Raw genomic sequence first — 144,179 nt, 5'->3', positions numbered from 1 at the left:
GCTACATGCTGTTTCTCATTAGAAAGTCACTATTTAAAAAAAAAATTGACTACTTGAAATTTAATGGTAAAGAGATTCTGTATGGATCTCCAAGGGTGCAGCCATCTGACTCTATGGCTTAAGAGTAAGCTGATGTCATTGCCTAGCATTTGTCCCAGGCAAAAGAAATTTTTGCTGTTGTTATTTTCTTTCTGCAACTGAAAAGCATAAGGAAAAGAACATCTGCTTTTTGTGAAACTACAAAAGTGATAAAAATATCACAGGTAATACTACAGCACTTCTGCTCACGTTCAGTAGAACCAGGGCTGCGACTCCAGCCTTCTTATGGCAGGTAATACTTAAACCTCAGAACAAAACTCAGCTTGAAACATGAGGGCTGGACAAATACTGCAAAACCTAGTGGGAAATCCAGAGAAACACCAACCAGACTTGGGATTTCTGAGCTGAAATGAGCATGACTTAAGATGATACAGAAGTTACAGCTCTTTTTAAAGGCATAGGAATCATTATGATCTTTATTTCAAAGTGCCCCACTGCAAACACTTATGGATTAAGACTGCAGGACACTTGCTAATGGCCTCAGGCATGAGTCTCCTTCCCAAGAGCATGCTGAGTTGAAGAAAGATCTATGCTTATTGCTGAAATATAACTTGCCAGAAAGGCAGGTACCTTCTCAGATATTCTTTAGAACTTTTACTGTAAATATATAATACAAATCAATGAAGTCAGCAAAACTGATGTTACTTACCGCCTTCATATTAGGAATGCATCTATGTTACTTCCCAACCCCACTGTATGAAATTACTCCAAGGATCAACTCCATAGCACCTGTGAAGCAGGCTGGTGAAGGGCAGGGGCAGATCTTTCAGGAGCAGCCCACCGCTCTTTGCTTGTGTTCTGCCTATTCAGAGTGGGGAGGAGGAGGGACATCTTTGGATTTTGCCACAGCAGAGGCTTCCTGGAGACTTCCTGGCATAAGTGCTCGAATTCGTGATCAGTCTTTTCAATTTGGTGGTAAAGAAGAGGAGGTGTTTTAGGGACCTGGGAAGGTGAGCTGCTCCCCGTGCCTCTCCAGGGATGCCTTTAGGGTGCATGGCCACAGGGGATGATGAGAGACAGGCTGAGGGCCCAAAGCAGACCTTGTTGGCAGGTGTATGAGAAGCACCTACCTGGGGAAGGTGATCCCAATGGGAGACTGGATTTAGGAAAAGGACAGCTAGTCTCCATAATTTGATGTAGGAAGGACACACAAGAATGACTTTCATAGCCATGTATATGAACAGAAAGCAAATTTACAGGCAGTGACAATAGCATAAATTAGCACCTCAACTCCCTAAAATCATAAATAGCATTCAGTCCTAACTAGTGTTTTTCTTTTCTTGAGCATCAGGTGCCTCTTTCAGTTAAAGAAAAAACAAAACAACAAAATCGAGACTCTAAACCCTGTCCTTCTTCATCTTCACCCACCCTAGCACAGTCTAACATGCTGAAGGTGTATCTTAGGTTGGACTCTACTGAGGAAATAAATATGCGGCCCAGAAAGCTAATAGGTGGAAAATTCTTCCTCGCTGTCTCACTAGTTTCAAGCTTCTGGTGTGATGGCAGAAGTTACTAGAGATGATACATTAACCCTAGCCAAAACACTCGTGGACTAGGAGGGCTTATTAGCATAGTGCTGAAAGGAGGTATGTTGACAGAAATAGCTTCTGACACTATAAGGTGAAGCCACCAAACAAGTCATCCATGAATACGGTGCAGTTCATAAGAACAGATCCCTCTTCGACACACCTACTCCTCTGCTCCCACATTTTGGAAGAAAATTCTGCCTGCAGCTATGCTAACAGTCCTCAGCAGCCCTTTCTATCCTACTCATTCAGTGGGAATCCCAAGCTTTTAATGAAGAACCAACTGAACAAAAAGATCAGGGGCTGCACAACTGTCCAGAAAGATCTGAAAGGTGGAATCTGAATCCTAAAATACATCCTTCCCGAATGGGTTTTGAGCACTGGGTTACATCAGAGGAGGTGCACAAATATGGTCTTGATACCCTAGAAGAGGAAAACCATAAGTGTTTTTAGCCATGCTCCTGGTTACACAGCAAACATGTTCAGTGTGAGCACCAATGGACAGTCCTTTAGGTGGTACCTAAATGAGCTGCAAAATTTAAAAGTTAGTATTTTAACAATTAATATTTTAATAACATTCTAAAAGTTAATAAAAGAGCAGGTTATGTTTCTTCTGCAGGAAGAGTAGTACTCACTTTTTGAGATTTTGCCCCAGTGATGAGTAAAGAGTTGAGCTGGAGATCAGAATTATTCATGAACTTTTATTTCAAAATAATTCTTGTCCCTTTCTGGAGAGACAGACCAACCTTTGGGAGCCTCTAATTTGTTTTGAGTTGCCAGTCCTTGAGGGTTTGCATTTTGTAGTGTTGGGAAAACAGAATGCTTACTGCCTGTCAGTTTTATTTTAGTCCGTTTTACACATTTACACAAGCTTACAGTGAAAAAACCTCACATTTTATACTAGCAAAGAGAAAGGATTAGATTCTTGATTACACAGATTAGAAAATATTGTCCTTCTGTTATTGTGAGTAAAATCATCACCTGAGGCTCGCCCTTGGGTCTGGTGAGCAAATGAATCATTTTCTGACCTTTCCCCTGCTTACTGGTCTGATGGACAGTGGTATTATTCCATGGCTATTTTCCTGCAATATAAAATTTACACAAAACTTTTGACTGTGCCTGAAGCTCAGTGATGTCACCAGGCTTCTCTAGTAGCCTCCTGCGATAAATCTAAAGATGACCATCCTACTGCCTGTGGACGTGAAGTCCCCTCCTCAATCTATTTAGGTCTTCAGGCCTCAGAGACCCTATAACCCTTTTGGATAATTATCCTGGTGCAGCTCTTCAGAAGTCTTGCTTTTTAAACCACTAAGTTATTTCTCTGGAGCCACTGTATCAAAAATGACCCTGTTGACAGCAGTTGTGAATCAGTGGTAAGTTCAAGTGAAACTTGGAAGTAAAGCAAAGTCTGCTAATGTGGCAAAAAGTCAAATGAGCCAAGAGTTGTTTATTGGCAATTAAAAGCTTAAAAGCTTAAACTAGGCCTATAATCTGTACTTTTCACAGAAAGCACTGCAGGTCATACAAAATGAAGCACTTGTTTAACAAATTGAGGATAGCTAATAGAAGTAAAACTTAGAAAGCCATGATTTTGCACTGCAGTCATGGATGCTTGGCCACTTGTACCTTTAGCCTAGGCAGCCTTTCATGATAGTTCATAACCTCTCTGGGCTTTTATAAAACTCACTTTGGCAACTGAAAGCAATCTGGATATTGGACATGTTTGAAACAAGCTCCATCTGCTTTCACTTTATGTCTGTGTTGTTGAATAAAGATAAATAGGTATCTTTTTGTTACATAAAGAAGCTTTAAATCCATCTTGTTATACAAACAAAACCAACTAGACTGGATTTGGAAAAGCCTGAATAGCCTTCATATAAGAAAGCCAAGGGCAAGATTAAGTTCACTGCTGCTAGTAGTACAGACAGCACCAACTGCCAGAAACATCCTGTGGTAAAATATGTTCATACAGAAGAAGAGCAGACAAAACAGAGAATTTCCTATTGATCCTGATCACCTTCAAAAGTCTGTGGAAATATGAGCTGCCCTCATACTGTGCTCATTGGATAAAACGAGAATGCTTATAATAGACATTTTGATAGCCTTCATTTAAAAACCTGTAACTATTAAATGTACTAATAAAAATTTTAAAGTACTGGAAGCAAGCAAGTAAAGTACATGTAAAGAATTGGAAAAAAGGCTTCAGTCTGTGAATTATAACATATAAATGACTCTAGACCAAACAAGCAGGCACAGAATTGAAACTAAGAAAGAGTTGACAACAGCTCTGTTTATGCTTTTACAGGACTGTAAGCAGGCTTGAATCAACTTAGAATTTTAATGAAAATCTCCTTAAAATCAGTTTCTGTTTATGCTTGCCAATGTCTACTGCTAGTTATAATTTTTGTTAACTTCAGTCTCTCCCTCCCTCCAGTCTCCTCAATCTGCAGCATTTGCCAGTGAGGTAAAGAAAAAAGGAGGCAGAGTAACTTGGAGAAAAACAACTGTCATAGCGTCTCACAGTTCTTCATTCAAATGTTTTAACTGCTGCTGAGGGGAGACCTTATTGCTCTCTACAGCTACCTGAAAGGAGGTTGTAGCGAGGTGGGGGTCGGTCTCTTCTCCCAAGTAACAAGCAATAGGATGAGAGGAAACAGCCTCAAGCTGCCGCAGGGGAGGTTTAGGTTAGATATTAGGAAAAACTTCTTTACTGAAAGGGTTGTCAAGCATTGGAACAGGCTGCCCAGGGAAGTGGTTTAGTCTCCATCCCTAGAGTTATTTAAAGAACGGATAGGTGTGGTGCTCGAGAACATGGTATAGTGATGGACTTGGCAGTGATAGGTTAACGGTTGGACTTGGTGATCTTAAGGGTCTTTTCCAACCTTAACGATTCTATGATTCTATGATTCTAACTGTCTTAATAGTGGAGTTTTAACAAATCTCATAAATAAAATACTACCAAGTGTTTAAGGAAAGAAATGAAATCTACATGCAAAACCATTCATGCAGGAAAGGCCTTGTCCTGTATATGTCTTTTAATGATTAATTGTTTTAAAAATGAGCTATATTACTATCATTTTTTTGCTATAGTGGTGGTGAAACTAGAGGTTACTTGTTGTTTAAAGTATTTTTCTCTTTAACAATTCTGTGATAATCTGGCCTGGTCAGAATAAAAACAAAATATGACTGTTTTCATCCATGTTAGAATAAGCAATAAGGAGAACAAAGGAGCTAGTAACCTTTGTAGAATACAAACGAATCAAAGGATATCTTGGATCAAAATGGTTTCTATGACCTTCACTATTAATTTATATTTTCTTTGGAAAAAAGCTGGAGTAATGAAAGGAAACAAATTAAAAGTACAGACAAGCACAATATAGAGCTATGTGGAAATGCACTTTTGAACTTTTGACTTCTCTGATGCCTTTTGTTTGATGCTAATCTGTGTGTCAGCACAGCATCCAGGATTTCTGGGCAGAGTCCTGGGATTTAGGCACACCTGACTGACTTTTGGTTGCTGTGACCACATGCTTTGCATGCATGACAAGTCTGTATCTCAACTGTTTTATTTAGCACTCCATTACACTGTGTGCAATGGTCTTTGGAGGGGTAGTCAGCTAATTTTGTGTTGGCTACCTTATGCATTCCTGGCAATCCTTGTATAACAGTCCCCAGTGCATTGCAGCATACCTGCACTGATTGATTTAGGCACCTCTATACCCCCTACTGTACTTGGATTATTTTGATAATGTGTGCCTGGTTTTAATGGTAGGGGGCTGCTAATAATATCCATCGGGTGCAGGACTGATAGCCTCCACAACCAAGAGTATGACACCTGGCTATCCGCGAGGGGTCCCTGTGGTGTGCACACCAAGGTACTTTTCTGTGGAGAAACTGAAGAGTAGGCACTTACACAAGTCATTCACCTCTGGCATGTGAGCAGGAGATTCTCTTCTTAAGGTCACTTTTAAACTTTTCCTCTTCTTTTACTCCTAACATTCAAAAGATTGCAACAGGACATTTAGTAATGCTCTTAATACCAGCCAGTACTATAAAATGCTAGAGATCTGTAAATGTTAGCCTAAGTTGGAAAACAACAAATAACAGCACAAAGGGATGCTTGCTCTTCTCTACAGTGGTTATTCTGCATATGCAGTTGTTCTGTCGACAGTACCCGCAGTGCTTCAGTCCCAGAAACCAGAGTTGAAGCCAGCTCTGTGCTGCAGTGCAGTACAACTACTAGCAGCCTTGCCATGGCTTGTTTGATACTGTCAGGAGCCGGCGTATAGTCAAGAGTCCCTCCCCATCTGCTACCTCCTGTATGATGTATGCAGCACCTGTACCAAAACCTTTAAGCCATATAGCTTTATTTGTAATACTGATTCATTTATAGCTCATCCTGAACAGCATGAGAGCTCTTCTCCTTTCTTCTCCTGACACAATACAAGAGATTTTCATTAAAAATTGTACCAACAGTGAAAACCGTGAAAGATTTTAAAAGCAGATAACTTGACACTTAATCTCACCAGCTAGACGCAGTCTTTCCCTGACTGGCCCGTTACCTTCCTAAAAGGAATCTTTCATGTCCAGAACTCTTTTGTGTTATGTTGTCTCATTTATTTTGTCCCTGCATTTATGAATTCATGGAAGAAATGGAGAGAGAGAGAGAGACGTAATAACTTGACGCTGTTTCTTTTCAGCTGTCTGAGCAGAGTTTCCTAACCTCAGGAGCTTTTGTGCAGCTCTACGAATCTAGAGCATATTTGTGAAACTGATTTGAGACAGCTTTTCTAGGTAAACTCTGCAACAAGCCAGTTCACCCTGACTTATTTATATTTCATTGCTTTGTTATTCTGAAACAAAACACTAGGAGGTATTTCTGGGCATCACCAAGCAGCATATTGCATTCCTCCAGCTCCACATACTTACCCTGTCTTTAATACACTATGGCTGCATGTGCAGTGGCACATCAAATAGTTTGCCTGAGGCTGAGCAAACCTTAGAGTAACATTTTCATACTCGAATTTTATTCTATAATTGACACACAATTAAGAATAGACAGATAAGTAAATATTCAGGATCTTTGCTTTTTGTTGGAGTGGGAGAAACAATTCAGAATTTACTGGTGAGTTTCATTCTTGGGTTTGATACTTAGCAGTTTTAATTTAAGAAGCTAGCTAACCTATTAGTTCCTCAGTCCTGTGGAGAGATTTAATAAGAATACTTTTATGAGCCTGTTTTGGTGATAGCTATAATCTCTTAGTTTAATTTTCCAACTATATTTCTGCTGCTGGGACCCCACTGATCAGATATCTGATCTTCAGTGTCAGTGTCATTTGAAATAGCATCACATGGGCTTCTTTTTCCTGAGTTGTAAATAACAAAGAGAGAAATAGAGCTAATCAGTTATGTGAGCCATGACTCAGCTCAGTTGCCCAAATTAGAAGTGCGTTAGTTCCATTGAATAAACAACCAATTTGGCCAGTTTTCCTGAGCCCTCTCCATAATTGAAAGCATGTGTGAGAGAAAAAGAGTGAGGAAATAAAAAATACTTTGCTTTCTAAGGATATATGCATAACTTCAGGCTGTAGGAAAAGACACTTGAAGTGTCAAAATGGCAGAAGATATTCCCATCCTTTCTTCCAAACTGTAAATAATCTGACAACCAGAACCTTGCTGGGGAAAGGCTGAAAGCTCCTCCCATGCCCAGTTACAAGGAGTATTTTTCCATTAGAAAGGAAGTTTTAAATTGGAATGTCACATTAGAGTAATTTTATCTTAGAATTTCTACTGCATTTTTTTTCCTTTTTTTTTTTTTTTTTAATTCCGTATTAGTACATTCCCTGCAGTAGCACATCTATATCACCATCGGGGAAGGATTTGCATGAACTCACTGTGCTGACAGATTTAACAGACCTAGTGCATTCTATTTCTAGGGTTTTCTTCCTTTCCCACATGCAAAAAAAAAATTGCACTAAAAACTCAATTTTTATTCAAATAGTTCCCAAAAAAATCTATACTCCTGTCAAAATCACTAAATTAACCTCATTTCTACATTAGACTTTCCCTATATTTTGCTCCTGACTTTTGTAATTTCTTTTTTCTTGAAGGTAGAATTTAATACACATTTTCCACTTCAGAACAATTTAAAATTGCATAGTTCTAAACAACGGTCGCTTCAAGTTTTGTGATGGCAGAACTGAACAGGTTTGACTAAGATTTCCAAGATGGGAGAGGGAGAAGTGCCTTATATCTCCAGTTATAATTGCTTCTAAATCAGGAACCTGATACACAACTTTAGCTGCTACTTTAACTTGTCTTTTTCATTAATACACAAACATAGTCACTTGAATTAAACGAAGAGTTCTCTCCTTCAGCTTCCATCATGCTTTTCAGACACTTTTATTATAATCTGTTGCTTAGACACTGGAAACAATACTTTTTCCCAGTTAGGGAAACTTAATAGATTCTGCTAAGTATTTCTTTGCCTTCCCTGCATCTGCTAAGAAATCAAATTCTTTGCTACTCGTTCTCAAAAAGCAGTATCACTGCCTTTTCACAGGCTGAGTTAGTAATATCGCTCAGCAATCCACAGAAGGAAATGGAGGCCACTACTTTTCCATTGCACTTTTGAGTCATTTGAGGACATCATGTAGGCTTTTTATCCCATTTGAAAATAAGGTGTTGAACCTTCACTCCTGCATGTTTTGATTTGGAGGACAGATGTCAAATGGAGGCACTGGAATCAATTTAAGAATGCAGCAGAAAGGACTTCTTAAAAAGCTGAAAGGAAAATCCCATTTCTGGTGCTCTGTCTCTCCTTTAATTGCAATCACCAGTCAAGATCCTAATCAATGCACATAAATTGTCACAAGACTACAAGGGCTGAATTTTTGAATCTGCAGTTTGTGGATTACATGGGTTTTATGAAGAATTAGTGCTTATGGTTATTAACTTTTTTCCCGAACTTTTCCATTAGCATTCCACCTTGAGGCCACCCAATGCATTCATCCTACTAAAAAACTGAAACATTAGACTGATAAAATCAGACAACCTGTGTGTCTGTTCAGAATCTTGTGTTGCTTTTCTAACTCCTTCCCAAAGAACCTTTAGGTGAACTCACTGACCATGTCTATTGGTTTCATGGTTATGTCAGCTCTCCTTTACTCTTCAGTAAACAAATGTTTGTCATCTGCTAACCCGGACTTGAAAGCATAGTTATCTTATTCTGCTTCCTTTCCACTTCCCTTTAACTTTTGGCTCAATTTCAGAGCAAAAACTGTTTACCCAGCTTTATTCAAGTGGATGTCCCTTCAGGTTGATTCAACTTGCCAAATCTTTACTCTATTAATTTCTCTTTTCCAACTTGAATTCTCAGTGCTATGCACATATAAATACTTATTTTATTGCCCACATCTATCAGTAGATGTGTGATTCCTTTGCAATCTGAAGACAAAAACGTTTTGGGTTTGCTGCTGTATTACTCCCGCTTTGAAGAAACAGCTCTCATCTCTGGAGGCCTAGAGTTTCACTGGATTATTCTTATTTTATCTTTCCTTCTGAATGAATTACCAGATTGTTATTGCATTAATTTGCGTTGTGTTCTCCATAGTCATGCATTCTTTCCGGAAAGCAGAAATTATAGGTATGTTGATTTCAATAAAAGTAGGTAGCTCTTTCTAAATGTATCTTATCTTCTTCATATTAATCTAAGTGCATTACCTCATTTAGGAGTGTTTAATAAGTGAGGACTGTAAAGTCCATTTGAATTTCATATTTGTGCTTCCCCCAGAACTAGCTTAATTATACTAACATCTGAAGGCAGTGCCCGCTTACAAAAGCTAGTTAATGAAATACTGATATTCAAACTCCTAGAGAATAAGCAACAGAAAATTCCACTCAGAGCACAGTATAGCAAAATTTTAGTTGAGAATCTTCATATCAGCCCATTCCCGAATAAAAGCCTTCCTTTAGTTCAGTGATCCTAGTGTAACCAGACTACTTTAAAAGACCATTCTGTACTTTTCCCTCTACAGTATTACCTTCATATTATAGCCTTTATGTTCTGTACTTTTCACGCTTGAAAGAGTCACAGAATGACTTTAAGAAGGTGACCCTTTAGAAAGCTAGTAAACTTTCAGAAAAGCCTTGTTGTATTATGTTAACTTTGGCCTATAATGAAAAATTATAATGGTGCTTTAGCACCAATGAGGTGCTATAGGCAAGGAAATAAAAAAAACCCACCTCATTTTCCTACTGTTCCTTCTAATTATTCATTTTGTTTCTTTATAATATTGACTCCCTGCACTTTCCCTCCTCCTCTCACAACAAAAACGTGTACACACATCTTATCTGCTAGTTGTTCAAGATTTTATTTAAAAAGATGTAGGTTGTAGGATGAAGGATGGATGGTTAGAATCAGCCACAGCTTATCAACAGCCCTTACCTATGTGCCTTAGGAACACTGCACTTCCCAAAGCAGCTAGACTTGAACGAGGTACCTAACCTTCATTTCATTAAACGCTGACGGTGTAACGTGCCAGATGTACTGCTTTGCACTTGCAGAGGTCCCTCATCTTGGAAAGCAGTAGTGCTCTTGGTACATGAAAATCTGTCAAGGGCTGAACCAACCGAATAACATAAATGCCTAAATCTGAACTGGTACTGAAATCTCTTTGTGGCTGTATGGACAACTTGGAATAAAGGTAGAATATATTCTCCCATAGCTGTGAAGGTACCTTTATGGCAATTTTCCACTCAAGTAGTTGCATTACTACAGCAAGATTTTTGAGATGAGCTTGCTAGATTAAAAGCTGTGAAGGTCTAAGTTCATTAATATCTATTATTAATTCATGTATATTCATTAATTGGGGACACGCACAATACTTAATGAGACTGGACACAGTGAAAACCAGCTATTCATAGCTGATCTGTAGTATGTACACTATCTGTTGCTATACCTATCCATTTATTGTTTAAGATTGGCAAATCAGCCTGATGAACTGAATGTCTGAAAAGATTACTGCTGAATAAGTACACCCTTTCCTAACTGAGGAATGCAGGGAAATCAGGCAGTGAAAATAGTGGCTAATAGCCTGTCCAGAAAGGAAGGGGAAATGTATTCAGAGACCACTTTAAGCTTTCAGATAGTAATAACAAGATGCAAGTTAATGCCTTTTATAAACTGGACCCAGCTTCTATTTTAGTTTAAGATCTTTGATAATATTAAGTAATACTGAAAGACTTTACTGTTAATTCAAATGCCTTAAAAACTGTTTGGCTATTTATATAGTGTGTCCTAAAAGCTGCTATTTTTCAGTCAAATAAAATAAATAATAAACTTTTGCTTTCTAGCTTAAAAATGTGATTTACCTGTTGCTAAATGTTACAGGAGTACCAAGATTTTCAATGCCATTTATTAGTATATTAAAATCACCTAAAATAGAGTACTTAAAAAACAGAGAGCTGTAACAGATACAATTAACTGAAAGAAGAGTGAAGCAATCCCAAGCATGCCATTAATAAATCATTACTTCAATTTTACTGTAAAAAATTAACTCATCATTACTAGTTAAAAGATCTAAACAGAATTCGGGGAGTTTTAACATAATTCAGTTGCCCACCAAAAAGGGAGGTTTTCAGTCAAAAACTCCCCTTAGATATGATTACACTGATTTATAACCAGATTGGAGCTGAGAAGAGTTCAAGGTAGGTCAGCTTAAGCTGTGGGCATGAAGGAAACCGTTGCAAAACAAGTTAAGCACACTACCTTTGGCCCCTGTTATCTCAGGCATGGGCTAATTGAACAGCAACTTCCCTGAGCTCTGAGCCTTTCTCTCAGGTGGATGAGAAATAAATTAAGGGGGTAAGGTTTCAGACAGATAATAAGTTATTAGGTTTCAGACAACTGTAACTTAGAAGTAAACGAGAAAAATTACTAAGGCCATAAGAACACAAAGTTAAGAAGTGGAATTTTAAAAGAAACAGAGAGGAGCCAAGACCAGAAAAGGAAATGCAAAAATAAGATGAGATCTATGATACAATAATCTTTAAAATGAAGTATTAGCTATTCATCATTACACTGGTATGTTTGGTTGTGAAAATTAGTAGACAAAAGAACCAAATCTGCTGTACAATAAGAAATGTACCATGCAACTTGCAAATTGTTAATTATAACTGCAATGCAGTGTCGCAATGTTGTAGTATCAGCTGTCTTCCTAAAAGAAGGTAAATGTGGGAAGAAGTAGCAGCATGCCAAGCAACCCTGTGTATATGAAAGGGGAATCAGTCTCTGACAAACTTTTAAGAGTATTTCCTTGGCATAGTAACAAATGCCAAGCAGCATTTGAAAATTTGTTTGCTTCCATAGCAATGAAAACCTATGCCCCCAGACAAATGGGAGCTATAAAACTGGAGCTGGGGTCTCATTCTAAAAGTAGCCCTCTGAAGACAGACTGCAGTTGAGTTGGTCATTTGTTTCCATGGCTAAGGGATGTCTCAAAAGGAAATGATAGCTGGAGCTAGAGATTAATGTTGGCTATATATTTAGGTTTCCCCTAAGTGAAAAAGGACTTTGAGGCGCTTTTGTAATGTTTCCAAGTTGTGACCAAGAACTCGGTCCCTTGTTTCCTAGAATAAAAATAGCCTTAAGCTTGCCTGGTGTCAAATTACCTGGGGCAACCTGACAAGCAGAGCACACACCATCTACATTGGCTCTTTCTGGAGAAACATGAGTTTTGAAGAAACCGGCTTTGGCTGCTTGCTGTCTAAGAAAATAAGAGAACAACAGGGCAGAGGAGTTTTCTCACCCGGCTATGAGAATGGGTGCATCAAATGCCAGGATATGGAGCAATATTTTTCCAGGTGAACATTGTCTTGTGCCTTCTGATAAAGGCAACTAGTCAAGAGGTCTCCAGGAGTCAAGGAAATCTCATCTTACCCTGTGATGACTTGAAAGCTTCATGCCTCTAGAACTTCAAATAGCAGTGGTCCATGACTAAAAAACAACGGTTTATTTAACTGCTGATTATTTCTTGATGTAGTTAAGTGGAAAAGCCCACTATCAGCAACTGACATTAAAGTAGTATACTATCAGGATGATGAAAATGAAGAAACTACCCAAGTTCTGACTGTTGTCTTGATTTCTGAAAAACACTGTCCATGTGAAGCATTTAAAACAATTGCCTTTGCCAGTTAATACGCTGGGTTGAACAGTTGTCAGTACATCTTACAACTAGGTTAGTAATTGTTCTGCTATTTTGCTACAGCTGAATATTGTTATATGCTAGATCTTTGTCTTGATTTAGTCTGACAATTTTAATAGCAACACCGAGCTTAGTGTATCATATCCCTTGATAAGAATATAATACTGACTTACAGGAAAGTATGTCCCAAGAAAGTTGCTAATGACAGAAGAAAAATACCAATTAAAGTCTTAATATTTTTGTCGTATTATACTACTGTGCTTGTTGTGTATGTGTTAATGAGATGTTGGCTGACAGAAGATTCCAATTTTAAAACATTACTTGGTTAAACAAGCAAACTCCTTTGTAACCGACAAATACAAAGTTCTTTTTGTTAGCACAAGATACCACCTTAAGACCTGCAAGAAAGGACAATTTTTAGATTGAAGAAATAGAAAATCATTCAGACTAACAGAAAAGAGGTATAGCTAGAATTGCCTCGGGAATAATTCATGCATGTACACCTCTATTTCTGACAGTTTGAGCTGGTTGCTTTCAAGTCAGCCTTAGCAATCTGTAATCACTAACTCTTTTGTAATATAGCAACTACTCTTTTTCCTCTCCACAACCTTGGGTGAGTATAGTTTCAAAAGTCAATCTAACGTCCAGATTTTTTTAAATTGTGACTGTGAATGAGAATGTACTAGATTGCTAAAGAAGTCTTAGGACTATTGCAACTATTGTCTTCAAGTTGCAAAGGCATTATGACTAGACAAAACACATTAAATTATGTATTATATTGCTCTAAAAAAGATTACCTTTAGAACAAACCAGAGAACATAAACACACAATAAACAAGCATTAGAATAAAAGGTTAAGATAAAACGTATTATGTACAATGCCTAATTTTTGAATGTACAGTGCTTCAGTCAGCTGTCCCTATTCTTTATTTCATGTCCTTTGCAAGGGCACAGAGGAAAACAAAATTAGAGGGAACACAGCAAACCTTTTCATCAAAGGGTAATTTTCCAATGGCAATAGCAAATCTTTGACATTTGCAAAATAATATACTAAAGTTTAAAAAAATGGATTTTTAAAATAATATATTAAATAATACAATACAATACCATACAATATAATATAATATATAATATGCATAATATATACAATATATTGTATATAATATGTATATAGTATGTATAAAACATATAATAATATATTAAATTAATATTATTTTTAAAATAATATATTAAAGTTAAAAACTGGAGGTTTTGAAAGTGATTTTTTTAAAACTAATTTTATCACAAACACTTGGGAAAGGAACCACATCAATGGAGGGAAAATCCAACCTGAAAAATGTTTTGATGAAGTTTATTAAAGGATCAGAATTTCTAAGCTTTGTACACACTAGTTGAGTAAGAAAAATTTGCACTATTCAGATAAAACTAGGTATTGCATCCAGGCTTAAAGAGTGAAAAGCAAACAGAAGTGGCATATTAAAAGGCTGTTCCCTTCTAAAATCAGCATCATGTAGGGGCATATGCTACTGCCCTGAGCATGAAATGGGTAAACAATGTTTCATTAAAGATCATAGAATCATAGAATGGTTTGGGTTGGAAGGGACCTTAAAGATCACCTGGTTCCAACCCCCCTGCCAGGGCCAGGAACACCTTCCACTAAACCAGGTTGCTCAAAGCCCCATCCAACCTGGCCTTGGACACTTCCAGGGATGGGGCATCCACAACTTGTCTGGGCAATCTGTTCCAGTGCCTCACCACCGTCATTTCTTCCTTATATCTAATCTATATCTACCCACTTTCAGTTTAAAACCATTACCACATGTCCTATCACTACGTGCTCTTCTAAAAAGTCCCTCTCCAGCTTTATTGCAGGCCCCCTTCAGGTACTGGAAGGCTGCTGTAAGGTCTCCCCAGAGTCTCCTCTTCTCCAGGCTGAGCAACCCCAACTCTTTCAGCCTGTCTTCATAGGGGAGGTGCTCCAGCCTTCTGATCATCTTCGTGGCCCTCCTCTGGACTCTCTCCAACAGGTCCATGTCTTTCCTGTGCTGAGGACTCCAGAGCTGAACGCAGTACTCCAGCTGGGATCTCATGAGAGCAGAGTAGAGGGAGAGAATCACCTCCCTCGGCCTGCTGGTCACACTTCTTTTGATGCAGCCCAGGACATGGTTGGCTTTCTGGGCTGAAAGCACACATTACCGGGTCATCTTGAGCTTCTGATCAACCAACATCCCCAAGTCCTTCTCCTCAGGGCTGCTGTCTATCCATCCTCTGCCCAGCCTGTATTTGTGCTTGGGATTGCCCCGACCTATCTGACCCATGTGATACGTCTGCTCAACAGATGAAGTGAAGTAAATTAAGTGAAGAAAGAAGTTCAGTTTGATGAAAACATTGCACCAGGTGGAAGCCAAGTATTCACCTCTTGCAGCACAATCATGTCTCAGAGACTTTATAGCCCATAATATGCCAATGAAATGAGTGCAGTGGATAAAAACATACAGTGAATACAGTTAGTAGCTTTAGTAGCTTTGGACTATGTAAAAGTTACAGGAACATCCACATCAAGGAACTGCTGAAGTAGTTTCCTTCCAACTGTTGCTCATTGATAAGCAAAGTAAATGAAACATGAAATAGTTATGATCCTTGGTTTTGCCCTTTTCTTGTTCTTCCTTTGTATTTTTATTGCTTTGGTATCCACATATGACCACTGTTAGCTAGCTTAAATGGACCCTTTCTCTGAATTACTATAATCATGACTGTGTTCTTACGCTCTCTTGACTCACCTGTGTTGACTCACCTCTAGTGGAGTCTGTAGATCACTGGGCACAGACTTCATATCCATGGTTAGGCTTATGAAAGTTGTATGTTTTTTTGAGAAGCACAACTTCACATAAGTCATTAAAGATGATGCCTTCAATATTTTAAAGTAAGTGTGTATATAATGTCTACGAAGGGATTCCCAAGTCTGCCTTTATCCTAAATTGTGTCCTGGAGTAGCATTGTTTAGATTTGGATTACAGTAATTTGTTGGTTCCTGTCAGGAGAAATATCTGTGTTGAAGAGACTTTATTTGTGAGACATGGAAGACACAGTAAATTTCCTGTGGTACATGAGTTTTCTCAGGTACACTCCTAATAGTGTGACCTGTCTGTGGTTCAGCTGCATGTGAAATCTGTGAGGTAAGCCCCTATGTAAGTATGGCTTCAGATTTGTTTTTTTCCTATAATGACTGTTGTACAAGCTGGAGGTGCTTTAAGTGGAAGAATTTCTGGATTGGTAAGCAAATAGATAGCTATGAGATACTGTCACTGTGCAAACTAATGGGGACCAGGCATGTTTTATTTTTATCTTGAAGAAGCTTGCAGGAGGCAACCCTATATCCATGCAATAGACTGAGAGCAAAATGACCTTGTGTCTGACTGAGCATGAAAAATACTCAGAAATAAAAATGCCATTAGTTTGTATGTGTCTTTCCAAAGAAAACCTGAATTAAGAGTTCATTCTTCTTTTCAGCAGCAAGAAATTACTGATGGAAGAAGTGTATACAAATACCAGGGCTTTTCAAAAGTAGATTTCAAATCTGAGGTGTAGTAGGCCTATAGGGAAGCTGGAAGGGCAGTGAAGTTTCTATTCTCAGTCAGGTAACTAGAAAACCACTGACAACCCTATCTAAAATTAATTGAAATCTCTGCTAATGGAGGTTCTTGGTAATGCTGGAGATGAGCAAGGATAGGAGCTCTCTTAGGGCCTCACAAGCAAAGATGGAATTACATTCTTGGCCCCAGCCCTGCTCAGTTATGTACTGCAGACATCACTTATCATGTTTGGCACTAGAAAGCCTTTTTTCAGAGCAGCAGGGACAATGATACTACAGTCCTGCCAGCCTGTGAGCAGGCACTGCAGCCTGCACCGTGGGGAAAGCCCATCTCCATTGCTCATGGGTGCAACAATTTGCTCAGGAATGGGATCTTACGAACACTTATCAAAAAGGCGTTAGCTCTCCCGGAGTTAACCTGGGCACAGTTGATCCAGTCGCCTGGTCCTCATGCCACTCCATGCATAATTTCAGCCTGAGGTATGGCGGGAGACCGTGTTCCTTGGGCAGCTGCCAAGGATATGTTCTCCGGGAGATGGGTTTTCGCAGGGTTGCAGATCCCCTGGCCAACAGCCAGCTGTGAGAGCAAGGCTGCTGATGCCTCTTTGCCGTGGTGGAGGGGTGTCCCAGAACAGCTTGCTAACGCACCAGCTCTACGGGATGGTTTCAGCAATTTTACTGAAAGACTGTTTCACACTCCCAGTGCTTGTAGTTGCAGTCAATCCCCCTGCAAGCTGCTGCCACAGGCCTGATGTTTTCAGCTGGTGCTGGGAAATATTCCTTTAGTTACACAGCTTGGTTTTCTCCCTTTCTCCTCCTTTCTATGTATCTGTACAGGGCCAGGGTTTAAATTATTTATGTCCAGAAATATTTGCCATATGAAGTCTCTCCACTGGCAGGGTCTATCAAGAAATATATAAGCAGAGAAAGTTTTTCCCCTGCAAACTCTTACTGGTAAGTTCCTGAAGCAAAATCAAGAAACAGAGGTGGAAACTAATAACTGAAAGTTTAAGCTATGAATTATTCTCATGCCATAGACTGTTTGTTGAAGCTTGAAGAGGTGGATCTTTTACGTCACACATCATACTTTCTTCTGAGCAATAGAACGAGCAGCAAAAAGTAATCAGTTCTGCTTCCACATGAGGTGAGTCTTTTGATGAGAGGTGTTCTTAGCTGACTGCTCAGACATGTTCCCAAATGATAAAAGCACAGATCAAAAATCTTACACAGAAAATGAACTAGAAAGCCCTTAGGACCAGAGTAAATACTATCTCACTAGAAAATGAATTCCGATAGGCTCCTATCAACTTCAATTACTTTAAGACTATTATCCATGTAACAAGCTTCTCTGGCATTTCTAAGGAACAGGTATATTTAATAAATTAAGAACTTAGTAAAAACTATTCCCTAATTACACTCGTTAGAAAATTTAAGCTACAAAAAAGCCAATAAAGCTTCTTCTATATCTCACACAGACAGCAATTAGTGAACAGTTAAATCTTGAGTCTGAATTAGCAAGCACCCTTTCCTTTCTTGAATATGATACCGCAGGCATTGTTTCAATGAAGGAAAATGTCTTATACATATTCTGATTAACTGCACGCTAGTTCTCAGTCTGCAATTTGAAAACCATGTTGCCATTAATTAATGATGCACTGGTGTCAGAAAAATAACAGATATGGAAATGAACATATTGAAATTGTACATGTACCAAGAGAAAGGCAAAAGACAAGTTACAGAAACATTCATTTGGATTAATTATTTTTTTTAAAAACTCCACAAATGAAATAGAGCATGAAGTCGCTTGTTGTCACACAACTTACTACATTGAAAGTTCTGTAGTAAAAATGAAGCATTTTGTCTGCCTTTTCACACCTTCATAATCATTGTCTTTCTTGCCTGATTTTTGTCAATGCAACTGTATTCTCTACCAAAGATAGCACATGGAGGCAATATTTCTGTTGTACATCAAAGGAGTCAAAAAGAATTTCTTTAACATTTCTGATTTTCATTTCTTTACCAAGCTGTACCTAAATTCTCTGCCTCTTACCCCTCAGAAATGGGCAGGGTCCTGTATTGCATCTTACCCCCAACCAAAGCTTAAGGCAGGCAGGACTTTAGTGTTAACATATGTTTGAAATGTTGTCATTAGGTAGCAAAACCTGATTTGGGTTGTAAAGAAATATTATCTACACACAGCAAGAAACTCTTCAACTAATTAGACACCTTAAGTTGTAAATGCAAAGTTAAATACTTGAGTTAATACTTTGATCATTTAAATCGAAAGTGTCTTAAGTAAACCGTTGAGACAATCCAATGCTGAGTATCATTTGAACCAATTACACATGTTTTGTTTCAAACCTGAAAGTAAATAACCTCTCACCTTTTGGTTTGATAACCTTTCTCCTTCTCAACAAAAGGTCATTTAAGGTTCCTCCAGTTTGGTCCCTTTTGGAAGCAATACAGACTTCTACTCTCCTTTTTGGAGGTTATCTAAGAGTGGTCCAGGAAAGGTCATCCTAACCTTTTCATCCCTCTGCTCTGTCCTAAATGGAGTGATATTTTGTCACTGGGCTATATAATTAGGATCTCCTTCACTTCATTAGATCTTAGGCACCCTGTTGGGCTAGCAACAAACTGAACCATGTTTCCAAGGAAAGCCTTCTCTCCTGTGTGTAATGTCTTAATTAAAAAATGAAGTCATTCTGAATCTTAAAACTTGGACAGGTTTAATTTTGATCACAAAGAAGGATGCAAAAAGAATTGCTTTCTTCTACAGGAAAAAACCAAAAGGTATGGGAAAAGTGTATTAATCTGCCTTACTGGAGAAAGGCCTAGGTGTTGAGAGAGAAAACTCTAGTGTGATTGAGAACTATGGTACCACTTCTGTAGGTTTCATGGTAATTAGGAAAAATAGTGAAAAGTAGTGTTCTGCTTCCACAACTGCATTTTTGGAAACTGCTAATTACAAAATACTAAAGAGTGAAGGGGGCAGTCAGCTTTAACCAAGGTATTCTTCGTCAGATACAGTCCTTTCTGATTAAATATTAGAGGCTGATTTTGCAAGAGAAATTGCAATGACACAATTTCCTCTTTAGCAAAGCACAAGTCAGAGTAAAAAAACTCTTTATGAATACTATTGCTAGTCAGTGCTGGAGGGAACTTATTTTTGTGCTTATGTAGATGACAAAATGCAGGTCTGGTGCAACAAAACCTGAAAACGTTCTTTGGTAGTTCTGTAAGCCAGGATGGTAGGACTGGGGTTTCCATTGCTTCCTTCACCCTCCATCACCCATGCTGAGAGTCAGGACACATTTACACTGAGTTATTAATAAAGAAAGAAGATGTAACAATTGCAATCAACTAGAGACTTACAGATTCTTACCCTTATAATTTAGGACTTTTTTTTAGTAAAATCTGACTGTTATGGATGGAAAACCACTTAATATTCAGAAGAAAAATATAATGTAAATAGAAAAAAAAAAAGTCCTTTTAAGGGGATACTTTGCAAAAGCACTGTACTTGAATCTCTACAAGGCCTAGAGGGGTATACACAAAGAGTGAAGTAAAGGCTTATACACTGGGTTTCCCAACCCCTGTCTGCTACATGAAAGAACACTGTCATCTACACCAAATAGCTGTACAAAAAATGCCCTGAAAAAATGTACTGTTAGGTAACAAGTCTATGCTAAAGTACACATAGATATAGCAAGTGTGATGTGGAAAGCATTGGGCCCACTCTTTTTGGTCCTATCCACACCTGCAAATCTGCAAGGGTGAGCTCAAAGGTGTTAATGCATCGTGTGGGAGGGTGGAGGGAGGACTAATTATCTAAGTTATAATAAATCAATTGTGGCAAGAATAGAACAGAAATAATAGAAAAAGATAGTCTAGGGCAAACACCTGCAGCCTGGGGAATCGCTACAGATTGGAGAAAAGGTCATGGAAATATTGAAACAGAAACTGTGTATTGCGGTACAAAACTAAAATATGATTTTTCAGCTGTGGAATTATAGTGCTTGCAGGACTAAAAGCTGTACCTAGTTTAACCCATATGTGATTAATCTTTGTTTGGACCATTTTTTTTTCCTAACAAACAAGTCGTCTGCCTTCAGTAACCACATTTTAGAAATTATACTTTCAGGATTTCTTTTAATAGCATTGTATTATTTTTTAAGGCAAAGCACTGTTTCTAAAGGCATAGGAGAATGTAAAGGAGACAAAAGTATGTCAACTGCAGCCATCTGAATAAACTTGTACCAACTGAGATGGGCTAAGTTCCCCTAATGCAATACAACTTGCTTTCTGTACACACAAAAAAAGGACTAAAATTTGGTGTCATCAATATGACAGGCTTTCTAAATCTTGAAATATTTTTCTACAATTTTGGTCAAAACACTTGGAAGGCAATGGTTTGGTAAGATTCACCACATGCTTTTGTGATCAGGACGTTTTAAGCACTAGTGCTGATGAGCTTTCTGATTATGACAAGGGTTAAACTATTTTTCTACTTTGTTTTCTCAATGCCAATAAGCAAGCTATACAAAGGTATGTGCCATATGTATAAAAATAATTGCAACTCAGCAAAAAATTTATAAGCATTTTGCTGCCAACACAACTGAGGCAGTTGAGAATTATTAGGCAGTGTGTCTGGACAGACTGAGGAAGACTGGAGCTCAGCTGGCTCCCAAGAGGCATGGTATTTGCAGCTGGGCAACTAAAGGCTTGGTTTTCGGCCTATATCCCTAGTTAGTTAGTTCTTGTGTTTAATGTGTCTCGTGGCCAAACACAGGAAGACGGAAGGTAAAATAAATAAGTAAAACTTAGGAAAGGTTGGAAACAGGGGAATTAGGAAAGGCAGATTATAAAACTAACTTCTCTGTGTCTATCTTGCTGTGCAAATGCAGGCTGCTCCTGGATCTCATGAAGTTGTTCAAGCAAGCAGATAAAATCAGACATTGCAAGGAATCACGTATAAGGAAAGTGTTTAAATGTACCTAACTGCAGTTAGCATTGCTCTGTTTAAAGCTTAAGAGTTCCTCTTTAGATCTCCATGAAAGCTTTAAAATATGTAAGTTAGGTTGCTATGACATTAGGCAGTAGTCGCATTGACAGCTGAGCCACTCATTGTGGTTTTATTCTTGGTTTGACTTGCTACAAGCAGCCATTTTTCTGTTTGACAGGTGAAGATATATTAGAGCAAACAATCACACAAGGTCTCTTAGTAAGACGAAGGACTGGAAGATGGGTACTCGTGATCGTTGACAAGCTCTTTAGGTATTTAACTGGGGGACAAAAAGGTCTTAAAATCAAAGGGATCTAAAAGAGGAAAAACAAATTATGAGCTGGTGATTGTCACCTCTGCTGTATGATTGGCTTACCTGAAAATGTAGTGTGCTGAAATGAAGCATAAATGAATTGAGTAAGTCTCCAGCTGGCAGGGGGTAGTAGTGTTTCTGCTTTCTCCGGTGGGTTTTAAATGACTCAAGCAGTTGGCCTCATCGCTGAGGTTCAAAGGCTATGAACCTGAGTGCATGTATATTTTATGTGAAAATACTGGTGGAGCAAAGCCCTGAGTCACAACAGTGAGGCAGAGTGACAGGTGCTCATTCCCCCAAATCCTGCCTGAGCTGAATGCCTTCTTGAGTTTCTCACTGATGGGGTTTCCAGGGGGACTGCTTGGAGTACCCAGCAGAGACCTGGCACTAAGATAACAAAAAATAGTCCTCAGTTGTGCTGAAACTGTTGCAAATACCCAACATGAAAGTAAATTTTCTTTGTTTAAATGTTGGTATAAAAGCCATTGATATGAGACATACTAGCCCCTAGGCTTTCAAAAGCCTTTTGAATTCAGTAAAAGAAAAACTCGCACTGCCTCCAGAAGCTGACTCTCAGCTGAAGATTTCCTAATCCTTGCAGCAGCTGCAGCTTCAGTACTTAATGAGGGGAGGTCCCTTGCTGACCCACTGAACAACATATTGCACGGGCAACAAACCCTACATTTGTATGCCGTTTATGTATACACTCTAGGAGAGGGGCTGCACTTGCTTGACCAATAAGTGATAAATACATGCAGAAGCTAGTTCAGCATGTAGGGAGCTGTGAAAATATATTCCGGTTGGGAATGTTGTGACAGCAATGATAAAGATGCATTACTTAACTACCTTTGAGCATCTGGCTCTTCCCACAGTATAGTTTGTTTGGGAATATGATCTCTACAAACACCTTCTTATTTCATGGCTGAAGAGTAGTAACTGAACACGTTCAGACAAATTCACCATGAAAGTATTGTATTCCTTTTATCTTTGGACAGAAGAAATTCTTCAGGCGATGTTTCTTTTGATCGGTAAATGCCAACCCAGCAGTCTGCTGCTGGCAGTGATGAAGCTGTAGGTATTTGTCTGTTCTGCCTTGACAGTATGGCCTAAAACAGAAATGTATGAAATTCATTCTCCAAATGCCTTGACAATGCCAGCCAGGCATGATGACAGTGAAACTAATTGTGGCAATGGTGCCCTCCTAGACCTAGGGAAAGGCGGGAGGCATGCTCACAGAATACAGCCTGCGGGACAGTCCAAGGACTGTAGCAGGAACCCAGCTAACAAGGAAAAATCCCTATTGTCGGGGGGTACATCTTGCTTGCTTTCATCAGTTCCCCAAAACTTCAGCCGCCCAGCTAAGTTTGATGCTGTCAGAATAAAAGCAGCATGAATCATAGGCAAAGGTCTAACTAGCAAGTGTTCACCTCTCTGGACATGCCTGTAACAAGAATTTGGGATGAATAATCTCTGTTGTTCAGGGAAATAGGGGTCTTTTTCTCCAAGCTCTGCTGAAGGTGTCAGTCTATTTATGGCAAGCACTCTGTTTTAAGCATGATTATCCAAACTTAAGAACTTAATCTAGCTACACAAGATCTTTATTTTTTCTAGTCTTAGTCTTTCTAAGAGACAGGTATTCGCTTGGTGAGTTACTCTATAAATGGGTAAAGAAAAGTATATTATACTAGCCTATCTGAATAACCAATATGCTCAAACAGCTTGGTTACTGTTCTTTCTTGCACCAATACATTGCCATTACTGCTTAGGCAATCTTACTGAGAAGTTTACCCCTCGCAACGGCTTCAAAACCAAAACTGAGTCACGGTTCTGAGTTTACAGTCCCTGTAAATGCAAAATGTTTAAAAATCAGAAGGAAAGGGAGAAGAGCAAAATAAATATGCACCATGCACTGTTAAATTATTTAACCCATGTAATAAGAGTTAGGGAGTTTATGCTGGTAGTTAAATATTTGACAAGTAATTTCTAATAAAGAGTGAAAATCATGATCTTCTGAACATCTTTTGCGGGGGATAAAATACAGCAATGCAGGAGAACCTTCTAGATTATATTTTCTAGCGGGGTTAGTAGGACTGGCAATACTGCTAACACACAGAAGCTACAGAGAGCTACTGGCTGAGCTGGGTGGAAATGACTTGTTTTTTCTTGAATGTAGAACTGCAGGCAGTCATTAACTGTTGATCTGCTTCTTTCAGAGTCACAAACCTGCATTTCATGAGTGTGCCCATAGCTAAAGCTGAAGTGAAATATTAAAAGTTTTGAGATAACAGATGACAAGAATCAGCTGCACAACATAAACTGATTTTGCAGATAAAATCTTAGTTCTGAACAGATGGTGTTATGTCCCATTATCTATACTCACATTGGTTGTCAGAAATGTATTGAAATCTGGTACCCACAAAAATGGGAGAGGCGATGGACACACTGTTACCTGTCCATGAAGAGATGGCATGTATATTAATTGTACTGCAGCAAAAGCAGACCACTAACTAGTAAAAAGGTGTTAGCTCATTTCAGAATGAGCTGTGAGACCACCTCAAACACATCTCAACTCAGAACCGTGTGTGAAACACTTCTGCCACAGAGCTAGTGAAAATGCGCTTTGTGGTATGTGATGGAAAGGACCCAGTACCTCCGACTGGTGCACTTGAGACTCACAGGAGAACTGGGCACTGAACGAAATGTAGCCCTTGACCATCCCGCAGTATCTCACCTTAGCCGGGCGTTTTAAATATAAGATCTGTGTTGCTGGTTTTGAGAGACAACCTGCCACGCTATTGTGGTAACTGCTTGTGTTTTAGTACTCAGAGTCCTTAGTATCCTCAGGTGAAGAAGAAGAGCAACTGTGAATACAATGAAGAGCCCTAAAATAATATTCAAACTGAATTTCCAGGCCTAATATTCAGTTCTCCATCATTTTTATTTCTGTATCATGTCAGACTGATAACTGTTTTATTTTAATCAATGGAACAGCATATTCAAGCTATTTTAGGATTCAAAGACTATCAAAGGTAGGAACTCTTGCTCAGATAACAGAAGCATCACAGTTCAGACACCTTTGCAGAACTGGAAGTTGCTTCTTGTGGTTTAAAGTCCTGCATGCTATAAATACAAAAGCTGAAAAACTGTGAATTTATACTCACTGTGAACAGAGACAGAGTGATAAAGAGCGTTATATTAATCTGGATTTCCCTTTCAGATTTTTTTTTCCGAGGACCTTGCAAGACCTACTTATCTGTGGCTGAGGTATCTGTGGCTGTAGACAAACATTGCTTGGCACTTTCAATCGTGATTATATTTCCATTTCAAAACCACATGGATAGCACTTGGTCACTCTTTTTGTGATTGTGTCTTGTACTTGACATAGCCTGAAATCATACTTAAAGCCTAAATTTAAATGCTAGATATTACACTTTCCTCTTTCCATATGAGAATGCCCTATATACACATATCTACATATGACAGACCCTCCCTTGCCTCAACTAGCTCACTATATTGTCATCTTCAATAGCAGAAAACCTGAGGGTGAGACATCCTGTGTTCACTAGATGGCTCTTGAATATTGATGATGAAAACACAGGTGGGAACTAAAGCTACATCAAGCCATTGTAGACATAAGACAGATAGGATTTTTCATAGGAAGCGTAACATCCTTGGAAGGGCTTTTTGAGACTTGTGACAGATACACTCAGTATTTAGTAACTTCCAGCAGTCGTGAGTGCAAAGCTGGAGAGATGCACATTGGTTCACAGGTTTCTGAAGGGGAGTTGCAGCTCAGGGCTTAAACAGTTGACAGCGTTGACTGACAGGATGACCCCTTGTCTGTTGTCAAAACACTTGTCTGTAGCAGAACTATAGACTTTGAACTTTGTGATACTGAGTATTACAGTTCCTATGTGGAAGGAACACTGAATTAGACACCCCAGCAATAGCCTCACTCTGAGAGTTCCGATAGCAATGCAAAGCTGTGTCCAGGGTTTAGCCTGCAGCACAGACCAGGCTCTAAGGATGTTGAATTAGACACATTTCTTGCATACTGCTTAAAGTAAATGGGTTTGTACAGGCTTGTGGTAGATAGACAGAATAAGGCAGTGCACTCAGTTTCCTTGCCATACAACCAGTTTGTTGGATGTTAGTGCTACAACTTCTGGTGATTAACCACCATCAGTTAAAATTATAATTGGTTTAATAGTTGAACTATGGATATATAATTTCTCTAATAATAATGAAACAAACCTCATCATCTCTTAAATGTTGACTTGGAGGCTGAGAGGCAGAACTTAAATGGACAACTGGAATTTCATAATGACTTTTATGATACCTTAGTGAAAATATCTTTACTCTACATGTGTCCTTGCCAAAGGGCAGAAACAAGTTTGCACATTTAAGAAATCATGATATGAAATTGAGACCTGAGGAACCATCACACCTTGAAACAGAGAGGGGAACTGGTTAATTTAACAAAAATGGAGGGTAGAAGTGGCCATAGATTTGAATTGATTGGAGTTGAGAGGAAGTTAAAAAGAGTTTTAAAAAGAGTCATTTCAGAAAGATAGGTTTTCTGATTGAATGCCTGTCTACCAACCTGATGAAGGAAAAGATAAGTTTCAACTAAGAGAGAAGGGGAAGCCACTGCTGTGGTTTCATCTGCACCTTTTGTGCTTACGCTCTAGGTCCTGTCGCCGCCCAGACTGTGCTGAGCTGCAAGTGATTTCTGTTGTGAGCGTGTTGTGCTGCAAAAGGCTGGACTGTTACAAGAATAAAAATTTCTTCTGGCATTGCCAAACACAGGACACAGAAAGGAAAGAATACGTTAACTAGAGTGCAGGTGGGATGTGCTAAATGGGTATGGAGCTCTGCAGGGTGGCGGTGGCAGGAGGAACCCCTTGTGATTATAACATTAGCTTAAGGCTAACCCCACATATTGAGCTGTCAAGTCTGAGAGAAAAGACACATAGGAACTCATTTTTCTATTTGATGGGCCACGGTGGGATTGAGGAATGAAAATGAAAGGTGAAATCAGATTCAACCAGCAGTACTTTTGAGGTAATGCAGTAAAAATTGGAAGGGTGCTAGCAGCCTTTAGGAAAGAGATGGGGGTTCAGTAACACAGAACATTATTTGTGTTAGTAGAAATATCTCCGTTTATGTGATTCTACCTTTTTCTCTGACACACTCATTCCTATGGTACCTTAAGATACTAACTGCCTTTGTAGCTGGTAAGAACATTTGCAAGCATAAAAGCATCAACATAATAAAGTAACCATTCAAACAACAGAAAAAGAACAAGAGAAGCAAGTCTACTTTTGGGGAAGTCAACAAAAGGTGATAAAAATTTTGTGAAGCTGACTGGCGCGTAATGGAAAATTGGTATAGCCTCAATAAATACCTTCAAACAAATGTTTTGATTGGTTGCTCAATGAAGTCGTTATCTGTTTTTGTTGTTAGCCATTAGAAAACATTAAGCCTTGCAGTAGTTGATAAATTCTTAGGCATAAGATGATTTTGACTATTCCTAATTTATGCAAGTTCTGGAATGCTACATAAAAACATAATTTGAAGTCCTTCAGTTTAACCTATGGTGAAAAAAAAGCATGATTTTAGGAAAAACAGTAATAAATGAGATATCTTATTTGATAAAAATTAGATAAAATAGTTGGATCCCCTTTCTTCACTTACTCAAGCACCCTTCCTTTTTTTAACTGAGAAAATACTCTTACAAATGATTGGTCATATTGACATTCTGCATAGCCTCTCCCCCACTTCTTAATGGGGAAATGAAATCAATATTTACTTGAAGAGATGCTCCTGAGATTATCTATATATTAGAAGTAAAGATTTACAGTTTGTTGTATTGAAGATGAAATTATTTAGATAAACTAATCATGGAAAAGAGAACTGGAGATTTCTGGTGAAAGTGAAGAGCCAGATGCCACTATGCTCACATTGTTCTGACGTTTATTAGTTTTATTACAGCTAGCGTTTGGAAAATTTCCTGTAAGTATCCAGTCTGAAGTGAAAAATCAAGTAACTTTTTTGAGCACTTTAATTAAGATGATGTCTTCACCATTGCCTTAATCTATACAAAATAGACATCTGCTCGACAGTGCTTGCATTATTTGCACTGAAGATGATTTCCCCTCGTTGAGACCAGACCCCTTTTTACCATGGATGTGGTGGCAAGACAAAAAAATCTTTCATTTATATAAGTGAATTAGTGAATCATTGAAGTCTGTTATTTTGCATCTTTTCTGCAGTTTTGTGTTTGTTCTGAGTAGGTTAAATAACAGCTGCTGGAAACTGTGTTTATGACTTGGAAAGGATAATAGAGTAATATAGTGTATGTTTTCAATAGATCAGCTCAGCTGCTTGCTGTTCAAGGCTGGGAAATGAGAAGTGGTAATCTGTTTTTCTGCGTTTATTCTCTACTTTGTCAGTAAAAGTTGCATCTGAAGGGATGAACAAATTGCAACCGTCTTGTCAGATAGTGTTCCAAAATACACGTGGGTATCCAGCTTCCCTCAGTCCCTCGTGGTTTCAATGATAAGTTTAGGCTTGAGCTATTTCAGTAGATGCCCTATTTAAATGAATATACAGCTGAGAGTGGGAACAGAAGGTGCAAACTGCCAGTGTTAACCCTAAGTGGGCTCATTTGAAAATTGTTTTCTTCTGAAATTTAGCAGACCCCACAGCTTACCTTGTATTCCAGGGTTTCTTATTCATATCTGCTAGACTTTCTGATCGCTCCTCACCAACTGTAAAAAGCAACTGAGAGGATATAATTAAGCTTTGACAAGGGAAGCAAGTGCCTTGAATTTGAAACCTGAAAAAGGAGAGGCTGAGCTGGCAGAGGAAGGCAGACAAGAAGTTTACTTCATTGTGGATGATAAAATCCTCAATCAGATGTATTAATTAAAGCCTGTACAGCACCACCAAGCCATGGGTAGGAGCTTTGTTCTTGCTTTTCTCTCAGTAAGGGGAACACACATTACACGTGTTGTGCCCGTTCCCTAGCTGGCGAATGTACTGCCTGACTGTTCAGTGCTTGTTGGCTCTGCTTTTCCCTGGCTCCTGGAAGAGAGATTAGGAATTAAAACAGGATTTCTCTCGGTCCTAGTGTCAGCTGGAACAGAGCTTTGAGGGGAAATGTTTGGTAGTACTAGCCCTGTTTAGATAAGCTTTACTATTTTCACACCAGAAGTTATTCAGGCACCCACACTTTTAAGCTTGCCTAGGTATGATGCTGCCTAGGTATGATGCTGCCCTTATTTAAAGGTTCCAAATTCACTGAGATATTCAGATTATCATGAAAACTAGTAGCTTGGCTCTCGATAGGCAACTGAATAATATTTACCAAAATCGGAACCCAAAGTAGTAAAAGCCTTTTTGCATTTTAAAATATTAATTCTCATGGCTAATACAACATTAAACCAAGTTCATTTTTTCATTTCAAAGGCACTAGACCCCAACAATTTTTTGCAAAGAATACATGTTTCAAGATTCAACTAGGAAAGAGTACCATTGATATCAACTTCTGACTTACTGCCCTCCTATGCTATACACTGAGACTACTGAAGTCTGTAATCATTTTCCACACAGTACTACGTCTATCAAATGTAATTCATTAAAGTTATGCAATTAATATTTCCTTGCACAGTACCATACTTGCAACTGGTAGTAGTCATAGCTTGGATTCATAGCTTAGTAGTCATAGCATGGATTTAGAGCTTTACTTTTTTTTTTTTTTTTTTAAAAGGGAAAGAAAGGGGATTGACAGTGCTGTCATATGTGTTTACTTAGTACTACCTGGACTGTCTATATTCTGTCATGCTGAAGAAAGTATGCTATTGACAGCCCAGAAACTTGTTCTCCCTGCATGATTATTGAAAGGGATTTGAATACCACCATGCTCTGTAAGAATGGGAACAGTTCAAAAATCTGTCAGTGAAAAATATTAATTTTTTGATGGGAAGCAATGCTCATTCTTAATGCTTTTTACAGTAGACTGCATTTAAATGAGGAAGTGAAATGCTGTACTAAGTAATTTTTAAGATCCCAGCTATTAGTGTTATAGAAAGCTCCTATAGATGTAGAGAAACTCAAATCAAAGCTCCGTTACTTTGAAGATTGGCGTAATTGTAGAGCACCACTTAAGACAACCTACAAAAGCACTTGTTCTTCAGTTACTTTTTTTTGTAGCTTTTGAGCTCTGATTCAGTTACAGCTGGTCTGTGATGAAAATAACAAAGTCGGCTCATTTTTTTACTTGTGGAAAGACTTATCCAAAGCTGGCACACACCTAGATGAAAATAAATTTAGGAGAAGTGGGAAGACATTACAGCTTTTCCAATGTGAGCAACAGTAGTGCAGGCTTTCCCCTTGCTGCTGCAAAAGAGCATTCTTTTTGACCGTGATGTCTGCAAACCACCACTCCTCATCAGTCATAGAATCATAGAACCATTGAGTTTGGAAAAGACGTCTGAGATCATTGAGTCCAACCATTAAAAAAAAATATGGAATGCTTCATGAATTTGTGTGTCATCCAGTCCTCCATGCTGGGATGGGCTATGAGGATGCTAGTTACTACAGAGCATTTCCTAGTTTATATTTATCCATAATTTGTCCAGTTTAACTTGCTTTAGGCATGGACTATGAGTAGAAGGTGAAGGCGTCTGTGACATTTTCCTTTTCTGCCCAAGGCTGCATTGGCTGAAGCAGCCCCAACTGCCTGCACTGGGATCAGCAAACTAATCTAGCTGGAAAACAACCAAAGGGAAAAAGTGGCTCATTTTCAAGACTGCTGCCAGTGATGAGGAGGGAGCAAGTTGCTACAGTCCCAGTGAAACAAAGTATATCCCAAAGTGGGAGTCTCAGTCTACTCCCCAAGCCAGTTCAGGTCTTGCTGCCAAGTCCTCCCTCTCATACCTCTGGTCAGCTTTGGAAAAGCAGGATGTCCAGTTACTTTGTTCAGGACGTTGACTCTCAGTTGCAGCTGGGAAAGTATTAATGGCCCTTTGGCCCAGGACTGGTCAAGCACGCTGATGCACAGTTTTGGTGAGATGGCTTTTGTGCATGGAGGTCCAGTGCACAGGCAGGAAAATGTAGGTACTCCATAGCAATACAATTGTTAAAAAAAGGTGAATTTCCATTCTTTTGAGATAGTAACAAAAAAAAAAAAAAATACAGGCTAGGACAGAAAAGGATATTATCTTGCTTTGGATTCCTGTGACTTTTCCTTTTCTTAGATAAAGGCAATAACTTTGGAAGACAGAAAACAAACTTAAGCTGCTGATGACATTCCAAAGTTGTTTGTCAGTAAGAAGGTACATGCAAGTTGATCTTTAACAATTCTGTAAGTTGCAAGTAATTTCCATTTGTAATATCTCAGCTTACTGAGTTTAAGATGTGCATTGATCTCGTTTTTATTTTTTATGATATGCTGCAAAATGCTTTAACCACTACCTTGCAGACACATAAATCAAAACTAATATATAAAATGACTTTAAGGCAGCACAGTTAAGGGTGCTGTCCTGAAAAACTGCAGCTGTGGCCTTTCTTATAGTTAGTAAAGTCTACTTATTCAACACATACATGCTTTCACCTCACTAAGATGTTAAATTTAAAACTTCTTAAGCCTTTAACCCTCTTTTGGAAAATTTTAGTCTCATGAGCATCAACTGCAAACACTATGCCAACTACGCAAACACTATGATTACAATGAACATATTGCAATCAAAGGGTAACTGAATATTTCCTAACATAAAATCTTCTATAAACCCAGGTGTCATAAATTTCCATAGCAGACAAATGCTTAATGACTGACAGTGAGGTATTGAGTGAACTTGGCTGAAGTGTTGACAGACTAGTATAAGTGAAAGGGAATAAGTTCGATGGTCTTGTACTTCTCTAACGGGGTGCCACTAGTAGATCTGATTGATCTGCTCTACTTGAAAAGGTACATACAGCCTCCCTAATTTGCAAGTAATAAATTGCGCTTCCGCTGGGTGAAGTAGTTTTCTCCTGCCCTCATCCAAGCAAAACAATATGACTTGCAAATTTGTCAATAATATTACATCTCTGCTGCATGTTCTAATTGACATAGATGGCACATATTTCTCTACAACTCAGGGCTATTCAACTCTGCAATATGATGGGTAGGTTATTCTATTATTTTTAGAGAAAGTTCAGCACAGATAGTGGCAAGCAGTTTGATCATGCTGTCCCACACACAGACTTGTGGAAATACTAACACTGTGGCATTTGATCACTGGCTTTAAAGAAAAAAAAAAAGAAGGCTTATTCCAATGTACTAATTTCTAATGCAAGGGCAGGAGAATGCTGAGCTCAGTTATGTCAGTTTATTAATCTACTGCGGATCAACATTTGTCAAATAATATGCATGCATAAATTAATAAGGATAAGACAAGTTACTTATTAAATTAACAATTTATGGGTTTAGATGAAAGTTTTAGACTATGGACTATTAAAACTTGTTGGAGCCATCTGCCCTTCCGTGGTGTATTCAAACTACACTGAAGAAATGACTCATTTTGTATTTCGACTTAACTTAGTTCAGTTAGCTGTTTTGTTTTCGAAGAATTCTGCTTAAAGACATTTTATCAGCTTAATTTTGCTAAGATATTAAGGATTCATTGATACTTGGATAATCCACTCTACTTGACAACATGGCTGAGAAGCGAATGACTAGGTAAACTTAAAATCTCAAGGAACGTTCAGGGGAGAAAAACAGTAATTTCATTGCAGGAAGAAAGAAATCAGGTGTAGCTTCAACAATAATTTTCAAACTAATCCTTATGAAAATCTGTTTAATTATTGCATATAAAGAACTGGGTAGACTGCGCCTATCTACAAAATGTATTCTTCAAACTGAGACAATTTCTTACCTTGGTTGAATTAGTGAGATTCTGAAACCCATAAATTAAAAAAGCAGCACACTACAGATACTGGCTATCAAAAGGAGTTACCAAGAAACACTTCAAACTTCCTTGCTCTTAAAAATCTTCTTACATTGCTACTTACAGCTGCTATCATACATAATTAGTTGTGCAAACTGCCCTACTGTCAGCATCTGATAGCTCATATCACAGTGGGTAGACTAACTGCTTAAAAAACATTCATAGCTTGCAACCTGAAAGCTTTCAGAAACATGCAAAAAATTCATCCTGTGTTTTGTCACGCTACCTCCACAGCCATGAAGAGCTACACACATTTTAAAGAGACAGAAGGAATGGGAGAGGGACAAGTGTGGAACCAAGCAAAAAGCAGTCCACAGATGAGGTGCGAAAGGCATTTATTTTCAGTTGGAACTGAGGGGTGAAGTTTTACCATATTGTGCACTTAATATAATGGAAAGCAGTTAAATTGCAGCAGAGCACCAATCTGCCATGCAACGCAGTTGCTGATACAAAAACACTTCATGAGCTTCTGTTGGTATTGGTGCACTTTGTATGCATGAAGCCATCAGTGTCTACATGTGTAGCATTCTGATAAACGTCCTAGTAAACACTTAATTATCATCTGCAAGGCTGTGAATAAAATGAAAGGTCACTAAAGACCGCAGGTGCAAGGCTAGCCTACCATAAAGTGTGAGAGAGAGTCCTTAAAGCCTTGTTTCTTACTGATACTTTTGGTTTATTTGCTATCTTACCCTGAAACACCCCCATCTCTCCCATTCTGGGGGCACTGGAGATTTTGGCTACAAGGACTGAAGTTCAGAGAACAAGGGTAGCATGCCCACTTCGGGGGCTGCTGCACGTTATCCCGCTTGGATCAGGCACACGCGTGCTGGATATGGGGCTACAGCCACAGCCTCGCTGGCAGCAGAGGTAGCCAGCCCTGCTCTGCTCCCTTCCTGTTCCCCCCAGGTGGGCAGCAGGTGTTGAGCACAAGCCCAGCTTGACCCCGCTGCTCCCCTTCACTGGGTATTACAGGCTGTGGGATGCCCTTGCTCCTCTGGCAGCTGGCAGGGATGAGCCCTGGTAAGGAGAAGCGGCAGAGAACAAGATGAGGCACCCCATCCCTCTACCTGGAAAGATAGGTTTGTGGGACAAATGTGAAAACCTTAAGAGGGAAGTCCCTGGAGGTTGTTGGCTCATTTTGCATACCTGGGAAAGTGCCAGGTGCACCTAAATGCCTTGGCTTTACCCACACGAGGAACAGTTTTAAAATAATGGCTTGGGAATGTAGCAGTGATGAGAAAAGCTTTCTGGACTGATTGGCTTGACCAGTCCCAGGTGGCTTAGCTGAATGAATATAATGAATAATCTTTCCTAATTTGTAATCAGTGCTTATTTTGTAAAGTAAAAGTATATCTGAAAATGAATTTGAGGTTAATGTATTAAAACACTTTGTCTTTTTTATTCCCCCTGTTTTTTATAAGATTTTGCTCTTGATATACTAAGAGGGAAAGAAAGAAAGAAAGCCGAGATTAATACAAATGGAAACAATGGTGATTAATTTCTGTGCAAAACTGGAGCCATAGAAGGAGAAGGATGTAGGTTTTGGTCCTTATACTATATCACAATATGTGAGGTGCTGAGAGTGGGAAAAGTGGGATCTTCCTCTTTCCCTAGAGCTCAATGCTTTGATTATTCTTTTAATATTGTTTTGTCTGTAAACACTTCAGTAATAATTGTGTCATGGCCCTGAGTACACTAATAGGTCTTAAATTGCCCTGATCAACCTCACCTGGGACTCCAGGGCCCCATCCTGCCCAGGAGCCCTATTTCAGCTCTGCCCCAGGCAGCAGCTCCTCTCTTAAGCTGTGCCTGTGCCCAGCTCTGTTCCTGAATTGTTGTTTTGCCCTTATGGGTTGGTCTCAAACCTCACTACCTGTGCCTGGCCATCACCCAATTGTTGATGGGATCTGCTGCTATCTGTCCTGCTCTGCTTGGCCAGCTCAAACCTATGGGGGTGCCTTGTTGGTGATGCTGTTGCTTGTGCTGGGATCACCTGTGGCTCCCAGTTCATCTATGCTTGTGGGCTGCCCTGCCTCTGTACTTTTGTGATAGACTGTCAGCAAATATCCAAAAGGTAAGCTTTTGTACTTTCTTTTCAAGTATGGTGTGTATGTTTTGTTTTTAATGCATGTTGAAATGCATGTAGTCAATGTTCCAGCTTAACCTAAAATAATTTTAGGTGACTTCAAGGCTTTAACCAAATGAAATATGGTTTATTTGGGAGTACTAAAATCTCCTGTGGGTAAGCAGCTGCTCTGCCCCTTCAGACTCCTGAGGCTGACTGTATTAAGCATGTGCTACTGGCAATAGTAACAGGAGAAGCAACTCAAAGCTCAAAACTAACATAAGGTCGTTCTTCATTCGTCTTTAGCCCTGACTAGAGGGAAGGGGTAGGTGGTGCTTTGGCTTGGGGCAGGTCTGGAGTTGCCTATGTGCAAGCAGAAGCTGCATCTCCCTTGCAGAGAGAGGTGTCTGTGTTGTTACTTGCCTATGGCCCTACGGTTGCTTAATTTACCTGCTGAAATGTGTGAATGTACTCACTATAATGCACTAGGAGGCTGTGTCTGACTCCTACCTTGTGGGTAGGAACACGGGAAAGACTAAAATATAATCTCTCTTGAAATGAAGTGGGTCCTTGACTCTTTGGCCTCCCCAGACTGGAGGCTAGCCTTGCAGCCAAGGGTAACCTGCCCACGTTGTCCCCTTTCCTTGGCTTGTTGGCTTTGTGTTTGTTGGTCTGGATAGAAAGGACTATCTGAAATATCCTCACAAGGTAGGTATGAAAATAAGTTTATCTTCAACTTGTTCTCACTGTAGTTGAACTGTGTCATAATAAATTCAAAATACAGTTCTCATCCTCACATGAAGAAAGGGCTACTTACCAAGAGGCCCTTCCTTGGAAGGAGACCTGCAGGAAAAATCTGCTGTTGGAAAAGATGCAGTGAAGTGCTGCCCTTTTTGTGGTCTTTAGTTTCTCTGAAGAGGTTCTTTCATCCTGTTCATATTGCTAATTCATCTTACTAGGTGCTTGCAGGTATGTGTAGTGGGGTTTTCACTGACAATCAGAAACAGAACATGTCTTTCTATTGAACAGCATAGATTCTCCCAGCAAAGGGGAAAATGAAACATGTAGTCAGTGACTAATTTCAGTATATGCTGATACTTGTATACCAGTTAAGCATGCACACCTGGAAAATATAAAGAAACTGATGAGATGGGAATAGACTTGTTGCATGGTATCAGTAACATGTGTGTGCTGTGGCTAGTCATTGCACACCTGTGGAGTGCTGTGCTTTACATCCTAGTTTTGTGCTTGATCCCAGAGGCTTCCATGACTTTGGCTATACTCCATGCTTGGTGCTGCTATCAAGGCAAGCTGCATAATGTGCATAATGCCAAGATGCTGTCAAAATAACAATAGTTTAATATAGACCTAATATCTTTAAATTCTAAAAGGAAAAATAATTTTAAAACTTTGTATATGTATTTCAAAATTTTCTTGCAAAATTTTACATTTGCAAAGACTTTAGAAGAATTGCAGATTTGTTTTTTAAACTACTAACTGTGGAACACTTGTTTAAGGAAATTAAATGCCTTCAGCAAAGAGTTGTGTCAGCTTCACAGGAGTTTGCTGTAGAGGAATGAGTACTTGTGTCTTGGTTGTTCATTGTCCTATGTCCCTTCTGAGAAAGTTTTCAGTTTTTAAGCAGAATTTTGAATGAAGGCCTTCAGGGAGCCTTCAGCACAATTCTGTTTCCTTTTTGAGGCAATCTCTTGAAGGAGTCTGCTGTCTGATTTCCCCACTAGAAACCTTATGAGGTCCTTTATTATAAATTCTGAGAGAGCCCATCTTTTGTTTGCTTTTGTTTTTCTTAAACACTGTTCTGAAGCTGAGTTACAAGTATGAAAACAGAAGACTTGGGAGGACAATATATTTTAACATGCGAAGCCTCAAGCATGAAATCAGATCCACAGTGTTTTTTCAGCTATGTGATTTTTCTTAAGACACCAACAGAAGTTCAGTTGCTTTGAGATCTGCAGGGAGCTTTTGCGAACATACTGCTTCTTCAGGCTGAATATACTGCTTAATCATGTGTTGCCTAACAGCATTGATCTGTAAAGATTTGAACTGAGCTTTCTTTTACTTGTGTCATAAATTAAAAAAATGTTGGGTAGTCACCATAAAGGGCTATTTAAACCAATTGGAGAAGACCCCTTACAACACAGGGTGGCTCATCCACCTTCTACTTTTTGAAATCAACCCATAATCTCATTTATATAAGTGTAGAGGACTCAACTGAACTGCAACATGAAGAACAGGCTGTGAAGGTCAGAACCCATAAGATTAAGTCTGCTTGCCTTCCTTGCTCTTACACAAACACAATTTTTTATAACTCAAGTTATTTTTTGCCTTTGGAATTGTGTAATTCCTCCTTAATTAATATGTTAAACAGGTCTCTCTTTAAAAGAGTAGTTTAAGGCAGGGGCACAAAAAGCCTGCAGTTGATTTGTGTCTCTGACTTAGAAACATTTCTCAAATCTTCAAATACAGTGCAAATTAACTTTTAAAGCATGTTCAGGTATTCCTGTGCTACAGGAAGAAATGCAAGGAAGCAGCTTTAGGAAAAGGAAAAACAGTACACTTGCAATTCTGTATTTAAATCAAATAAACTGAACTATCTAAACTAGCTATATAGATTAGTTAATGAAAGCCTTACAAATGTCCCACATAAGACCAAAAATATGCATCAATCTTCAGATTTTATAAGCTTTAAGTACACATGTAATTGCATGGGGATGCTGAAAATTCTGTTCTGCCCTGCATATTGTATACACGCACAAGAGTGTAAAATAGCTGCTTTGAAACTGTAGGGAACTATATGCTGTTTAAGAAATATTTCAGTTGTAGGTGACTTTATGAAAAAAACTTTATTTATCAGAAGAGTGGAGGTAAGCTAACATTCTGATGAACCGTAGGTATTTTTTTAGTAATATTATACTTAAAATAAAATAAAAAAAAAGTCTAATACTATAATTCTGGATTTCCCTGAAATAAAATGTTTTCTGTGTTACTATAAAGACATTGAGTATTGATTCTCAGTAGCACCTTGATATATTGTTTCTTATAATTCCACAAAATTCAATAGATATGTGGTGATCTCATTGACCTGTGGCCTTCCCTTTTCTTGCCTTAATTTACAGCAATCACAACTCTTGGACTATAATCTTAAATATAAAATAGTGATAAGGTAATTTCCAATTATATTATTTTTTCAGCTTTGTGTATAACACTTGCCTAGTCTGAATATGTTCCAAGCCTTAACTCTGATAGCACTTATTGATTTTTTTCATACTTATAAAAATGTCAATGCAAATGAAGAACTTAATATCTAGGATTAGTACATAGATTGTGGAATTGTATGTGTCTACTTCATGTAGATAAAAGTAACCATGTGGAAAAATTGTCCTGGGGGAATAATGTATAACTGTTCCGTGTTTCTGAAGTGTCTTAAGAAGGTTAAAACAGTTCCTGATTGCAGTAAGAGGTATTTATTTCCTGGTTTTGTAGGTTACTGCTAAGTAGCTTTTCTCAGAAGTGAAATACATGGTATCTTCAGCTCTATTTAGATCCATATGTGTCTACCTGGGCTGTGCAATAGTGAGTAAGCAATGTCATTTTAATTTAGCCAATTCTGAAACTATTTGTCTTTCAATAACTCATTCAAAACAAGTTTATCTTGCTTCTCTCAGTCCTTGCTTAACTCTTTCCTTTGCTACTGTATAGTGCTGACCTGTGAGTGTTGAGACACACACACTAGGGTCTGCTGTATAAGGAACAGACTGCTATAAAGGTTCCTTTGAAATTGAGGTAGGGTGTATCTTGGCTCAGTGAATCTATTTCTCTATACTAATTTGCTGCTTAGGTCTTCATTTTTGATCTTGGTTTTTGGAGCCTCTATATCAACCTCAAACAAAAATATTTACCTCTTCAACTTTTCTGTTTGTAGCCACCTAGTGCCAAGGGATAGAAGAAGAATAACTATGCAGCAAAAATGAAAGTGTTTAGGGTTGAGTCAGTTAGACATGAGGGCTGCTGTGGGAATGTTAGACCTTTTCCTTCCATTTGGCACTGACACCCAGCATGGTATCGGAGGTTGTCAACACGTTTGGTTAACGGATTCGGTAGCAGGTGGGAGAACAGACCACTGAGGGCTGAAGCAGCTTGAGTTGTCTGTGATGCTGTCCCAGAGAATCAATTATGTATTAGCAGCACGCAGTACACAATAGATTTTTTTGGTCAATAACAATAAAAATTCTCAAAGCTAAAACAACAATTGTTTTTTTGGAGGCACTGTCAGAGCTTGCAGATCAGCTTTGTGTTTGTGTGGAGGTGGGAGGTCTTAAGGGGCTGACAAATTCACTGGGTATAGTGGAAGAAGATGCTCAAAAAAATTGGATTCTTCAACAGGTTCAGTACATGGTTAGAGGAGCTGGGCAGGAAGCTTTGTTCACAAAGTGGACCTTTTCTGATGGGAATTTTTTTACTTGACTTAAGTGGCATTGATAATCATTCACAGTTTGTGAGACTACTTCCTCTTCTCCAGTTAGTATGTGAAACAGATCTAATAGCAGTTCTTAATAACACAAAAGAAAAGAAAAAATAAGCCTGGTTTTCTTGTGCTTTCAGTATTTGAAAATATTCTGCTCTTCCTCCAACATCTTAATTCAAAATTGCAACAAGATCTTAAGAATAACTTTAGTAAATAGAAACGAACGTAATGACAAACATATTGCTCAGACACCTTACCTCATAAGTAATTACTAACACAAACTTATATGGTGGTGGTATCTGGTGGTGGGCCTTTCAGTAGGTCTGTTTCCCGCAAAGAGAGTGTATCTTATACACAATTCAATAGGTCCCAAACAGTTGAGTAGTATGAGATATAGCAAGTTGAATCTGGATGGTAAGTACCTAGTTGACAATATGTTGGGTCCTTTTGTTCTGCAGCATCCTTTTGTGTGTTAAATATTTAACAGTGCAAGTTTTTCCATAGTTGTCATCTATTATGATTTTAATGGGGTTTTTAGTTAATCACTTTAACCACACTCTAAGCACATACTTGAGGTCCAAAATTTATTGCCATCACTCAACTTGAACACATTGCAAAGGGTACTTGGATGCTTCCCAGTTTGCATGTTCACACCATGCAGTACTCTGTTAAAAAGGACAGACCATGTGTGATGTGGCTAGAATGAATTTATTTTTTCAGACTAGAGGCACTTAAATCATTAATATGCAGTCTTGCTGTTTCAGGTGCACTTTCAATCCCTCTGTGTTTCCAGGTGAGCTGCTAAAGTTACTAGCTTTCTATATTTGTCCTGCACAGCGTTGCTTATACTTATGTTAGGTTGTAGGAAATAAAGCAAGAAAGTGCTGTCACCACTGTCAGACGTACATGGTGCTGCTGCTGGGGAGGCTGGGGGGAACAGTGTAGCTCCTCCAGAAAGACCTGCCCAAGGCTGGGGTGAGTCAGTGAGGAGTGAGGGGGGGAGGCAGCTTGAATGCCTCCATGATAACCAGGTAAATAGCATGGCCTTCTAAAATCCCATCCTAGGCAAATTGTTTGAAATGAACTAACTGCTGTCTCAGAATTATTTTAATAAGCAGAAAGTTATCCTGGTTGAAAGGCTCTATCAGGCCTCCTATCAAAGGCTAAGACTGTGATTGCTGTATCCTCTGATGTTTTATGTGAATATAAAATCTTATGAATTCAGTAAATGTTTTGTAAATAGATTTGGTCTAATGGCTTTTGACATTCCTTATGTGAAAAAGGAAACAATTAAAATAATTGTACACTTGTTCATTTCTTTTTTGTCAAGATGTTGATAATAGGATTAGTGTGTGCTGCTGCTGGGTTTTAGTGAACTGGCATAATTTTCTTCAGTTCAGCATAACCTGTTGCTTACCCTCCTAGCAACCAATTAGAGCAGTAGCTGCATCCCGTTTCCAGTGTGGGGGAAGAAAATGTATGCATCTGTAATGAACAGGCCAGTTCTATGAGGAATTTACAATTGCAATATCATGCTGGAATACAAGCTTGTACTGCACCTCGTGCCAGTTGCTGTTACACTATTTGACATGAATGAGTCTCCTGCCTCTTTTCTGAGTTCTTAAAGTAAAATTAACTTAATTTGATATAATGTCTTTAATTATTGCTTTAATTTCTAATGTGGAACAGTTATATCGGTTGGTTGGCTGGTATTAGCAAGTGGACAGGGTGAGATGGAAATCTAGTATGAAGATATATACTCAGTGTCTTTGTAATCTAATGCATAAGCAGTTTTTATTCCAAAAAAGCAGGAGGCTGCAGATAAACACAACTTTCTAAAAGTACTCCAGATGGAAAGATCAAGAGAACTATAGAACTGAGGCTGATCCTGTATGTGAGACTTGGTAGTAGAAACTAAAGGACAGAATTGGTAGACATGGACATATAAAATGGGGAGAAGTTTTGTAAAGGAAGTTGATCCTCAAAAAGTTACTGGTGTTCTCTGAGGGAACTTGTAGTGCCGATTGTCTTACTGTGGTAGATCAAATGTGATGGTAGGGTTCAAGGTCAGCCAACTGGGGTGTGAGGGAGAAGGAAAAGGACATGGGCGAAAAGAGGCAACTGGAATTAAATATGAAGAAATGGATGCCTTCCTACTTTGAAAGTCTTGGGTGTTATTGTGGGCTCCCTAAAAATGTTGATACAGTGTCAATAAGAAAACAAATGAAATATTAGAATCAAAAGAAAAGGGACAAAGATATTTTCTATTTAGTTTCCTATGCATCTTACTACATACCCTGGTCTTGAAAACTGTGTGTGGTTTGGGTCACTATTGGCTCCGTCTTTCCAAATAAGAGAAGACAGTACAGAAAAGGGCAATTGTTGTCATAGAATCAAGTAAAAGTCAAACATAAAAATTAATTTAGAATGCCATTGAGCACCTTCATGGAGTTTAAGTACATAGATGTAACTGTTTTGGATATAGCTTTACTCAGGCTACTACTAGGTAACTCCTTTCTTGGAAGGAAAGGTGGGCATACCAGAGATCATTCTATGTACATATACTCTATGTACACATGCTCTGCTGATAATATTTATTTTAAAATTTGTTGATGGTTGCTGTTGGAGAGATGCTCTATTTGACTCAATACAGAAGTTAATATGGGCTTACAGTGAACATGTGAGCTGCAAATCATTTACTTGATTTAGTTGACTAAACAGTGCTTGAAATTTCATAAAAGATATTTTTATTCCTTGTGCCAGCTGTCTGATAACAATGTGGAAACTCTTCAAATACTAAGTTCTTGTTAATCTGGGCTTGACTAATGAGTAGGAAGCAGAGCAGTGTTCAGATTTCTCTAATTTGAATGAGTCATCGTAGCAGATTTGTTTGGCATAGCCTGTACACAACAGTCCTGCACTGGAAATGCAGACACTGATGTCAAACTTCCTTTGTTCTTGGATACATTTACTTTCAGACAATGCTGAATCTTTCTTAATCTGACAGTTAAATTACTGCTTTTTTTTATCCATGTCTTTGTGGCAGGAAAATGTATACCTAATTAGGTCTGTTATAGATTGTGGTAAACTATATTATATCAGGAGCTCTGATATTAGATCAAGATCTTAAAAGCATCATTTGTAGATATTCCTTTAGGTGGCTGGAATCAGTAAGTTTTGCTTTTACAAAATCTCAGACTTGGTATGTGGCAATAAATCTATTTAACAGAATACTGGCTCATAAATAGCTGGGATTTTAAATCTTCTATGTGCATGGTAGCCAGTATAATCGATATAGGGCATAAAAAAGCTGTACTGTGGTCCACGATCAGAATTTATTCAGTGAGCAAATAGAAACTATTGCATTTCTGGTGGGTAAGAAAAATATAAAACATGGAGTTTATTGTGAACTCTGTTTTGCTCTAGATGATTACAGTGACTTGGGAGTTAGTGTAGCCTTCCAGCCATGTATGTTCCTACGTGTCTTCTAAAATGAAGAATAATCCCATGCACTAGAGGCCTGACTGGAATGATTCTTGTGAGCTAATAATGCACAGTCTGGTATTTGTCTTGTAATGCTGTCATGTTTTGTTGCTATGTGAGAGAAAGCAGCAACTTGCTAATTTAAGTCTAATATTCAGATACCATTCTTTTGTTCTTAACATAGGTCCTTGACTAATCAGGCATAGTCAGATCATTTGACTTGGCTGAAAGTTCCTGTAATTTACTGGCTTCTTATAGTGCTATAAAACTACATATTACTAGCGCTTGTCTCATAAATGTGTAGCCTGTTATATTTCATAGTTTTTATATTTGATTAAAATATGATAAATCTTTTAATTGAAACTTTCCACTGAAGGCTGTGTGAGAAGTAAAAATGGGGTTGGAGGGAAAGTGTAACTGAAGGGTTTTGTGTGGTGGTTCTAGCTGGTGGGATTAGGTAGCACTTGTCAAAGTAGATAGATTAAAATAAACCAATGGTGTCTGTTAAGCCAAATCTTTAAAAGTGAGTTTCTAATAATAACTTGCCTGCTTCTGTATTCCTTAAATCGTTGTTTCATGATGAAGGGTTTGGGAGCTCAGTTGTTTGTACATTGCTATTCAAGTTCAACTGTGGGACAGATGAAATATTCTATAAGCAGCTGGGAGAAGTCTCACAATTTCTAGTCCTTGTTCTCGTGGGGGACTTCAAGTTACCAGATGTTTACTGGAAATACAATACAGCAGAGAAAACAGTCTAGGAGGTTCCTGGAGTGTGTGTAGAAGATAACTTCCTGACATAGCTGATGAGTGAGCCAACTAGAGAAGGTGCCCTGCTGGACCATTTTGTGAACAGAGAAGGCCTGGTGGGTGATGTGATGGTTGGAGGCTGTCTTGGGCATAGTGATCATGAAATGATAGTTTTCGATTCTTGGAGAATTAAGGAGGGGGGTCAGCAGAACTGCTGCCTTGGACTTCCAGAGAGCAGACTATGGCCTGTTTAGGAGCCTGGTTGACAGTCCCTTGGGAGGCAGTCCAGAGGGGCAAAGGAGTCCAGGAAGGCGGGATGTTATTCAAGAAGGAAATCTTAATGGCCCAGGAGCAGGCTGTCCCCATGTGCTGAAAGACAAGCCAGCAGGAAAGGCGACTGCCCTGGCTGAACAGAGAGCTTTAGCTGGAACTTAGGGGAGGGAAAAAGGAGAGTTTATGACCTTTGGAAGAAAGGGCAGGCAACTCAGGGGGACTACAAGGATGTTGTGAGGGTTATGCAGGGAGAAGAGTAGAAGGGCCAAAACACAACTAGAACTTAACCTGACTACTGCTGTAAAAGACAATAAAAAAAAAGTTTCTGTAAATGCTAAGGGGACTCTGCATCCTTTATTGGATGAGAAGGGAAACATAGTGACAAAGGATAATGAAAAGGCTGAGGCATTTAGTGCCACCTTTGCCTTAGTCTTTAATAGTCAGAGCAGTTGTTCTTGAGGTACTCAGCCCCCTGAGCTGAAAGACAGGGATGGGGAGCAGAATGGAAGAAGACAGGGAGCCTGCATAATCCAAGGGGAAACGGTCAGTGACCTGCCATACCACTTAGACACACACAAGTCTATGGGGCTGGATGGGATCCACCCAAGGGTACTGAGGGAGCTGGCAGAAGTGCTCACCAAGCCCAGTTAATAAAAATTATGCCTATCTGCAAGAAGGGCTGGAAGGAGGATCTGGGAAACTACAGGCCTATCAGCCTGACCTCAGTGCTGGGGAAGGTGATGGAGGGGATCATCCTGAGTGCCATCATGTGGCACATCCAGGACAAGCAGGTGATCAGAGCCAGTCAGCATGGGTCTATGAAAGGCAGGTTCTGCTTGACTAACCTGATCCCCTTTTCTGACAAGGTGACCCTCAAGTGGATGAGGGGAAGGCTGTGGATGTTGTCTACGTGGACTTTAGTAAGGCTTTTGACACTGTCTCCCACAGCATTGTCCTGGAGAAGCTGGCTGCTCATGGCTTGGATGGGCGTATTCTTTCCTGGGTAAAAAACTGGCTGGATAGCCAGGCCCAAAGAGTGGTGGTGAATGGAGTTAAATCCAGTTGGTGGCTGGTCATGAGTGGTGTTCCCCAGGGCTCAGTACTGGGGCTAGTTCTGTTTAATATTTTTGTCAATGATCTGGACAAGGGGATCGAGTGCACCCTTGGTAAGTTTGCACATGACACCAAGCTGGGCAGGAGTGTTGGTCTGCTGGAGGGTAGGAAGGCTCTACAGAGGGATCTGGACAGGCTGGATTGAGGGGCTGAGGCCAACTGTATGAGGTTCAACAAGGCCAAGTGCTGGGTCCTGCATTTGGGTCACAACAACCCCATGCAGCGCTACAGGCTTGGGGAAGAGTGGCTGGAGAGCTGCCTGGTGGAGAAGGACCTGGAAGTGCTGGTCAATAGCCAGCTGCATGTGAGCTGGCAGTGTGCCCAGGTGGCCAAGAAGGCCAACAGCATCCTGGCTTGTGTCAGAAATAGTGTGGCCAGCAGGACCAGGGAGGTGATGGTCCCCCTGTACTCAGTACTGGTGAGGCCACACCTCGAGTACTGTGTTCAGTTTTGGGCCCCTCACTACAAGAAGGCTATAGAGGTGCTGGAGTGCATCTGAAGAACAACAACAAAGCTGGTGAAGGGTCTAAAGCACAAGTCTTATGAGGAGCAGCTGAAGTTACTGGGGGTTGTTTAGCCTGGAGAAGAGGAGGCTGAGGGGAGACTTTCACTCTCTACAATGACCTGAAAGGAGGTTGTAGCAAGGTGAGGTTTGCCCTGTTCTCCCAAGTGACAAGTGATAGGACAAGAGGAAATGGCCTCAAGTTGTGCCAGGGGAGGTTTAGGTTGGATATTGGGAAAAGCTTTTTCACTGAAAGGGCAGTCAGGCACTGGAACAGGCTGCCCAGGGAAGTGGTTGAGTCTCCATCCCTGGAAGTACTTAAAAGAAGGGTAGATGTGGTGTTTAGGGACTTGGTTTAGTGGTGGACTTGGCAGAGTTAGGTTAATGGTTGGACTTGATGATCCTAAAGGTCTTTTTGAACCTAAATGATTCTATGATTCTGTAATTAACATGCCTATGTTCACCTCTGGTCTTGGTTACTGTTTGTGCAGTTTCCTGATAGGAGAGGATATTAGCTGTTGGGACCAAATAGTTGGTGGTCAAGCAAGTTCGTTGGTGGTCAAGCAAGTTCATTGGAGGACTTCAGACCTTGGATGGCCTGTGGTTAAGTTACTCCAAGTTTTCCTTTGAAACTAAGCCTCATGTCTTACGTTAAACACTTCCTTGATTACTCTGTCTGAAGGAACACAGCCCAAGTAATTAGGATGGCAGTTAGAATCAAGGAGTTAAACTGCATGATCCTGATTTCTGTTCTGGGCCAGTCTCTGAAGTCTTCTATGTATCATGAGAATGGTATGATCAAGTGAAGTACTGGCAGATAACAGACACTTTTCTGGTGACAGTCACCAAAACACCCAGCATACAAGCAAATTAGATTGTATGCATTTATCTACTCACCCCACAAAGGCAGTTAAAACTTTACTTGTGAAATCGGGAAGCATATTAGAATCATAGAATGGTTTGGGCTGGAAGGGACCTTTAAAGATCATCTAGTCTACCCTCCTGCCATGGGCAGGGATGATTTTTTAACTAGATAAGGTTGCTCAACGCCCTGTCTAACCTGACCTTGAACACTTCCAATGATGGGGCATCCACAACTTCTCTTGGTAACTTCTTCCAGTAACTCACCACCCTCATTGTAAACTTCTTCCTTATGTCCAAACTAAACCTACCCTCGTTCTGTTTAAAACCATTGCCCCCTGTCCTGTTATTACAGGTCTTGGTAAACAGTCTCTTCATCTTTCTTATAAGCCCCCTTTATATATTGAGAGGCTGCAATAAAGTCTAGCTGGAGCTGTCTCTTCTCCAGGTTGAACAACCCCAACTTTGTCTCTCTTCATAGAGGAAATGTTCCAGCCTTCTGATCATTTTTGTGGCCCTCCTCTGGACCCGCTCTAACAGTTCCATGTCTGTCTTGCACTGGGGACCCCAGAACTGGACGTAGTACTCCAGGTGGGGTCTCATGAGAGTGGGGAAATATACAGGAAGAGAACTGGGGGGGAAGGAGTTTGCTGTTGCAGTTCACTAAAAGCCAGGCTACAAGATACAAGAACAATTCTAAGTATGTGTGGCAAAGCCTGCAGTGTGTCCTCTTACCATTAAGATATACAGGTTTTCTCTTGAGATGTGAACAGCTGAATTAAACAATGAAATGAAGCAATATCATTAGGCTCCAAATGCTTTCCCTTTTAGTCTTGGTTTCTGGTATTTCCCCCATCCATTGTCCCATAATTAGCTTATTTGTCTAAAATTCAGTAGATATCTAGGGATTTAAGAGTTAATGTGTCCTTAATCATGGTCAGTAATTTTAATCCTATTGTCTTTGCAAGTGAGAATAATGCAACTGCAATTTAAATGGGCAAGAACAGTCTCCCTCCCTTTTCCTCCCCTGCCAGCCACTAGTCCTCAGCGTATTGCTCTCCTCTCTCTTGTATCAAGGAAGATCACCTACATGGTAAATGGAGAAATAATCAGGGTCAATCTTACATGTTCATGTCCATGTTTGTGAAGAGTACTTAGTTTAACATGGATTACTTTCCCAGTATGATTTATTTCACTGCTCCAGAGTTGGCTGCACTAATGCAGGGGAAGAAGCAGTGGAGGGGTGAGGAGGAGTGAATGGGGCAGTGTCCTGGTTTCAGCTGGGATAGTGTTGATTTTTCTTCCTAGTAGCTGGTCTAGTGCTGTGTTTTGGATTTAGGATGAGAATAATGTTGAGAACACACTGGTATTTTAGTTGTTGCTGAGCAGCTCTTACACTCATCAAGGACTTTTCAGCTTCCCCTGCTCGGCCCGGTGCACAAGAAGCTGGGAGGGGGCACAGCCAGGACAGCTGACCCAGACTGGCCAAAGGGCTATTTCATACCATATGATGTCATGCTCAGTATATAAACTGTGGAGAGGTGGCCAGGGGGTAGTGATTGCTGCTAGGGGACGTGCTGGGCATCGGTTGGCGGGTGGTGAGCAATTGTCTAGTTATCACTTGCTTTGTATATTATTATTGTATTATATTATTATTATTACTACTACTACTACTACCACCATTCTATTTCATTTTACTTCAATTATTAAACTGTTCTTATCTCAGCCCATGAGTTTTCTGACTCACCCTTCCAATCCTCTCCCCCACCCCACCGGAGGGGGGAGTGAGCGAGTGGCTGGGTGGTGCTTAGTTGCTGTCTGGGATTAAACCATGACAGGCAGGAAGGGGGGGAAATCCTCTTCCCAGGGGTCATGCTGGTTTACCCTGACCATAAATGCTTGCATTGCCCATGCAGTGCTTAGTCTGATATCATGTCCTGTCAGTTTTCTGCTGCCTCACAGTTTTTCCATTACTAAGCAACAGTGCCCAGGGGATAAATTTTCCTCTCATTCCTTCTCACTCCTCCCGTCACTTCTATACATCTCAGGTCTGTAGGTTGTCACCTGCAGGAATATGAAATATGACTGAGTCTTACCACCTTGGGACACTTTTAGTAGGACAAGCAGGATTTTCCTTGGTTTTCAGTGAAAATAGCTCTCGTTAATATATCCCATACTCCAATCGGATAAGGAAGTGTTGGCTGTGCTACATGGTCTTTATGATGATATGGCCAACTAAGAGTAAGATGGTGTTTGTAACTTGCATATTTTCTTCACAGGAGGTGGCAGGTATATAGTCTTAAAACAACCTGATTATTTTGGAATTGTTGTTGCTGTCCATGCTATCAATTCATACTGAGCTGAAGTTCCTACTCTGTCCCCTCCTGTCTCCTCATGATACTGCTGTTTTCCATGATCATTAAGCTAATCAAGCATTTCAATAAATCATGGTATAAAGTCATAGCCATCTGTTTGAAAAGGTGTAAATGGCATTTTCATGCATTCAGGGGATGTGTTGTACAGTGAAGATACTTATAACTGTTCAATAGGAGCCCTTTCTATAGGGATCTAGGAGAAAAGACTGGCAGGATATTTTGGCCTTGTTCTGCAAAATCGGCTTTGGCTCTTCTTGATGTCATCTGGCCTGTGCAGTAAGAGCACAGGTCTTCATTTAGTAAAGAGGCTAACTTAAAGAACCTCTCTGCAGCCTTCCAAAGAACAAACAACCTTACTAGGGAAATAAAAGGATGTTTTAATTTTGGCATAAAGCTACAGCTGGTGAAAGACTTGAGCCTTCCAGAATGGGACTGAGACTACCATTTACTGATACCTGAAGAAGTGGTCAAATATACATGAAGTCAGAAATGCAAAATGAGACAGTAACTTAGGGATTGTTGGAGGACATCTAGTCCAGAGCAGGGCTAATTTCAAAGTTGTTCTTCTGCTTTCCCTACCACTCTTTCTGGAAGTAATCAGTAGGACTAAGCACAAGTTAAAATTGTAAACGTCTGCCTTTGGATATGGGTCGCTCTGTCATAAAAACAACCTCTCTGAAAGCATTCACAGGCAGTGTTTTGGGCGCTCTAATCAAGGTGGCAGAGTTCTGACTTGTCACCAAAATTTTTTTGATTTACTTCTAAGAATTTTTTCAATGAATATCCATTTCAACAAAAGTGTTCCTGAATGAAAGACCCTTCCTTCTTTCTATCAATCAATAATGAATTTGGAAAGAAACTATTCTATGTTTTATGATCAGATGTTTTCAATGCAGCTAACAGCTGCATCTCTTCATGCAGACCCAGCAGATAAGTTACAAACATGTACGCTAACATATCCATCCATGGCTGTCATTACAATGAACGCAAGCTCTAGTGGAAGAAGTTACAATGAACTAGCAGCATACGCATTTTTAAGTGACAGCATGTGCATACAATGAAGTCTGTGGTAGCTTGTGCATGCTGAGTGTTAAGAAAATTGCTTACAATAGACAAATAGGTGCTTTAATGACAGAAATGGAGCAAAGTATCTTGAAACCAGATAGGGAGACTGCAACAGCTGTTAAGCTATTTCTTAAAATGCACCCTTACTACTATGGAAGAAATGCAAGACACATGGTGGGACTGCAGCCACTATTTATACACAATCCCTTAGTCCCAGGAGAAATTTCTCTCATTTATGAATATTGAAGCTTTAAGAAAAAAAACCCAACATATTTTATGTGTTACATCTGTGTATTCACAGATGTGAATGCATACTATCACTGTGTGGTAGATGTTAATCTTAGATTTTTAGAACTTTTTTCTCAAAGGGTGGAAACACATTATTCACACCTGGAGCTCACTAGAAAGGGACATTGAGAGCTGTTTGGCAACTTGCATATATAATTATTTCAGTACTAGAAGCATGTGCTCCTTGCTTTTACAGGAGTCCCAGTAAAAGGGCACAGCACCTCAGACTTCATGGAACTAAAGTGCATGTAGATGCAATGAAATATCTTTTACATCTTGTATTGAGTATGAATAGTATAGCTGATTCAGTTATTAAACATGTAAAGTAGTATAAATATTCAAATCTAAAATTGTCTGTTCTTTGCAGGAAAAAACTGAAGTTTGAATTTACCCAAATTAAGATCAAGCAGTGAGACAACACTAGTAAAGACTTGTTTTCCTGAAAAAGTAGACTGATTTAGGTGTACTTGTCATATGCCTTACCTTCATAACATACAGGTATTTCAGACACAGCAAGGCCATTCAGAATCTTGCTAGAAAGACACATACAGATTTGCTTGAGAGGTTTCTGGAAAGACTGACTATATTTTGGACCATGAAAAAGCATGGGATTCGCATGCATTTTGGACACCTGTATATGTCCTCTTCCAGACTTAATCTGCTAAGATCTATTGTAAAACTGTTCAGAACTGCCTTTTAAAGTATATCTTCTATGCTAGACTGCTGCTCCAAATATTCTTAAGCGAATGTGTCTTCTGGATTTTCATTCTTATCCTTATTTCTCTGCCAATTCTCCAGGTGGCCCAACTAGACCTTTTTAAAATGTAACCTCAGTATTACATTAACATAAATAGTTCTTTATATTTGTGTTGTTAGTATTACAGGTCTATCTTTTAAAACCTGGTCTCCTTGGTAACAAGTGCTGTGGCCAAATAGAGGACTTTGCATTCTGTTTACAAGCAAGAGAAGATTCTCCAGGAAGTATATTTTGATGCTTTAAATAAGACATTCCCAAAAATAATATCAAGGATCTAAATGCGCTTCAGAATTTTTGACTTTGGTTTATAGGAAGTAGTTTTTCCATTAATCTCTCCTGGATATTGGGAATATAGTCAACCATGAAGCTCAGTATGCCTTCAGAAAGCAGGCATGCATCTGTTGGTTATTCAGTGTCCTATTTTAAGACTTCAAGGAACCTCCAAGTAAATCTTAAAGCTTTGTCAAGCTTCTGTGCTTGTTGTGTCCACTGTGGTCCCTGAAGAGAGAAGGCTATAGGGTCACACCTGTTCCTTGAAATGAATCGTATGATTTATGCTGGAGTGGCTTTGAGGTCACAATGCAGAGATACAAAATCCCCAAGGGACAAAATAGATTCTTTCATCTGCATGATCTAAACAGGTGTTGCCACCTTTCATGCCAGCTGCCAAATCTTGGCAGAAAGCAGTGCTAATGAATAGAAGACAAAATAAGGCAGTAGTACCCTGTCTTGAAACTTGGGTTTGACTGTTTCATTTTCATTCCACAAGTGACTTGCAGAACTGAATAAACAGGAAGGAGCTACTGTTCTGTTTGCAATATACTTTTCTGACACTTGGACATAGTGAGCATTTGCTCTGAGCTAGCTGATGAATAGTCACTCTAGACTGAAGAGTGGAGGGTTGAAAAATACTGTATATATTTTTGAGCGGGATGCTTGCAAAATTAGAACTGAAAAATGTTATTCCGTGTGGATTTGAGCTAAAAGAGCTCTACCTACCTTGGTTATGTTTTCAAAATTCAAACATGCAGTTAAAGGCAAGAGCCTGGCACAGAAATTAAAATTCTATCAAATGGAAGGTTTTGAAATAAGTTGGTGTGACAGGTCTCCCTTTACTGCCAACAAAGGGTTTCTGCATGCCTCATTGGTTACGAGTACTAGAGGAACATGGGTAGCAAAATATCTTGCTTATAACATGCATTTTTGAGGAACTGCATATACGTCTTTTTGATCACCAAAACAGCACTGGCAGTTCAAATCCTGAAGAATGAGCAAATGTTGTATTAGAGAGGTTTAGATCTTGTCCAGTTGATGTATATAAAATTCTTAAAGGAAAGAGGAAAATAACTCGGTACATGTTGTAAACTGAAAAGAGGTCTTTTGAACTTACTTATATGGTTAATTTTTTGAGATAGCATTTGAAATTGATATGAAAAATCATCAAGCATATAATAGAAAAAGTAGGTAACTTCATTACTACAGCTGACATCAGCTAAAGAGCAAATAATGTTATTGTTATCTAAACCTTTGTCCTTTTTATTAAGAGAAAAATGTAAAGGCTGTGTTGATAACCAAGATGGGTTTGTAACATCCATCACTAGTCCAAGGTGGATGTTGAGGAACATTGATTCCTCATGTGGATTAGCTGAGACAAAATTACAGCTACAACTAGGCCCTTAAAGAGGATGGATAGAAGACATGCTTTTCTAGGCCAGAATAGATTGGCCAAGATGAGTATGTCAGTACCAATGTACTCTGAGAATGGGCTAAATGTCAAGTTATAGATTGCTGGGAAAGGAACTGACTATCCAGGTGTGTGATGGGAATGACACCTGGTGAGAGTCTCAATGCTTATCCTGGGCTTGTGGTTACAGCTGTACCTCTCCAACCTGTGAGTCAAGAAAACAGTGATCCACACAAGAGGCACAAGCTTAAATTAATGCTTGGTTCAGTAAGTTTCAGGTATTCTCAGGGTATGATGAGGGTGCACCTATGTTTTAGCCCATCAACACCAAAGTGCACTTTCTCCATGACAAGCCTATGGGTGATATGAGGATGAGCAGAGTACATGTTGAACTTAAATGAAGAAATGAAGGAAGATAAATCTGCCAATAAGTGAATATGTTCCCTTAGAAACCAGGTATCTTAATCACAACTAGAAATCAAACTTGAAGCCTTTGTTTCTGTGAAACTTAGTGTATATCTTGAGGCTTGTGGCTGGTTAATACTCCAAACTGATGTCATAGGGAAACCTGTCCTGCATGATCCTGCAAACAAGACTGTGGCCTTCCAAGTTTCTACTTTCGTGTAATATTACTTTGGTGACTGAGCAGAATAATCTAATTATAGGTCTGTATTTTAAAGGAATACTAGAAATCTTTAATATGGGCTCAAAACTTTATTCTTCAACTAGGTGCACTAATGAAGTATGTCCACATCTACAGAGGTGTTTAAACTTATATCCAAGATTCATAGACTGTACTCTTCTGCTTCCCAGGTACTAAGTCCTTTTTTCGTAGAATTGATTCTACAGAACGTAAATTTGAGAGCAAACTTTCTCTGCAACAGTTCTCATTTTAAAAAAATCTGCTTTATAAACTAACAAAAGAGTGTCTAGAACACAGTAGTGATGCAAACCTAAAACCCTGAGTGCCATAGGTAGCCACCTCTATTCGTTAGTCTATGTTGCCATTTGAAATATGATCACAAAAGATAGAAGGAAAATGTAATTTGTAGTTACCCTGGTTAGTTGTGGAATTGATTAGGAAACTGTCAATAAATGATGTCTCTTAAAAAAATTTGTTATTTTGTTTTTGAAAAAGATGTTTACTTCTATTTACTTGTCTCAAAAATACTGAAACTACCATGGTTTCTCCAAGAGCAGCTTCAGAAGGAAAGACTCAAATTTTATTCCAGCTGAGTTAGGTGAACCTATCACATTATGCTGGGATGCTTCAAAGGTTTAAGCTAAGTATGAGCTGTCAACCCAACCTATGCTTGCTGTGCTTGGAAAGAATGCGTGGGTCTTCATGGTGCATGAATGGAAATGGGTTTGTATACTTGGGGCACGGTGTGTGTCTTTTTTTGTGGGGAGAGCTGGTTTGGTGCTGTTCTGGAGAAAATAAAAAGCTTTGATCAGGCTGCAAACTTTCCTTTTGAGAGGAAGTAACTAATATGACTATATGAACACATGAAATCTGGAGATGATAAAAGCTGCTGTATGGTTGGTTCCCAGACTTGTACACTTTAGATATTAGCCATTCCAAGGCTTGACACTAAGCGAAGGTTTTATTTAAATGTCATGTCACTGTCTTGGTATGCAAAGTTCACCTTATTAATAATACATTTGAAGAGCTGTCGTTTTAATCTTCAGGTACTTTATCTAGGGGGAAAAAATCTGTGGCTTTGAATTAGCAAAGTTTCTATATGCATAATTTTGTTTAAAAAAGTGTATGAAACCATAAGGGATTACATCAACAAGATTTTATAATATTAAAAAGTCTTATGTTCTGTCATAATACTGAATAGGCATGGTTTTCTTTCCCCTTTCTGTTTATCAAAACTGAGTAGCATAACAGCTAGGCTTAAGATACTATACTTAGTGTAGAGATATAACCTGAATGAACTTAGTTGCTCTGATAATTTTGCTGTCACAAAATAGAGGTAAAAGTTGCACAGTTAATGAATGACCTCATGTTCGGACTTTCAGCCTCGCACCTGTAACAGGCAGCCTGACTACTCAGACACTTTTGCAAGAGTAAAAAGTAGAAGAACCAAACCAGCATCTGTCTGGATCAATGTCTAACTGCACCCCCCATGTGTATCATTTAGCAGGCTTTAAACCAAAAATAATGTGTTATAACATGTATTTTTATAAGTTAAAGTATACTAAGACCCCTCCTTTGCCCAGTATAATTGAACAGTTTTCCCCCTGCCGGTCTCTCCAGGAAATCTTGTAGGATCATGGTGGTTGAGTTGGGTAAGAATTCAGATTTCAAGTGCATTGTCTTTAAACTTAAACTAATTGGTTTCACATATTTTTTTTTTTCCTCCAATTGCTTCCAGCTCTTTAAACTCTTTAATAATTCAGTTCTTCTGAACTTTCTCACTGAAAAAGTGTTCAAAGATTATATACTTTGAATAAAATAGTTTGCATGGAGGCACTGGCTAAACTCTAATAATTTTTTGCCTTATTTTAAATTCTTTATCCTTTCGTAGACTTGCATCAGAAGTGAAACTGATCAGTGGTTCTAAAAAAATAATCTTCGTTGCCTTGTTTAAAAAGGTTTGTATAGAGGTTGGGGTGAAAATTAACATGATCTGGGCATCCTGTTTTTCCTAATGCTGCTAGATTTCTAACTGTGTATACACAACTGTCTTGGGGTAGAATAGAAATAAAACCCGAGAGGAAATCTGAGGAAAACACTTCTGGGGACTACTAATTAACAGCAAAATAGTGTTTTGGAAGTTTACCTACATTGTAGACTTGCTGTATTGGAATCAGCAGAAATCTATTTTTCCCTGTGTGCTTCATCAATTTGCATAAAACGTTAGTTCAGAACCATGGGGAAGCACTGGTTGTACTGACACATTGAAGCCTGCCATTAACCATGTTCTGGGTGTGGTGTGTTGGTATAAACAGTCTTTCTCTATTTCTTGCAGTAGGTCATACATCATTTTTTGAGTCTTGAGTCTTTGAATTTTCTAGATGTTTGTTCAAATGGAATTCTTAGTTTGTACTACATGAAAAATCTTTAATGCTTTTTAAAACTAGGTTTGAACAATTTTTTTAGAGAAAGCTAGAAAATACAAGGCTTTGAACTATGTTATATCATTTGATACTTCAGAAATGGCCATGAGGATTTGCGTTTTTTCAGAACTGAAGTTAAACTATTAATAAGTAAAAAATTATATGAATGAAAATATAAATCACTAATTAATCAACTTCTGATATAGAGCACTTCATCTTTGCCAACTTAGGCAGCCTACATTTAAACTAATACCTTGTTTAAGAGGAGCTGCTAACACCAAAGACTGAATTTTATTCTATTCTTGATGTCTTAAGTGCCCCCAGCTGTGTAATTGACAAGAATTTATCTGTGTTACCATTTTGGATTTGCAATCAGATTTTAGAAACATTAGCATTTAGGCAGAAGTCATCAAACTTACCATTTTTTTTTATGTGCTTGAGAAGCTTTAGGAAAACACAAAGCAGCATCTTTATATGGAAAGCAATATAGGATGTCTTTTTAGGCTTATCTAAGGCACTGCTGTGGAGTTCAGGAAATGGCCATTTACTTCAATGAGGAGAACTTTTAACTCTTGCTCCATGCAGTGTCCCAACAACCTGGAGAACTACAAACAAGTGCCAGTTGTGAGCCTCTTGTCAACTATACTCCATGTTCAATCATGCTAGTAAGGATTGGTTTTGGAGAACAGAAGTGTGGGAGAAGCTTGTATTAAAAGGAAATACAGCACTGTAGAACAATATTCAAAGGTATCTTGTGTAGCTGCCTGGTACTTTGACATAATATATCAGATAAAGCTTAAGCTCTTAGCAACAAAAACCTCACAGTGTGAGATTGCTTTTTGTAATGTCTATGCTGGCATTCCCTATGTAGTTCTCAAGACCAAGCTGTAATTTTATAGCCAGGACCACCACCAACCAGATGGCAGGATCCACATACTTTTCTAGGGGTGGCAATCCAAGTGGAATGTATCTCACTTAGGAAGCTACAAGCCAGAGTCTTCTGTGTTTTTGTGCATGATGCTTTGGATGGCAGTGTTGCACTCTCAGCTACCTAATGTCTTTGCCAGGTCTGTGCCAGTGGCTGATGACCCATGATTCATATAGTCCTTGAGGTGCCTTTGCTGAGGATAAGGCTGCAGCACTGAGTATGCACTGTGGTCTTTGCCATGTTTGAGCTCCATGAGGGCATGAGGATCACCTTGTGTCCCATGTCACATGATGGTAGAAGAAATGAAGGGGGGAGTTGGTTTCTTTATTCTCTCCCATCCACCTCTCTTCACTGAGACTGCACCCATCACCATGTTTCCACAATACACATAAGGTTAGAGAGTAGTCTCAACTGTAGGTAGGTCACTTGTTAATTCCTTCTTACCATCAGGGAGACCAAGGCCAAGAATAAGGTGTCCATCTTAAGCCTATGTAGAGATTAACTTCATTATGTTGGAGGCAGACTAGTCTTCCAACGAGACAAAAGAGTCACCAGATAAACCGACTGTTGTGTTACTATTCAAAAGGTCAGGCTGAGAACTATTAGGCAGTGGATTAACGTGATTGGAAATGCTGTGCAAAGTGCTTACAAAATCTGGGGTACCAATTGCTGAACTGTCTCCAAGAAGCTGGTTAGATAAAAGAGCAGTGAAAATGTACAAGTCTGGAAGGGACTCTGTCCTGTCAGCTTGTAAAACTGTCTCAGTTGCTCTGGCACAAACCTGAGGCAGTCCCTGCTGGAGCATGTACCTAGACACCTTCCCTCTGGTAGCTCTGACCCCACCATTCCAGGCTGCCAGTGTGTAGGCTTATGATGATGCTTGAGCCCTCTTCATTCTCTTTGTCTGTAGGTCTGTGTGCTGTTCTCCAACCTGCTGTGTTCCTCCTTTCCATCACGTCTTGCAAGTGAATTAAACACAGTTCAAGGGCCAGAGTCTGTGCTGGGTAACAACTCCCCTTTTCCTATCTGAAAAGGAAGAAAATAGTCCAGTATTATTTAAGCTTTTAGTCAATGTTTTTGAACCAGAAATTTCTTAGTCAACCTTAGATTAGAGACAGTGACCATTTAAGCGTTGTTCTACCTGCTTCAAAGTGGCTAAATCATGCTTTTAATAATGCATGCTTGGATTTCTACTGCACTTTAAACTGACATAGTATTTTCTTGGAGGGTTATAGGCATTTCCAACCATTAGAAAACTGAAACGAGACAAAATGGACCATGTTCTTGATATAAAGTAATGAGTCAAGTAAACATACTTTATATTCCATCATTCTCCCTGGAAATGCATTTCACCTAATCAAATTTGCTTTTTCAGCAAAATGTAAATGCACAAGACCATACAGAATTACTGTCCAAATTTAACAATTAAAAAAAAAAAAATCTTTTTTGTCTATCACTTCTTGAAAGCTGAAATTCCTCATAGTGATATAAAAATAAGAATATTTTCTTTTGGTTTGTAGCTAGGGATGTAGTTGAACATTTTTAATCCATTTAATTTGTTTGAACTTGAGTTTAATGAACTTGTGCCAAGTGTTATAGACTGTAGCTTTACTACTTTGCCTTCCTACTTACTGTCTTAATGAATCCCAACTTTTCAGTGTTTGCTGAATATTAATGATGTCTTATTTTGGATTCATTGGGGAGTATGTGGTACCTACCCTTCATTTATATTGTATTTTTCCCATGTTGCCTTTACTGGTTATGTCAGTAAAGCAGTTTTATATGCTTGTATCCATAGATGCAGAAAACTCTCAAGCATGCTATTGAATTTTCATTCCACTGTAAGTTAAATTGTTACTTAACTGCTGTTGGCATTACTCATATGTGAACTTCTTCAGTGGTTATCAGCATTGTATTCTTAAAAGGCGTTCAAGATATTGAAGTTTCATGAAGAAAGAATGAGTCTGATGGGGATAAAGTGAACTTCTGCATCCTTTTGGCAAGAGCCAGCATGGTTACAGTGAGGACAAAAAATTACGCAGATAAACGGGTTCATCAGGCATGTTGCCATTTTTTTTTTTTGAACAAAAATATATATTGAACTTTTGCCATGTAGGTACCTAGGCATCTCTGTACTTCCTTTCCATCTTTAAAAGCAGATGGATTATCCCTTTTAGTGAATTTTGGACAAGAAGGTCTATAATCGTTTTTGGTTTTCTGATCTAAGTGTTTCATACAGTTGTAGAAGGAATTCATAGGAATATAAACAACTGGAAGACCTAAGCATAAAAGTTTTTTTTGAAGTGTCTTAAATGATGTAAATTGTTATCAGTTGTGTAGGAATAACTGCTAGGTTTTTATCCTGTAAGTGACAAATAATGAAGCAACTGATGCTATTCTATTTTAAAATAGGCAGATGGTGTGTTATAGCATCTAACTTGTAATTAGGGTGTGGAACACTTCTTGGTTTGGGTTTTTTTGGTTAGAAACTAATACTTTCTGTCCCTTTCTACAGTGTTCTGAAGGGGGTAAAAAAGGACCAGTGTTAAGTTTCTTTTTTATATACCTTTACAGCCATTCCTTGTACTTTTGCCTCTATAGCTATTATGGCTTGCTTTGACAGGTAATGAAACTGGTGCTATTGCGAAGGCAATACATGGAAAAAATCCCATGTGGGGATGTTCTGTATTCTGTACTGGAATTCATCATTAGTTTCTTTGCTTTAGAAATATGGCTAGAGACTAAGAATTAGGCAGTTCTTCCAAGGCCATGACATGCTATGGTTAAATTGTAAATCCTCACATGGGCTAGCTTTTAAAAGAGCCCTCTTTCTGCCTTCAGGAGGCCCTGTGGTAGTAAGTTGGTAGATGCTAGGAACCCTCACAAGTAGAAGGAGGTAACTTACTAGTTTGAGTTTTGTTTTGCTGGAGCCTTGCAAGTTTCAGTTGATGTAAACCAACACGTTGATACCAGTGAAGCCTTTTAGTCATGGCAAGGGGTAAAAGTATCAGTTAACTGCTCCTTAGTGATTTTGTAAGTGTGCAAAAAGTATAGGTAGAGTTAAGGAAAGAGTTCAAAGTAAATATTTGCTGAAATATGCATTAGTGAAAATCTGAAATAGATCAGTAGTTTGAGGATTTAAAAATTAGTTGAATATCTTCAGCAGTAATATCATAAGCATGTATGGGTTATGATTTGAAGACAAAGGTTTTGACTGGTAACAGGAGGTTTACTGTTGCTGTAAAATGGGTGAATAACATAGCCCACAGTCCAGCTTGAAGCTACCTCAGCTCTGAATTGTTCAACCAGATGGAGCTAAAGGAGTGTGAGGTATTTATACCCTATATTGTTGGTGGAGACATTTTTTGGCATCAATATACAGTATTGATCTATTCCCAAAATAATTTGCAGGGCAGTAGGACTGTATCGCATGGTATTGTCTATTTTGCTGACTCCTTTTCTCAACCTCCAACTCTACACAATTGCTCCTTGTTTTAGGAGAGGATGTAAACATTAAATTTTCCTTTATTTGAGCTGTAAAACTCTAGAGTTGTCAGATGGAGGAGTTCAATAACAGTTGGCCTAATTGTTTTCCAAAGCTTGTGAAGTCACTTTTCCTCAAAGGTCTTTTCATGTGTTCCTGTGCAGGGAAGCAGCTCTAAACGGAAAAGGTGGAGAAAGGTATTAACCAGGCTCATTGCTGATCTGTGCTGGTGTTACAGGAATGACAAAAAAAAGTTTTTTCATTTCTGAAAGGGCAGTGCTCTGCATTTAGATTTTCAACAGTGTAGTCTGTGGAAAAAAATGCAGTACTGCTTTCTACTACCATGTCTCAGGTAACAACACATGATGTTCAAGCTGCCCTGCCTAGTGTGGGTTTAAAGATGCATCAGTCTGACTCTGTATGAGGACTGCAATTCACAACGTCAAAAGAACTGCCCTTTTGTATACTGCATCTCTGAGATGAACTAATTCATACAAAATACCTGGTTACTAGATTATAATCTATCCTTGTGAATACTTCAGTCATGTTTTAAGCTGTATAATTGACTATGAAATATCTGTCTTTTGGCTGCCACTTTTCTCATGTGCCTTACGTTTTTGTTAGTTCCTCTAGGATGGTATCTTTGTTAGGACTTAAGATAAGGTGGCTAATAATTGGTTTTGTCTCCATCCTTATTCTTTTGAAGATGACAATGATTGTGCTAAAGATATTTGTGCATGCTAGAAAACATGTAGTCCACGGAGTGAGAAGGAACTGCCACTTATGTCTGAACAGATCTTGGGTGTCTTGAAAGGCTGACCACAGATTCTTTTTTTTAAGAAACAAATGGTAATTTGCAAGTAGCAAGTGCTGTGTGGCTCTGGATGGAGAGTACTATGCTGCAAACTGGGGGTTGCAGTGCAGGGAGGGTGGCAGGGCAGGTATAATGCGCATAAGCATCAGTGACAGCACAGGTTGGATGCCAGTCCTGCATTTTTATCTTTTTTCAGTGCAGGCTGTTAGTCCTTGCCTTCATTGTGTGATGCACTTAGAGTAAGAAATTTGTGAAATAGCTGAAGTCACTAGCATGTGGAAATAAGGAAATAGGAGTAATTATGTTGCCTAGACAGGAATTGAGTTTAAGACCTCAGAAATACTTTAAGCCTTAAAGGGCATCCAAAAACTTAGCTTTTGAAAACCTGGCATTATGTTACCCATGACTGACACTTCCAGGCATATGTAACAAAGCAGCATTGATTTGCTATTGTCAAGATGTGGGAACTACCTTGATACTATAGCTGGTGCATAGGCTACAATAGGCAGAACAAATAAAAATAACTAATCCTTTTGTGCTTAGCCTTCAAAATTGATTTAATGGTTCAGCTTACAGGCAAGGACCTTTAAGTTAGTACTCAATGTAGAAACTGAAGGTGTCAGTTTGACAGCTTTCGTTGGAAAGAATGACTTAGAGGCAAAAACATGCATCTAGAATTCAACAGAAAAGCTCACCAGTTGTAAGATTAAATTGATTTTAAAATACATGTCTGTATTACTGTTACACTGCTAAAAACTTGCTGCAGTCCACATGGTGAATAATGGTTCTTAGTTAAGTTTATACCTCACTTAAAAATGCAAGATATTAGTAGGGAGGTAGGTTTCCTTATAGCTCAGGTATGTGAAAATATTCCTATAAGTCTCTTTGTCAGACCTAGTAACTCAACAGCAAGAAATGCATCTACATGTCACACCTTTTACATAGTCCCATCTATACTGATGGATTAAGAAAATGGCATTTGGTGCTAGTAAATTCTGTGACAGGAACTTTTAAGATGAATTGCTGAAACTTTCTTATACTTTTGTTTTTTCAAAACTGCCACTTGCTCTGAGGGGAAAATGTCTTGGGTGAAGAGCTTTGCTGCCACTGCTGGTTAGCTTTCCTAATTTAGTCTTCCTCAATTCTTTCCTATAGTGTGATTCAAGTAGAACAGCAATAGAAAGTCAGAGCATAATAGACAAATACTGGAAAAAAATACCTGGCTTTCTGCACAAGCAAGGGTGCTTTGAATGCTAGTGTATGTGAAGTGCACAGATTTAGAAAATATTTTTTCTAAATGAAGAAAAGGAAGGAAAAGGGGTGAAAAAGATGGGGCCTCTGGGTAGAAGAGCGGAGGAGCTGCAATGAAGAAAGGGTAAAGCAGAATCACTCTAGAACTCCCTAATATAATGGGCTAGAAAGGGAGGGGAACCGTCAAAATTGACATTTGAGGCTAGCTATTTACCGTAAAGATGTTTGACAACCTTCAAAAGTAACGATTGTTGATCTGACTCTTGATTTGTCAGCAGTAATAAAAGCTAGACTTGACTACCTCTTCTTCAATCATGAAATTAAGCCAGTATGTAGTGATAATGTGCTATTCTTGCTTCATGAGTCACCTCATGTTGTTCAACTTTTGTGCCTCATCCTCAATCCAATGTTATAAAGGAGGCTTCTAATCAAAAGTATTTTGGTTTTATGTTTCTCCTTAGTCTCACTCCCTGACAGCCATATCTTTGCTGATATAATTGGGAAATGTTTTAAGGCTGCTGTCTGCTCACCTAATTAAGAAAATGATTGGGTCCCTGGAGGGACAGATCTCCCTAGGTGAGACAAATGAAAGAATTGCTCTCTTGCTGGAGAAAAGCCAATCTGAAATGAACGTTTTGAGAATGTCTCTAAGATCAAAGTATATTTTTAATTTTCCTTTGTGCCTCAGCGGAGTTAAACCAAAGGGAGCATAGCCCAACATACATATTTATATTGAAAGAAATGAACCATTATGAAAAGTCAGATATAGGTTTTTTTGTGGAATTCACAATGAGATATATTCATCCCTCCTGTGCCTGATGAATAAAGCAAAGATAATCATTGGTATTTAGACTCTCAGATATGTTACAGTACTCACCTGATGCTGCTTTTTTGTTATTGGCTTCTTTTTCAGAAGATGCTAACAAGCTAATGTAATTCTATCTAATAAAAACCTACACACTGACAGCTCAGGCCAAAATTTAAATGCAGGCAAATTGATGAAAACTTAAATAGTAGTTTAATGGAAATTTCCAAAACTCTTTGGTTCTCACTGAATTGGTTTGAAGCCCAGGAAGTACAGGCCCTTAGAAAAGTAGAAGTTCTAATATCTTGCTGCATCTTACCTAGCTTAAAACAACATCGTGCCCCAAAAAGAATGAAAAACAAAACAACAAAAAACTAAAAAAATAAAACACAAAAAACCAAAACACCCTAGTCTGGTGCTTGAAAGTAATTACTTTCTCTATCCAAGACTAGGAGAGCAACAGACTGTGTTTATCTATGTCTAGTGCAGTAACCAGTTATGGGAAAAAGAGCACAAATTTGTTAATCCAATCTTTGGAAGATGAAGAGATGAGAATGACTAGTAAGAATATTAAAATATAAATATTGAGATATCAGAGTCTAATATTAAAAGGTCTGTAAAACAAAAATTTTCCAAACTTCTTAATTGTATCTGTTCAACACCCAGAGGTATAAAATAGCTATGGCATATGGCTTACACTATGATTAGTCTCATTTCTTGAAATGCTTTAAAATAATCAGCAAGATCTGTGTTCCATCTATACCATCCATCTGGATAGTAAAATTAAGCAGAAAGGCAGTCAGACCTATTGAAGGACTGTGATGCTTTGCAGTGGAAAGGGTACTGCTGGGGAGTACTAGGGATAATCAGTATTCAGTTGTTAATAGCCGCTAGTGCAACCTAAGTCTTCACGTTCAGCTTAAGCTTAAAAAAAATCTAGCCATGATACAAACGGGATTACCTTCAATCTGTGTCATAACATGTAAAGATCATGTAGTCAGCTGCCAACAATTCATTGGAAAGCTAGTGGCCTGCTGAATGCTGCAACCATGCTTATATATGCCAAAAAATATGCCTGGTTACCCTTGCTTTTTGGCAAACTTTGGTTTGACTTCATTCAGATGACTGAAAATGCTGGGTCAAACCATGTAAGCTGCAGCTTTCTAAGAAAGTAAAATTATGTGCTGATTGGGAACCTGCTCATTCAAGAGAGTGTACAACAAAATGCTTTTTGCTCTACTTGAGCAGAACTGATTGAAATGAATGTACAGCTTCAATTTTTGTGGAGACTGCATCGTTGCTCTGAATTAACAAAATATCATAGGACCATCAGATCCTCCTACCAATGTTGCTAGAATTTCAAATTACTCAATATCTGTATCTGAAGGATCAAAGAACACAAAAATAAATTGATTGGCAGAATTAAACCACTAGTGAAAAGAAACCCGTTCAGAAACATGCATCTCTGACATGTGAGGAATATACAAATTGTATTTTTTTTTTTGCATGTTGAACTCCTAGTGATTAGTGTTTTATGATATATAGGCACCCAGAGTCTTAAAGGAAGACCTAATGAAATGAGAACTATTAGTGAACAAAATATACTGGTAACAGTCCTACATAAATTTTTTTTAGCCTTAAGAAGTGTATTTAAATGTACATTGGGGAGGGAAAGAGGAAAAACCCCAACCCTGACAACATAGCTGTTTTGCTTTTGTTGTACTTTTAATAAAAAAATACAGTAAAAAAAAAAATGAAAAATTAGAAAGATGGATGGGAATCTATAGAGGAAAACATTGTTCAGGGTAAGTAGTTCAGCAAACTACTAGTTTCTGGTAATTTTACCCTGCCATAAAAATTGGCTTAGTATCTTTTATGGTATACAATATTTTTCCTCAATTTTCATTAAAAACTACCATTTTTAGAGTATTCCCTGACAATCACGGCAATGTAACTAAAAGTAATTTGTTCTCTTTATGAAACAGTAACCCATAAGTAATACTAGTAATAAATAAATACTTAATGAAACATTATAAAAAAAAATAGAATTTCCTGGTTTAACTCTGTCTGATCTTAGAGAATACAGGCATTAAAGTTGTGGTTGAATGGTAGTGGGAACTATGTGAACTTGAATAAGAGCCTCATAGAGATTTTTAAACAAAGGTGAATTTGAGCAAGGAGTTGAATGTGATTAAAAAGCAATTCCTGATGTATCATTCTTTCTGGCTATAAAACAAGATTATGGATATTAGCAAGTGGTGTGCTTAACCCATTTTTCTGTATTTTTTCCTATGAGCTATACTATGTGTTGGTTTACATCATTTACTCTGTTAAATTATAGAGGAGACCATTCTTCAGAAAAATAGTGTTGTGAATAACAGTGGAACAGGGGACAGAGTTGTGCACAACTCATATCTAGGTAACTGTGAAACTAGGTAATTTGGACACATTAGAGAAATCACAAACTTGTACAATGTGTTAGGTCCAAAAGGAAAATGCAATCAAAATTCAGCCACTTCATTTTTCAGTAGTAGATGATGGATTATAATCCATAAAATGTCTTTCACATCTCAGGAGCCTGAAGACAGTTGTACTCTCATTAATGCTGGGCATAAACAGTCCAACACAGTTAGGTATTCCTATTTCATCATGAAATATTTTAGGTGGCTTCATTATTTCAAAAATTCTCATCTGCAATTATGCTGCTTTTCAGAGTAAAAGCTGAGATCAACGACATGCTGCAAGATTTCCAAGAAATCTTACTTGCCTACAAAAACTAGATTTAAACATCCTATCACCTTGCTTGTTGGCTGGAGTTGACAGGTGTGGAATTACAGATTGTATCTCTTTTGCCTCAACAGCACTTGATAAAAATACAAGACCTGAAACCAGGTATAGACTCATTCTCAAAGCATTTCCATTTCTTTGCTCAAAATAATGTAGTACTGGAGGCTGAAAGCATACAATATCCAGTGGGTTGTACATGGGTTTGAGAAAATATTGATGGATGAAGTAGGGCCCGCACTTAAGGCTGTAAATGCATTATTAATTCTGATGAGCGTAGATCATACTATATGTAGTTTCTTGTATTATTAAAGAGATGGATACAAGACAAAATGGCAAGTGTGAAACTAATACACAGATGGGTCAATGAATGCAAAATGCTAGATTTTGATGTCTATAAAGAATTTATTGCTTTCATAATTTCAATTACATATTACTGCTGGCAGTCAGTAATTAAGTATAAAACAAAACAAGTGGCAGAGAAATAGCAGGAGTACCAACAGGGTCTAAGATAGTCATGTTTGGTGTGGGAAGAAAGGGAAGAAGTAGGAAGATAAGCAAATGTATTGGGTAAGTCTGAAATGTATTAACTCTGGCCTAGAATACCCTAGATCCTGAATACCCTAAATACCAAAATCCAAAGTTAATTTAAATTTTAAAGACAATAAATAAAAGATGTTGTACAAAGGCACTCTTCTGAGAGTACAGCAGCAGAGAACATGGGATTATTGATCCAACAGACCTGCAGAGTAAACTTCAGTAACTTTCAAAGGTAACCAAGTTTTCCTTCTTGCAGAAAAAACTTATTATCAGTGGCTATATGTGCTTTTGGGCATGATCACAAATGGTATCCAAAGGGCTATTGGCTCACGTGTGTTAGTCACTCGAGCTGGCTACTTCATTTTAATTGAATGTCCCATTTGGTGATTCTGGTTAGCAAAAGTTAGTCTTTCTACACCCAAAAACATTTGCCATGGATTGAGTACTTCCTTCAGAGAAAGTGTTAAACAAGGATTTGCTATCCTATTTGCCTAGCATTTAAATTTAAATGCAGCAAAAATTATATTGAAGAAAGACAATTACTTCAATAAGAATTTTCTCCTTTATTGATTTGTCTAGCAGAAGTTACAGATATAAGCTGCCTGTGACCTTTCACTGAAAGTAGGGGGTGTGCCACTATTAAACCACTGGCAGTATAGGACAGGAAGAAATTCAGCCTAGCCTTTGCTTTGAAGCATGAACATATTGTACTTGACATTCCTGGGAGGAGATTTGAACCTGTCTGCATAGTCATGCCTACAGATAGAATTGTTTACTCTTTGCTGACCTAAAAACTCTGTTAAAGATTAAGTGAATTGTCAGAGGAAATTAAGGATCTGACCATAAAAGTAGAAAGAGAAGCAGTCCTTCTGTTTCTACCATGTATAACTTCAGATTAGCTGCATTAGTGAAAGGTGTTTGCAATGCATGTTTCTGATAGTTGATGAGAAATTGTGGTGAATTACCAAAGGCTCTACTGCATAACTGTGCAGCTCAAGAGACACCTTCCTGCTAGTAACATTTGTGTGATGTCTAGATATTATTTGAACTAATTGATATTCCTAAATGCAAGATGTAAATCTATATGAAAATGAACAATTGCTTAGTAGGAATAGTCATTACTTTCCTTTACCAACCAAAATGTTCAAGGAGCTGGTTCTGTGCTAGTCTATTGTCTTACCTTTCACACCACTTCCACATTTCCTCTGTACAAAAAACTGTAAAAAACAGAGGGCAATGTCTTCAAGCATAAGTATGGGGTGATGTCCTGGTTTCAGCTGGGATAGAGTTAATTTTCTTCTTAGTAGCTGGTCTAGTGCTGGGTTTTGGATTTAGGATGAGAATAATGTTGATAACACACTGGTGTTGTAGTTGTTGCTGAGCAGCGCTTCCACTTGTCAAGGACTTTTCAGCTTCCCCTGCTCTGCCCAGTGCACAAGAAGCTGGGAGGGAGCATGGCTGGGACAGCTGAGCCAGACTGGCCACAGGGCTATTCCATACCGTATGCCATTCATGCTCAGTATATAAGCTGCAAGAAGAAGGAAGGGGGAGAGGGGGGGACGTTCGGTGTGATGGCATTTGTATTCCCATGTAACCATTACGTGTGATGGAGCCTTGCTTTCCTGAGCATGGCTGAACACCTGCCTGCTGATGGGAAGGAGTGAATGAATTCCTTGGTTTGCTTTGCTGGTCTGTGCAGCTTTTGTTTTTCCTATTAAACTGTCTTTATCTCAACCCATGAGTTTTTCTCACTTTTACTCTTCTGAGTCTCTTCCCAATCGTACTGAGGGGGGAGTGAGCAAGGGGCTATGTGGTGCTTAGTTGCTGGCTGGGGTTAAACCACGACAGGTGATAGTGCAGCTTTTTGGTGAAATGGGATCAAAAACATAGATGTATCTCTGGCACTGTTTCAGGTTGCTATATCTATTAGTAAGCTCTTTATTTACCCTGTACAGAATCCCTAAATTTTACCTTGAAATGCACAAGACCCTTCTGAATAAATGCTTATGGCCTTAGAAATGGGAAAGGGGGGGAGGAGGCAATTTTGTCAGTTAAGTCTTCCAGGAAAAAGATAGATGCTGCAAGAAATTAGGAGTGAAGGCTAATCTAAGGTGTAAAAAGGAATCCAAGGTTTTCAAATCTATCCAAAGGGAAAAAGAGTAAGACTTCGCATCTATCACATGCATAACTTTAAGATGGCAGAGAGACTTGGCTCTTATTTCAAGCTTAATGAAGAAAGTTTGTACAGTTAAGTAGTAATGAAGATCTTGCAAAGGTATATTATATTGATGAATACTAGATGAAGATAAAATGGGAGAGCTTGAAGATATGCAAATGACTTTCAGCTTGTAGTAGTGAAATTACATTATGGACTCATTAAGTTCACCTTGCATTAACTCTATAGCAGCAAAATTTAAAAAAAAAAAAAAACAATAAGTGATATTAAGAAAAGTACAGCCATATACAGTACTTGAAACATCAGCAATTTAAAAGGAACTGCGTTAAATAGTCTTGTAAATGTCTCGGAATATATTGTGATTTATAGCCTGGGTGACTTACACTTGCAACAAACACTGACCTTGCTATTGCTCTACTTTAGCCACTAGGAGACAAGTAGGATCTGTGACAAGTCAAAGCTTTTTTAATGCAGTTAACTTGTCTTCCTGGCACTAGCTTTGGACATTTAATAGAGAAGTACCTACAAATCTTAGTAAATAAAGGATGAAATCTTCTATGGTGCTGGCAGCTGCAATAAGAAAGTGGGGAATTATAAAGCAGTGGAAACTTATTTGAATTACTTTTATTTGTGATTTCTAATCATCTGCTAAAAGAATATTTATCTTAGTTAGATTTCTAGGATTAAAGTGAATGTAACTTGAACAGTTGAGATACTTTTGAAAAGCTAGAGTACAAAATTCTCTCTAATACTATTCAGTGTGTAATAGTCATGCATTAACCATTTCTTTACTTTTGAGGAAAAATATACAGAGGAAGAACACATGTCACTTCCTTACTAGAGAAATAGATTCTCATTTTTCATAAATGCACAATGAACTCTGAGGCAGAAGCGCTATCTAGAAACGCTCAAATGGCATATGCGTGCTTTCTGATGTAATCTTAGAATTGGATAAATTGTCATAGTGCAGAGCAGGCATACTTCATGCAAAATTTCTTCATTAGCTACCTGATATTCTTGCACATGAGTCATTATGTCACTGTAAAAGATGCAGCCTGAAAGCTGTTTGTCTTGTCAGGGGATATCAGCATGTTTGAATACCAGTGCCAAGTTCAGCATGGATGCAACAGGCACCCAGCTGCAAGCATTGTACTAGAGGTAAAGCTGGAAGACGAGGATGTGGTTATCTTTGGCTTGGTTAGACAGCTACTTAATCTCAGCAGTAAGGTCGCAAAATGCCACAGTGCCAGTAAAAAAAAGGTAAGAAAAAATAGTTTAATCCATTACTGTCTTTACTGGAATGCCATAAGCTATTAACATTTGCATAGCTTGAACATTCGTATCTAGAGACAGAAGCCAAATGCTGTGTTTCAGGCTCTGGGAACCTAACAAAAAAGCTAATGCTATACTGGTACTCAACTGGCTAAAAAATGTCTGTAATGGAAAGTATTCATAAGAAACATAGCAGCAGTCTAATCAGTATTTCTAACTCTAGTGAGCAGGAGGCTTTGGAAAGAAAAGGCTAAAAGGGAAAGTAAAAGATAACATTTGTATCTATTTTAATGGTATGACTTGAAGTTGTTAGCTCTTGTGGAGATCCTGGTAATCAAGAAAACAAAGATATGACTTCAAGGGGAGTATTGTCGTGCTTTATTTTCACCAAGACTGTGTACATAGCACCTGGTTCTATATTATGCTACCTACTTTGTATGCCCAAGGTTTTAGCATGTAGGGTGCATATTCTGTCATTAATTATGTCACATGTGGTGAGTCAAAAGGAAGCTTATGAAGGCTTGGGTGGGCTAACAGTCAGTGTCACATAAGGTGTGCCGAAATATTTACCCTTGCGTACTGCATTAAAAAGCATCAGCAAAGCAACTGAGCAGGTTAATTGTGACCAGTCATATTAATATTGTTCAAATGGTGTACAAATATCACATAGTAGTAACTGCATGTGAGAATGCCCAATTACTTACTGTAATTTCAATTTGCAACACTTTTTTTGTGGGGGGAGAGGAAGTAGGAACCTAAATAAAATTGGAGCTGTAACTAAAAGCATTGGCAAGAATAGCCCTCTGTACTTGCATGCATCTTGTAAATCCACAAGCTTACAATTCTGTTAATGAAGCATGAAATTAACTGTGACTTCATGTATTCAAAGCAGGATGTACTTAAATACCTACCAGTAAAATGCAGGTGAAATTCAAATTGATCTAGACTGATGATATCCTCAGGAACCAGTGGGCTGATTTGCAATGGGAAGACAGATAGAATAGATGCAAAAGTAAAAGCAGTTGTCAATGTACAGCTGTGGTGTGTTAAGCAGCATGTTAGACAATGAAAAAAAATACTGTGAAAACATTGGATTTTTACATCAGTAGTGAACCTGGAGAATTCAGAAGGTCAAAACATTTTTTTAGTGGTATATCTGAATGAATGGCTTGAGAAGGCTGCAGCTAGATAACAAAACCTCAACAGAACTTCTGCAGTATTACTAGCACTCTCGAGCCAATATGAAACCTCAGCTGTGTGAATTGCTGTAGACAGCTTCTAAGTCAGAGATCGTAATCTGAATGGCCAAATAGGAAAAAGGATTTTATCTCACTTAGTGATCTGAGACAGTGCAACATCCTGCTCAGCGCAGCAGGCAAATCCTCTCCTGGCTGACCTCGCCCCCCCAGGTGCCCTTAAACAATAGGTATGAGGCTCTGGAACTCGAGGGCCAGGAGGATGAAGATACGGACAGTGATCCATCCAAGGGGTTGACTAGGGGGAACCAGTCAGCCCCATGCATTACAACGGCCACTGGTAAGAGTGCAATGGATGGCTACAAGCTCTTTAGAAGGGACAGGCAAGGAAGGAGAGGTGGTGGAGTAGCTTTGTATGTTAGAGAGTGTTTTGACTGTCTAGAACTCAACGACAGTAATGATAAGGTTGAGTGCTTATGGGTAAAGATCAGAGGGAAGCCTAACAAGGCAGATGTCCTGGTGGGAGTCTGTTACAGACCACCCAACCAGGATGAGGAAACAGATGAAGTATTCTACAAGCAGTTGGCTGAAGTCTCACAATCTCTAGCCCTTGTTCTCATGGTAGACTTCAACTTACCAGATATCTGCTGGAAATACAACACAGCAGGGAGGAAGCAGTCTAGGAGGTTCCTGGAGTGTGTGGGAGATAACTGCCTGACGCAGCTGGTAAGTGAGCCAGCCAGGGGGGAGGTGCCCCGCTGGACCTGCTGTTTACAAACAGAGAAGGCCTGGTGGGTGATGTGGTGGTCGGAGGCTGTCTTGGGCTCAGCGACCATGAGCTGATTTTTCAATTCTTGGAGAAGTAAGCAGGGAGGTCAGCTAAACTGCTACCCTGAGCTTCAGAAGGGCAGACTTTGGATTGTTTGAGTCTGGTTAACAGAGTCCCTTGGGAGGCAGTCCTGAAGGGCAAAGGAGTCCAAGAAGGCTGGATGTCTTTCAAGAAGGAAGCCTCAAAGGCGCAGGAGCAGGATGTCCCCATGTGCTGTAAGTTGCATGTAAGCATGGGTTTATGAAAGGGAGGTCCTGTTTCACTAACTTGATCTTTATGACAAGGTGACCTGCTTAGTGGATGAGGGGAAGGCTGTGGATGTTGTCTACCTGGACTTTAGTAAGGCCTTTGACACAGTCTCCCACAGCATTCTCCTGGAGAAGCTGGCTGCTCACAGCTTGGATGGGTGCACTCTGCGCTGGGTCAAAAACTGGCTGGACGGCTGAACCCAGAGAGTGGTGGTGAATGGAGTCAAATCCAGTTGGCGGCTGGTCATGAGTGGTGTTCCCCAGGGCTCAGTACTGGGGCCGATCCTGTTCAATATCTTCATTGATGATCTGGATGAGGGGATCGACTGCACCCTCAGTAAGTTTGCAGATGACACCAAGTTGGGTGGAAGTGTTGATCTGCTGGAGGGTAGGAAGGCCCTGCAGAGGGACCTGGACAGGCTGGATCAAGGGGCTGGGGCCAACTGTATGAGGTTCAACAAGGCTAAGTGCCGAGTCCTGCACTTGGGTCACAACAACCCCATGCAGCGCTACAGGCTGGGGGAGGAGTGGCTGGAAAGCTGTCTGGCGGAAAAGGACCTGGGGGTGTTGGTTGACAGTTGCCTGAACGTGAGCCAGCAGTATGCTCAGGTGGCCAAGAAGGCCAACAGCATCCTGGCTTGTATCAGGAATAGTGTGGCCAGCAGGACTAGGGAGGTGATAGTGCCCCTGTACTCGGCACTGGTGAGGCCACACCTCAAGTACTGTGTTCAGTTTTGGGCCTGTCACTTCAAGAAGGACATCGAGGTGCTGGAGCATGTCCAGAGAAGGGCAACGAAGCTGGTGAAGGGTCTGGAGCACAAGTCTTGTGAGGAGTGGCTGAGGGAGCTGGGACTGTTTAGTCTGGAGAAGAGGAGGCTGAGGGGAGACTTTCACTCTCTACAATGACCTGAAAGGAGGCTGTAGCGAGGTGGGGGTCGGTCTCTTCTCCCTAGTAACAAGTGATAGGACAAGAGGAAATGGCCTCAACCTGTGCCAGGGGAAGTTTAGGCTGGATATTGGGAAAAACTTCTTCACCGAAAGGGCAGTCAGGCACTGGAACAGGCTGCCCAGGGAAGTGGTTGAGTCCCCATCCCTGGAGGTATTTAAAAGAAGGGTAGATCTGGTCCTTAGGGACATGCTTTAGTGGTGGACTTGGCAGTGCTAGGTTAACGGTTGGACTTGATGATCTTAAGGGTCTTTTCCAACCTTAACGATTCTATGATTCTCTGCCAAGGACATGTTTGCAGCAGATAAGGAGTTGAACCCTAAACACAAACCTTATTATGATACTTTAAACACTTAAAACTAGCACCTTCCTTGGCTTTGTGGTACCTCATTTTGTGTTCACCTGATGGCTGTATGAGAGGAGTAATGCAGAGCAGAGTTCTAGAAATGCTTTACTTGGCAGTGCTTTACAAGAGGAAACCAAAAGCTATTCCCCCTCACTAGGAGCCCAGCAGAGAATTGCCTATGCAATGTGACATTGTGGCAAACTAACAGTTAATAAAGCTGAAGAAAAATAAAAGCAAAGCACAAAGTAGTTTGATCAAACGTGTTAAGCTATGCTCCTAAACTTAGGTAAAGAAAATCCTTGTGGGCTAGCTACAGAAGTCATGTGCCTTTACAGACCCTGATAATAAGCTTTTGTTTTAAATGATACCTTCTCTGTGTAGAGAAGGAAGTAATCTTTCTCAGCTTCTCATGTTAAACCATTCTTTGTGGCTTTATAGCTCTCGAATACAAGTAAGAGTACTCAATGATACTTTTTGGTGGCCGTTTGTGTTCTTAAAGTCCCTGAGTATCAGAATCCTTTAATCAGAATGTTGTTTCTGGTATTGAATGACCTAGTCCAAAAAGACCTCTCTGGCTATTGCCTGTTCAGGCTGTGGTATTTCAGATATCTTTTGCCATGTGTGTTTCTATGAGCTGTACTACTTTCTCCATAAGTTCTCCTCCCTTCTGAGGCAGTGAGACATTTTTCTGGTGAGACAGCAAACACCTAGGGGAGATACCTTAGTTAAGTTTCTGTTAAAATATGAAAAATAGACTAGCCATCATGCATGAGATATTTGGGAAGGGGAAAGTAAAATATAAGTTAGTTTATTTAAATGCAGTAGAAGAGAGTAAAATAAATGACCAGAACAAAGAAACAACAAGCTTAAAATCAGTTAGATACACAACATAAAGGAAAGGGGGATTACAGGATTAGATATCTTGAGCAGGTCTGAGCATGTACTGAACTTCTGGGGGGAAAAATGTGCAGGCTAGTACTTAAATTGTCACATTAACAAATCAATATTATTGTAAATTTTTAAAGCAACTTGTTATAGCTTTTGTAAGGAGAGCAGTGGGGAAAGGTCAAACCTTTTAATGTGGCTTAGAATAATATGATATTAATGACAAAAATGTATTTGCTTAGATAATCAGGTGTATTTAAAATAAGAGTATATTGGATCTGTTAAGTCCGATGTTGGCTAACCCACTGTCAAACAGAACAATGATGGGATTGTCATTACATTTCTACATGGGTGGACCCTGCAGGAACAGGATTAAGAAAAGGGATGAAGTGAGTGTGTTAAGTTCTTAATGTAACTCAGCTGACCTGTCTTTATTTTTTTTACCAAACCATATTTTGTAATTAAGGAGACATATTATCCAGTTATCCTCTTGCCTTTTTAACTAGCAATTGTATCAGTTCAAATACTGAGCTTGCAATAACACTATGCAAACATCAACTGTGTAAGAGCAACGGGTAAATTTATGTGAGAGAAAGTAAAAAAAAAAAGTGCTGTAGAAAACTTGAGTATTGCTGAAATGTCTAGGTTTTTTTTTTTAATTTGCCACTTGAAAGATACACAAGGACTGAAGCTCAGCTGAATTTTTGGTAAACATTCTTTAAGGAATCAAAACTTTAAGCGCATATTTGTCCTCTTGAAAATTTCTAACTAAAAGATTTCATTGCTTCTCTCATAGCTTCCTGTAATGTCGTTGATGCTATCAAATAAATTACTAAGGTTGCAAGACACAGGCTAGATGAGTACAGTCATTCCACAAATAGTGTGAACCAAAAAGTGCTGCTGGTTCATGGTCCTTCTGACCTTACAAAGCCATGCTTTTGGCCATCTTTAAGAAAGGTGCCAACTGACCTGGTGTGAAAACATTCACAAACTATCTTGTATTCCATTGTTGCTTGGCAGTCTGAACGTGAAGGATGGGGAGAAAACAACATGACAAAGATATCAGATTATATGAAAAAATTTGTATTACTATGACAGAAAAACTGGAACGTTGCATAACAGGCCCAATGAAAGTCATGTGTATACTGAAGATGCTCACTGGCACAAGCTTACCAGCTACCTGGGATGCTCTGTGTGTGATGGAGTGGGAGGACGGTCAGTGGTTTAGTGGATGGCAAGTGAATAATATTAACCATTTACTAAAAATAAGGAGAAAAGAAATTGCCTGAATATTGTCCTAGTGTCCCACTGCTTTGGCCAACAGTGGCCAGAGCTTAGGAACATATCTTCTTGTCATTTAATGCAATGTTCGTTTAGACTACTGATGTTTCATGAAAACTGAACAAGCCTCTGCTGGTTACGAAAGCATCTTTGTTGGGAGTGCTTCAAGCGGAAATGAACAAACCTGCTCTGTGCATGCAGTAGGTTTTACAAAGTACTGAATGCTGCAGCTCAGTGTGGAGCTATTGATCTGGCTTTGCAGAAGGCATACTGACAAGATGAAGGAGTTTATTTGGCACGCCTTCCAAGCAAAAGCTATGACATGCAGATGAACACCTACAGATTGGGATATAAGCAATACAATATTAGTTGTTGTTCTTATTCCTGGAAAGTAGTACAGGTGGTAGTTTTTGGTGATCTCTTACTGCCTTTGCTTAGTGTTAGAATCAGTTAACAGATAATCTGCAGTATGGCAGCTCAGCAGGGAGAAACCTGCTGAGTAGAATACCAGTAGTAGGTGAATGTTCCAATATAGATTTAATTTCTTGTGCTTGATACAACAGGTAAGCAGGAAAGAACAACTAGGGCCTTGAGGGAGTAGCAAGATTTTTCTTAGTGAAATTTGGTAGAAACCTAAAACTGATAAGATTGGTCAGTCAAATTGCTAATGCCTTTCATAGCAGAGTTTGTGAATTATTGCCAAGGATGGTGTTCTGTTTATTTTCATATCTTTATTGCTATTTTAACTCTAGGTTATGCTGAAACAGGAAGACCTGCCAAATATCTTGAGATTACTCACTGACAAAATTTGAATGTACCTAGCTTTCCATCTTAAACTTTTTGAGGTCTTAGGTGAACAATTGTGAGTTCTGTATTATTCTTGTACAGCTTGAACAATTTAAAAAGTTTGAAATGAGAAGTATTTCTAATATTTAAGAATTAGAAGCAATGTGCCACTGTTTTTTAATTGATATGTGATGGGAGAGAATAGCGGGTTTGATCAGAGTGGAAAAGATTGAGGAAAATCCAGTGAAAAGTGAGGATAATGATAGCATGTAAGGAAAGGCAAATTTCAAGTTGTGTTATCTCTTTGTTCTTTTAGGGTGCATTATGGTCTCTCTCAGTACCCTTGCACTACAAGTACACTGTTACTTACCACAGAGCCAATGGAAAAGCAATAAATAAATTGCTCCAAATTACACTTTATTCTGGCAGTCTGACCTCTTCATGAAACCTGATGGATAAATGACTTCTGGCTTGTCTGTCCAGAATTCTTCCAATCACCAAAATGGTGTTCTAGATACTTTCCTATTTCATTTTTGTACTAAAAATTCTTATTACCTTAAGGTCTCTCTACTGCTTAACATTGTATTGAGGGGAAAACTACAGCTTCATAACTGGCCATGAATAAGACTCTTTTGCCCAACAGGTTTCTGGCGTAAACAGGCATAGTAAAAATCTTTGTACCTTAGGAGGGAGGAAGGGCAGGAGAGGAACCATCCTCCCCCTCCTGAAAAAAGTGTGTCTACTGATGGACAACACAAATAATTTGTTGCCATTTGTTACATGCAGAATGTGTATTCAAAAATATACACGGATATACTACTGTGATTAAATTTCCTTCAGAATTATTAAAAAAAAAAAAACTATGCCATTTGAAGATACCTGAGTGTTGGTATAGCAATTATACTCTCGGATGCATATGTCTAACTTTCTTCTTAGTTTATCTAAAGTTAGCAGTGTGAGTTACCGGGGGCTTTTCAAATCTCATCATGAATGCTGACTATTATCGCACTCTTCTATGATGGGTGAGGAATAAAAGGCGTTTGGTGTTGTACCCATATCTTTGGGCACACTGTATAAAACAGGAATTCAATCTTGACTTAAAAGTAGTAAAGAAGAATTTTTTTTTCCTCTCTCATTTAGCAACTGTAAATGCTCACTTTTTCTGTGATAAATGTGACAAAATGTCAAGAAAATGATAGTCTACTGGAACCATGGAATTGCCTTTATCCATAAATAAATTTGAATTAAACATCGATATTATCAGTTGCTGTTCTCACTGGGCTGCTTTGCTGTATTAATCTTTTCAGTTCTATCTCACCCTCATGAGCTTTTGCTTTCAGTCAAGTAGGGGCTGGTGGCAGTTTTCCTCTGTGGTAGTTGAAAAGGTTTTTGATGTTTCCTAAGCTCTCTGACCTTTGTATGTGCCTATAGAAAAAGGTATATCATAACTGTTTTAAAACAGAGAAAAACAAAGTGTTGTGTGATGATAAAACCATCTTTTTTCTTTTCTCTTGTCCTTCAATTGCTTTTGAAAAGTCAAGTGGATGTAGATGCAAAATAACTGGATTTAAAAACAAAATAACTGATGCTGCTATTTGGTCAAACCCTTGTGTGCCAAAGACAAATGTGTACTATTAAATTGTGTGCATTTGAAAAATGATGGCTACGATGAAAATGCCAATAGAGAGTTAACTGTAGGAATTAGAGTGAAGATGACTGAGTAAAATGTTTCCTTTAGCTATTTACTGACACAATGAAACTGTCCTAATTAAATGACTGTTAGAGGAATAAATCAAAAGAATCAACTTTGAACAGTTGTGCTGCAGGTGACTGAACAGACAAGATGCCTTGTATCACCTTGCAGCAGCTAGCAATGAAATAGCTGTTGCCAGCTGAAGTGTGGGCACTTGAATAAGGATTCCGTGCTAGTTGCTAGCAATTCCTGCAAGACTTTTGGTGTTAGACTTCACTAATTATGAACGTCTCTAAATTAGTAGTGAAACACTGGGTGAGACATCTTCATGTTATTTAATGGGATTAGAAGTGGCTTTGAAGAGGGAGGCATTTACCAGGCTCTATTCTTTCTTTCATGATAGAGTTGACTGAATTCAGCCCTACCTTTCTGTATTGTGCTGAATGCTAAGGGCTTCTGACAAGGGTCTCAAAGCTGCATTCTCAAATGACAAGGTTTCTGGCTGGATCTGGTATCTCAGTAAACTGTCCATCAAAATGAGATCCTGGACAAGAGTGAAGCCTTGCTTCAGCAGAGGGCTGCACTAATTGAATGGCACATGGGAGGTTTGGCTGGAAGGAAAGCTGTGTGGATGTCTTAAAGTTCATGGTGTACTTCTTTACACTTCTTACAGTGCTTCATTTTCTTAAAGATTATGAGGAAGTTTACACTGGTTCAATGAAAAATGGGCTGCTTGAGCTTAAGTAGGCTATAGTGCAAGTTTAGAAGAGTCGCTGTTAAGGCAAAGTTATTCCTGGACCATTGGACTTTGTGTCACTGAGGTAGCTCTCTATAATCCCTTTATAGTCATTAGTAGAAAAAACAATTGAAAAATGGGATTTGTCTGATCCTTACAGGCACGCTTACCTTAGAATAAAATAATCAATTCCTGAGAAACACTTATTTTTCTTCTTTGGCTATTAAAGGAATTTAAATGACCATCTAAAAGTACTACCTATTACATCTGCACTGTAGATGTAAAAAAGCTTGAGATGAGTTGTAGATGCAGTGCTTACCTGGAATGCCTGTCTGCTTAAACAGCATTAAGAAAATTGTTAGTGATTAAACTAAATGCATTAGATAAATCTTGAATGATTACTCTATGACCCCTTTATTATCACATTAATAGTCCAGGTAAATAGTTTCTATATGCAAACTTATTAGTGTGTAGCTAGTAATTACTACCTACCAACATGCTGTAAGACTAAAAAAAGCACTAGCAATTAAAAAAAGTTATATTTCTGCCTTTTCCTCTCTTTGTGAGGTTTCCTGTGCTGGTCCAGTTTCTCACATGCACTTATAATCCTACAATGAAAACTGTTTTAAAGGATGTAGAACAATCTTTGTGCTTCTTTTTGATTGCCTGTTAAAAAAATATTTTAAAGCAAGGAATAGCTTGACACTATTACTAGTTTCTACATAAAAAGTAACATACAGTTAAAGTGTCCTTTTTTTTTTCCTTAAAATCCAGTGTTCAGATCTTGTAAAAGAGTTTTGCAGTACTCAGTACACGTCTGAAAGCATGTTGTATTTTTTGTTCCCTCCTTCCTTCCTACCCCCATAGGACTTCAAGTATGAAGAATAAGTCTGTGCAATGTTTACATATGCTTCATGATGTCTTTTCTTTAGAATAGGTCTCAGAATAGCTCACAGGAAGTGGGATTTCTTAACTCTTACACTGGTTTTTGTAGGATGAACAAAGTATGGTGGTAACTTGCACTTTCTATCGAGGTGCCTGTATTTCCACTGACATAGGAAAAAATGCCCCTTGACATGCAAATTATGAAAAAAAAAAAAAAAACAACAAACACAAACTAATCTCCTCAGAGAACAGAAGAATTTGTGCTATGAAATCACATTAGCCATTGTGTTAATATGAAACTGAAATGCTACAATTAAATGTAAAGTCTGAAGTGGAAGCATTTTTTTATTGCAGTAACATTATTGCTCATTGACCTGACCTGTAACTTATGACATGCATAATGCAACACACACTCTTAATTTAATGGTTGTAGTTTCTAAGTGTTCATTAAATGATGAATAGATCCCTCTGACATAGTCAAACCTTAATAGTATTGTTTGAAAATAGTTCATTTCTGATGCAACACTTCAAGACTTGATTAAGGTAATTCTTGCAGTTGACTACATTAGCTTGTTTGATGTATTGCCTTTTTATGTTTTCTTCTCCATCTTAATTTGAAAAGATTTAACTATATCAACATTATGACTTTGAGTAATGGCAAGGAAGATCTGCCAGCTGCAAAGTTGTCTTCTATTGCTTGCAGCTTAAGTCTGAGAAGCATATGGCAGTAATCACCACAAAATACTTTGCCTCACTTGGGCTTTTCTCCTTACTTTAGACAACTTAATATATCAAGGAGATTGAAGGAGGGGCTGGAACTTATGGTGCCTCTTGACTCTGCCTTTAGAGAACAGGAGTGACTGTTTTTGGTTTTTTTTGGTGTGTGTATTTCGTTAACCTGGGGAAGTCCATTTGAATTGGTTCACTTTCCAAGCCTACTAGCTGAAGAAGATACTCAAACTCAAGCTGCTACTACTATGGAAAAGTGAGCAGACTTTGTAGTTTCTCTTATTATATGTAAGTGTTTAATTCCAGAAAAAAAAGCAGTCTGTTTTTTTAAATACTACTACCAAGAAAACTTTTGTGGTTTTTTTGATCTCAAAGTGACAGACGTATGCTGCTGTGGCAGCTGGAGAAAGACAAGGTGAAAACAAGCAGCTGATATATGTATAGAGCTCACAAAGGGTAAACCAAACTCTGGGAAGTGTAATAATCCCAACTGATAAGTGCTAGAAGTAGTCCAAGATTTTAAAAAAAGTCACCCTAACACAGCAAAAGAAGCTCACTAGGCTGTGATTAATGTACTATCTTAACCAAATGATAGTAGTGTCTCTGCAGCATGTAGATGTGTGCAAGAAAAAACACAGTTCCATCCAAACTTGTTAAATATAGTGACTGACAGAACAGTAAGTATTTTGAAGAAGGGGAGCAAGTGAGGAAGAAGGGCAATTTATACTAACTACAGAAGTATTCATACTGTTCTTCAGTTAGCATTTTTGTGTTTAGTCATTTTTCTTTTAATAAGTATGTCCTCAAATATTGTAAGGACAAATTTTGTGTGCTCTAAAAGAAGAAGAAAAAAAAAATCCAGTGGTTTATCTGACACAAGAAAGACTGCCTGGAAAATAGCACTACAAAGGCTTGTGGTTCTTCTGTGGTACTGTCTCTTGGCTGTCAAGTCTAAATAGTTCTTCAACTATTGTGTGAACTGATACTGATGACCTAAAGATAAAAATCTTTAGCTGATCAAAGTAAGACATTTTAAAGGACGAAGGATGTTTAGAACATAATTGTAACTGTAAAACAAACCTCAGAAAGAGACAAAACAGGTCTCATGTAAAAAATGGCAATGTCTTGGTTTTGCTCGTTTCTTTCTCTTAACTGTCTCTCTAATCTTAACACAGAAACCATTCCTTCCAACTACTTATAAAGTGCTTGCTGAGAAGAGAAATTGAGACTCAAGGCCTGCAGTCATACTCGGCCTGAACCACACGACTGCTGGGCTTGTCTGAAAGTCAGGGTAAGTTTGTAGTGCAGTGAGCTACATTTGCAGAGTCACATTGACTTAAGGTGAAGAGAAGAATATATATTAACATTGATGAAAAGTCTAATGCCACCTCTTGAAGTTAGCCTGGAAATTGGGCTATAAAGGAAGCAGAATCCGATTAAAAGCAAGAAAGCAGACAATGTCAGTTTTGTATTGGTGTCAGTTCTCCTGTAAAAGAGAAATAGTGTCAGAGAGGTTCCTATCAAAGGTTTGAATTATACTGCTAAATCCATCAGTAATGAGTTAAGAATGATTAGAGACAAACTCGGATGAAAACCTGAGAGAACAGTTATTCAAATAGTTCACCTTCTTTCACTAAACAGCACCTGCGAGGATGCTTATTGAAGTAAATGAGGCTTTTACAGTCTGAATGCTTTTGGTACTTCACTTTTTGTGAACTCTCCTAAACTTCCACACAGGTCATATCTATTAGTTTGGTTTGTGCAGTCACCACATAGGAATGTATGAATAACAGGTTCCTTAAATTTCCAATCCAGTCAGGCAGCTCATTGCTGAATGAGAATTTCTTACACTCCCATTGTTACTTTGTGATTTGCACAAGGTACAAGTGGTCTGCTCAGCTAGCCTTGAAGCTTCAGTTTCTAAAAACCAAAACTTGTGTTTAATCTCTGCAGGCAATTGTATGACTGGAAGACAAAACAGTAATGAGTGAGGAATAAAAAGGAAATAGGTTCCTTTCCTGTGAATTACTGTAAGTTATAAGGGAGAAGTTATTAGACAAGGTAATCTCACCAGCAAGGAAAAAGCATGAGCTTTGTGGAGAAGTTACTTGAAGGAGCTCACCTTCTGCTCAGAAATGCTAAGGAAATAGTATCTAAATTTTACTGATGTTCATAATACTTCTATAACTTATGGAAGAGACAGTGTTCATTCCCAGAGTAATAGTAGTAAAGCACAATTAAACAGGGGCCTCAAGAGGCCAAAATTCATGGTTTCTATTTGAGTTGATGACTATGTTCACTTCTGACCTCTGGTGCAAGGGTTCTTAATTAAAAAATGGGCAAATTCAGTATCCAGTACGAAACATGAACAGAAGAGACAACCATATAGTTTTGTCAAGTGAAATAAATAGTTTCAAAGGTTGTCATTGAACAGCCTGACATGAGGGCTTTTTCTAATGAGCCAGGCTCTTAAACATGAAAGAAATAATTGTCTTGTGGATGTACAGCCTCCAGCCCTAATTCCAATCAGCAGTACAAGGCAGGTGGTCCTGCCACCAGGCCCTACTTCACTCATTAAATGGAGTAGGCTGATGAAGCTGGCCTGTCTCACAGGCATAGACATACTGTGTGGTCTTGGCAAGGTATTGCTGTTTCTGACAGAGCATTTTGTTTTTGAAACAGGTGTTTAGAGGATAAATACATAGACTGTGGTGTCCACATAGAAACTTTCAATCTCCTTTTCTAAAATATCAGTAGTCTTAGTTGATTAGAAAGAGAAAGCTAGTAGAAAATTCTGCTTTGGGTGTTTACTAAAAACATTCTTGGCAGAGAAGAGGAATGTTATGTAATAAAATATGCATTGATATAGCAGGACACATCTGGGCAACATGTTCAGAAACCTACTGAGTGTACTGTGTTCTTTAGGCTAACATGGTATTTCTTTAGGATGACCACAACCAAAGGGGGAGGAGATCTTCTTGATTTTGGAATGCAAGATGAACACTGGGGACAGGGAAGGAAAGAGGAGGTCAAGATTGTTAATACTGCAGGATGTTTTTTCTACTTAAGTCACTCTGAAGATTTTTGTGATAGCTTCAGTGACAAATCTATCTGAACAACTTTTTTCTGTGAGTTAGGAATAATTTAGCCAGGAAGGAGGTCCTCCAACAAAAGCTTTTGCATTGTTCAGTGATCCTAAGTTGCATTGAAGAGCAGAACAAGTAATAGAAAACCTCAACTACTATCAACTCCTTCACAATTTTTTTTGAATGTTGTTTTAGAGAGTGAATACTGATGAGCATCTCACAGATGCTTGCTAGCATAAATTAAGATCACATGAGGTCTAAAAAGTTCCTCAGAAAATGAGCTTGCCAATAAGTTAGTGGAAGGTTTTTCTGAGCAGTAAAGTGTTGTGCAGTGAAGAGATCAACACGAGCTTCAATTGAAACCAGAAGCAGGTTATTCATGATAGCTTAGATTCTGTGGGGAGCAATTTGGTTTCTTAACAAGTCTTCAATTTACGGTATTAACCAGCCACTCACACTTATTTGCTGCAAGTTTTCTGTGTAGCTGTAATATTGTCCATGGGTAGTACGCAGGCAGTATCTGAGAATTTTTTTGGAGTCTCTCCATCTGGGAAGAGATGGACAAATGTCTATGTGACTTTATAGCAAAGGTTTCTGAAATGAATCAGCAGTATTTGCCACATAAATTGGTCCAAAATCACACACTTACTGCCCACATGGCAGCAAAAAGACTTATTAGAGGTCAAGAAAATACAAGCTATGAGGAAATAATGAAAAAAGCTAGATTTTGTCGACTAAGGAAAAGACTGAGGGAAGGTGTAAGCCTTCAAATAAGTGTAAAATGTTGCTGGGGGAGATGAAAGCAATGACCTATTCTTGCTCTATATGCATGTGGTAAAGAAGCCATGAGCTAGAACTGCAGCAAAGGATGGTCTAGGCTTAGGATTAAGTTAAACTTTCCAAGGATTAGGTTACTTAAACATGGAATTAGGATTTCTACAGAGCCTGGTAAAATATCCAGTGAAATCAGTGGGAGAAGAGGTTATATTCCCACCTGTGGGAGTGATTTGGATGCATATGCCCTGCCCCAGGGTGAGAGCTGCACTGGGACATCTTCCAAGGCTGTGTGTTGTTCCTCTTGCAACTTGCAGTATCCTCAGCAAGATCATGGCCTCTGTCTTAGACCAACCTTAAAGGATATTTATAGTAACTATAACAACTACAAGCAGAAGAAAGCATTACCTTTTTACCTTGTATTGAACAATGTGTCCCCATGTAGGAGACGCTTAGTACTTTTTTCCCCCAAGATGTTCCCTTGTTCAAATCTTTGTTCCTGTTGACCTGAGTTACATGCCAAGTTAAGTAAAATCTTTGCCAAGTGCTTGTGAATGATTGAAATAACTTGACAAGTTTCATGAAGTATACTCTATATATTGAGAGATAAGTGGAGCTGAAGGAAAAAAAATGCTGTATTGTGGTGCCTTAGAACATCAGGAGGGTCTATTTGGTTGTTTCCCTGAAATTCAAATAGAGTCATCATCTAGAAAAATATTTTGAGCTTATAGCCTAGTTGAGTTTTTATTTTCTCACTTGTGACAGAACACTTTTTTTTCCTGTTACTGTTAGTAAATTGTACTGCTGAGTTGCATTTACCAGCCTGTTATGGCTATGCAAATTTGGGAAAACATTCATGTTCAACAGCTAACTAAATTTTCTTATTGTGACAAGGCACTTCAGGACCTAGTCAGAGCCTCAATATCAAGTAAATGAACTGGTGCTTAAAGCTTCAATGGCTCAGAGTGAGGCTATTCAACCTGCATCATGATGTATTTGGGAGCTCAGTAGCTGCTCTGAATTCAATGTGTCAGAATTGGAAAATTGGGTCCCATGCTTGGATCTAGATGAGGAAGGCCTGGGTATGCTTTGTCTGAAAGTAGGTGGCTGCAGAATTAGTTCCCTGTGCCAGGGTGTGAACAGCAGTCCTCACAGCGTGCAGAGGTTTTCTGGTTTCCTGACAGCAGTGTCTTTGTGTTGCAGTGATCCTAAATTAATCAATAAAATCAGGTTCTCAAAAGCAAGAAGTTTAGTGAGAAAACTAACATCCATCCCTTAGTTCTTGATATTCCTACATACCTTTTTCTCTATATAGTTTTAGGAACTTGAGGTATAAAAATTTGACCAAAACTTAAGTTTTATGAAATGTAAAAGTTTTTATTTTGTAAAGATGGGAAGTGGGAAACTGTTGAGGTTAAAGATGTGGATTTTTCTCTTCTAAGGACGCTTTCTTGGCTGTTTCAGTAACTTATTTTCCTGTATCAGTTTTGATCATGCATGAAATGTCTGTGGCTCTAGGCCATACAAAGAAAAGCTGGTTTTTAGCACTGAAAGCAAGAGGCAATGGCATTGTTTTATGTAATATTATCTTTTAATCTTTCAGAATTAAATTTGATGCAACTTTACTCCAAATTCTAACATAAGCTTTTCAGGGACAGCTGAGTTGTGCTGAAAGGTTAAATACATGAATCTAGCAAAATAAAAACCAAACAAACAAAAAACTTTAGTGCTTGATTATCTTTGCACCACTATTTGAGTCATTTGAAACTCCTGAACAAGTATTCTTGGGTTAAGAACAAATCTGAAATATGCATTTGTTGGTAGTGATAATATTGCTATGAAATAAACTATGCTGAATAGTTGATTCACATAGTCAAACTTATTTGCTGCCTTAAATCTTCAGCAAGGAAGACAAACAGAAAGGCTTTAAAGACCACAAGTCAAACCAGATCCCTTTGCTGTGACATGTTTGTCATGTCTTTCTAACTTAAGTTTCTGCATTTTTTTTCCACCAACAAGAAAGCAGTCCCTATGCTCTGTTTAAACTGTTTAAGAAAAAGATTTGGCCTTTGTTTGCTTTGACTCAGTTTGCTGAATGTGGCTGTTTCATGTTGTACATATTTCTTCAAATGTTTACTGTACAAGTTCAAATTTCATATATTGGTTTGGTTTGACAACGTGTATCAGGCAAAATTTTAGTAACATAGTAATGTTGCTTTTAATAGTGGCATAGACAAGGGCATCATTGTCAGCAAGTCCAAGGGAATAATGTGAAAACACATGCTTCTGATTGTTTGCTTGAGGCAAGTGAGACCATTGGATACAATTAAGGCTTGTGAGACTGTATAGGAGGACAAAGAAATGTATGGATGGATTATGTTGATACTGAAAAGTAGCACAGCATGCTGCTTGGAGTAGGTACAAGACTTTCCGTGCCCATTAAGGCAGACTGCATTATACTCACCTGGAATGAGTACATGGATATCGCTTACCAAGATCCTCTGCTACATTGCTAGCAGCCAGAATAAGAAAAAGACGAGCTTTCTGTTGCATCTTCCTATGAAACCACTTAAAGACCTGTTCAGTAATTAAACACTTACTTAAAATTTTATATCATAATTTGGGCTATATCTTAGATGGAGACTGCTTCTTTACAGATGTTTTTCCATTAGAGAGCAGAACGATAAGTAAGTTTAAAAGAAAGAGAGGACTGTTGTGGTCACAGAAGGGGAAGCATTCAGGAAAAAAAATCTGAAAGGCCTCTATCTGGAGGGGAGGAAAGAAGGAATGCATTGCTTTCCTGTCACTTACAGAAATTACTTCATTATGTCCTGTCCTGCAGAATTTTATCCTGATTTAATGCGCTGGGCTGTGGAGGTCACTCATGGTTTTTAAGTGGAAAAGCATATTTATGGATGGCTAGGTGGAATTTAAGTGATTACTAAGAAAATCTATGATTTTTATATTTATTCTGTGCAATGGAATTGGAATGTGAAAAATAGAGAAAACCAGCTCTTCTGTGACCAAGATGGCTGTAATCTAAACTGTTTGAATGAAACACTTAACTCCATTATTGACGGAATTGGAAAAGATAATGGAAAATACAAATTTGATAAGCTTACAGTTTCCATGTACAGCAGAAAAAAATGCATATTTTGTCCCTATCATCAGGTTATTAATGTATGTAGAATATCTTCATACATGTAAATGGATATTTCGTTAGGTATGATGATTGAAAAATTATATTCTATGAACTCTTCCAAACATGTAAAGCTAGCTGTCCCCTAGTATAACAAACCTGATACATTTATGATGATGGTGATAAGGCTTTTCTGCAAAATGGTGGTGGAGATCAACGTGAATGTACTATCTGATCTCTTTATATTTTGACTTTTCAATTTGTTTTTTTCACTACAGTAGGAGCTAATAAGCAAGTGAAGTTAAGATAATTACTGTATTTCCAGGCTTATGTCTAATAATTTTTCATGGTCACAAAGGTCCTTTCTTTTTAGGTACTGGCCTAAGCTGCTATGACTACATCAAACAAATCCAATATTAATAATGATTGAAGGAATCACAAAAATATTTAGAAACCAGTGAGACAAAGCAGAGATATTCTTCACCATGCTTCACCCTGTTTAAAGACCAGTAGACTCATATAAATTTGGCGTTTAAAGGCGTTTTTAATAACTATTAATAAGTTAATGGTAAACTTGAAACTAGAAGACTTAATATCAAGTTAAAACTTGCATATACGCTTTTTCCTTAAAATCTTTTTTTTTTTTTGAAAGACAACGGGTGTGATAAGGCACCTGGTTTTTTTAGGTTTTTTTTATTGGTTTACCTTCTAGTGGACTTCCTTAATAGCAATTCTGCTTTTTTGGGTCTACACAGGCTATTAGTTTAACAGGACAGAAAAAACACTTGACGGCTTCCTGCAGTATGTGCTTTTACCAGAGAATGAGTAAAATGTCTATTTTAGAATGCTTCTCTCTATAGCAGTAATAGATAATGTATGTTGAAATAACATATAATAAAAGAGTCAAGTAAATCAGGAGGAGTGTCAACTAAATTAGATGTTTGGAAACCATTACAGTTTACGAGCAGAAAGTAGGTCAAAATGATTGCATAGACTGAACTTCCTTCTCCTTCATCAGAGGCTTACAGTGGAACCCTAATATGAAATGAAACATGGAAATCAGTTATTTCTGTATAAGTGAATTTGTTAGTAAGAACAAATGCACTGGTTTAAATGCTAGCCAAATCAATTTTGAGAGTTCAAACTTTTTTTTAAAACTGATTCTGACCCAAAATGTGGTTTTGTCCTGGCATAGTTTAAGACTGCTTTTTTTCACATGCCCCTGTGGTGTTTTTCTAGTTGCTTACCAGTGAGGGAATGATTTTTTTTTTAATGAACTTCATATATATATATATATATATATATTTTTTTTTTTTTTTTAAGACTGTTTAGCTTTCACCCAATATAATCTAGTGGTTTGGCAGTTCCCCCCTCTTTAACTGGAAGCGTGCCTACAAAAGGCTAGCTAAAATCAACATTTAGATGGAGCTCTGCTTATTTGGAACTTACTATATTGTGTGTGTATAGATATAATTTACTTCATTATTTTTTTGTTTTTCTTGGATGTTGATCATGGTGACAAAAACTTATTCCCAAATAAATCAAAGAACTTCATTGCAGTTTATATCATGAAAAATGTGGGCATATTAAAAAGAATTAAGCAGCACCAAATAATTTTCAAAATTACCACTTCCATAGCATTTAAAAAAAATGTTTGAAGTTCTAACAGGAGCTAACAAAAAATTCAGAATCAAAAGACCATTGTAAAATGCATACTGCTTCCTATGTTCAGCTCAGTTATCATCTATCTCAGACTTGCGTTCAAATTAAGGAGCACTAGAAAAGAGCACAAATTGCTGTGTTTTCCAGAATAGCAAGGTGAACTCATCTAGTTAACAGTGGCGGAAGAAAGAGTATCTGAAACGTGGTAGCCAATCTCTGAAAGCAGTTACTAATAAGTAGAAATAATACAGAAAATACTTAAATTGGAAAAAAAGTGAAAAGAAACTGAAATTCACTCCTCTTTGTGTTCTTTTAATGGTGACTGTCCTATGAGAATAACTTGTTGTTTTGGTCAGTGAATTACTACAAAGACATGAAAAATATCTTGAATAGAACAGAGTATCTTATCTGACATAAGATAAAAATGTGTCTTTGCTATTAATGTTTTGCACTGTTATTTTCATAAATAACAACTGTTGTTTGTTCTGGTTGAAACAGACATCTTCTATGTCAAATATTTGTTGGCTTTCTCAATTTTATATGTAATTTAAATTCAGGTCCATCTTGGCAAATTATTTTTTTTTCTTACATGAAAAATTGTTTTTTGATTTCAGTATTCTTTTGAGAGTTCAGGACTGTATTTTCAACATTAGGGATCTCTTGTATCATGGAAATAACATTTTTTTTCAGTTACAAAAAATAAAACTTTATCACGTATTTCCCTTTTTGACAGTCTGGCAGGTATTGGTAATCCAAGTTTAAGGATTTTTGTACAAAGGTGGTAAGTCCATGGAATTCTAGGTTTTGAGAGGACTTCTTAGTTGACTTCCTGCTTGTAAATCCCATACAAAATCTAATAGAAAGGAATCAATGAAAGGAATCAATAAAAGCAACACTAAAGGACTAACTGAAAATTAAATACACTGATAAGCATACAGCTAGTCTCAAAATAGACCACAGGTAGGCTTAAACCATGAAGTTTAAATAACCTCATTATTCATTGGAATTTATCTTGATTAACACTGGTCTTTCTGATGACAGAATCTGACCAACAACACTTAATTTTAAAGCTCATGTTATATTATGTTTTTGGTTTCCTGGAACCAGATATGTCAATAACGTCAATGAGAAGTTGCTGTCTGCTCAGAATTTCTTCAAATTTAGTTGTTACACTAATTTTACTCTTTGAAATGATGGGCATCGAGTGGGAGTATGAGATCTGGCTTGGCAAATATAAAAGCTCAGTTACTCACATGAAACAACCTTTTAAGTGACAATGAGATAGCTTTGTCAGGGCATCAGGAGAAAGATTCTTGAATCATAGCTATATTCTTTCTCTGGCAGGGCAGATAATGCTATCGCAGATTGCAAAGACTTTTCAAGGGTATTTAAAATTTACTGACCCACTGCTGCTTTAGACTTCTGGATTTGTCAGCATGTTCTGTGTTGAACCTTAATTACTGGAGGGAGCAAGGGAACTGGGCGCATGCCGCCCTCACCTGAGCGTAGTGACAATAGGTGTTAGCTCAAGGTACTGACCAGCCCTCCTCTGCCTGTAGTATGAGCAGCTATCTGTGGGGTTATTCTGAGTGCTATTGAAAGGTAATGATAGCTGAAGGAGTTGCACAAATACTCTCATGTTTGATGTGATGATGCTTCAAGATGCAGCTCATCTCCTGGTCTCTCCTGAGCAGAGGAGAAACAAGGGCAAGAGCCTGCTGTCCATGCTATTACTCTCTTGCGTAAAGATCCATTCTGAATTAATTTATATTACTACATTTGAGCCCTAAATGTGACTTAAAGCAATTTTGCTCCTGACCACATCCATCTTTTATTGAGAAATTCAAGCTGTTCACTTTTTGAAGGGGCTGGTATAATGTGAAAGACTGAGCTGGATTCAGCAAACACAAGCCTACAGCTCAAATTACTGGTAAGTGTTCTGGAAAGGTAACAAAGAATGTATGCACATTTTGCTGAGGAACAGGACAGAACTACCCCAAGCTTTGATCCAAATTAGGTTTATAACACCTGGTTTGAAGCATTCATATAATTTGTAACATTTTCCAATATCCTGATATCATAAATATTTCCAGTTTCAGTAAAAGCCCTTTTCAAGACTCTTGTATCATGCTGCAGAAAAAAAGATAATCTAAGTGCTTGCTTGCACTTATAGCAACACTGGTTGCTATAGTCACACCTTAACTCACTGCATTGGGATACTGTATGCATGACAATTAAAACACAATGTTCAGCATTAGTTTTACATTTCTACTAACAAATTCTGTTTGCCAGTTAATCTTCTAAGTTGTTCGTTATTCCTTTTCTGTTGTGTGTTTGGTATACTCTTTGCCTAACTTCTGAACAAATTTCTTAAGCTGCTGGAGAATAGTTGTTCTTTATCTCAGAACAGTCTCTATTTTATAGTTCACAAAGAATCACATCTGTTACTAATGACCAGAGATACAACATTATTTAAATATCTTTAACCTCTTAAAATCAACATGTTACATATTTGCAATCCAGGTGGATTTCTATGATAATGTGGGCACATGTAGCTTAACATGAAAATGAGAGAGGTTTGTACTGTAAATAAAGGAATCTCAAATTTCCCAGAAACTTGTTTGGGTAAAAAATATTGACTTAGCTGTATGGAAACTCAGTTCAGGCTTCAAAGCATGAAAATAACACGTTGCCATGCTTTTGAAATGATCTTTCTAGACTACCTTAACAGAAAGAGTTTAAAAAACATGATGCTGTGCGCCGAAGGCTGCCTATATTCAGGCTTGCTAGGATAAATCTGTTAAATTGAACCTTTTCTAAACTGTGAATGGATGCCCTTCAAGAAAGGTTGATTTTGGATACTACAGGTTTAATTGTAGAAATTGATGCAGAAATCTTTGGACATCTGAGGATGCTTCAGCATTAGTGTATATGCTTTAACTGAGAGGATGTGGTGTTCTTAAGTATGATGGATGATGGATCCATCCATCATAAGATGGATGAGACAGTGCTTAAATCCAGGATATTTCACTGTGTTCACTGCTTTCTCTGTGAGTTTTTGTGGTTTTTGGTTTTTTGTGTGTTTTTTTTTTTTTTAAGAATTTAACACCTTTCCAGTTACTTTTTTCTTCATATATTTCTTAGTTACTTAATTTTAAAAGGACATGAGCTGACATTAGGGAGGCTGAAAATGTCAATCAATTGAGTATAACTGGACGACCTCAGTAAAAATGATACTGAAAAATAACTTGAGCTTGTTTTATTTCATCCTTAAGATTTCTATAAAAGCTCTTTTCAGTTTTGGGTAACACTAGCCATTACCATAGCTCATGCTGAAGACTGTAATTGATCTAACAGCACTCCTTTGTTGGTCTTTCTTATGAGATTCTAGCTAGGCATATACCACTTCTTCAGAGAAGAGAAAATCTCAGCATGCTGCTTTCCATTTTTTGTTTTGACTTTTAGTGCATGTTGAGGCTGGAACAATGATTTAAGATCTCATATGCAGTAAACATTGAGATTCATGCAATTAGGTAAATAAATGATATGGTAAAGTGTGTGCACAGTTGGGTTCAGAGCTTAATGCCTGGACTATTTTGCCAGTAATGAGTGTCTGAAGTAGCATAACATAAAGACTTGAAATACAGTATTACTTTGTAGCCAGAAGTCAGGAGGCTGCTGTTGGTTTTTTTTTAAGTCCAGGAATATTGTCAGTCTTTCCTAAGTTTCAGAAAGCATCTAATGCTAAATAATATAATCACAAGTATCCTTCACCTAAATAATGTCTTGCATGTTGATGGGACTTTTGTGCCACATGAACAGGCAGGGAGCTAGAAGATTAAGTTTTATGTAAGTTTTCATTTTGAGGTCTGACTGGTTTGTTTGTATATTATTCTCAAGAATTATGAGTAATGCATTTCTTAAGCCAGAGGAATTGAAATGAGATTTCAGTGGCTTAAATACTGTAAATTGTAGCTGAATAAAATTGCAATATCAAGCTGAAGTGCCTCATCAGAGAAGGGCTGAATAGCAAGAGCAGAGTAAAAGCTCTGAGTCAGGGAGGTAAGAAAAATAACTGATGAGTACAGGTGATGAGTATAGCAGCATGAAAAAAACTTGGAAAACAATTTTCTACTTAACATAGTTATCTACTTGCTGATCAGCAAGCAGTAAAATTCTCTTGTAACATCTTGCAGGATTTATCTGCAGACAAAATGGCTAACAATTTTGGGGTTAACATGCAACTTGAACCAAAACAACTGATCTTTCTTGATGTGACTTTAATGCAGCAGGAAGAGGTGTTTGTGCCACTGTTGTGATGATGGCAAAAAGATAGAATTAGCAAGGCAAGAACTTATTAAAAAAAAAAAGTGTAAGTTTTGGGAGGTGAACTGATGTTGAAAGAGTGGGAAGACATTTTTAGCAGCTCCTCAGAGCAACTTGGGAACAGTGAGGGCAGGGGAGAATTTACAATAACAGTCAAGACATGTCTGTGATGAGGGCAGAGGACTTCTCCATGAGAACCAGGAGAGGTCTGGCTCTTAATGTTTCCCGTCCTTATGTGGTACAGTTTCTAGGAAACAAGATGACATTAGGGTAAGGAGCTAGCCAGAGACACAACGGGAATGACCACACCAGCTATTTTGAGAGTTGTCATTTCAATAAAGGCAACTTCATCTAGGACCTTTCTCAAGTTCAAGCGGTTACAGAGTTCAGTCCAGTCTGTCATTCTTCTCTGAAATAGTCCCCTGATAACTGCAAGTCCTCCAAAAGTCTAAACTCTCTCAGTTGCACTAGAAACTATGCAGATGTAGTTTTGATGTATAAACATCCTTCACTTCTGAGTGCTGTTGGACTGTTTTAGATACCAAAAAAATCACAAGGGAAGAAATGAAATATATTGGGTTTGATATGTCCAAGGAAAATCTGGACTTGAATGGCAGGCTCTTTCAGAGGGTCAGTGTGAATTAAGAAATCTTACCTTGCCTCAATTCCTACCGTGTATTATAGGGGTAGTACTTAATTTCGTGTAATCGTTTTTTCTAAGCTGTGTAAGTAGTTGGATCAAAAATCTTTATTCACTATACTTGTGAAATATCTAGAGCAAAGTAGTCCCATCCCCTCAGGATTGTCTCAATACTAACTAGGGATAATGATGAAAGTCTTTACTGGATAATGATTATTTATGTAGCTCTAAGTTATACCAGGTATCTGTATTTCAGTACTAAAAAATATATTTTTAAGCTTTTTTGGGGATAAAGCAATATGATTAGTGTTTTGAAATGTTATAAAACAGTTTTATTAAACTTTTTGATCCATTTTTAAAAAGTCATGAAAGAAGAACACAGTAGGCTTTTCATCTTTGGAAAGAGCTTTTTTCCTTCCTTAAAACACTGTCTATTAATTTATGTAGCCTGTATTTAGTTAGTGCTGTCAATATAGCATTCTGAATAATATAATTTAATTTCAGCTTCTTCAGAAGCTGAAAGAGTTCAACTGTAAGACCTTCAGACACCTAAGAAATATCCTGTGAAGAGCTGCAGCATGACCTCATGTTTTGTGTTCTACTGCGTAGATATTTTGCCTTGGTAAAAGCACATATGCTTCTGAAAGCGGATGCTTTCTTCTATTTCTTTTTGATATTTTCAGATATAGCATGTGAGTAATCCTTTTACATTTACAAAGTATTCAACTAATGTCCTTTTTTTTTATTTCAAGCTTGTTCTGGTGGCTGTGTGCTCCTCATAACTGAACTGATCTGCTGTGACTCCTTTTCTTTATTGTTTAATAGGGGTTTTCAAGCCTTCTAAGCCTTCCACGTGTCAGAATGAGGAAGTTACCATATAGTATTGGACTTTATATAATAATGCTAGTAGAAAACAGACTAATAGCAGTTACCTGACAATACAGTTGCATAAAGCTTTATAAAAATGAAACCATTAAATTTGTTGTATGTACTTCTCTAAATTAAGTCCTTGCAGGTCTCACATACAGTGTCCGGTAAGTCATGGTGTAAGAAGCCTTGAAAACACTTTGCAACACCTGATGATGGGCCAAGAAAAGACTTAATAGTGTGTTTGGGGTGTAAATACTGGTTTTAGCCTAATGACAGTTGGAGGAGAGAGGTAGTACCCTAGCCATTCCCCACTGGCCAGTCTTGACTGATGTGTTAAGAAAAACATAACCATTCATGTAAACAGCCCACTTAAAACTGCCTGTATTGCTTATCGAGCCTTAAGGAACAGTGGAGTTGCATAAACTTTCTAGTCCTGCACCACTTTTAAAAGAAGTCAAGTCACCTTTTGGTCAGGTAAAGGATTACAAAGATGAATGGTGTGATATTTCTTTATTTTTATAATTTTTAATCACAAAGTGTTTATCCTCAGTAATACTCTAGAGGGATGTTAGACTAATTTCTATTCAAGCTAGCCTGAGCCAGATTTATGTGCACCAAGAAACTGGTCAAGGACCTCTTTGAAGTGTGCATTTAGCATTCTTTTTAATACTAGGGGAAATTTCTGTGAATTGAAGAAAAAAGTTTTGTTTCATTTCTTCAAACATTAGGAAGGCATTGGATAGAAAGTTATATAGAAAAAAAATCTGTAAATAACTTTTTCAATAAATAGACTGATTCTAGTCAGCATACTTCATGGAAAGTAAATCTTGTTAATTAAATCATTGTTATGTAGTTGTAAGTGCTCATAGGACAAGACTTAGCTCATATGACTTTTCAATAAAAGGTAGAATATGCTATTGAAACAGTCTAAGCTAAGTAATTAGATGTTTGCATGATGGAATGCATAAATGATTTTTAAGGATGGACTCATCCAGTATGTGGTTTTATGGTAGATCCTGCAGTCATGGGCTCTTGAATGCTTTTGCTGAACAAGTTTGTCCTTGGATTATTTCATGTTAGAAAAGCTTGTAAACACTAGGCGAAGGTGGGAGAGCAACAAATAACAGTGCAGACCTGTTGGTGGGACCCATTCAGAGAAGCTGCTGGAGGGCATCCATGTGAATGTGGTTTTGGTTTCTTATAGCAGCTCCACTTATAATTAAAAACAAGACGCTATTGGAAATGGTGCCACCCAAACTTGCACCAGTTGTCTCAGACTTCTGAAAGGACTAGCTCCCTGTTTTGTGCTACTGCTGAAAGGAAAGGGTAACTCTGTTTTATAACCTTGGGAACAGGAAGCAGTCAATTGTTTTAACTGTACAGGTATAACAACATCAGGAGCCTGGGGTGGGGGAGGAGAAAAAAACCAAACCCAAAACCAAACAAAAACCTGCAAGGCATTAAAAAAAAAAAGCATGGTATGCCTCTTACTGAGGGATCTGTTATTTGGAAGGATTAAAAGATGACCTTGTTCTAACCTAAATATTTTTGAGGGGAAGAGTATTCTGATGGTAGACTACTTTTTTTAATGAAGTAGAAAGTGATGAGATTCTGCCGTTAAAAGGTGAACATAGACAGATTGAGCCTAGAAATGAGAAATGTATTTAACAGTGAAAGTAGCTAACTATTGACATGTCTTAGCTATGTATATGCTTGCTTTAACCTCATTTGACCTTTGAAAAATTGTTTGTCTTGAACATCTCTTTGAGCTGCAGAGTTGGCTTACAGACTTCAGGAAGAAATAGTGAAGTCATTTGGTTTGTTGTACCAAAGAGGTCAGACTCAGAGTTTTGCAATGTTATGGATTTTAGAACATAGGACTCTCAGTTACAATATATGGTTAGATTCCTTGACCCAGCTTGCAGCTTGTATGCATCCCAATTATTTTTTCTATACTCATCATTCAGATGAGGAAAAACTGACTTCAGCTACTGCTCACCTGTACAAGTGTGTTAAGTTTCTAGTCAAGTGTTCCAGGCTTTTGAGATTGTTATGGTTCAGAGAACTGCAAAGGATGTTAAGTTATTCAAATGAAAGTGCTTAAAGTATTGCAATTAGTACCATTATGCTTATGCAATGAAATATGTGGAATGTTAAATGAGTCAGCTAAATGTTTGTTTAAAGCTGTTTGGATAAAGCAAAATTCTATCATGACTAAAGATACTTCATGTCACTCATTTAAATAAACTTCATAGAGCAAGTAGTGCTGGAAACTGGTATGTTGATCACAAAATTTCATATTGTCATGCTTGTTTGATGTACGGCATGAATAAGAAAAATGGTAGCTTGAGGAGTGTGCATGAAAAAATGTTACTGATACAAGGGAAAAATAAACAGGTTTAATTCTGCTTATAGCATTTCATATAATACCTTGTTTGCACCACTGCTAACTTACGGCAGTCTGTTATGCCTATATATTTTGCAAAACTTTCATACCCACTGGCTTGCATTTTCTGTAGAAAGCTTTATAGAGACTTGAATACTCAAGCTGGATCCAGTTTATTTTTACTTCTGTAATTAAGACTAAAACTGATATAAAAGACTTAACCTGCAACTTGAAACTAACTATCAAAACTACATTAAACAAGTGATAACACAAACCTATGAAAACTAGGTATACAGACAATTTAAATTTTCAGCTTTTGTTTGCTTCCTTTGAGGATGTTTTTTTAATCAGGCAATAGTTGCTCTTTAAGTGTGGAGAAAGTCCATAATAATAATCAGTCTAGTGTAACTTCAACCTCCATACAAGCCTAACAATGTGCACATCCATGAGGCTGATTTAAAATCAGCTTAATATTTTTCAGCATAGTTAAGAAAGCTGTACATCTTATGGTAAGCAGAGTACTGAATGGCCCTCAGTCAAAAGATCCAATGTGAGAGACAGTGGAAAATCTTAATGCTAGATGAAATGGGATATTTAATATGGATTGTAAATGGTTACTTCTTGATAAGTGGCGTGGAATCTGAGCAGCTATTTTTCTGCAACATGATGGTAGATTCAGTGTTGACAGAATCAGTGTATGAAAAAATTAATGTTTTCTTTTTTTTCCCCCCCAAAAAAAAGAAAGTGTGCTATGGCTTGGTCAACCAAGTCTGGGTTTTAAACCCAGTTAAGTTCTTAGAATGTGTGATGGATAAGTCTCTCTTTAGGACCTGTAATCATGCAAATTAGACTTTGTATTCCGCTTGCAGCCTTAAAAGCATTATAAGGTGGAAAGTTCGTCACTACTGAACAGTCCCCAGGACATCTGGAAAGAAGGGATTTGTAGGAAAAAAAACCCAAAACACAACAACAAAAAACAAACAAAACCCCCACAAAACACCAAAAAAAACCCCAAACCACGAGTATAACAAGTCAGGCCTAAAATGCTCATTCCTTAGTTTCTCAAATTTTGCTCTGTTTCTTAAAGTTTGATAGAACATAAGCTTTAAAGCAATGACGGACATTGGTTAATCTTAATCTCATATACTTCAATTCTTGATAGATGTTTTCTGATAGTAATATTTTATTACTAAACTCAGCTTGGTTTCTCACTGAAAATACTGAACCCAACTTCAGCTGAATAACCAAAGCAGCCTGACAAAAAATTATGAGCTTTTTGACTAGTGATTAATGCTGTTAGCCCTGGTTCAGTAAAGATTTCTGATGAACAAGTTTAATTTTTTTTAGGTCAACTATCATTTAATCTAACTTATGTATACATTATGTAATTGCCATTATAAAATTGTTCTAAAGAAGGCTGAAGATGACAGTGGTAGAAATTTGAATCTTAATGGAAAGCTCTTAGAAGAGAAGTTGACATGCCTAATAAGAAGCTTAGAGAAGGGTTTTCCATAATACAGTACTTTTTTGTCAGTATTGAGTGTGCTCATTGGAATTTCTGGCTTCTACTATACATTGCCTTAATATGCTGACAATTATTAATGAATAATGACAACACAAGTGAAAAAATGTAAATGGAATCTTATGTTTGCAACCTAAAATTGATTTATCCTATTGTCAACTTAGGCTATACTAAGACTGTGCAAGGGTGGCTCCTTGCTCTAATGTCTCCTCATGTTTATACTCAGCCACCTTCTGCTTTGTGCCTGCATTTAGTCTCCTCCAGTTTCTTTCCTAGAGCCTAGAGTGCAGCTCTTTAATTTTGTGAGGTGCTCTACTGTATTGTGTGATAGACTGAGAGCTGGATCACTTACTAAGTGTAGTTTCCTTTAGGTTGTACTTGGAATGCATCCTAAAGTAGTAAATAACACTTTAGAACTGCCTTGTCACCCTTCTTGCCCTTGTCTAGTTTCTTGGTTTTGCTTCTATGTGGCTGTCTTTCCCACCTCCACATGCATTTGTGAAAATACGTGGTAAATTCTTCCATGCTAAAACTTGATCAAGCAGGATTAGGGCCCTGGTCCAGACTTACTGTGCATCCATAAAATAGCTCTTCTGGTGTTGAGGGGAGGGTACATTGGAAGCTTGTTCTGAAGTGAGCAGAAATATTTAGGTTTAATATGTGACTGCGTCTTTCAATAACTCTTCAGTCTCAGTGTTTATTAAAAGACAAGCAAAAGTTCTTTTAGTACTTTAGAGACAGAAATCACTCTAATTTGGTAGCTACCCAGTAACTGCTTTTAGCCTTTTTACTCAAACTGCACTCAGTAACTAAGGGTGAAGCACTCTTACATGGTGGGCTGTTTGTTATGTGCCGAGTGAGTGAGCTTCTGTCCACTGGCACAATCTCCTAAATAAGACAGATAAAACTGAACCACACCTAAATATCTTTATCTGTTAAAGTAGTTAGCTGGAATGCGAGTTGCTTACTTACCTGCACCTTCATTAAGTACACTCACTCAAGTACTCAAGTTGGGATTTACGTAGTGATGTGCAAGTGAAACCTTACCATTAAAGGATGGGGGTTTTGGCGAGCTGTCTCCCATCTCTTGACTAGTGATGCAAGTTGCTGGAAGATATTTCCCTATCTTGCAAGACCACTACCTGCTGGCTAATGTGCTGGGTTGTGGCCAGCTAATGAAGACAAGGTGGGATGAGCAGTGGGAGAGAGGCAGAAGGACAGAGCAGAACTGCATAAGCAGGTGCAGCAGAGGAAGCTGGGCTTAAAAGTGAAGGCACAGACTTTAAATGAATAGAAAATTCTTGAGAGCTGTCAAAAATTATTGATGATATATGTAGTCAATTACTGTGAAAATTAGCATGTTTCTTCTCTCTCTAGTCTAATTTTGGCCATCTCTTGTGTATGTAGAAGAGCAAAGCTAAATCTTAATCTAAGAACATACTGCAAGCCAAAATAATTAAGCCAAATAACTTGTTTTTAAGCTGACTGCTAAATATTCATAAGTGCTGAAATGTAGCTTTAAAAAGTGACTTTTTTATACAACTGTCTAACTTCTAAAGAGCCTAAATAATCTTTGAAAATATGGTTGGAGCACTTCAGAATATTTTCCTGTTTAGCTAGTAATTGCATAAAGGCAGAAGCTATTAGCTAGTGCCTGCTTTATAAGAAAAGGTATCAACCAGCGAATGGACAATGAACTACACAGCTAATGGCATCTTTAGCAGGAACGCCAATGGCAATGGTCTATGGTATGTAAAAAGCAGAAAGGATAAATGGTGTTGAAATTGCATCATGGTTTTTCTAAAGATATGAGGTGGAAATTTTAGTTTTTCTTTTAGGACGAAGGTCCTAGTCATGTTTTAGAGGGTGGTAATTACTTATTTTTCTTGGGGTGGGAAAAGCTCTACTTCTGGTTCAAATATATTGTTAGTTTGTTCTTATGGCATAGAAACATGACCATGAAAGATTTTTTGGCTATTTAGAGAAAAGACAATTTGCTAGCACAGCACTCTGGATTTCTGCACCTATATGTTTATTCTTCTGTGGTTTACAGGACATGCGTTTTTCGTCTGTTCAGTATGAATCTACACAAGGCATCTTTGAACTACCTGGAATACAGTTTTGGTATGAGATATTATAACCAGTATAGTAATTAATATGTCCCTATGGAGCAATTCTCTCATTGTTTTTCCTCATGTTGAACCCTGGAAGGAATTGGATAAGCTTCTCCTCTTTTTTTTTTCCTCAGGTTACCTGAAAACCTTTAAACTGTTAGAGTGCTTCAAACTGAGTATAAGTATATGCTGGATTGCCAGAGTGATAACTGAAATTTGGCCCCTAGTGCTGAAGCTTTCTTAAGAAAACTTGAAAATTCAAGTTTATTATGAAGATACTTAGCATAGTCCTCAAGGTTTTTTTGGACCATGAAGGATAACATTAAAAAAAAAAAAATAGCTGCATAGGCAATATTCAGTGCAAGTGCTGCCATGTCTTTATAGGACTGCTTTACATCAAGGGTCATAACATCTGGGAACAGGGAGCCAATGATAGTCACAACAGTGATAGCATGAGGTGCATTGCATTTTTGAGGACAGAGGTGAGCTCCAGAAAACACTGTAGGGTGGCACTGCAAGCAAAGGACGCGTGAGCCAGGCTGGAGGATGAGGTTGTGTGGATACAGGCAGGTGTAGGCACAAGCACCCCTGCAGAGTGGTTGTCTCCCAGAGCCCTGCTCTGTCAGGATTGAAAATCCAGGACTGGTCTTATGTTGTTGAACATAAAGGTCTACTCTTTCAAGAAGCTTTCTGTCATCTAAAATGAAGTTATGCATCTTTCAAGTTGGAAAGATAGCAACTAGGGGCATGACAAAAGCATAAAACTCCTACAGTTTTTCTTTCCTGCTACTCACTCCAGGTGTGAAAGGGAGTAGAAGAAACCTATATGAAAAATATAGCCTATACAGTGTATAAAGTCTGTGTCAAATTCTAGCTCCATTTTCACCAGACAATTTACAAAACAAATAGGTAACTGAATTAATATGCTGTCAGCTTTTTCTTCTCAGCAGTACTGGGTATTCTCTTCTAGAAGCAAATCCAGTGACAGGATGATACATGTGCTAGTTGGGACAAGTGAGAGCTCTGGGTTATGGAAAAAAAGTTACTTTTCCTCTTGATGGTAAGACAGCTCTTCAACTTCTGATTAAAAGCTAGTAAGGAATTTGGGGAATTCTTTTTGTTTCTTTCTAGGTAGGAATAGAAAAGCATGGAAGAGACTAGTCTAAAAATATAAATAGTAAATATTCTAGAATCCCAACAGAAAGCAAAGTGACCACAGTCTTAGTAGAGTTGTATGAGATCTGTTTGCACCTTTCAACCTGCCAGTAATTTTCCTTTGGAACAAGAACTGTTGTAAAATGTTTTCAGACCCAGATTCAGGGTTTTTTTTCAGTGGAAAAGTGTTGAATCACTTCAGCTGGCAGGCATGGTAATACCATAGGGCTTAGAAATGGAATAAAGTAACAAAAGGATCTCAACTCATTATTGGCTTTTATCAGCTGTGATACAGAACAAAATGTCATTGGTTTCAACTATGTTTGCACTCAGTCTGATATCACTACCCACAAGACATCTGCTGGGAGATTTAATTTTGTCACACTGATGGCATGTTTTTTTTTTTTCACCAGGGGAATGAGTTGAATGTGTGTAGTTAATGATAGGACCCGTCTGCTGTTGTGCTGTCAGAAACATCTTCTATCTAGATGTAAATATTTTACATAAACTTAAAAAGACAAAGGCTAACTTAGTTTCCGCAGTTTGTACATACATCAGTGCAGCAAAGGGTAAAACATCAGTCATGTTTCTGTCTAGATTGCCTAGGGATGAGAAAATCTAGAATAGCTTGCTACTCAGATTGCAAGCACATTTCTACTGGCCTCTCTTAATAAAAAAGACACAACATCTGCAGGGGAAAGAGATAAAAGGCCAGAGAGAGTAGGAGATAACAAAAAAAGAAAAGCAACTTTATCTCCAACAGGTGAGTGCATTATATAATGTAGCTGATCCTGCTCATCAGATTAAAAATAGAATGAGTTGTGTGAGGGTACAGGAAAATAGATATCAACTAAAGAAAAAGACTTTCAATGAAAGAAACATTTGAAAAACATTTAATGGTAACATGTTCTTTGAAAAAAGGAACAACCAGAAAGTCTAGCAGGGAACAGCCTATGTTCTTAAGTGATCCTTTCCTGCTTGTTTGTTTTTCTTGTTTTTTTGACTTGCTGATCAGAACACTCTGTCATGGTTAACTGTATATAGGCTTTATCTTCTATAATCATTTAAATTTTGGGCACTTGAATCTTTTGTACACTGTAAAAAGCTTGAAAACTGAAGTGATGGAAATAAGAAGAAAACCCCCATACTCAAGTCAATTTCCCCATTTTTCTTTCTATTTATATCAAATGATGATTTTTTTCCCTTTGCCAGTTAAGTTGTATCTGGAAAAATAAAATAAAATTAAAAAAAAAAAAATGCTGCTAAAATGTGAATTTCAGGGGTATTATCTGTTTGTCTTGGTCACTAGCAATTTGTCATTTGTAAGGGCATCTGGGTTGCTAAAATTTGAGTTCAAAGGCAATATGCTTGGACCATCCGGACTACATGAGTTATTTTTAGGCGAGCCCTATGTCAATAGACTAAAGGGAGATGTGGACCATGCACTCCAGTGGACTTTTGGGTGCACAACAGCTGTGCCAGCAGTGATTAAATATCCCAGTAACATCACTGTGTGCTGCAGAGGAATGCATTCTGGAGGGTGCGTTGAGTAGGAGGTTCCAGTATCCCTTCCTCTCTCTAGGGTGAACCACTGCAGCTGATACTTGGCTGTTAGCACTGTCATTTTCTCCTCCTGAATGCTGTCAAGATAACTTGCCTTCACAGTAAACTAGCACTTCCAAGTTGCTTTTCTTCCTTTTGATAAACTGTTAAATATTCTTTCCTTCTAAAATAACTACTTTATCTTGAAATAGCAAGTGTTAAGGAGGGTTTAAAACCACAAATCTAAACTCAAGAAAGCTAGAAGCTTAAAATTGCATGTATTCATGCATTTGTTTCTTCCAAGTATGTGCATGAATAAGGAGAGAGCACACGGAATTCTCACCTGTTCTCTAGACTGGTACAGATCTGACCTGAAATTATTTTTCTTTCTTTCCTTTTATCAAACTGAAATTCACAGCCAAATTAAAGGTAGTTTCCCACATCATCTTCCTTTCCAGACAAATTTAGTCATTAATATTAAATGACTGCTTTTAAATACCTGCAATCACTATATTCACTAAGATTGATCACTTTGTGGTGCTTTGCATTGTTGTAAGGTCTTCCTTGGTATAGAATCATGCTTTTTTTTTTCTTTCTTGTTAGCTGGAAAGACCTAGATGAAAATACATGAAAAATGTATACTGTCTAGTAGAGACAGCACCAGGGGTGCTGAAAAGGGTCCTTTTATTCATGTAATCAACCTCGTTTCTTTTGGTTTACTTCATGAAGATTTTTAGCACATGCTTTTCATTTCTGAACATCAAAAAATGCCTGTTCTTGGCTTTGCCCCCTGCCCCTTTTACTCTCATCCTAAGATACTTCCATGTCTCCCTAGGACATTACGTTGGTAACTACTATTTTCATCCCTGTGAACTACACATGCACACCCCACCCCACTGTGGTTTGATAGGCAAAAAAATTTACATTTGTTGTTAATTTCACACATTGCTGATAGTGGAGAGTAGTCATCATTGTTCTAAACTTCAAGTTTTACTTGGTTATTTATTATGCCTTTTTATGCAGGGTTTGGATGAATTAGTGTTTGTACAAGTGACATGACGGGAAGGATCATTATTTCCATTGCTGCCCTCTGGGGACTTCACTAAATCTGATGCAATGACTGATAGTTTCAGGCTCAAGTATTCTGTTCTTTTATGTCCGATGCTTCCCCGATTTCTGTCTCAATTTTTGCTTTTTTGCTTTTGTGAATGTCTGTGTCCTCTGCAAGTCCTGTCAGAAAGTCCGTGTTGTTAGCAGTAATGTTATATTTTGCAGTATCCAAATGTTTAGTAATTTGCAGCACAGCACACAAGCTGCTTCTTACAGGTCTGTTGAAATTTGAAGTATTTCCCAGCTTTACAAGGGTAGAAGCTCACTTTCACAACCATTTGAGCTTTCTGTTTGAATCATGAAACAGTTACGGAGTAATATTTCTTCAGGTGATAGGAACATGTTTTCCAGTAGGTGAAGGACAAGGGTTTATATACAATGATGTGTAATGTTTTATATATATTTTTTTTTATTATTTTTAAGCAGTAGTTTCATTTAGTGGTGCCCTTTTTACTATAATGGGCTGTGGTGATCTCTGCTACAAAAACCTTCAAACAAGTGAAGTCCAATCAACCCTATTATCTTGGTTATTGTTTCCTTTTTATCTGTATCGTGTAGAAAAGTAAAGTATGATAGGTCTGTTAAATTGGTTCTAATCTTTGTTTTCATTTTAAAAAATAATCACCCATAATCCCCATATTCTTCTGCTTCCTTCTCTATTATGTAGCTGTACATGTGTTCCCCTTAATTTTACTGGAAAATACAGAATTAAAAGTTGTTTATTTGAGGGACTTCCCACATTGAAATATATACTATCTGGGGGAAGCTGAAGTGTTTCTGTTCACTGTCATGACTACATATATGCAGGCATGGACAGCTAAAAATCATGTGCTGCTCTTCTGTTAACAGTAAACCAAAACCACCCTATTGCTTTTGTGTCTTTCTTGATGGTGGAGATGTGGTATGTGCTTCTTGGCTCTGATATGCAGTCTTGCTAACCTTATGAAATACTTTGCTTTACATAAAACCTATGTGTGAAGTTAAATGCATCACAGATGAATTCTAATGTTTTAAAAATTTGTAAAGCTTAACTATGAGTTGCGTTTTCTTTAGTAATGATTATTAGTGGGCATCTGTTGTCATGAGAATAAAGTGCACCTGGTAGCTACTATTTTAGATGCATAAATCAAGTCAACAAAATACTCCATCCTTAGTTAAAAACAGAAGGAAAAACAAACAAACAAACCCTAAAACCACCCTAGTAATCCCAAATCCCACCTTCTAGCTTTAACATATTTCCACAAATTGTTGTGAAATTAATCATAAATTAACAACTCCCTCACTGGATAATGCTATTGTTAACTCAAATGCTGCATCATTTCTCAAGCTGAGTTTTATGCTTGGGAATTCAAACTGTTTCTTATGGTTTCTTAAGCAATGTTATATTCTCAACTTGCCTTAGACAGCCAGGGTCAATCTGAATAATTCACTGTACGTTCTTGCTTTTTGTTTCTTCTACTGAAGAATCACTGTATCAATATTAGCATATACTACTTCTAACAGGCTGTAATATTATTGTGGTTGAAATAATGATACTTTTAAAATGAGTTATAGTCCCTGGATAGATTAAGATTTCTATACTGACTTCTCTGTTTAGCTATGTCATCCTTACTTGAAGTCCCAAGGAAGAACATACTTAGTTTTAAGGCAGAACTAGCTTGTCATTTGAAATTTTCCTACACTTAGTCCTAAAGGTATTCATGAAAACATGTAAATTCATTCCTTCTGAAGGAAAAAATGCTGAACGTTGTTTTGTCTACAGTCAGTGAAATGTGGTTGCCTTGGGCATCAATTGAGAAGTTTTAAAAACATTGCCTATGACACTGTATGTGATTAATGGTAACCTGGCTTCTTGCAGTAACTGGACACAGAACCAGCTCAAGGTTCTCTCCTATTTTCTGTGAAAGTTGAAAGATTTTCCTGCTTTACAAGCTCACTGGTAGTATTTCATGACAGTTAATACTTCCTCATGGCAATGTCTGGTGATATGCTCTTGATCCTAGTATTACCTTGAAGTGAGGGGGTTTAAGTACCTTGGGCATCTTTAAGAAAAGAAGTCACAGCAGGGCACGCTTTCTAAGACTATGTGGGTTTCATGTAAAGTCAAATCCTTTCTCTGTGCTGTAACTTCTTCATGTCCACGTTATTAAATGCCTACATGTGGGCTATAATGTCCCTTGCTTTCTCTTAAAGCTATTGCCAGGCCAAACTCCAATATCCAGTGAGGATAAAGCAGTAGGTCCTAGCTGAGATGCACTTTCTGAAACTGTCTCAGAGAAGCTGCCACCAGGTAGCTGCTATTTCAGAAGAGATGAGGAGCCCAGGTGCTTGAGTCATCCTGCTATTGGTGCCGGGAGGTGGCAGGCACTAAATTCCTCTACAGGAAGCACTATTAGCTGCCACCTTCTTTGTCTGGCTGTGGTTGGGAAAATTTCTCCTAAGAGGTTGACTTAGCTGTAGAGGATCTCTTCTTCTTGGTACTAGCAAGACTCCAGAGGTGGCCTGGAGCAGTGTTGTTGGCTGCTGAATAAGGGCATGCCTCCCCTTTCGAATGATGATATAAAGCAGTACTCAGGGAGTGTTCCTGTAGAGCTGACCTGGCAAGTTGGCATGGGAAGAGATAATTTGGATTAAATAAAATGTTTGTTCTAAAGTTGTCTCTTTAGAGTCTTATTGTACCACTTGCAGTTTATCTTACACATATGAATAGAGGTATCATTTTCTGCTGGGAGGTTTTGTAAACAGCGCACCAATGCATCTGCTCTTGCCTGCTGAAAAAGTCTTGCCATGCTTTCTCTGCAGTTCTAGTTAAATCCTCTTTACAGCAGGCACCAGTTTTCAATGGCAGGTGTTTGTTGCTGCTGCTGCTTGTTCTCTCTGACTGAGGTGTGTGCTACCAGCTGAGATCTGTACCCCACTGGAAAAAATGGTAGTGGTTAGGTCAAAGACCTAGGCTAGGCCAAGCATCGTGTTATCTGTAGTCTTGCTGATTCATAGTGACGCTGGAGGCTAATGCTTAAGATATGTAGCAGTTACATCACAGACAATCACAAAAAATACAAATATAAATGTTTGCAAGGTGATCTAAAAGGAATGTTGTACTAGTCTGGATGTGATCAAAACAGAGATTGAGTTTGATAACAAGTCTAGCACTTCATAGTTTGAAGCAACATACTTCTGTGTGATGTTAACAGTATGTCTTGTAGCAGAAAAAAAGATGTGAATAAGAGTTTAGGCGTTAGGTAATAGAATAGAACCATTTAGGTTGGAAAAGAACTTTATGTTGTATAGCCTGCATAGTAAGTCAAGATAGTGGAGGGAGATGATACCATACTATTGCTGCATTCATCTTTTCCCTTCAGATGCATCAATATTGCACTAAGCCTCAACAGGTGTATGTAGTTCCATTGATCAGGCAGTAAGGACAACTACATAACCTAAAACTTGTCAGCATCTGTATAATTAGTAACAAATATTCAAGTGCAGCAGTGGTACCTTTGTCTGCCTTGTGGTTATTTCAAACACAAAAAGTCTTGGGTTGTGACTGAAACTGAATTCCAGAACAAGGGAACACACATTTAGGCTGACCCTGCTGGACTATGCAGACCTGTAGCTTGGGTGGGTTCTCCCTGCCTGACACTGCCTCGGTGTTGACTGCTGCTCAACCAGTGCCTACAACAGTGCTAGCCCCCAAGCAGCCAGTTAATAAACTTGGTCTGTGTCTACTATAATAAGTTGTGATTCACTGTCTGTACTAGAAAACAGACAGACCATTCCCTGGCATAACTTTGGCACTTAACAACTAGCGCTGTCTTGCAAAAATTTTCTGTCACAGCTCAGAAACGAGCACGGGCAGGGCCATTCTCAACAGGCATTTAGTGAGATTTGGAGCCAAAGAGAGTTTTCCAGCATAACTGTAGGCTCTTTTATGCCAGCTGGCATGTTTAATTTATCTCCCTGGGTATGTTTGATTTACTAATATAGGCAGAGCCTTTTCTCTTGTTAAATTTCTAACCCTTCCCTACTAAAAATAGAGACTTAAAGGTCAAAGTATTTTCAGACTACCTGAGTCTCCACCGAGAGATTAAACTTATCTTTTTGACAAGTTGGATGATGGGTATGTAAAACTTTCCTGTCAGCTGTGACAGGAAAAATCTTGGGCTGAGGACTGTGCGGTCCCTGTAGGGTTGTATTTTCTCTAGTCTTAGTTCTGAGCATGTAGCATATGAGTTCTTCCACTGCACTAAAGTGCAGGAAATAACTGATTCTTGAGGACACTTGAGATGATGCGACCAGAAACTAGAAAAAGATGAATCTTTGGCTCTGAAATTACTTTTTACCTAACTAAAGATTCATTGTTTTCAAAATCTTGTAGAAATAAGTGTGCTCTTAGTCTCTTTTTTTGACTTGGGATTATGGAATTCCTGTAGCGTGGTGTTGTAGAAAATATCCCTGCTTTGTTGGGTCTTGATTTCAGAAAGTGTTGGTTGGAAAACATGGGTGGATACTTGGAAGGTCAGATGAGGCTGCTAGTATATCCATGGTGAATAGGTCTCTTGAAAAGTGAAGAGCTGCTTGATAGTCTGAAGGCATGTGTGCTGTCCTATCATGCATGGTTAAGCAGAGAATTATAGCTTTCTCCTCAGCTAAAGGGGAGGGTCAAGATGTGATTTTCATGTAATTTTTTTATTAGTTTTGTGAAAATAGTAATGAGCAACTTAAAGTAGCTTTAGACTGAAAGACACACTTCCATTGAGAATACTTTTTTCCCCTCCTTTTGTAATGAAATTTTCTAGTATTTTGTTTCTCTCACAATTTCTGGAACTAGTACAGATTTAGAATGAGTGCATAAATGCATTTCTTTGTGTAAGTGTTTTTTGTTACATTTTTCTATAAACCTGCTGACTGTCCGCATCCAAATTTAGAAATGACTCAACTTTCTTCACTTGTAAAGTTGATATGTCATGTATCCTGACCAGTAGGCTATCCTTCACTAAAGCAATATATGAAATTTGGTAAGGGTCTGCTGATAGAATACTAAAGAAGTTTTGAAGATTACTTAATTATGTGTGGTTGATTAAGTGTATTTTAACTTGCAACTGTAATCAGATCTGTGTTATCCAATTAAAAAAGCCAATCCTGAATCAAGCTATAATTAACCCACCTAGTGGTGTTTATGCTGCTTGGTTAAAACCTTGTTTTTTTCTAGATAATTGCATGATACAGACAAGACAACTATGTAATGAAAATAAATTTATTGAGATTTTGATAGGAATATGCTTATTTTGTGATTATTCAGCCATTTATGTGTCATGCTCTAAATGTATTTGTACTGTGTAAAAAAAAAGTCAACATGTTTATGGTAAATACTTGTAGCACCCCTGTACTGAGGGTGGGTTACATTCCCTGTGAAAGTGTTTGCCACCATAGTTTGAGAGCTTTCATGCTTCCATTGTTTGGACCATGTTTTTCTTTAATTGAACTGTATGAGTTTGTTCTCAGCTAGTATTTATGTTTTAGTTAGCTACTGCTACTATTGCAGACCTGAAGAACAGTTTTGCTTGCTGAAAGCCTTATCTACTTTTTCTGGTTATATTACCTGTTTTAATCAAATATATTGCTCCTATCTACAGACCCTGCTTTTCACGGTGGGGGGGGGGGACGGGACGACCACACCAAAAAAAAACCCAAAACAACAATCCTATGAAGGTAGAAACAGTCTCACCCCTAGAAGTCCAAAAAGGCAGCCAGTATTGTGCAGCTGAAGAATTTCCTTAAGTTGCTCATTAAAGAATTCTGCTATTATGACAAATTTTAGTATTTGTCTTCGTGCCACTCAAAAGCTGAAGGTTTTGCAAATGGGTGAGCATCTCATGGACAACGTGAACGTGGGTAACACGTGCTTTTTGAACCCAGAAAAATGCCTAAAAGACAGTTATTTTGACCCTGCATATAATGTGGGAGTTGCTTGACCTCCATGAAAACAGCCAAGACCTCACTAAATTCTTGTCTTCTCTGTGACACAGTTGGCCTTTTCTGCTGCAGCTTCCCTGCTGTGGCTGTGGTGCACGAAGGTGTTTTGCCACTCAAGGGTGGCAGTGTAGTGAGGGGTCAGTGCTCTGCCCCTCTTCACAACACAATCTCCTTAGCCTGCTGGAGGGGTGATGGTTTTGTATCTTGGATTTAAACATGCAGGTATGCTGTACAAAGGTAAAAATCATGAGCTTGTGAAGTTGAACTTGTTAAAAGAAAAAAATCAGAAAAACTACTTAGAAAAGATATTTTCTTTATGCAGTGCATCAGTGAATGCACAGAGAGGGGGAGGCAGGCAATACCCAGAAAGCATTACAGACAGCTGAGTATTCCCTAGGTGTTTCTCCAAGTGATATTTATCAAAAAATGATATGGCTTTCATTCAACTCAAAAAAGTGATAACATGTGACTTTTGTATCATTTGTGTAGTGGTCTCATAAGTGAGCTGCTCCAAATCTATCCTGTATATTAATGGATAAAGTAAGTTTATTTCTTACTTGAGACTTTCACCTGTTGTTATGCTTCTTCACTTTTAGGATAGATAACATTTTTTTCCTTCCCTTGTCTTAGGAAATATGGTATTCCTTCCTTACATAACATTGCCTTTTCTGTCCAATGTGTCTCTGACTTTGACCAAGGTGGACACGCTTATTCAAAAATTCAGGTGGAAATGAAGCATTTTTAAAAAGGCAAATGTGCAGTGCTGGCCTTTGGAAAAAAATTATCTCAGATCCAACTCTGTCAGTTGGTATAAAATACATCCTCATAATACTTTGTCCTCATTGTTGCTGAGAATCTGATATGCTATGTATAAAACGCTATGGTTCTGTGATGTGCCTCTATTGGAATCTTAGAAACAGGACCTCTCTGTTTATAGATTTCCCAGACTTCATCCATTTGAAATAGAAGCTGAATTTCTCATTGTGCTTTATATGTATTTTCCTTTTCAAAAGATGCATTGCAGCCCTGTTATTGTGAGTAATTCCTGCTACAAAAAAAAAGATGAAATTCTAGTTTCTAAGGTATGTTAAACAAGACATCCAGTATATTCAAATTTTGTTATAACAGCTTATGAGCGACACTTTGGTACATGCTTTTTGATTAACAATATCACAACTGTGGATAAATATGAAATCAGTAGTCAAGGTTATAATATTTCCCTCTGAGTAAACACTTCAGAAACCTTAAACATTGGGATGTAGTTGTACATGTTCTGAAGTTGTATAGATAAGTAAGTAAAAGATTCTTTTCTTAAGATTTCTCTTTAGATGATTGAGAGATTTTTCTCCAGGTTTTGATTTTTTTTTTCCTGTCTGCATTTTTTAATTAAATCTGGTGAACTTCAGAAATGGCAGCTTTTCAAGCAACTAGCCTGAGGGGTTTAATACAAAACATAAAAAGAATAGTCAAAACTTTGCCTACTTATGTGAACTCATTGGAGTGTGGCCTATGTGTTACTTAACTATGTTGTGATTATAACTATTTACATTAGTCCAAATATTTATATAATGCACAACTGTGCAGTGTGAGGTGCTAAGTAGAGAATGAATGTTTTCTGTACAAGAGAGGTGTTCATTTCTTTGAGCAGATGAGGTCTGCATGTTTTTAGGAAAACAATTTTCAAGTTTTTGAGGAAAACACGCACAGCACAATATCCTAAGGAAGCATTTGTTTCTTCTCTTTTTTAATTCATGCATCTTGTACTTGTCAGCTGGCCTTAAATGTAGAGCAGAACCAAAAGCAGCATTTGTAATTGCTATGTTAATTCCTTTGTATGAATTGGAGTGAGCTTTCTCATCTTCAGACTAGTCCCAGACACCAGTCTGAAAGAGGAGACAAATCAATGCTGTTAACTGTTTAGCCATGGCTCTGCTGGGCATGCCAGCAACCCCAGGGTGCAGGGCACAAGTCAGAGGCTGCAGGGAGTTCTCTTGTGAGGTGCTCAATTCATATGTCAGACTAACCATTAAAAGTCTCTTTAAAAAAAAAAAAAAATTACATGTTCAGTGCATTAGAGCCTTTTGGTTTTTAAATTTCTTTTCTTCTTTTGCTGTTGTGACCCCCAATTACACTGTTTAGGCAATTATTTCAGCTCTATCATAGACCAGAAAACAAGTTCTAATACTGGCAAACAAAATAGATTTTAAAAAAATCCTTTTTAAGTCAGAAAGGAATAGAAAGCACATTGAGCAGAGCAAGCTATGTCTTATTGATGGTCCTCGTTTAGGGTGGATAGACCTTCCCTTCCCTTCCAACACATTTTTGATTACTAGGACTTTGCTTTTGTTTTCTGCATTCCCAGATACATGCCTGAATCTTGAAAGGTGGCCTTAATACAGCTATTCATATTCATCCGAATTAAAATATCCATTTGAAAATACAACAGTAAAGCAGTGAGATATATCAATAATTGTGTCAGAAGACTAGAAATTAGATGATACTTGGCATATGGAGATTGCCATGTTACCTGGTGGTTCTTGTTTCTAAATATTTATGAACAGGCAAGAATGATAAGCTTTGTGTTTGAACTAAAATGTCAGCTGAGTGCATCTGAGTTTTTATTGCAGTCTTTACAGACAGCTAAAGCTCACAGCCTGAGCTCTTTTTTTTCTTTGAGGCTCCTGGGACAGAAATCAGGTTCCACCTGTTATGTGGGCAGGTGATGTTTGCAATGGGCACTAATTGATTTAATGGGCCTATCCTGAATGACAAGAGGATCTTTGATGAATTTTGTGATATTGTTTTCAAGCAAAATAGATGAAAAGGAATGCACTGTTGTGGGATTTTTACCATATTGGTAGGCATTGTTAGTTTCAGTGAAGTTAACTGGGAATTCAAAACAAAACTTGAGCAGACTCAGAATAAATTAGAATAAAATCAAAGACAATACTTGCATGATGCCCTGTGAGGAAAATCTGTAAACTTTTGTACAGTTCTAACTGACAGAGATCCTGTTCTCATGCTAATGTTGCCAAGAATGAAGAAATGTGGGAACAAAAATACAGTGAGTATGCGTTATCCAAGCAGAATTGTGCTGAACGAGGCTGAATAGTGGTGTTCTCTATGGGATACCAGCCAGCCCTTTAATGCTTACTGCTACTGCAAAAGCACTTGCTAATCCTGCACTGGGAATTGTTTTTCTAAATCACATTGGGACTTTGATTTCATTGTAATAGAGCAAGGCAAGGGAGGCTTGGGTCTGAGACTTGGGACAGATGGTTTGTCTTTTTGGAAGAAGGGCGCTTTGTAATGGTGCGTCATGCTGGAATTGCAGCTGACAACAGCCTGCACGAGGACCAGTACCTTCAGAGAGGCACTTTGCTGTCTAGTTCCTGCGCTCAGCTCTTTACCCACTGAAGCTGCCTACTACAGACCCCATTACATTTGCAACTCTCTTGTCTTAACTTCTGAAAGTTACTCTTGAAAGCTTTTTTAGTTGCAACACAAAAGGGTGACAGTTGTGTCAACGCTGTATGGGAGGAAAAAGGAAACAACAGCTAGTCTGGCCACCAGTGCCTTGAATGCCAGGGTTTGGCAGTGTCATCTTACCCTCCAAAGAAGTTGCATCACTAAGTCAGTTCTTAAATGCTGTGGATGGAAATAGGACAGTTTTTTAAGCATTTAGGTAGCAAGGTGTAGCTGAGGGCACGCATTCAGCATAGTTTCATTTTTGCCTAAAAATCCATGCTGAACTATGTTGTATTTTGCAGATCATAGATAAATATTGGGAGTGTGAAAGTAAGAGTTTCATTTAGTGACAAAATATGAAGCTCTATTTGTGATGCTTGTGTAGATGTATCTGTCAGAGTGGGGATTTCACAAGGGCAGTAAAAGAAAAGCCCACATTGTTCCCTGTTGATTTCTGTTGTTAGGAGACTAGAGAACATTGAAACATACATAAAGATGAACTATTGCTGAAGACAACTGAAGACTTTCGTAATAACGTTGAGGGCATGTGGAAGTACTTAGCTCTGTGGATGACTGCTGTAGGAAATGATCTCTCTACTTAGTGTAAGACAGAGTGGCTCAGCTCCTGTGGCTGCCTGGCAGGCGATCTGGGTAAAGGTATTTTGCATCAGAATCCTTCTCCTCTTCCTTCTTGTGCTCATTTTGTTGCTTTTTAATGCCAGTGTTAAGGCAAGGTGGTCTATTTCTAAAACCTGCAGCAACAAAGCCCAACTAAATTGGGCAATGGTGAGTGAGGAATGGTTTCAATCAGTTTGGCAGTGTCAGCATAAGTTTCTATTAAAAATGAATCTAGCTGAAAAATCTTTCCTAGTCATTTTTAAGGTAAATCTCCCTGAAAATATAATCATGGGCTTAAAAATCTAATTTAATTGAAAATTATAGAATTTAAACCTTTTAGTTTATAATAAATATTCTGCTTTGACTTTTCATTAATGTGTAATGTTCCTATTGCTTAATTATCGATGTACTATCTAACTAAATGTAAGAGTATCTGTGAGAGAGTAATTAAATACAAACTACAGGTTTCAATATAATAAAATTATAGGGTCGTAAACTATTAAGAAAAGAGCTAATAGTGGGGATGCTGCCTCAATTCCTTATCAGTGACAGGACATACACAACAGCACTAAACAAAATTGTAAGCATAAAGCAAACCCAAACACAGCTAACTCATGAATAAAAAAAGTTATATTTTATCATAATCCTTGGATGTGTGTTTTTTATTTCAGTTGTAGGTCATTTCTTAGACTTCTGTTCACTTCTCACTGACTATGAATCCTCAGATACCCTTTTATCTGACTTGGACATCTTTATCTTGTACTCAGGCATAGAAGTGTACAGATAACTTCATTATTCATTAAATTCTATTATTGCTTTTAATTAAAAGTTTCTACAAAATCAACACTGAAGTGTCCGCCTATTATGATTATAGGTAAGTTAATAAACACTCATTTGCCTTGCTCATTAAGAGAATCTAATGTTACTGCTCAGCATTTTTATAATCTCAGTCTAAAGCCCAGAGAACTTCTTCATAAATCAGATTAAAAAAATACTTTCTTATAAAGCTAAATGACCTTATACATCAATGTTTCCAGATAAGATCCAGTATAAGCTACTCCAAAGATAGAGAGCATCAATCTTAGGTGATTCATTTCCTCAGCTGCTCCCAATGCAATTTAGTGAATACGTAGTCTCTGTAATAAAAACTTTTCCCAAAAGGCTGAGTATTTATACGAAGATGTACTTAAGTACAAAAATTGCATCACCTCTTGTATAAGAGCTATGTAAGTTGCATTTGAAAAATGAAATAAAAAGCTTAATAACACTGTATTCATTTTGTAAAGTGAACCATTTCTCTCACAAAAACAGTGTTTCTCTCTTCAATACAGAAATCACAAGGGAGCTTTCTCATTATGGCATCAACTAGCATGTATCTTGCTGTCCTTCAGTTTTCTGGGAAATCCTCATTGTCAAATTTACTGCATGCACATTCACACACATATTTAAGAATGCTGAGTTTTACTTGCCCTAGCTGCAGGACAAGGAACTGTGGTTTGTGTGAAAGAACTGGAAGTCAGGAGTGATCTTTTTTTGTTTGTTTGTTTCCAGCACTGATTTCCTCGGTTTCCTGGGTGAAAGATGGGGAAAATAGTTATTTACATGCCAGGAGATAATTTTAGGAATTCGAATTGTGAAGTATTTTGTAAATCTGAACTTAAAAGCTAGAACTGTGAAATCCCATGTGGTCATTCTTTTTGAGTTTGCAAAAAGACAACGAAGGATAAATTAGAAAATATTATGTCACTCTTCTATTGTAAAACAGCACAAAATTTTCCTTGGGAAAAATAAGTATGCTATCTAGAAGAATGTCCATGGGTGGAGCTCACTGCTCTTGCACCTTTCTCGGATTGAGACTGAAGATGGGGCTTCAGGGGTAGGGAGCAGTGAGCGTTGCACCTTGATAGAGAGAGGCAGATAGGGCCCGTGGCAAAGAGGGCGGGAGGAGGAAGGTCAGACTTCCTTTGGTCTGTGTTTCACGGCATGCAGGGTAAGAAGCCAAAAGTGTTCTTGGGGTAGCAACCAGGGTAGAAAGACAGGAGACAGACAACATGTTGAATGATTTAGAGATTAACAAATAGTTGTCAAAAAGGAGAAATGCTGTTTTGTTTGGGTTGTTTTTCCTTTGTAGACCAGTATGTCTGAGCATATCCAATCACTTGCTATTATGGGAATCAACTGTACAAAGTAGCAGTTGATATTGACAAAACAGAGGGAAGACTTTGCTTCTGAGAAAAGGCTTATGAGCCACATTAGAAATCATGAACAAAAGCTGGCAAGCCTGAGCTGATAAGCAGACTTTCAAAACATGAACTACTCGATAGCAGCAATTTGACTTGAAATGCTAGTATACATTTAACGGCACAAATTGCTTTAATGTATGTTTCTGTGTAATTTGATTCCTTCTTACTATGTTCCTTTTCTTTCCACAGCCCAATACAGAAATTACAAAAAGTGTCCATTAGACATAAGCTATATCATGGTAGACAACTGACTGAGGGAGTAGTAGAAATTCAAAGGCTTGTTAGTTGCTTCACTGTGCAACAAAAAATTCTCCTTGATAGGCTGTGTCACTCAGCAAAAAGCCAAGAGTTGATCATTGCCTTTGCCTTGTAAAGGACATTCCTATACAACAGACAGATAATCCTCTCCTATGTAGGACAAACTAACAAAAACTGGGAAATAGTGTGTTCTGTGAGAGCAACTTACTAAATCTGCACTAAGTATGGGAAAATATACCAAGAAATGTAGATGTTGGGTTATCTTGCTAGGATTCTTGGTGTTACCCTCTCCGAGTTTGTTGTTGTTTTTGTTGATTTGTTGTTCTCCAACAGCTTAGTATTTAAATACTAAACAGTAAATAGCATACCTAGAAATAATACTTTGCAGCCTTTGTCAACATATATCTTTTACATGATGCTGAGCTGGCTTAAGATCAGACAAAAGATTTACAACCTAGCTCTTGCTCAAAATAGAGGCTGGTCCTCAGCTCCTCAGCGCAGCTCTCACTATTCAATTTCATGTACTCCAAAAGAATACTTAGCTTGTACCATAATTGTATGTTTTGTTTTGGGAAGTTCATTTGTACTTAGTATCTTAAAATAGATCAGTTCTGCATGTTCTACTTGCAGAAAGCCTCCCAAACACAATAGGTGAAATGGCTGGGTTTTTTAGCAGGCTGGATGTGTGTTCAACTATAAATTAGGGATTAGAAAAGCTAAATAAAATAGGATGGGAGCAGTTATCAATATTCTCCAGTCTATGCTGACTGAATTGGCTACAGTTAAAAGGAAAAAGACCCTTGGCTTTAGGAAACTGAAATTACTAGTGTTTAGGAGGCAGCGTCTATCAAGGAGGGAGAAGAGGCTGCTCTCTGAGCAGGTTAACCGATCAACTCCGGTCTCCCGAAGGGATGTAGGGATGAGGAGCACAAACCTACCTTAGATCTTTTTTATTGCCTTCTCGTCTGCCTCCCTCTCAGGTACATGATATCTCTCCACTGTGACTCTTCCAGCCCATTGCTCTGTCCTTTGTCCAGCTGGACAGAAAACAGCTCTGGATTTGGCTACTTTGGACTTGTATGTATCCTGTGTGCTGACTCTGGGGATACTCAGAAAAAGATTAACTGAGAAATTGCTGAGGCTTGTGGCTTTTCATCCATTAAGACAGTAGTTTGGACCTCTCTTGTTTTTGAGGTTGCTTATTATTGTGAAGTGGGGGGACCTTCATGCCTTGGAAACTCCCATGCCTCTTCTACATTGGGCTGAAACAGCCCAGTAAGAGCAATGTTTCCTGGTGGCTCCCTCAAGTTCAGTTTTCTTGCATAGCCAGAGTGAAAATGTTTTTTGGCTTTCTGGAGTTTGAGTAAAATTAAGTGCATGTCAATTAATGCTTTCTGGTAAACAAAATAAAGTCACTGAAGTTGCTAAACTACTCTTGGCTTTTGAGGCTTGCTTTCTTAGCTTTGTTACCTTATTTTCATTTCACTGGGAGCTGGGTAGAATCCCTTTCCATGTGGTGGGTTTTTTTCCTAGGTAGTCAATATCATTAATGTAAAAAAGGCTTGTTTGTTTTTATAGTTCTATTGTTAGCTTGCTTATGACAGGAGTAAAAAATAGTTGGTATTCAGTAGTCATAATTGCTATGAAGAGACATAGGCAAATACATTGTAAAGCTTTGTGCTAACATGCTGGCTGTGAGTACTGAATGTGTCTACTTTCAGAATTATTGTCAGCTTTAGTTGTCCAGAAGGGAAAAAAAAAATAACTGTTAGCAGAAGTAATTCCCAAGAACATAATAGTTAAAAGGAGGTGAGTGTCAGTTTGTCCTAACACGTTTCAATATATGCTATTTTTTAACATTATCTGCTTCTTAGGCAAATTAATCCTCTAAAATACAGCTTTTTATATTGAACATAGCTGTTTCAATGGTTATTTCCTATGAAGACGGTCATAAATCGGAATGCCAGTGAACATGCAATTTAGGGCTTCCAGTACAGAAACAGCTGTTAGCATTGAGTGGTTGTGTATACTCTGTCAGTGAGGGTTTATGGCTGCCCTGGGTGAGCCATTTCAGCATTCCAGGATATGCTCGGTCTTAATAGCTGCCCAATATTTAAACAGGGAGAACAGCTTGGATTTCAGGTCCTGAAAGCTCTGACATTCCTTTCTTGCGTGGTCCTAGAGGGCCATGTGGTGCCTTTAATTGTGAACAAGTAAACATGAGTCTGGTGGCTTGAGCAATTCAGGAGATGAAATGAGACAGAAGTTGTCTCTGCAGGTGGGTTAACAGCTGCTGCCAAGTGCTTCTCTATCTTACTATCTCAGAGCAAGCCTCAGAGATGAGGCTGAATAATTTCCAGTATCATATAAAGACTGGCAAGCAGCAGGAGAGATTTGTTCTGATTCTTGTGAAAAAGATTGATGTAGCATTTGTTTCTGAAGAATTGAAATTGAGAGGAAAAAAACCCCACTTTTTTAGTTCTTTCTTCCAGTTATTTAAAATCTTAATGTAGGTATGCAAATTCCAGCTTTTTAAGTGTAGTTGCAAGCAGTAAGTAATTAACCCTCTAAATGCAACTACCTATAATTTAACTATCAATTAACTTTGTCTTAGTGCCTCACAAACTGTTACAAATAAGTAGGACAATCTGTCTGGAACAATAACTTGGAAACATAATTACCTGTCTTATTTGCAGATGCATGTTTTCGACACAAGCTTTAAGGGGGGAGAGAAGGATATCATGTGGAAATATCTCTGACGAAAATAAAGCCCCTTCTCTCTGCAATCTTACTCAACTACGAGGATCCTTCTGCTCCCTCCCCTTTTTTGTCTGTAGATTTACCATGCTATTACTGCAGATGTTACATCCTAAACATGAGATTACCATAATTAGCAAAGAGAAAGCAAGAAGAGAAATTATGGTATATTAAGTGGGATGTAAAGGAGATTTCTTTGGAAAAAAACCTAACAAACTATTTGGTATTTAGCTGAGCTGGCTTCACTCTTCAAATAGTTTCGTGGCAAGCTGACTTCTCCAGTTTTTTTGCTCATCTCAGTAATTGAAAGAGGGATGCATTTTCCCATCAGCTGTATGTTGGAGGCTCAGGCATCAGCAGGCCATTTCTGTGAGTGCATATCTGTGACTGCAGAAAAATGTTTGCTTTCTAAAAATCCCTAGAAAGCAGATCAAATGTGTGTCATCTATGCAACTGAATCCTGAGTTATGATCTCACCATCTTTTACGAGCTAATGAGGGTCACTGTGTGTCAGGACTTGAATGGGTATTCCAGGAAAAATAAGTGTAGTAGGAAGTACTCTTTAGTGCATCCATAAGTGGTGCTCGCCCTTTGACTCAGTGATACAATACAGCCTTGAAAGATACTTATAATAGTTTATGCAGTCTTCTGGGTTGGTGTCCAAACAGATCAGTTGCATTTAGAGAGAACTACATGCAGCTTGAGTCTGGAAGGTCTGGCATAATGCAAGGACAGGGTGTCTAAATATCTGGTATTTCTGATGGGCAACAACACAAGCTGCAGAAATAAAGTCTAATATCTTTAAAAATAAACCAGGTGGCTGAAAAGATTTTGTTTTCTTTTATAATGTATCATTTGTGAATATATATTTAGCCAATTAATAAGTAAATAGTGGAACATATACTTCTAAGACATTGTAAAAACTAGAACAGTAAGTGGATTAAAGAGGAATACAGTAGCTTTATGAAGAAATCCGTTAGTGGTGGTAACATACAAGATTTGAAGGCAACCTTCAGTTCGGCAACTGCTAGTTTGCCAAAGCCTAGAGAGTACACCAGAGGAAGGATCATTCTGTGCGTGCCTTACTTCAAAATCTTGTTTTCTTCAGCACCAACTTTATATCTCTCCCTGAGACAAGATACTAAATTCAGGGGATATCTTCCTGACCCCATGCAGCCATTCTTACAACAGTATGCACATATAACAGAAAGACTGTTTGTTTTGTTAGTTCATAGCTTTTAATAAAATGAGGAATTACGAATAGCAGGGAATTTGGGAACTGGCACTAAGACAAGGGAAGTGAAGAAAGCAGAGGGGCAAAGCAGACTGTGTCAGGGAAGACTTTGAGGTCTGTCAGTACAATTTTATGTCATCGCAAATCCATTGATACCAGATAAAACTACACTCAATTAACTTTTCTTATAGAACTGATCAATTTCTTTTAAGTTTTGGGGAATGTTTTTTTCAAATCACATTGCTGTTCAGTAATCCCTAATCATAACCATGATATCCTGTAAATGCATCCAATTATCACGTGACAAGGACCCAGACAGAGACTCAGGTCTTGCCCTGTAAATGCCATTCAATCAAACATGAGTGCCACTCTGTATCCAAAGCAGCAAGGCAACTAAGGAGCATTTAGTCTTGTTCATCCTTGATGACTGTGCCCAGACCACTTCAAATTTTGTGGTCCCTTGAGAGAATTGCAGTATAGAGTATAAGACTTTAATCATGTTTCAGTGTTACCAGGCCAGCAGAACTATTAGATAGAAGCTGACAAAATCAGTTGAACGAAAGACTTGTATGTCTGTTTAGAAAAATTATATTTCACAAAGTTTTCATCTTTGCTTTTCATTCTTTGTACAGCAGACAAACCTCCTCTTGACAGATATATTTTCAAAGTTTTAATTTCAAAATTTCTTAATCTTTTCGTATTGAGAAGCAAAGCATGCTGAAGTAAAAAACTAAGCATGGTGAAGACAGGCACTCAGAAATAAAATCCCTGAGATTTAGACTAGTCCAAGAAATTAAGCATATACATGCAGTTGTGTGAAGAGTGCAAGTTCCGAACAATGTACTATCATTAAAAGCACTGGAATGACTTAGCCCTGTCTTTGTGCAATGTTTCAGAATAGTTTTCTGTTCTTGGCTGGAGGTAAAGATTCCTTTTCAAAACAAACATTTTAGGACTGCTTATCACCACCTTCCATGTGTGGAGAACTTCATGAAGCAGCTTCTGTTTTTCATACAAAATATATCTTTAAACCCTCCTCAAAATCCCTCTGCTAGCCTTGAATTTTATCCGTGGCAAGCTCTTCTTTCTCATCTTTCATCTCCTTATGGATATTAACATGAATAATTGCACTAAACTCATCAACACAAATAACCTGTGCATTAGTAAAGGACTTTTGGTCTATGAAGTAGACTTTCATTTCCCTTGGCGGTATCAGGGGACATACAGAAAGCAGCAGAAGCACAGATCATGTATTTACAGAGCTCTAAGTGCAGAGTGAAGTTTTACAGTAAGTCAGCAGGAGCAGTCAGTCTGAACTGCTGTGGCTGCAAGATGATATAGTTTAGCTCCGGGGGTGCGAGACTGGAAGTGGTCTCTGCTCCTTAGCTTGAAGAAGTTTGCTGGTGGTGATGTACAGAGGTGAGCCTGACTAATTCACCTGTGCTGCTTCTGCAAATAAATGCAGTGGTTAATGATCTGGGCAGAGAGCTGATCCCGTATACCTTCATTTTAAACACAAGTGCTGGGAAGCAGTGTTACCTCCAAGGAAAAAGCTTCTGAGTACTCAACATACGGAAGAAGGATTTTGACTGCTGAAGAAGTGTTTGATGCTGAATTCTTGTTGCTTCTTCAGGAGATAAATCTAAACTAAACAACATCACGATGTATCGCTGCTCTCCAAGGCTACCAAATGGGGGAGTTCAGTATCTATTGAGGGGAGGTTAAAAACAAACCTTCTGTTTAAGACAGACTTTGTTTTAAATGAGGTATAAAAACTGAGCCAAAGAATCTCTCAAGTAGGCTAGTTTCACCTAAGTGCTATTGAAAAAACTGTTGAATGATGAGGGTTGTAGGACATAGTGGTGTGATAGTGGTGTGGAAGGGGGCAGAGGTGGGGTAGATATCTAGCTATAACTACTCTGCCGAGTTTTTAGTGTATTATGTCAACTTACACATGCAGAAGTATTGACTGTACCAGTAGGTAAAATGTGCTGACACAGTCCTCTAGACCTGCCAGCCTAAATTTTCATAGACCTTCTCTACGTTTTGACTTGGTTTTCACTCTTTTCACAGCTCCTCCTTTTCCTATATAAAGCTGAGAGGAAAATAACACACTACAGTGCACAAAGCACTAGACAAGGCATGAGGAGAATTCTCTTCCTTTTTAATGCTGGCCACCAAGTTGTTGAATATTTGGCACTTCACAGGAGAGCAGGAAATCAAGTAGGTTTGCATTTGTAAAGCCTCAGTGTTGTCACACCCTGCCTTTCATCAGCAGTATGTTTACAAAAGACCTGGTCATTCCTGCCACTAGCTCAGGACGGAAAGACTGTATTGAAATAGTAAATGAAACTTTGATAGGCTTTTTGGCCTTATATTCAGATAACTGCACTTTAATGGTAGGAGAGCAGGTGTTTAATTATGTCCAGAAATACTTGCATAATATTAGGGTCCCTTTTGAGGAGGTATACTACTTGAGATAAGCAAGCTGTATTTTTAAATCCTGTGCCAGGACAAGGCATATATATCTAATTAAGCTTAACAAATATGATTTTGTAACATACATGTATGTTTGCCTATAGATGTACATATACTATGTGCCAGAGGCTATGGAAAAGAATAAAAGTTAGTGCTGTCAGGTAGGACAGTTGTGAACATGGTTAATCTGATAAAACCTGTGTGGTTTTCTAACTCTTATTTTTGGTGAAGAGTCAGGACCTCTCAATGGCACATACAGTACTGTTTTCTGTGTAAATGAGTACTGAAGCTCTGAAAAATGAAGGTGATTTAAACAGAAATGTTGCCACAGCTGAGCTAGCAGGAGCAGCTAAGCAGTGACACATTTAAGATGTTAATTTTCTCAGTGGCAGTCAGATGATAGGAGGCCTGTAATGGTATCTGTGGAGGGGAGTTAACAGCTGCTGTCTTCTCTTGGTGGACGACCATATTAGAGCTGATTCCTCAGGCGCTGCTAATTAGTGTACAGAGAAGAATGAAGTGCAGAGGATGATGGTGTTTGTTGTTCTTGGTGCGCAGCAGACAAGGTTTAAATCACAGTTCAATGTCGGAACCCCCAAAATTATTTTTATGTGTCTGTGTTTGTGCAATGCTGTAAGCTATCAAAATGTCAAAATGACAGTCTGAACTAGATGTCTTTTACTGCTTCTACTGTATATAAAACGCAAAATCCTTCATTTGTTTGCTGTTACAGAAACAGCAAGAGGTGTACAGAAATGTCTTGGAGAAAAAGCTGTCCGTTCTAATACTTGTGCATACCAAAAAAAAAAAAACCTGCATATACTAGAAAGACTTCTTATGTCCCCTGTTAAATTTACATGTCCACTGGTATCACAAAGAATTGCAACTGCAGCATGCATGCTCAATTGTGTATATTACAGTTCATTAACCAGCCCTCAGGCTGACTAATTGTGCCAGATGGTATAATTTCTGTGTATACTTGACTTGCCATGAGTGTTACTATCTTGATTCTGATATTTATCTGCAGTAAGTGGGGCGGGGGGAAAAGGGTTTCTAATTCACAGGCGCCTTCCCTGAAAAGACCAATTGCAGATGGAAACAATTTAATGAGTTGTGATTCCAGATATACCAACAGGAATGTGAACAGTCAGCATACATCATGGGAGCTACCGAATAAAACAACCACCTTCAAAAAGCTTCTAATCAGCCTTTGAGCATGCTAGCTTGCAGTTGTAGGGAGGTTCACGATTGTGTTTTGATGGCTTACAGGAGTGTGAATTAATATTCCAATATGAGTTCACTTTAACGATAAACCTATAAAATATATAACTGCGTTTTATTTTGTGTTCATACAAAGGTATTATACTCGACTCTATTTTTGCTCTCTTGCCTAAGGAGCATTTCTCCTTAGCCAAACACCAGCACTTGGGAAATTTGCCCCCTCCTGTCCACCCCCGTTCCCTGAGTTGATGTGTGTGTAAATTTAGCTGGGGTGAATGTTCGATTGCTTTCCTTAGGGACTCAGTAGAACATCCTGAGTTCCCTCCTGACTCTTGGATGAGAAATGTTTTATTTATCTAGGTAATTTGTCATAACAGGTAAACATGTGAAATCAATCCCATCAAAATTTTGCAGGGGAGAGAGTGGAACCACTTCGTCCAGCCTGAATTTAACTGAAGAGGTGACTTGCAAAACCTGGTGGGGCACTTCTGTTGGAATTATCCCTCCAGTGATCTTCACACATATAGAGGCTGTGATTTCAGAGGAAAAGAATGATTACCCAAAGGCTTCCTTCTGTAAGTACATTTTGTTCAGAAAAAAATAATTGGAGCCAGGGAAAAACCCTTCAGTGGAGAAAAGACAATAACAGTGGAACACTTAGCTATTTCCTCAAGCCTCCTTCATGTCCATTTGGCCTGCAGAGCTTTATACCCTTTTTATAAGGCTGTATTCACGTTGTGTAGAACACAATTAACTGTGTGAAATTTGCAAAAATCCAATGCTTTATGTTCTTAGCATTCCTCTGTAAGCTGTTTCTTCAATTACGTGTCACAGAGATAAAATATTAGCATGCAAGTTTTTGAAGCTGAAGAGCTAGATAAATAATATTGGAAGTGAAGTTAATACACCACTGCAGACAGTTAAGATACGTATTGAATAATCACATTAAGCACATGAAAATGGAAAGTACAGATCCCGTGCTGTAGTGGGATTAATATTTAAGAGGCATAAATAATCTCTGCTTGCAATACTAACAGAAATTAACAAACCACCGTACAACCACATTTTTTCACAGAGAAGGGAATCTGGGTTACAAGACAAAGCCAGTCTAAAATAAAAGCTAAACACTTATTTTGCTTTCCGTTGCCTGACATAACTACTTACGTAGTCAATAACTGCCAGAAGAATAGTTTTTACAAAAGGTATACCAAAAGGCAAATCTTACTGCAAACTACTTTAGTTTTGCCATGACCCAGTGCTTACCTTTTAATTTTAGTGGTAATTAAATCCTTTCTCTTGTATGTCTGAACAAAACCGGCACAATCTTAACAGCTTCTTGAAACGTATTATACTTTTTTTGGGGGGGGGCAACAGGCAAGGCTGGATAATTTCATTTATTTAAAAAATGTGGTTTGGAGTTGTGTACTTGGGAGGCTTGTGTGCCTGTTGCTAGGTTTGCCTTTCACTGCTATGGCAACCGCCGGGAAGCAGGGCTCAGCGGGAGATGGCCGCCGCGCCAAGCATCCCAGAGGACTTGGTGTCCTTGGGGTTAGCGGGCTGTGGCGGGCAGCTCTACACCCAAGGGGCTGAGCGGAGATTGGCATTTTTAAGATCCCATGGCTTCAGACCCACCTGTCTGTCATGTTCTCTCTTTCTCTGGGGACTGAAACCGGTAGCAGGGGCTGAGCAGGCTCTTGCTGCTTTCTCAGTGGAAAAAGAAAACGCATGGGCAGGGTGCGAGAGCCAGGCAAGAGTTTTTAGACTTGTCAGGGCTGTGTGCAACCTCACCTATCAGCACCTTGAATTATCCAGAAGTATGTCTGAACGCAGGTCGTGGTATTTGCCTGAGATGCCTTGATAACTTCCAATATTTATTCCAAATATTAATTACCTGACTTCTGGCCAATCAAGGTGTTTACTTTTGAGTGCAATCATTTTCTATGCAAAGCTGTGTTCTTGCAGACTGTCACCTGATAAAACAGGTGTCTGAGCTGGAGTGACTCTGTGTCTGTGACCCCGGGTGTGTAAGGGACTCTTGAGCGCATGTGCACAGCTCGGGAATGCACCCGCTGCTCAGGGAGGCGGTCACCCTGCCTCTCTTTCTCTGGGCTTACATGTTTGACTTGGAATACTTTGATTTGGGCACTCTGCTCCCTTTGCTTCAGCTCGGGATTGCACCTGACCTCACGCTGTTGGTAAATGTTTACATGCATACCATTGCCAAATGAAACATGGTTTTTCCGCTTGCTGTAAAAGCGTGCCTGCTGGGGTGCCTGTGCTCACCTTCGCACGGCAGCCTGACCGCTGGGGTGCTTTTCTCTGCCTGCTGTTGGAGGGTTCAAAACACAGACCCTTCTCTGATGGCTTCCAGTGAAGCGCAGTCATCCCAGGTGTAGTCTGGCTGGGATGGGGCATGGAGCTGCAGGGAAACTATTGCAAGATGTGGTGCAGGGGGTGCTAAACACCCTTCACAGCCCCTCTGTGTGAGAAGTTTTTTAATTTAGAGGCACTAATTCTTGGCTGAGGATGGATGACTGCATGGTTATATGAAGAGTGGATGTTGCTCCTCACTTCTTTCCTTTGGTGTGTGATTTTCGAGGGTGAGGAGCGGAGGGGATCTCTTTTGTGTTCTTTTATATATGTATTTGTGTGTGTATATATATATATATATTTGAAAATTGGATTTTTCAAAGGGCCAGATACTGCAAGCACTGGCTTCTGTGATGTTTTTTCACTTTGAGGCAATTGTGTGGGTTTTTTTTTACTGATTTAAGGTATATGTCCCTAAATGGGAGAGGTTTCAAATGGCTGCTGCAGTGATCTGATTTGAAGCTTTCTAGTTACTCAGTGTTACTTATGTTCATAGCTTAAAAAACCTTAATTTGAAAAGTTAGTGTAAATTACTAGGTTTATACTTTTTAATACCTTTCTAGATATTAGTTAATAGTTAAACTTCACATTCTGAAATACTTGCGAAATGTGAGTGGTTTTAAGTTGGTTTTTCTTCTTTTTTTTTTTAATCATATTAAATTATGGTGTGCCTACATCTAAGATAACAGGCTTGGATTTTATTAACTGGATTTGTCTACATGTAGCCATGACATTTGCAAACCCTCAATACATCCAGCAGGTAACTTCAAAGGGATGAAGCGACCCAGTGTCTCTGCAACTGTCACTTTGAGTGAAAAGTAATATGTATCATTACTTTTGCAATTGAATATTTATTTTGGCTCAGGTTTTTGGGCTGCCTGTGTCATGGCCTTGATTTCAGTCTTCTCCTTTCTTGTTTGCCTTTCTTGCTTTTCAAGACTATCTGATTATTGTGATAGAGACACCAGACATAGCCTATAAGAAAACTTTCCCCACTTTGAAGGCTACTGGCTGGTATGAGGAGCAGCCAGCCACTGCTGCTTGGGCACTCTCAGTGGCCTGGGCTCAGTGCTGCTGCATCTGCTTGATCCCTATTGCTAGCCCTGTGGAGGATGTGCGAGTCCAAGTAAAATTCTGGTTATTGGGCACTTCTTGACTCAGAACGGTCTCCTTGCCCCACTACATTTTAGTCACTTTGCAGGACTTTCTGATCTGCTTTCCATACGGAGTTGGGTTAAACCATGGGAAGCCGATGGCAGCAATGGGGGCAGCAGTTGTTGCGTGCTGGGAGGAGCATGAGGTCCCCAGGCTGCCCAGGGGAGGCTGGTGCGGGGAGTGACAGCAGTAGTAATAGCAGTTGGCACGTGCTGAGAGGAGCGCAAGGCTTTCGAGGCACTCAAGTTGTGCCTAAGGAGGTTTCTGGGTGCCTGACGCCTTCATGCTGTGTGTGGGGAGGGACCAGGCAGCAGCAAGGATGAGCTGCTGGAGGGCACCCAGACACAGGGGGACTGTGGCTTCCCTGGCCAGACCACCTGCTGCTGAGTTCCCACAGGGAACTCAAGTGATGGCAACCACCTGACAGACAGCCACCTCCTCTGTATTCTCTGTGGTGTTAGCCCCCAAGGGGACTGATGCTGCTACCCAGACAGAGCTCCCAAGGGAACAAGCAGCTCTCTAGGTCTCTGGCCACAGGGTGTTCCTGAGGTTTCTACTAGTGTCTCAGGGCAGCAGCAAGAATGTCTGTGGGAGGTATGCCCAGGTAGAAGAGCTGCTCCACTTGTTGGCTGAGCTTTGGGAAGAAGTAGAGCACCTGGGAGTCTAAGAAGGGGGTTGACTGCTGAAACCATACTGTCCTCTCTGGAACACAAATATCAACTAGGTATAGCCCATGACACGGGGGACCCTACACCCTCTCCCTACCAGGCGGAAGGCAGTGACTTGAGGGACAGAGGTGAATGGAAATAAGTCTCTGCTTGAGATAGCAAGAGAAGTTTCTCCTTGTTTGCCTTGCCTTCCTAGGTGCCCTTACACAACAGATATGAGACTCTGGATTTGGACAGACAGGGGTATGAAGAGGCTGAAGATGATCCATCCATGCTTAAGGAGTCACCAAGGTCAGGTCAACCTATCCCCCACATCATGATGTCCTCCATGAAGAAAAAACGGCAAGTTGTTATTACAGGTAACTGCCTTCCGAGGGGAACAGTGGACCTGATCTGCTGACCAGACCCACTTTTTAGGGAAGTTTGCTGCCTCCCTAGGGCTTGGGTTAAAGATGTTACCAGGAGACCTCCTAGCCTGGCACAGCACTCAGATTATTATCCAGTATTGCTTTTTTATGTGGGTACTAATGAAGTTGCAATGAGAAGTCCAGGGGTGATAAAAAGAGACTTGAAGTCCTTGGGGAGATTAGAAAAGGGATCAGGAGTGCAGGCAGTATTTTCCTCCATTCTTCCAGTTGTAGGGAGTGACATTGAAAGAAACAGGCAGACCCAGCTTATCAATGCCTGACTCCTGAGGAGCAGTGTGCTAATGAGGGCTTTCATGCTACACCACGATGTACTGAGTACACTGGAGCGCATCTGAAATGTTTGTACACTAACGCACACAGTACGAGGAATAAATGAGGAACTAGTAGCTTTGGCTCAACATCACTGTCCTAAGTGAGAGTTGGTGGGAAGAGTCCAGTGACTGGAGTGCTGTGATGTATGGGTTATAGGCTCTTCATGAGAGAGAGGCGGGTTTGGGAGAGCAGACTTAAGGCTGCTCAAGGAGCTAGTGAGTAAGGCCTCCTGGGAATCTGCTTTTGAGGGAATTGGGGTCTATAAATGCTGGTCAATATTTAAGACCCCAGGAGCAGGTAATTCCAGTGTGTCAAACTGTATGGACTTTGGAAGTAAGGTCAGGTTACACAGGAGGACTACAGAGATGTAGCTGGCCATGGTAGGGAGAACATTTGCATGGCTAAAGCTCAATTGGAGTTGAAGCTTGCCAGTACTGTGGTGGATTACAAAAAAAGGCTTTAAGCATGTTGATGGCGAAAAGAGGACTAAAGAAAACATTGGTCTGTGATTTGATGAGGTCGGTCACCTCACAAATAGGGATGAAGATAAAACAGAGACATTTAATGCCGCCTTTGCCTCTGTCTTTAACACCAATGATGGCCCCTGGGCCTCTTGGAACCCCGAGTTGGAGGACTGCAACTGGGGGACTGATAAGCTCCCAGTTGGCTTTGAATTTGTACAGGATTTGCTGCTGCAAATGAATGCATAGAAGTCTATGGGCCCCAACGGGATTCATTCCAGGGTACTGAAAGAGCTGGCTGATGTTATTGTGAGACCTCTCCGAGTTATTTATCAACAGTCTTGGGAATCTGGAGAGCTCCCAGTCAACTGGAAGCTGGCAAATTATTCCAATTTTCAAGAAGGGCAAGAAAGAAGACATTGGTAATTATAGGCCTGTCACTATCACTTTGGTGCCTGGTAAAATTATGGAGAAGATTATTCTGGGAGTTACTGAAAAACACTTGAAAGACAATGCAGTCATCTGTCAAAGCCAATATGGGTTCATGAAGGGAAAGTCATGCATTACTAACTTAATATCCTCTTATGAGAAAGTTACCTAGTGGACGAAGGGAAGGTAGTGGATATAGCAGGTTTTTTTTTATTTTAAGAAAGCTTTTGATACTGTTTCTCACAGTATCCTTCTGGACAAGCATGCAGCTAGACACATATACAATACGATGGATGAAAAATTGGCTGAAAAGTTGGGCTCAAAGCATTGTAGTAAATGGGGTAACATCTGGCCAGTCACTAGTGGTGTTCCTCAGGGCTCAGTTTTAGGGCCAGTTCTCTTCAGTGTTTTTATCAATGACCTAGACACAGGAGCTGAGTGTATGCTAAGTAAGTTTGCTGACAATACTAAATTATGAGGAGCTGTTAATTCTCTCAGGGGTAGAGAGACCTTACAGAGAGATCTTGGTAGATTGGAGTATTGGACAATCACCAACCGTATGAAGTTTAACAAGGACAAATGCCAGGTTCTGCACCTGGGGTGGTGTAATCCTGGATGTATGTATAGACTGGGGGACAAAAGGCTGGAATGCAGCCCTGCAGAAAGGTATCTGGGGCTTTTGGTTGATGGTAAGCTCAATATGAGTCAACAGTGTGCCCTGGTGGCCAAAAGGGCCAACCCTACCCTGGGGTGTATTAGGCACAGTATAGCTAACTGGCCAAAAGAAGTGATTGTCCCACTATACTCAGCATTGGTGCAGCCTCACCTCTGTGTGCAGTTTTGGGCTCCATGATATGAAACAGATACAAAAATATTAGAATGTGTCCAAAGGAGGGTAACAAAGATGGTGAAAGGACTAGAGGGCATGACTTATAAGGAGTGGCTGAGGATACTAGGTTTGCGCAGCATAGAGGAGACTGAGAGGTGACCTCCTTGCTGTCTACGTCTTCCTCATGAGGGGGAGTGAAGAGGGGGGTGCTCATCTCTTCATTCTGGTGTCTGGTGATAGGATGCAATGGAATGGCTTGTAGCTGTGTCAGGGGAAGTTCAAGTGGGATATTAGGAAAAAGTTCTTCACTGAAAGAGTGGTCAAGCACTGGATCTCAAGGGAAGTGATCAAGTCCTCAAGTCTGTCATAGTTCGAGAAGTGTTTGGACAATGCTCTTAAATATATAGTTTAACTTTTAAACTGTTCTGTGTGTAGCCATGTGTTGGACTTGATGATTCCTGTTGGGTCCCTTCCAACTCAGGATATTCTATATACTTCTTGCCCTCTTTTAGCTGAAAGAAGAAATTAGGGTATTTATATGTTAGTGCAAATTCCATTGGCGTGTTTTTTCCACATGCCTATATTTGTGAAGCAAGGAAGCTGTATTCCACATTCTTAATGTTTGTAATGCCGTGACTGGAAATGAAAGACCTAGAGAGAGCATATCCTGTTTCTAAGTTTCCTCACAATAGTTTTCAACACATTCATTCTTTTCTTACCCTCTGCCACTGCTTAAAAGAATAAAATCTGTTAACAACAGGCATATGTGATCAACAGCTCCTCCTACTTCAAATCTGTCTTTAAGCTTCATTTTTTGGGAGTCCATCCTACATTAACCTTCTGCTAGCGTTTATATCAAACCAAAAATGCAGTAACTATGGTGCTGTGCAAATGTGTATGAAATTGTCAACTTCTGTGTTTGCTAGTTTGTTGATAGGGTATGGTTGAAATGTTCTGGCAAAAGCACAAATGTAGATTCTCTGAAAATTGAATGAACCAGTTACTTGAAGAGATGCACGAATAATTGAACTTTCATCCATTTAGGAATTAAAGCATCCTGATTTAGCTTATATTTTAGAATGAAGTGAGATCTTAAAATCCTGAGGATTCAATAGGTTCACAAAATAAGTCAAATAAAAAGATGGTGCTGAATGAATCTGTGGCTTAACCAAAGAAATAAATGTGGTCTAATTCAGTTCTTGTATGTTTAAATTCACCCCTCTTTTCTTTGCGGTAGGCTTTTACATAAGGTTTGGTTTACTTCATTACAGGAAGGTTAACATTGCTTTCTGTAATGCTGGCTTTTAGAATTCAGCTCAGATATGAAGGTTTGGGTTTTTTATGTTGTTGACTATAGGCTGCTTCATTCATTCTGGTCCATTTTCAAGGCTTTAACTCTGTCACATATGTCAAATATCTGTGTGTCTGGAGGGATCGCTATCCCTCTGAGGAGGTTTTGTTTGTTTTAAGCAGAGTATCTGAAAGCGAAGAGGATGCTGAAAGCTAACAAAAAGATTCAAAAAGATGCAACATACCCACAGGCCATTTCTGACTGACAGGAATACAAGTGGCTGTGCTTTTTTGCCACGTGAGTGGCCAAACGAAGCCTTCCTGTTTGACATTCTCCCCTGCCTCTCCACCTGTGCCACACAAAGACCTTTATTCTCCATCCTCTGTTTGAATAAAATGTATTTCTAGGTCAGGCACACCTCACACTGAAAAGGGGAGAGATTTGGCAGAGAGGAAGGAAGGGAAGGTTCAGTGATCTTCTACTTTTATTCCCAGGCATGATGAAGTTAATGGAGTAGGATCTGTTCACTACAGTCGGGTGTGAAAACTATTTTCTTTTTAAAGTAAATGCTACTTCTCACCTGGAAGTAATCTCAGAAGTGATTGAATATTCATGAGTTTTTCTTGATAATGGCATAAAGGCTTCTCTTATCTGGTTGTGTTCTTACACATTATTCAGGAGAACAAGGAAGATACAGAGTATTGAATGCTCAAACTTACTTTCTGCAGAAGGAGGAAAAGCAGGCTGTGTGAGCTTAGAAGAGTAAGCTTTGAACAGTTATTAGGCAACCCAATATACATGATTCTGGAGTTCAACTCTGACAGCTGCCTGAGACTGTCAGTGTAGCTCCCTGACATTTAAACACTTTTCAAAAAGGGTGTAACCAGAAGTCATTGCAATATTAAAATTGATTTTTTTTTTTACTAGATCCACATAGGAAAGAGAATGGAGAATTCTACATTGAAATGAATGAATATTCTCTTACTCCAGATAGGCTTCCAGCTAACAGGCAAGCTGTAAAGAAGGCTGTGAGCCTCTGCCCTTCTTTTTCCTTCCTACTCAGTCTCCATGCAGCATCTCTCTCTTCTCCCTTTTTTACTTCCACCACAACGTGGCAAGGCACAGTGCTGTGCATCGTGCAATCCGGTACCATTTAACCCTGATTCCCTTTCTTTCTTCCTCTCTGTAATAGATCAGGATTGCAATTGCTCTAATATCTTTTGTAGCCAGAGTTTTTAGTCAGGGTTAAAATGGACATAAGAATGTACCCTCAACAGGGAAGATTAATTCGTTTAAGAAATCACACTTCTGTAATAGCTGTTTAAAAAAAAAATTGTGTATTCCTGGTTCAGCAAGGAAGGGAGATGAGTCCTGATTTTTGTGCTAAAGGCTGAAAGTGTAACTTTCAAGAAAACAAAAGGTTGGCTTAATTTGTGTTTGTTTGGTGTACAGGGGCAGGAGAGTGAAATGGAGGAGGGGAAATGTTGGTTTGGTAACATTTTGTGTTTGTTTTGGAGTCTCCGTTGCATGCAACTAATGTTTTAAGACTCAAGCCTGTTTTTCAGGCTTAGTAACAACAATAAAGCAGTTCTGATAATTCACCAAATGGTGAAGTATTACTTCAGAGGATTCTTTTATTCCAGTCTAGATCAAGCAAGGCTTTTTCTTACAGCCATTTTATATAGATAGCTATAGTTATGTTAGTTCAGTCAGAGTTACATTGATTATAGGATTCTTAATTGTCTGGGTTTTGTTTGATCAACTGTATAAAAGGCAACAGTTGGAGATACAGTTTGCCTGAAAAACAGGGAGGATGATTGCATTTTGAAAAGGGAATCACACATTTTGTGAAACTTCTGAAATATATAAAAGGGCTTTTCTGCAAATACAAAAATTATACCCTACTAGGGTAAGATGCTTTAAATGCATAGGGTTTGAGGCATGCTTTTTTTCAACAATGAGGACTTAGGTGTTGTTTGGGCCTATTTAAAGTAAATGGTTCAGACCTGTATCAGGGACTCCACTTAATGCGGTGCTGGTGAGAATAACAATCCTATTTTCTAAGTACTCTTTCCCCCACTCCCTGTAACTGTGCTGAGTACTAGAAGCGGTTACAGCTGAATACTAACAGCAGTTACAGATAATGTGCTGTCCTGGCTTCCACATTTCAAGACAGACGTAGGGGATTTAATTGCTGCTCTTGTACCTTGTCAAAATGACCAAGGGAATGGAGCAGTTGTCTTATCAAGGAGACTGAAAAGATTGGGGATCTTTCATTTGGAGCAGAGATGTCTGTGGTAGGGTAATGACTGAGGCTTATAAAATTGGTGAAGGCAAGACATGAACTGTTATTCACTAAATCTCACCACAGAAGGGCTAGGAAATGGATTTGAAACAGATAAAGTATTTTTTTCCTATATAGTGCATAGTGGACTTCTGGAGGTTGTGGAGACAGACACAATATGAGCAGACGCAAAAAAAGACGGACAAACTGTGACGGATGACTGGTCTATAAGCAGATGGGATACACAGGGATATGCCTTTTAGCATCCATAATCCAGTTCTTGTCGGTGCTAGGGGAACACAAGAGTAAAGGGCTGTAAGTAGTGTTGAGTATCAGGTGCCCTCCTGCCACTGGGCAAGGTGCACCATGGCCGTGGCCCAGTAAGGCATTTCTTATGCTCTTAACATGAGTGAAAAATGTCATTTAGCAATCAACTTTTTTTTTTCCTTCCCCTGAGGCAAGGGGGAAGTCTAAGCTGCATTTTGACTTAATTTGTAATCTCAGCCTGGACCCCAGCTTGCTTACCTTACTGTCACTACACCTCTGAGCTGAAGCTGTGTGGTTTGAAATCCCAGGCCAAAGACTGATGTCAATTTTAACATGCAGTACAGACAAAATGGTGAATCGCAGCTGTGGGCAGGGGCTACCTGCCAGTCCTGTACCTGATCTTGTCCTGATGGAATCAAAGCCAGGCTGCATGACTTCTTTGTCTCCTCCCTTTTTACTGGGTAGCAAAGGAAACCTTTGCCTTATCTCAGCTGAGAGCAGTGCTTCTTGCTGCTCCCTGGTAGCCAAGGAGAGGATGAGGAGGAGAGAGGTACTGGACTCAGCTAGAAGGCAAAACTGCTTTTGCTGCCTCCCAGCTGAGATTTTTTTTTTTTACCTCTCAACAGTGTGAGTGCACAGCTCAGATCTGCTCTCCTGTTGCTTTTAGTCAAATCACAGGGAATAAAGCTTGATGGTAGAGGAGATCTTGGGCAAACACCTGCCTCACCTGATGATGATAAACACCAGTGACTGGAAATCTCTGCTGAGACCAGTGTTTGCTTGTGTGAGTGCTTTACTGATGTGCTAAATTTGATTGCAGTTATTGGTTTTAGTGGAGAAGTTATTGCTGCCAAGAGTGGCTGTCTCTCAATGGACCTGACCTTGGCATGTGTCCTAATTTGAAGAAAGCACAGGTGAAATGAGTAGACTACCTGATCAAAAATACAATGTCTACCTAGCTATTTGAAACCTTTGAGGTCTCAGACTGAAAGATGTGTGTCATTTATGGGGTTTAAGCAGTCTTAACTTTTTTTCTTTCTTTTTTGGAAGATTGGATACCCAGCGTGAAATAACCTGTGTGGAACTTAGCTGCCCACAGTGTGTTTTCCAGTGCCAGAAGGAACCAGTTTGCCTCCAGACCTGGCCTGAAGAAGGAAATCAGAGTAGCTGTTAGTGTAGATGATCCTTAAAAGTCCTTCATCCTAATGTTGCAGCAGCATGAACATACTATTTATGTAATTTGAAAATATTAAGGTGTCAGTGAAGAAGCATTTGTAAAGTCTGGTAGATAGTTTTTATTATCCGTTGTCATTGTGATTTGTTGACCTGGATAACACCTTCAAATATAATGTGAAAATAATCACCATGCAGAGTATACCATGTAGGTTACTTAAGTGGAAGAAGATTATTTGTTCAGGAACAAAAACATCTGGAGCTAATAGATGTAATGTATTCTGTCAAAATTGGTTAGAAGCAGAAAAGCTTACTATGGGGTCATATAATTAAGGTGTGGAAATCAATGCTGCTAGGTGTCAAGTTAGGCCTTGATAAAATAAAATCAGGAAAAGCTATTAATATGGCTGGAGAATATGAACTATGATATTTAGCTAGGATAGTGAATTATAAAAATGTATGAATTCATGTGTGTACAACATGACTCATGTTAGGAAGAAATGTTTAGGTTTTGTTTTTGGTTAGTGGGTTGGTTTTTTTTCTTTTTTTTTTTTTTTTTTTTTTGTGAGTAGCTTGTGCTAGTGGGCCCTGTTTTTTGTGAACTTTTTCTAAATCATCTGGTTCTGGACACTTTCAAGCCAGAGAGCAGTGTAAACCAGTCGTTGGCATTTCTTTCAATTCTGTTTGTTTCACCAATAATAGGCTTGCAAAATGTGCTTTTCTAGATATTGGGATGCTTCATCCACTGGAATGTATGAATCTTTTTTGGAAAAGTATGTGTTGTGCAAACTCTATTGCAGAAAGAGCTATCTCTTTCAGAGACAAATGCAGCCAGCAGTGGTACATTTGTGAAGGAGGTGGGTTTTGAAGCTCAGAGATTTGGTTACTGGTGATTGGACTGGAAAGGCCTTTAAGGTGCCAGTAGTGTAGAAATACTTCACTCTTCATTTTCAGTTCCGAAAGCACTCTTGTCTGTTGCTACTTGTATTTTGGGCAAGGCTTGACCATTAATTGGACTGTGTGCACATGTGCCTTCAGTGATGACAAATGAGTTGGCCAAGGATAAGGAGCTGTCCCTAGGCAACGCTGTTACACTTGCAACTAAATTTTACAGACAAAAGTAATTGTTTTATTGGCCTGAAGACACCTTTGTCTGTTTGGGTGAATTGTTTGTAACTGAGACATAATCTTAAGGTTCAGAACGGTTGTGAGAACTGTATGCTGTTTATGACACTTCATTTAAAAACAAGGTGAAGTTAAAATAAACAAGGCTGCAGGCAGTGGCTGAAACATAGCACTGTGGATTTTGCATTAGAATATTAATCCTTATAGTTGGTACTCCTTTCGGGTTTAGTTTCACTTTTTAACCACGGGTGCTTCCAGGGTACTCAGCTGTCAGATACTGATATGCACAGTCCTAAGTAACTGTTTGTGCTGCATCTCTATGGTGGGGACTCCTGTTCTTTGCCAGCTAGACATCCGGCTGAAATGATTTTTAAATCCTCTTGGGGGTTTTTGAAGTAATATGAAACTTAACTCTTCTTTCTTTAGTACCCGGGTTAGAAATTACTATTGGACTGCCAGAAATTAGGACTCTAGCAAATAGAACTATGCCTCGTTTTTTTTTTTTTATTGCCAGAGGAGACAGTTGTCTGCTTTTCACCAAGGACTGCCTTAGCAAAGCAACCCAAATTTTCATTTGTAGTTATAATTGACAAGTCCAGCTTTTGAGTTGGATGCTATCTAGAAAGTCTAGATAGAGCAATTTTGACAGTATTGTGTCCATGTTTTAGAAATTTATCTAGGAGCAAGTCCCAGGAGTTTTGGAGATACAGTTGATGTGATTGCACACCAAACACAAATGTTCTCCTGCACTCTGTAATCCAGGAGAGACAAAATGTACAAAATTTATATAAACTTTTATTTTAATGTTTCTGCTTGTAGTTTCATTATTTCAAGTGCTGTGATGATATGAATGCAGAGAAAGGGAGGAGGTTTGTTCAGTTTTCAAGTGTCTTAAAAGCCCAAGACTTTCTGCTTGTCTCCAGTTTTGGGCCAGCCATTGTTTTTTGCATATTCTGAACCAACTGTATTCACACTAACCACATGTTTTTTTTTTTTTTAACAACTTGAGCATTGGAGATTTGCTGATAACTGCAGCTGTGTTGCCTTGGCATGAGAGCTCAGTCTGACAAATGCTTTACTCCTCATTTTCCTCAGTTTCCATCTCTTCAAAAGTGTTGATATTGAGCCACAATATTCAGGATTGACAATATGTATTTTTAAATTTAAATGTCTCTGAAAATGAAGTTCACAGAAAACATCTGAAAACTGGTGATCTTTAGAGGTATGCCCATTAGGCATGTTGTCCTCATTTTCAAAGATGGATATTTAGGATCGTGCTTGCAAAATAAGGATATTATCACAGCTTGAAATATTTCAAATACACAGGGTGTATTGCTGGTGTGAGCGAAGTTTGAAGAGGGTAGTAAGTATATCCCGGTTATGGCAGCACATATGCCATCCAAGATCTACCAGGAAACAAATTATTTACCAGCAGGTTAACAATCCTACTTAACATGAGAGCTGCTAGATGCAGTACAGTGAGAGGAGTTGAAATAACTTTGAGGTCTACACATTTTGACCTTAGATGTAGGCCATATATGCTAGATTCCCAAAATAACTTTAATATCTACATTAGGCTAGTTGTCAGGCTGTGTTCAGCCTCACAGCCTGCTGTGTTTCAACATGACTTGAATAAGCTTTTAGACCACGGCTTTAATCCTAGAGATTTTGAAGCAGCACCACAGTGTCTTTTAAAATACATGGGTATGAAGCAGCTGTTGAAAATAGAATACCATGGATGAATAGACCTTTCTGTTACAGATACAGGACTTGCTACCATTTTTCCTTGAAAACACATTTCTGCAATGCACTTGCACAAGAAACGTGGATTGATTACAATGCATGGCTTAAATGAACTATCCCTGTGAAGAGCAGTAATGGGGCCCAAATGCCTATAGATTAACTTCCAATAATCTTGAATATATCCTTATTACCTGCTCTTAAGTGTAGGGCTTTTGCACATGAATAAGAGCCACATATACAATTGGAGTACAAAACTGAAACTGATTTGGAGAAATCAGTTCAACTGGTGCCTACATGTTTTGAATCTCGTAGTCTGAGCCTGCAAGCATGCAGGCTAAGGTCCACATTCCCAATGAGACACACAGATCATGGTACTAATAACTTTGGGGTCTTATTTGACAGGAAATAAAATACAGGAACACGAATGTACAAACATATGTATTTTGTTACAGGGTTCCTTAAAAATAGTTCCTGGTAAAACAGGATTTCTACTTGAACAAAGAATCATGTCTTTAGTCCTTTGTTAATTTAGCATATCTCAATTTTATCAAATTGGGGCTAAATCCTCAGGGATTCCTCTGACAAAGGGTTCCCTCACAATCTGGAAGATTATCTAATTACGATTTAAAGAGACTTGCAGCAAGGATGGCTAAAGATTGAAGTCTCGGAGACCATTAGGAAAGGAGAAAGAAAGCATGAGAGAGCTCGACTTTCTCACGGGAGTAAAGTGAGGACAATTATACATGTCTTGAAGTTTTGTGGTGAGTGGAATCAAGGTCCCTGGTGTCAGGTTTGGACCTGCTTGCTTTCCTTTCTTCTACTTATCTCTCCTGCTCTTGTTACACACAGACCCCACACACTTGCCTGACGGAAAAACTTGCATTTATTCTTATGGAGTCTTTAGGTTTAGGTATGTTAACAAAAAGGGGCTTTTAACTTAAAAGCTTGGTAGATAATAAAAGACTGCTGTTACTCCTGGGCTGATTCTGGGGAGAGAGGCAAGGGGCTGCTGCTTCTGGGACCAAAAGGTTTCCAGAGTGCCATTACCTTGGAAGTCCCACCCACAGCAGGACCATCAAGAGCTAACAGCTCTTCCTGGCTCTGTCTAGGTCCTGGGCGTTGCCCACAGAAGGAGATAGCATTATCATGCCTAGAAGGAGGATTGCAGGATCAGGCATTCCCATCCCATGCTGATCCATAGGTACTGCGATCCCTGAGCTGGCACAGGAGAGTGTCCAATTCATTCAGAAGCATTTGAGACTGACTGCTGATCAAGCCCATTCAACTCTTCTCTATGGCTCACCCTTAGGCATGGCTAGGCAAACCTTACTGTTTAACCCTTGCAGCTTTGGATCTGACCTTCTGCTCCAGCTGGCATGGCTCTGAGTCAGTGGATTGCTTGGGTGCAAGCTGGGAGCTCTGCGTTACGCTGCATTGACAGTCTTAAAGTGTGTACTTTCCCCCTACCCCTGCTCCCTCTGACATCCATGTGTGCGAGCGTGCTCTCGTTTCCCTTTCTGTTGCCAGGGAGGATGAGCAAGTCGCAGCTTATGCTATAGCTGTTTCAAAGCCGAATGCATGTGTGGATGCTCAGCTGAGCCAGGCAGACTTGAAAACAGGACTCAGAGCTGTAGTCTTCCCCTCACTAGAGGCGGTGACTTGGGTTTTGTGTCCTCTGCACAGCAGCACATTTTCTCAGAACTTGTAGGAAGTTTTATCTCTTGTCTATTCTCTGTCAAATGAAGCTGCAATTTCTCAACGAGTTAAAAATTGTTGGAGAGATCAGATTAGAGGAAGGCAGGGAGAAGAACAAATCAATAGTTCAATCTTTTAAGTAAGCTTTCCTTAGGACCCAGTCTTTAAATAACCTTTTGTATCTTCACCTCATCTTAGAAAATTCCAGTCTTCAGTCTTGCAACAAGTGGCAAAGGAGCACTTTGCTGTGCTTTCATGCTGCATATTAAAGGATTGCTTTAGTAGCATGTCTCTTGTGTTTCTCAAAGGAAGCACTCAGTTCTGTTTCTGAACTTCAGAAGTTAGACGGGGTGGGGTAGAAGAGAGGAGGGGAAGTGTTCGCAGACTTGTGAAGCTAAGTAGCAGCCTTGGACTCAAAATTCATTACTTGAATGTTAAAATCTGAAAAGTTCATGCTTATTTTGACATAAATTCTTGGATCCAGTCCAGTATTTAAACTCTGACAGGTTTGATTCTGCTTCTAATTCAAGTTAAATTAGTTTAGAAATAAGCTAGGTATCAACATGTATTTCCCTGGTAATCCCAAAGTGAAGTAATAAAGGGACAAAAAAAAAAAAGGAAAGAAAAAAGTTTAGTTCAGTTGAAATTGATACTTTGTGTGCTGGCAGGTTCGAGTATGCTTGCATACTTCATATTATATTAATATTATATTCACATTACTTCATAAGTTCATATTTTTTTTCTCAGTAATATCTTCCTATACTGTTCAAGACCATGAGTTAACTGCGAAGGTGGCAGTGAAAATGTTTTTAAGTAAATGACTCCTATTTATTTGGGTGACTTTTTTTTATATATTTTGTCTTTCCACTGAGCAGTTGTAAAACTTCAGCTCTCTTAAGAAACATGGTTGATTAGCTCTGCTATTTCAATAGTATCTTTTAATCCAGCAATTATATATGTTTTAAACCATTTAAAATAATGCAGAAAAGCTTTTCCTATTTCATCAACTCTAGTTTAAAACAAAACCAAAAAACAAATCATGAAACTTTGATTCAAAACAGAGATCCTTGCTTCTGCTATTAGAGAGAAGAATTTGGTTGCAAGTCTAACCTTTCTGCAGTACTTGGAAATCAGGCAGAAGTCCACTTGGAAGTATGAAGTAAATTGAACATGAAACAAGAAAAGCTATGACTTGGCTAATAATTCAACAATGCAGTTTTGTTAGTTACCACTTACCAAATACTCTTTTTAGTTATGTTTATGAGAAATAAACATAGAAAAGGCCAATCTTAGGAGAAAATTCCAGATCACAGTTATATCAGCCTGTTACATCATCTTTGCTAAATGAAGCCAAAGGGTTTGCTAACTATCTGAATAATTCTTGGTTCTGTTTAAAGGGAGTAAGTAGGGAAATACTTATTGGAAGTATTTTCTCATACAGTGTCTTGCTGTTTAATTCATTTAACTCTTTCACAAAACAGTAGCTGGATACCTGTGGAAGGATTTAATGAGACACATAATATCACATCTCACAGGGCACTGCTTATTATGACTGCACAGTCTTGCACACCTGAACATTTGGCCTTGACCAAGAAGACTTTGAAGTGGCATAAGAAAAGACCAGAGAAATATTTTCACTTGATATTTTGTGTGATGAAATTACTTTCTAGGTATCATCTTCACTGTGATAAACTATTCATATTAAGCAGTGCTTGCTAGCTAATCGTGCAGCAGGTACTAGAACACACTGGAACAGGAAAAAAGCAGCTGGAAGGTGGGGCAAGCAGTTAGCCAAAGCCAGTGAATAAAAAAAATAACAAAAAACCTTGCTGTGAGAGCTCTGCGGCTAGGGATCAATGCTGCTTTGCATACTGAGCTACTATGGCCGGGTTGAAACTTATGCTGGGCATCCTTAACCACTGTATCTACAAACCAAAGACTGGTTCTTTTCAAGCCATGTTTCTATTGCTGTGTGTCTCACTAATCCTTGTGTGCATGCTGCTGCTGTAATGTGAAAAGGAGGTTAGAGAAGAGTCTCCCAGAAGACAAGCCGTAGCAGTTACACCAGCTGTCTGTCACCTGCCCTCAGCCAGGTCAGGCCGGGGCAGTGTGTGGAAATTAACCTTTGAGACAATTTTGCAGAGATAGGAGATGATTTCTTGAATGGGAGTTGTTGTTGAGAAGTTTACGAAGCTTTCTGAATGTCTGTAAACTATTCATCTGTTTCCCGGACAGTCTTCCCTGGCATTAAACCCTCTATTTGTGGTCACAATCTTGTGAGTTTGAGAAAAGACAGAATGGATCAAAACCAAATCTCTCTAATTGATTTTATTTGGTCTGAAGTAGGCAGGAGTACATTTTGAGCTATGAAATATTTAAGTCAGAAGCTACCAAATAATGGTATTACACCGAAGTAAACAATTAAAATAGAACTGATGGTTTCTATGCTGGTAAAAGTAGTGATCACAGTTTTGCTCCCTGGAGCTTCTTTATGAATCTGGACTAACTTCCCAAACAAAATTCAGAGGACCTGATGGAGTAGCTGTTGGTCAGCTGTATTGAAGTGACTAGACTTCTGAATGTAAAAACAATAAAGAACTATAAAATAATACATTTTGTCATTGGGAGTGCTTTTCTATGGTGGCATGCCAGCTATGGAATACTTGCTGCCTACTTGACAGGGATGCTAGAGTCTGACCTGGAGCATTAGCTCAACTTTGTGCAGTTTGCTAGAAGAATCAGATGACATTTGGGTTTTGCCTCCTGGTCTTGACTCAAACTAGCAAATTCTTTTTTAATACCAACCTCATACACTGTAGATTCCCCATGCATTCTCACTGTAAATACAATTTTTGTATTTACAGTATTAGGCTGAGGTCTGCTGTAGTCATTGTTCACTTCAATGGGAATCAACTCATCTTGTCCCTTAAATGGACATGGGATATACTCACAGGGGGCTGGGGTTAAAGGGGAGTACTAGATGTATATTTCTTATTTCCTTTCCTGTTCTTTTACGCATACGTTTAGCAAACTGATTCTACCATTTATGCAGTAAGGCAGCTCATGCTTTAATCAAACTCAATTTAGTAACAAGTAGAGTTGTTAGAGAAAGAAATGAGCGTGTTGTGTAAGTAATACCAAGTTCAGGCACACAATTTCTTAAATGTTTTTATAATTTTTCTGCTTGGTACCAAACATTACTCTTACTGGCAGAAGTTCTTGTGGAGACAGGAAAGCTAACTCCAGATGATCAGAAAAA

The sequence above is a fragment of the Nipponia nippon genome, unplaced genomic scaffold, assembly GCF_047370975.1.
Source record: "Nipponia nippon isolate SJK-2023a ecotype South Korea unplaced genomic scaffold, ASM4737097v1 scaffold_2, whole genome shotgun sequence".
Lineage (NCBI taxonomy): Eukaryota > Metazoa > Chordata > Aves > Pelecaniformes > Threskiornithidae > Nipponia > Nipponia nippon.
This window is presented reverse-complemented; position numbering follows the sequence as displayed.